The 144,179-nt window shown below is 39.2% G+C and overlaps 3 protein-coding genes, 1 long non-coding RNA gene and 3 other non-coding genes across 11 annotated transcripts; 4 read left to right on the top strand and 3 right to left on the bottom strand.

The window, feature by feature from the left end:
• Positions 1 to 11,219: 11,219 nt before the first annotated feature.
• Positions 11,220 to 11,326, top strand: LOC118480009. Its single transcript, XR_004861650.1, has one exon. It is a non-coding gene; the product is annotated as a small nucleolar RNA R71 (small nucleolar RNA).
• Positions 11,327 to 17,322: 5,996 nt separating this feature from the next.
• On the top strand, positions 17,323 to 17,429 carry LOC118480046. Its single transcript, XR_004861686.1, has one exon. It is a non-coding gene; the product is annotated as a small nucleolar RNA R71 (small nucleolar RNA).
• A 6,139-nt stretch (positions 17,430 to 23,568) lies between these two features.
• On the top strand, positions 23,569 to 29,529 carry LOC110865680 (serine/threonine-protein kinase SRK2A). Its single transcript, XM_022115004.2, has 9 exons — positions 23,569 to 24,116; positions 24,433 to 24,507; positions 25,037 to 25,138; positions 25,237 to 25,290; positions 25,374 to 25,466; positions 25,542 to 25,634; positions 27,520 to 27,624; positions 27,699 to 27,797; positions 29,056 to 29,529. The coding sequence occupies exons 1-9, from the start codon at positions 23,997 to 23,999 to the stop codon at positions 29,359 to 29,361; spliced, it is 1,047 nt and encodes a 348-aa protein (XP_021970696.1). The 5' UTR covers positions 23,569 to 23,996; the 3' UTR covers positions 29,362 to 29,529.
• Positions 29,530 to 91,250: 61,721 nt separating this feature from the next.
• Positions 91,251 to 98,168, bottom strand: LOC110924840 (fibrous sheath CABYR-binding protein-like). The gene is made up of 4 exons (XM_022168826.1): positions 98,051 to 98,168; positions 92,426 to 93,057; positions 91,860 to 92,359; positions 91,251 to 91,299 (listed from the first exon to the last, which is right to left on the bottom strand). Exons 1-4 carry the CDS (start codon positions 98,166 to 98,168, stop codon positions 91,251 to 91,253), a joined length of 1,299 nt encoding a protein of 432 aa, XP_022024518.1.
• Positions 98,169 to 100,685: 2,517 nt separating this feature from the next.
• Positions 100,686 to 100,759, top strand: TRNAR-UCG. Its single transcript has one exon. It is a non-coding gene; the product is annotated as a tRNA-Arg (tRNA).
• Positions 100,760 to 101,827: 1,068 nt separating this feature from the next.
• LOC110921719 (cleavage and polyadenylation specificity factor subunit 3-I) lies at positions 101,828 to 109,599 on the bottom strand. Its single transcript, XM_022166062.2, has 6 exons — positions 109,417 to 109,599; positions 109,132 to 109,295; positions 108,952 to 109,049; positions 106,636 to 106,681; positions 106,387 to 106,536; positions 101,828 to 103,676 (listed from the first exon to the last, which is right to left on the bottom strand). Exons 2-6 carry the CDS (start codon positions 109,279 to 109,281, stop codon positions 102,042 to 102,044), a joined length of 2,079 nt encoding a protein of 692 aa, XP_022021754.1. The 5' UTR covers positions 109,282 to 109,295; positions 109,417 to 109,599; the 3' UTR covers positions 101,828 to 102,041.
• A 539-nt stretch (positions 109,600 to 110,138) lies between these two features.
• On the bottom strand, positions 110,139 to 114,002 carry LOC110922955. 5 transcript variants are annotated; one of them, XR_004861118.1, is made up of 13 exons: positions 113,621 to 114,002; positions 113,469 to 113,546; positions 113,208 to 113,341; positions 112,850 to 112,946; positions 112,648 to 112,754; positions 112,526 to 112,562; positions 112,311 to 112,393; positions 112,154 to 112,213; positions 111,936 to 112,020; positions 111,661 to 111,688; positions 111,374 to 111,542; positions 110,385 to 110,532; positions 110,139 to 110,262 (listed from the first exon to the last, which is right to left on the bottom strand). It is a non-coding gene; the product is annotated as an uncharacterized LOC110922955 (long non-coding RNA). The 5 variants fall into 5 exon arrangements; XR_004861116.1 differs by having other exon boundaries at positions 111,661 to 112,020; XR_004861117.1 differs by having other exon boundaries at positions 111,374 to 111,688.
• Between the last annotated feature and the right edge of the window lie 30,177 nt (positions 114,003 to 144,179).

The following is a 144,179-nucleotide window of genomic DNA, read 5'->3' as shown; positions in this document are numbered from 1 at the left end:
CAGAAGGAAGAATTAGCACCCAACCTCCTTTTTTATCTTTTCATCTCATTCAGCAGATCCTTTCCTGTGTTTTCTACCTTCTTGATCCAGTTCTTTCGGTCGATATTCTACATGATGAATTCATATTACACCTATAAAATCCAAACCCCCAAGAAAAGAAGCAACATTATGCCAAACAAATAAACATATAAGAAATATGCCGAACTAAAAATCATTGGTACCAGACCACCCGTAGATATAACATTATAGCCCCGACTAAACGCTCACAATTTAGATTAAAATTAACATTAAAGTTATTCAAATGATAGTGATTAATGAACATGATTGTGATAGACTTTTGCACCTTCTAAGAGCTAAATGCCATGCCTTTTTCAAAGCGACTCGTTTTGACCCAAACCAAAATAACCCTTTCTTGATCGACCCATTCTGATCCAAACAAAAAAACTTTTTTAATCAACCGGTTATGACCCGAACAAAAAAATAAAACTTTTTTAATCAACTCATTCTAACATAAAACCAATCTTACCCGAACCTACTTTGAACTGGCACTTCATGAATCATGAAAACGATGCACATCAGGACTAACATGTCGTAACATTGAACCCTAGCAGTTGTTACGATAGCAAAATGAAGCGGCTGGTTAATGATCTTTTAAGTAGCTTCATTAGCGAGACCATCTTGCAAATCTGGATCTCCAATAACTGCTCGTTGAAGCGAAACATCCTTTCCGGTCCATTAATCTATACATAAGTGAACGATAAACAGATTGAACATTGATTAAACCGAAATAATCAAAGGAATATAGGATGAAAAATGGTTTGAGCGACAAGATACATACCTGGTTGTTAAATCTGTTATTTAGATTTAGGGTTCTTGATTTCTGGAATGATTAGACGTGAATCAAATAGATAAAACCAAATAAAATTTATGAATGAGAAAAAAGAGCTTACATCAATATTCTGTTGTTCAACGGTACATGATTTTAGGGTTTCAAACGAAGCGCCGGGAAGAGAAATGTCAGAGGAAATGAAGCGGCATAAAAAGTAATTAGGGTTTTCAAATGAGAAAGGAAGATGGGCTTTAGAAAACTGGTTATATAGTCGGGTCATAGTCGGATCCCGCTTTACCCTATTAACAATAAAAATCGACCCATCCATTTTCCCGCCCAAACTTACGTGAGGTTGCACCACAAGCTGACACGTGGCCCAAATTTTTTTCATTTATTATATATAATAGATTTACCCGTATGACTCGTTTGACACAACCACGGTCAAACTGTCGACACATTGTGATGTGGACTAATTTCATCCTTTTTATATTTTAAATCCGTCCCGCGAACTCAAACGTCACCTTCATGCCTTTTATTGCTTTCATGTTTTGAATCCGTCTAGCGGTTCCAAACATACCATTCATACATTTTCTTCCTTTCGTACTTTAGATCCTTTTCGCGGATTTAAACATTTCACTTACATCATCCATTCACATCTTTCATTCATTACACGTGCTGAATCCGTCTCACAGATTCAAACATATCATTTTCTGCATTTCATTCCTTGAATCCATCTTGCGGATTCAAACATTGCATTTTACACCTTTCATTCTTTGAATCCGTCTCGCGGATTCAAATATTTCATTTATACCCTGTTGATCCGTACTTTCTTACGGATTCAACATTCTTCATTTTTATCACTCATACTTTTCATTCCTACATAGTACTCTCAATTTCCCGAGAGCCTTACTACCCACTTCACCCGCACGCCCACCTGCTACCCAATTCTAACGGACACACCTGCGATAATTACCACGGTCTCACGAATGTCATATGCTTCTTGCGTACTGGCCAGGTGCGCAATTCACATACTAATTCCGTGCCATCAGGTAATCATCGCCTTATGTCCGCATTAGTGGGTCTCAGTTCGTGCTACATTTTTTTTTTAAATTTTACCAAGACAATATCGTTGTCTTCCGTTTAGTACTTACCCTCCCAAGGAGACTTCTTCCTTTTTCTTTTAACAACGGTACCCATACATATCAACATTGTGTACCTGGGGTCCGTCTGTCCATTCGCATCCTTAACTGCCTTAGCATCCACCTTAGACTGCATTCACGGATCATCCTCTCCAAACTTTTAAGCTTACCTTGCACATAGCAAACCGTTAGCTTCTCCATATGAATACATACATATACGTTTTCATACCATTTCTACCTTTAGATCTTGATCGAGTCATGGATTGTACAGGTTCCTTATCACAAGAGCACATAGGTTTGAGTTCAAGTACCTACCTTCTCGTACTTGATTCCCTCAAACCAGGGCTCTGATACCAACTTGTAAGACCCTAATACGTATTTGACTAAAAGTCGCAGCGGAAGTTCAAGCCATAAACTTTCTTTCATTATAAACACCTTAACTTATTTAAAAATTAACTTTAACATAACTCTTTCACATAAATCCATCAATCGACTTATTTACTAAGTAGAAACATAGCTTATGTTTACTACATTATATACATCAACGTTCCCGTACAATCTCACTAGTGACTCGATCCTCGATCTCTGTTCCTTGATGATCCTCATGACTCGTACTACCTGCGCTCACCACATTAAATTCATAACATTAGTACGCATTATAAACATACAAGATTTATTCACGTTTACTTTTTGTTCCGTTAATTCTTTACATCCCAGCTTTCCATTTGATCGTACATTCCGTGGTGAGACTTTCTCATTGTACCTGCGTTACACTTCGTTCACAAGGCACACTATTATTATCGTCAATACTCAATTTCATTGAATACATGCGTATATACTTTCATACATACTTACATATGTGCATCCGTTCACACATAACTGCTTACAAACCTACGTACCTACATTCATACGTACGTTCCTACATACGTGCATACCTACATACATACATGCATACATGTCTACATACATACCTATTACATGCCTTCTCACAACCCTACATACGTGCACACACTTTCGTACATACTCACTTGGATATATATACACACATACACATACTACCCACATACACACCTACATACATACATACATACATTCATTCATACATACCACTTATATTCACACATACATACATACATACCTTCATACGTATCTACTTAAGGAAATTCTTAACTTAGAATCCCACATTTAGGTACCATATTACTACATATTCTTTTAGGATCCCACATTTGGGTACCATATTACTACATATTCTTTAGGATCCCACCTTTGGGTACCATATTACTACATATTCTTTAGGATCCCACCTTTGGGTACCATATTACTACATATTCTTTAGGATCCCACCTTTGGGTACCATATTACTACATATTCTTTAGGATCCCACCTTTGGGTACCATATTACTACATGTTCTTTAGGATCCCACCTTTGGGTACCATATTACTACATGTTCTTTAGGATCCCACCTTTGGGTACCATATTACTACATATTCTTTAGGATCCCACCTTTGGGTACCATATTACTACATGTTCTTTAGGATCCCACCTTTGGGTACCATATTACTACATATTCTTTAGGATCCCACCTTTGGGTACCATATTACTACATGTTCTTTAGGATCCCACCTTTGGGTACCATATTACTACATATTCTTTAGGATCCCACCTTTGGGTACCATATTACTACATGTTCTTTAGGATCCCACCTTTGGGTACCCTATTACTACATGTTCTTTAGGATCCCACCTTTGGGTACCATATTACTACATATTCTTTAGGATCCCACCTTTGGGTACCATATTACTACATATTCTTTAGGATCCCACCTTTGGGTACCATATTACTACATGTTCTTTAGGATCCCACCTTTGGGTACCCTATTACTACATGTTCTTTAGGATCCCACCTTTGGGTACCATATTACTACATATTCTTTAGGATCCCACCTTTGGGTACCATATTACTACATGTTCTTTAGGATCCCACCTTTGGGTACCCTACCCGTCGGCGACGCCCTCTAGTTTTTGCAGTTTTCTGCAGGTTCGTTACGTCGTCCGTACGCACTAAAACGCACGTAACTTTTGAACCGTTTACCCGTTTGACCTCCCGTTTCTTCCTACATGCTTGTAAATTCACATTCTATCATATGAACTTAAAATCTTACCTCCGGATTACGGAAATCCTTAACTTACATATATTCGACTTAACTATTTTCTAACTATTTGACCCGTTAAGGGTATTCGCGCATTAATTGGTCTATGACTGACCAAACCATCATCCCCACTTCCATACTTGTCCAAAACATTACTCTAATCGAATAACTTGCTTCTAAACCACTTTTAAGTTCGTTTACCCCAAAATACCCATCATGGGCATTTTGGTCAACCTTAAACCCATCATTTACGACGAAAGACTTTAACACATATTTGACCTCAAACATCATATTTAATTCATTACAACACTTTATTACTTACTTGTACTACGAAGTGATTACGGAAATCACTTACCTTGTGCATCCGTGTTCATAACCGCTTCCTTGCCTCATCTTGACCCGTTGGCCTTCCATGCTTGGTCCATGCTAGTGTGGTTCCTATTCTTTCATGCCGTTATGCCATAATAATGTTAGTATTTATACTTATTCATATTAACATACATTTTTCCAACTCTTATCTACATTGACTTCCACTAACACGCATACGACATGATTTGTCAACCACTTAGATCATATTAATGACATCATATTAATTTCATACATAATGTCGTATAACACATACAACTATATGATCGCCTAGTCGCTTACACAATATACACATACTTATACTTTCTTAACTCTACATTCGACAACCGCATTGTTCGACATTCGCACAATCAAATTATCATCTTACATATGTACACGACATAATTCCAACATTATCACTTATCAATAAACTACGCATCACATATTCGTACACATTTGCTCTCAATCACCATGAATCAAATGCATAAAGTATATGGCGAGCATTACATCATTGGGACATAAGGTACAAGTTCCTAATGCATAATTTTACCAAACCATACATTCAAATCCGAATTTTCATAATGACTCCACCTTAAGCATACTTAACTTATTATTTTGCTAATGGCTACACCATAAGCACCTTCTATACATAATTACCCATAACTTTCATACAATTTCACAAATTTTGCTCTCTTAGGCATTTCATCGAACACTTGGCGGATGTACTACTAACAAAACATTATGTACAAGCATTCTTTGCAAATTCTTACTAACTCATATCAAGATCATCAAATTCCACTAGAATCATGTAATTTTCATACTATACCCAAATTAACTGACCATCACTCATTACATACAACATCATACATCAATCTTACACAACAAATGAACATGCATGATTATCCATATCATCATCTTCACTACCACAAGTGGGTTTCATCCAAAATCATCAAATTACTTAGAATCTTGCATAGTTCATGTTCTATAATGTGATTCTAACACATCTACATGATCAATTTCATACAATTTCATGGATTGACCATAACCCACTTCATAGCAAGATCATCAAATCATAAAATACAACTTACCACATGTTTGTTAGGGCTAGATCATCAAGAAAACGAGTTCATGCATCGGATTTGAGCCTAATTTCCTTGTCAATTTGAAGCTTTCTTGAGAACTAGGGTTTCACCCCTTTTTTCTTCTCCCTGATCGTTCTCACGCACACACCCATCTAGTGTGTGTGAGATTTTGTTTTTAATTAAATTCAGATTCATATTTGGCAACCTTAGTCCCTCATGTTCTCTCTTATTTATTTAACCCCCATTATTTTCCATTCTCAATTGATAGCCAACACTATCTAACCAAGTTAGATAGCTTGGTTATTTGTGAAATATCCCACTTAACTAATAAATCCTACTTACTTATGCCAACCAAATAAAATGTCCAAATAAAATATTTAGACCCGAGTTTTGGGGCGTTACACAGAGGCCCGGTTAGCAAAGGCGCTTGAAGAGGCCAAAGAGGCGGGGGCACGTGCTGCAAAGGCTCTTGAAGAGGCCAAGGAGAGGGAAAGCCGCGCTTCTAAGGCTCTTGAAGAAGCGAATGCTGATCGCGGCCACTTGAATCAGATTGTTGGGAGCCTTCAGGTATGAGTTGCCTTTTCAGTTGAACTTTCCATTTACTTTCTGAGTATGTTTAGTGATTTTGTACATACTGTGTTTGTTGCTTTCGAAAGGCTGAGGTGCAGACTCGCGAGGCCCAGCTTGCGGAGATTACTGCCCGCGTGACTTAGCTGAAAAGCGGGCTAACGAGGTTGTCAAGGCTAGAGATGGGCTTACCTCTTCGTGAGTGGATGGACCGTGAGTGGATGCGGTGTCATGGTATTGCACATGTAAGTATCTGGTGCCTTTACATTTATTTGAATTAGCACGTGATAATCTTATTTCCCTTTGCTGCAGATTGTTAAAGCTATCCTGGACGCGCCTGAGACCGTAACTGGTATAGACTTGATTAAGCAGCGTGCCCGGGATGCTGGTTTTAAAGCTGGTTATAACCGATGTATCGGCCATATAAACATCTTGTCTAAAGGCGGCTATACTGATGAACGATCCGGGTTTCGTGATGTGGACACCGAAGCGCTTCTTGAGGCGGCTTGTGCATCGTTTTATGACATGTCTATCTCTGCTGTTGAGAAGTTTAATGAATGCTTAGAGGCAGCAGATTATGTAGACCGCTTGGGGATGTTATATGCTGATGCGGGAGAGTTGGAAGAGGAAAATACTGCTGGTGACGGCCAAGGTGGCGCGGGTACCAGTGGTACAAAATAGGACTAGGTTGGCCTGCGTGCCCCTTTTTGTTTTCCTCTTTGTACATGTTAGAAACTTCATGTAAATCCGTTGTGCACCACGTGGGTGCATGAATTTTTTGAATATAAAGTTTAACTGTTTGCTCAATTTGTACAAGTGTTTTTACCTCTTGCATGTTTGAACGTGTGTATGCGGAACTCTACCCGTTGTAAACGGGGTTGAGTGTACTCTATACCTTTGTCGTATGAGTATTAGTCAATTTCGTTGTTTGCCCTGTTAGGGTTTAGGAATTGTATTATAAGTTTTGTAAAAACCCGTGTGTGTATCCGACCGGATAGACAATGTTTTGCCTTTGCTGGCCTATTACAATATTTGTGTGTGGTTAGCACTTTGTGTGGGTATCGCGAATGGAGATTTTGCCAATCCGTTTTTCCGGATACCGCAAATTGGAACACGCATTTGTAATAGTAGTAACAAACAATATTGCATTAAATCGCTCGTTTATTTATATGCAAATGGCCTGCGGCCCGATAGGTTACATGGAAATGTAAAGAACATGGCTTACATGTAGCAGCGTCGAAGCTGTTGTGCATTCCATGTGCGTGCGATAGTTTTGCCTTCTAACGTTTGTAGTTTATACGCGCCTTTGCCCAAGACCTCTTTGATGAGGTAGGGTCCTTCTGTCACACCCTGGCTTTGCGGAAACGTGGGTTTATTATGGTGTGACTTCTTAATACCATAGCTTGATCATAACCAAGCTATATGAATGTAAAACCATGCAGAATCATCCATTAAAGTCTTAAAACACAAGTAACAACATTGTCTCAAAGCGTTGACACATGCAACGGAAATTACAACCTACCAAATGAAAACATTGTTCTTAAGACACAACCACAAACTTTAAAATAAACACCGTTTAAGACTTGCGATTCGTCCAGGTAAAAGTCGCAATCCCTAAACGAGGATGATCCCGTAACTCTAACGCAGCGTAGCATACCGTGCCAGAATCCTTAGTTCCCTGAAATACATGTAAGTTGGAAAAATCAACAAAAATTGTTGAGCGAGTTCATGTGTAGTGAGTAAGTAAAACCTTTGTATGTATAAAAACCCTGGTATGTAGCAAATAAGGAAATAAGGAGATCACCAATGGTTTGCAAGGCCATTGATATGTGTGATGTGCAGTAGGAAGACTCAAACCTAGCATATTTTGCGTTGGGTACAAAGTCACCCCAAGGTCCGTTCTGCTAGGCCTGGGGCTGGGCTCGCTACACCCAGATAGATCTACCGCTACTGTCCCTCGGTCCTACTCTGAGGATTAATGGCCTTCAGTTCACGCCTACCCACTCACATGATCTAAGTAGTAACCCTCCTTACCCTAACCATACCATGTAAAAGTACTTGTAATCATAGTAACATGTATTTCACCCCCGCAGTTTAGAAACTGAAAACAGTTAAGAGAAAAGGGGGACATGAACTCACCGAAGTGCGTCTCTAAAATGTATCTCCGAGAAAATCTGCTGTGCGACGACCTACACGTACTAACTTCTATTAGACGGACGGCCGTGCTTTAGTTTAAGGTTTAATGTCTTTGGGAAATAGTTAGGCAACTATTTCGTGTTTACACTTCGTAGTTATTTGGTAAATACATTCCTTCCCAAGTATGGGGGTTTTAATACATGTGCGTTCGTATAACTTCAAAATATATTATTAAGTCTCACTTATAATATATTCTAATTCTTTCTCCAAAATATAAATATTTTTCCCAAAAATATTATATTTTATTTCACATAATTTCCAAAATAATACTTTTATCAGAATACGCGTTTAAGAGTATTTTCTGAAAGTACGTAAGTTACGGATAAAGATCGGGTGGTAATAATAACACCGTGTAACTTAAATATTTATTGTGAAGGCGTTCGTAATATTTTGGAGTCGTTGGTATTTAGTAATATTATTTTTACCCTAAAAATAATATTTAGATAGTTCACAAAATAATCATAAAAATTTCACAAGTGTTATTCCGGAAAATATATACTAAATATATATTTATCAAGTTTTATTTTGTGAAAATCCCACCTCCGACACTTGCTTATTTTGTAATAAAAATCGTGGCGAAAGTTATTTGGGAAAACAAGTTAAAAATTATATTCATAACACTTGTGATAAAAATATTTACAAGTGTTAGATTTTTGGAAAAATTTCGCTAGAGTTTCCCCTGTAACTGGAGGTGGCCACGCTTTTAAAGCGTATCATTTTCTTTTCAAAATCCAACAACAATTTTCTCAATCAACAACAAACAATATTCAAACCATCAAACTAGTCAAAATAGACATAAATCGCAAAACACATGAACTTGTGGGTTATGTAAAAGTGCGTAGTAACTTTTCATTATTTTTAATGGATCTTTCTATCTTTATGAATAAAGTCGGTTTCTTGTGAATCTCGTTTTTAAAGAAAATACATTTCCACAACTTCTTGTCAAAATTACAAAAATAATTCTTTGTCAAAACTTCTTGTTACACAAGTGTCTACACACTCGTGTGTTCACAAAATTACCTTTGTTTAGGAAAGATCCGGCTTTAAAAATATGATTTCACTTGACACTTGGTTCTTCGAAAATACCACTTGTAGATCTTTCGATCCACTAGTTTAGAACTCTATTTCATAAGAAAAATTGTTTTTACACAAGTTCGTTTATGTTGGAAAGGGTTCGTCATCTAGAAACTTTACAACTAAACATAAGGCTAGTTCATGTTTTGTGAACATGATCTAGCGGGGTTTGATGACGATCCATTCCCATACTAGCAATCAACAACCATAAATAATCATAACAAAACTAGTTTTATAAGTTTTACACCATTATTTACTTATTAACCACCAAGTTTATCACCTTTAGTAGACTTTTAATTTTGATCTTGCATGTTCATGATTTTCAACCGACAAAGTTCATATTAACCACTTTAGAATAGATCAAGGAGGCGTTTAGGGTCACTTACTACTAGCTCGAGGCTAGGGAAGAAACTAGTCGAAAAATAGGTGGTTAATAGCGTTGTGGTGAGGTCCTCGCGATTCCGTAGGCACCGGGTCTCCTCGTATGAGCTCTAACACACTTGGAAGTAAGTAAAATTGCTAGACAGCAAGTTGACGGATCGATCAGCAAGTTGTATGCTCATTTTTGTAGGACTCGTTTTTCCTAGGCCGAGTCTTTTGAACATTGATGAGGGCATGAGGTTAATGCTAGCCCCAAGGTCGGCTAGTGCATTACGAACGGGGGAGTCCCCGATCGAGCAAGGAATCGTGAAGCTTCCAGGATCGATTTTCTTTTGGGAGAGTTTGTTGAGCACGAGGGCAGAGCATTCTTTGCCTAAGTTAACTAATTGCAATGTTTCAATTTTCCTTTTATGAGTGAGGAAGTCCCTCATGAACTTAGAGTATTTGGGCATTTGGGTTAGGACATCAATAAAAGGAATGTTGACATGCAATTGTTTTAGTAGACTTTCGAATTTTGCGAATTGCTCATTGGTCTTTTGACGGATTAACCTACCGGGGTACGGAACTCGAGGAGCCTTGGTAGGCTCTGGTGATGGAGAGGAGCCCTTCTCTTGTAGGGGCGGCGGTATAGTCTCCTCGGTAGGCGGCGGACCTTCCGTAGGACCCACGGTGCGGTTTCGCAATGTGATGAGGTGAACTTGCGCTTTTGGGTTTGTTTCGGTATTGCTTGGTAATGCGCCTTGTGGTCTCTCGGAGAAATTTTGGGCTAGTTGACTTATTTGTTTTTCTATGTTTTGAATACTAGCTTGTTGATTTCTAAAATTTGATTCTAATTGTAGAAACCTCTCCGAGTTTTTCTTTTCAATGTCGGAGATGAGGCGAGATATGGTATCTTCAAGCCTTTCTCGTCCACCTTGTTGTTGAGGGAAATTTTGTGACTCATTTCTTGGTTGTTGAAAGTTTGTTCGTTGGTTTTGTTGGTTACTACTATTGCCGGGTTCTCTCCAACCAAGGTTAGGGTGATTTCGCCATCCATGGTTGTAGGTGCCCGTTGGAGGACCCGACGGCCTAGGTCTATTATCAATGTAGCTTACCGACTCTTGTTGATCGTCTGTTTCTTTCATACAACTCCAATTTTCATGTGGCCCACCACACCCTTCACAAGCCATAACCGAGACTGTTTTTGTCATTTCCAATTTTTTTTATTTTCGAAGAAAGGGCCTCGATTTGGGCTTGTAAAGAAGTGCTTTCATCAACCTTATAGGTGCCCGGGGCAATAGATTTATTGCCTCGGGGAGTGTGCCACTGAAAATTGGTTTGAGCAATTTCCTCAATTTGATTATATATCTCATGCGGGCGGCGATTACCTAAAAGTCCCCCGGAGCTAGAGTCAAGTGTCTGCCTTGTGTGTGGCAACAACCCATTATAGAAAGTGGATACTTGTTGCCATATCGCAAGGCCGTGATGTGGACACTTTCGCAATAGCTCCTTGAATCTTTCCCAAGTTTCATATATGGATTCCCCGTCCTCTTGTGAATATGTATTAATTTCAATCATTAATTTAGCCGTTTTAGTGGGAGGGAAATACTTATATAGAAATTTTTGGGCTAGTTCATCCCAGGTGTTTACCGATCCAGCTGGGAGGGCGTTAAGCCAAGCTTTTGCTCGGTCTTTTAGTGAAAAAGGAAACATTCGGAGGCGGATGGCGTCATTTGATGCTCCATTGATCCGAAAAGTATCACATATTTCTAAGAAATTAGTAATATGTAGATGGGGATCCTCGTCCGCAAGCCCATGAAAGGTTGCGGAGTTTTGAAGCATCTGTATCAAATGCGGCCGAAGTTCGAAGTTATTGGCTTCAACATTCGGTGCGTTGATAGCGGCGTCGAGATTACCTACGGTGGGTCGTAGATAATCCATGAGGGTACGTTGGTCCGCCATTGGAAGTGGATTTCCCAAAACCTTCTCTTGGTTTTTGGCTTTTAGTCTTTTTCTGAGAAAGCGTTCGGGTTCTTCTAGAGGTTCTTTTATGTCCTTATTAGAACTGGAGCTCATACACTACGTAGGGGTGGCGTCTGGTTCCAAGTCCTGCAATAAAAACAGAAAAGAATGTTGGTCAGAATGTTCACCACGGCCCCGTGCTTAGTGAACACGGCCCGTGGTCGGAGTTACAGTGAGTGTTTTCCAGATCCCAGTTACTGTAGAGTTGGACACGGCCCCGTGTTGCACCGACACGGCCCCGTGGTCAGCCTTCTGTAACTTGGAAAACTAAAAACTGCCAGTAACAACGCTGGGCACGGCTCGTGTCCGACCAGGCACGGCCCGTGTTGAGCTCTGCAGAAGCTGAAAAACTAAGAAAATCCTAAAAAAATTAAAAAGGAAAATAAAAATATGATTAGGCCGTTGATTCCTAACTTTCTTAAAATCCTTGTGTCCCCGGCAACGGCGCCAAAAACTTGATGTGCGTGAAGTGTGTTATATTTTGGATGTATATTTTAAGCCCTTTTTACACTTTTAGCCAAGTTTTAAATTTATAAAACACGATATTTACTAACACTAAACACACATATGGGCAAGTGCACCCATCGTGGACGTGGTATAGTGTTGGTAAGATACCGAGGTCGTCCAAGGACACAAGAGCTTTTAGTACCGGTTTATCCTCAACGTCTAACCAAATCAAAATGTGAGAAAAAGATTTTTAAACTAAGAAAATAAAATTAACTAAATGCTGAAAAATAAAATAAAAATAAAAACAGATAGACAAGATGAATCACTTGGATCCGACTCGTGTATTAGTATAACCTTTGATTATTTTCGCACTTTTGCACTTGTTTAAGAGATTATCTTAGTTATTGTAGTATGCCCCTCTTTTGAAGGCGACGTTACCCTCAACCCAGTAGTTTGAGTCAGCAAGGATACAATCCTAAAGGGTCGGATTATTGAAAGATAATGAATTAAGTTATTAATGCAAATTATGGTAGGCCCCTCTTTTGGAGGTGACGTTACCCTCGACTAAGTAGTCTGAGTCAGCAGGGATACAGTCCTAAATAGCCGGGTTATAGTATTAATAGTAATTAACTTATGAGGGGGTCAAAGAGTTTGGATCCCCGCCATCCAATACCTTTGGGTATTGAAGGAGATCCTACTAAATTTCACCCAGGTCCCTTGCAGGACCTCTAAACGCTGAACAAGGGCAAGACCCTTACCAAACCGTTCCCTTAACCCCCGACCAGGTAGCCAACATACCTCCATATAGACCGTGGAGATATGAATGGTGAAAATCTTTTATTTTATATAGATAGTAAAATAATGCCAAGACACCACGGACAAACGATAAGGAAGAATCACCTTCAACATAAGCAACTAGTTATTAAAGTCATTAATACAAAACCAAATAAAAAGTGCAAAAGATTAAAAATAAAAAGTATTATACTAAACACTTGTCTTCACCAAGTGATGTAAGAGACTTAGGCAAACATGGCCTTGATTGTCAAGAACTCTTACGATCAATCTTGGATCCCGAGACGACTCACACACTCTATGATGGACAATGGATGATGGTGGTGGATGATGGTGTTGTGATGGTGGTGGATGGTGGATGAAGTGTGAGAGAGGTGGTGTGCCAAGGGATGAGTTGCAATGAAACCAAGCACTCCTATTTATAGGCTGAACATAAGCCTGGGCACGGCCCCGTGTCCGCTGGGCACGGCCCCATGCCTGTCTGACAATCTCTCTCCTCATTAATTGGAATTCGTAATTACAATTAATGCGCCTGCAGTACTTTCGCCACGCCCCCGTGTTCACTGGGCACGGCCCCGTGGTGGGCAATAGAAGCTTCTATAGGTTTGTCTTATCTGCTGCTTCTTGGGCACGGCCCAGTGCTCGCTGAGCACGGGGTGTGTTCAGTCTTCTGCCTTCTCTGTTTTGCTTGGGAGGATGCTGTCGAGGGGTCAGGCAATCCACTTATGTTCCTTTTCTTGTATTTATGTTAGATTTAGCTGCCTTTTTGCTTCTTTTGTTAATTTGAGCTCATTTAATCCTGAAAATACAAAAGGAAGACAAAAACACTCTTTTTCCAACATTAGTACTTAAAAAGGGTTAGTTTTATGCCACATTTGATGTAATTTATATGTTGCATTTTACACACATCAAATATCCCCACACTTGAATTTTTTGCTTGTCCTCAAGCAAAACTCTTTAATACGTGGCTTACACTCCCAAATGGAATGGGTAGAAGAGAAGGTTTTGGCTTGTCATAGAGTGTCGGGAATCCAAGATCTTTATTGGGTTTTATTTTTATTTATTTACAATCCTATTCGTTATGATTTATTTAGAACGTTTCATAAGAGAAATTACTTATTTGGGCATAACATGCCTTTTTAAAATTCCATTTATATACAAGTTCACATACCTCACGGGAGAAATCACTCACACTCGGCCGAATGTGTCTTTTTTAGTGAATCACTCGAGAGCGGCATGGAACTTATTCCTACCATAGGCTTGCCAAGCAATCAATCCTCCTCCTTTTTAACTTTTTACCTTTGTAAATATCAAGAGGACTTTTTGGGTGAAGGCTTGGGCTAAAGGTGGGTTGTTGGGTTAGTGGTTAGTAGAAAAGGGCGAAAAGCGTAAAAAGCGTCGGTTTTCGTAAAACATTTTGTTTTAGTGACTTTTTATTCTTAATGAAGTATTTCTTCAAACAAGCTTTTGTTTTAGGAGCTTTGTTTGTTTATTTCTAACTTCATTGTAAAATTCTTTTTTTTTAGTCACACGAAAACCGAGCTAGTTACTAAATAAAGGGTAAAAATAAAAGGGTTTTTTGGGTGGTAAAAAGGGTTTTGGGTAAGAAATGAAAAAGGTTTAGGCTCAAAGGGGTTAACTAGGGGGATTTTTTGGGTAGGTAAAAAAAAAATAATGGTGTTGAAAGAAAAAGGCTTAGTCCTAATGCCTCCATCATATACATACTTGGGTTTAAGTTGGTAAGGACCGGGAATGAATTGCCGTGGCAAGTTCTAGAGTCGTAAGAACCAAGCGGCTATTCACACAAGAAACGAAAAATGAGCATTTAGCGTAAAGATGTATATTTGTATGCTCAATAAAGGCTCAAAACTCACTTTTTGTGGGAATGAGTTTTTTTTATGTGATCAAGTATATATAATCGAATTTTAACTAAGCTTGTCATGCCGTTTCATAATTTTCTTATGTTGGTTCTTTTTATCACGACGCTATCGGTTGTAAATTTGTAAAAATATAACCTTGTTAGTCTTAGAATTCCCAACTTAAACTTTAGACAAGTAAAAAAATGAATTTTTTTTTAAAAAAAAAAATTTGGGGTGATTAGCGATTCCAATAGAGTTTTGTGTAAGGCTTGTTATTAGGACTTGCAAAATTCAAGGTTTTAGCATCCCCCCCCCCACACTTAAATTACACATTGCCCTCAATGTGTCCCAAAAATAAATTTTTAGGTTGACTGAATGTGTAACATGGTGTTAAAAGCAAAAATTTATGTTACTGGCGGTCTGGACACGGCCCCGTGGTAACCGGGCACGGCCCCGTGTTCAGGTGCCAGTAACGATAATTAAAGAAAAGAAACAGAAGCCTGGACACGGGGGCGTGTCCGGTGAACACGGCCCGTGTCCAGTTACCCGAACTGGGCATTTTTCTGCAGGGTGTTCAGCACGGGGCCGTGTTGGCTGGGCACGGCCCGTGCTGAACTTACTGTAATGGAGAAATTGTTGTCGGGTGGCCTTGTTCTTGTGCATGGGGCCATGTTTCTCGTTTCCCTTATCATCCTTTACCACCATGAGTGTGTTTTATTCCTGCATATTAAAACTAAAACATTAAATTTAAACTAAGGATAGTTCCGCGGATTGCCTCCGTGGTGCGCCACGTTTATAAGGGTCTTTGGCTAGACCCAAGGCAAGGTTATATGTTTTCTGAGCTGGATGTTTTGCTTTCCATGTTACATAGTCGGAGAGCATCATCCAAACTTGAATCAGTAACCTTCATGTAGTTGACCGGGTCATCGTCCTCTATTCTCCTCCCAACCCCGAATTTTACTTCATCATCCCCGTACTTTAAGGTGAGCGTTCTGTCATTCATGTCTACCACTGCCTGTGCGGTGGCGAGAAATGGTCTCCCTAGTATGAGGGGGACTTCGGTGTCTTCTTCCATATCGAGTATGACAAAGTCGGCCGGGTAGACGAATTTGTTTACCTTGACTAGGAGATTTTCAATGACACCTTGCGGGAATTTGACGGATCGATCAGCAAGTTGTATGCTCATTTTTGTAGGACTCGTTTTTCCTAGGCCGAGTCTTTTGAACATTGATGAGGGCATGAGGTTAATGCTAGCCCCAAGGTCGGCTAGTGCATTACGAACAGGGGAGTCCCCGATCGAGCAAGGAATCGTGAAGCTTCCAGGATCGATTTTCTTTTGGGAGAGTTTGTTGAGCACGAGGGCAGAGCATTCTTTGCCTAAGTTAACTAATTGCAATGTTTCAATTTTCCTTTTATGAGTGAGGAAGTCCCTCATGAACTTAGAGTATTTGGGCATTTGGGTTAGGACATCAATAAAAGGAATGTTGACATGCAATTGTTTTAGTAGACTTTCGAATTTTGCGAATTGCTCATTGGTCTTTTGACGGATTAACCTACCGGGGTACGGAACTCGAGGAGCCTTGGTAGGCTCTGGTGATGGAGAGGAGCCCTTCTCTTGTAGGGGCGGCGGTATAGTCTCCTTGGTAGGCGGCGTCCCTTCCGTAGGACCCACGGTGCGGTTTCGCAATGTGATAAGGTGAACTTGCGCTTTTGGGTTTGTTTCGGTATTGCTTGGTAATGCGCCTTGTGGTCTCTCGGAGAAATTTTGGGCTAGTTGACTTATTTGTTTTTCTATGTTTTGAATACTAGCTTGTTGATTTCTAAAATTTGATTCTAATTGTAGAAATCTCTCCGAGTTTTTCTTTTCAGTGTCGGAGATGAGGCGAGATATGGTATCTTCAAGACTTTCTCGTCCACCTTGTTGTTGAGGGAAATTTTGTGACTCATTTCTTGGTTGTTGAAAGTTTGTTCGTTGGTTTTGTTGGTTACTACTATTGCCGGGTTCTCTCCAACCAAGGTTAGGGTGATTTCGCCATCCATGGTTGTAGGTGCCCGTTGGAGGACCCGACGGCCTAGGTCTATTATCAATGTAGCTTACCGACTCTTGTTGATCGTCTGTTTCTTTCATACAACTCCAATTTTCATGTGGCCCACCACACCCTTCACAAGCCATAACCGAGACTGTTTTTGTCATTTCCAATTTTTTTTATTTTCGAAGAAAGGGCCTCGATTTGGGCTTGTAAAGAAGTGCTTTCATCAACCTTATAGGTGCCCGGGGCGATAGATTTATTGCCTCGGGGAGTGTGCCACTGAAAATTGGTTTGAGCAATTTCCTCAATTTGATTATATATCTCATGCGGGCGGCGATTACCTAAAAGTCCCCCGGAGCTAGAGTCAAGTGTCTGCCTTGTGTGTGGCAACAACCCATTATAGAAAGTGGATACTTGTTGCCATATCGCAAGGCCGTGATGTGGACACTTTCGCAATAGCTCCTTGAATCTTTCCCAAGTTTCATATACGGATTCCCCGTCCTCTTGTGAATATGTATTAATTTCAATGATTAATTTAGCCGTTTTAGCGGGAGAGAAATACTTATATAGAAATTTTTGGGCTAGTTCATCCCAGGTGTTTACCGATCCAGCTGGGAGGGCGTTAAGCCAAGCTTTTGCTCAGTCTTTTAGTGAAAAAGGAAACATTCGGAGGCGGATGGCGTCATTTGATGCTCCATTGATCCGAAAAGTATCACATATTTCTAAGAAATTAATAATATGTAGATGGGGATCCTCGTCCGCAAGCCCATGAAAGGTTGCGGAGTTTTGAAGCATCTGTATCAAATGCGGCCGAAGTTCGAAGTTATTGGTTTCAACATTCGGTGCGTTGATAGCGGCGTCGAGATTACCTACGGTGGGTCGTAGATAATCCATGAGGGTACGTTGGTCCGCCATTGGAAGTGGATTTCCCAAAACCTTCTCTTGTTTTTTGGCTTTTAGACTTTTTCTGAGAAAGCGTTCGGGTTCTTCTAGAGGTTCTTTTATGTCCTTATTAGAACTGGAGCTCATACACTACGTAGGGGTGGCGTCTGGTTCCAAGTCTTGCAATAAAAACAGAAAAGAATGCTGGTCAGAATGTTCACCACGGCCCCGTGCTCAGTGAACACGGCCCGTGGTCGGAGTTACAGTGATTGTTTTCCAGATCCCAGTTACTGTAGAGTTGGACACGGCCCCGTGTTGCACCGACACGGCCCCGTGGTCAGCCTTCTGTAACTTGGAAAACTAAGAAAATCCTAAAAAACGCTGGGCACGGCTCGTGTCCGACCAGGCACGGCCGTGCTGAGCTCTGCAGAAGCTGATAAACTAAGAAAATCCTAAAAAAAATTAAAAAGAAAAATAAAAATATGATTAGGCCGTTGATTCCTAACTTTCTTAAAATCCTTGTGTCCCCGGCAACGGCGCCAAAAACTTGATGTGCGTGAAGTGTGTTATATTTTGGATGTATATTTTAAGCCCTTTTTAGCCAAGTTTTAAATTTATAAAACACGATATTTACTAACACTAAACACACATATGGGCAAGTGCACCCATCGTGGACGTGGTATAGTGTTGGTAAGATACCGAGGTCGTCCAAGGACACAAGAGCTTTTAGTACCGATTTATCCTCAACGTCTAACCAAATCAAAATGTGAGAAAAAGATTTTTAAACTAAGAAAATAAAACCAACTAAATGCTGAAAAATAAAATAAAAATAAAAACAGATAGACAAGATGAATCACTTGGATCCGACTCGTGTATTAGTATAACCTTTGATTATTTTCGCACTTTTGCACTTGTTTAAGAGATTATCTTAGTTATTGTAGTAGGCCCCTCTTTTGAAGGCAACGTTACCCTCAACCCAGTAGTTTGAGTCAGCAAGGATACAATCCTAAAGGGTCGGATTATTGAAAGATAATGAATTAAGTTATTAATGCAAATTATGGTAGGCCCCTCTTTTGGAGGTGACGTTACCCTCGACTAAGTAGTCTGAGTCAGCAGGGATACAGTCCTAAATAGCCGGGTTATAGTATTAATAGTAATTAACTTATGAGGGGGTCAAAGAGTTTGGATCCCCGCCATCCAATACCTTTGGGTATTGAAGGAGATCCTACTAAATTTCACCCAGGTCCCTTGCAGGACCTCTAAACGCTGAACAAGGGCAAGACCCTTACCAAACTGTTCCCTTAACCCCCCGACCAGGTAGCCAACATACCTCCATATAGACCGTGGAGATATGAATGGTGAAAATCTTTTATTTTATATAGACAGTAAAATAATGCCAAGACACCACGGACAAACGATAAGGAAGAATCACCTTCAACATAAGCAACTAGTTATTAAAGTCATTAATACAAAACCAAATAAAAAGTGCAAAAGATTAAAAATAAAAAGTATTATACTAAAAACTTGTCTTCACCAAGTGATGTAAGAGACTTAGGCAAACATGGCCTTGATTGTCAAGAACTCTTACGATCAATCTTGGATCCCGAGACGACTCACACACTCTATGATGGACAATGGATGATGGTGGTGGATGATGGTGTTGTGATGGTGGTGGATGGTGGATGAAGTGTGAGAGAGGTGGTGTGCCAAGGGATGAGTTGCAATGAAACCAAGCACTCCTATTTATAGGCTGAACAGAAGCCTGGGCACGGCCCCGTGTCCGCTGGGCACGGCCCCGTGTCTGTCTGACAATCTCTCTCCTCATTAATTGTAATTCGTAATTACAATTAATGCGCCTGCAGTACTTTCGCCATGCCCCCGTGTTCACTGGGCACGGCCCCGTGGTGGGCAATAGAAGCTTCTATAGGTTTGTCTTATCTGCTGCTTCTTGGGCACGGCCCAGTCCTCGGCAGGGTCTTGATGAAAGGATAAGACTTAGCTGCATGGTTTGCTAAGAATCTATTTAATGCGGCTAGCCTGCCGGCTAGTCGTTGCATCTCTTTCATCGTTAAAGGCGATGGCATGCGCTCGATCGCCTGAACTTTTTCCGGGTTTACCTTGAATCCATCTTTGGTTACGATGAATCCAAGGAATTTGCATTCTTCCATTCCAAACGAGCATTTCCCTGGATTGAGCTTCATATTGACGCTTCGCAGAGTTTGGAATGTTCTGTCGATATCGGTGAGCATGGTATCCTCTTCCTTGCTCATGACGACTAGGTCGTCCATGTAGATTTCGACACTTTTGCTGATTTGCCCGCGGAAAGTGTCGTTCATTAGTTTTTGATAGGTTGCGCCCGCGTTGCGCAACCCAAACGACATTTTTGTATAGCAGTAATTTCCGGTAGGAGTGCGGAATGCCGTTTTGTCTTCATCCTCGATTGGCATCTGTACTTGGTGGTAGCCTTTGTAACAATCGAGGAAACACTTCCATCGAAACGGTGCGAGGTTATCGACCTTTTCGTCGATTTCCGGAAGTGTGTAACAATCCTTGGGACAGGCTTTGTTGAGGTCTTTGTATCAACGCACATGCGCCAGCCCCCGGATGGTTTCTCTACCATGACTGGGTTGGACAACCATGTCTGGTACTTGACTTCTCGCAGGATGCCTGCGGAGAGCAGTTCTTCGACCTGCTCATGTATCGCCTGGTTTTTTGCGGATCTAAGGTGGTGTTGGCCTTGGATCACCGGCTTGATACCTGGCAACGTATTCACGAAATGTTGCGCGATTTCGCGTGGGACCCCAGTCATGTCTGCGGGTGCCCACGCAAAAATATCTTGGTTCCTGAAGAGAAGCTGCTTCAGGTGCGCTCTGGTGTTGGGGGACAAGGCGTGGCTCAACGTGACCTTTTGTTCTGTGTATCTTGCGTTGAGGACCCATTTTTCTGGTTAGTTGGGTGTCGGCCTTGCTATCTTGGTCGTACGAAGCTCGTCCGACGTCATGACTTCCCTGCGTCCGTAGATTATCGCGACCCCTGTTTCGGTTGGGAAACCGATTGCAGAATAGGGTACGTACGTAATCATGTTGAAATCACCTTGGGATTCTCTCCCAAGGAGCACGTCATATTTGGAAGTATGAGGTAAAACCATGAAGTTTAACTCTTCTGTTCGTGTGTGCCTTCCGCTGGTGAGGCGCACAGGAAAAGTAATTTGGCCTAGGGGAAAGACAGTTTCCCCTGCGAACCCGGCCAACGGGTAATCCACTGCTTACAACCGATCTTTGTCTTCCTGATCGAACTGGTTGAAGCACTGCTCATATATGATGTCAGAGTTACTACCCGGGTCGATAAATAATCGTTCGGTGCAGTAATGAGCTAGTTGGCCTGTAATAACGACGGCGCGCCTGTCGCGCGGACCGGCTTAGACTTTTGGGAAAACGACTTGCTTGTCTTTCCAGTCATTGTCCGGTCTTCTCGCCGCCTTGCGCGGCCTTGCTTTGCCTCCGTTGATCATATGGGTTGAGGCCACATACATGGTCCTCTTCCCTGAGGAGGTGCCCTCGCCATGGGGGGTGATGCGTTTGGTGGCTTTTTATCCACCGGGCAACAAGTGTTGCAGCTTCCCCTTCTTTAGGGCTCGCTCAATCTCCAGTCGGAGACTGATGCAGTTGTTTGTTGTGTGGCCCGAGTTCTTGTGATACTCATAATAGAGAGTGAGATCTTGATTTTTCTTGGACTTTATTAGTTGGGCCGGTCGCAGGTACTCCGCGTCCGTAAGAAGGACTACGCTTGGCGATATAGTGATCTCGGTACAGTTGCGGTTTCGAGATTCTTTCTTTGACGCCCGGTTATTCCGTTGGGCGTTAATTGTTGCCCTTGCGTCAAACTGGTTGGTACGCGGGAAATAAGGTTTGGAATCGCTGCCGCGATTCCCTGTGTCCCGGTTGCGCTTATTGTTGCGCTTGGGCTCGTAGCGGGAGGTTTGACCTTCCGCTTGAGGCTGTGCCTTTGCGAGGTGCGATTTAAGTGACCGCTGAGTCTGGGCGTACGTCTTGACCGCAGTCATGACATCTTCCCATTTTTTCGGCAAGCCGTCTTTGACGGAGATAGTCATAACCATCTGTTCATCTCTGACGGCTTTGATGAAGTGGTTACGTGCCATTTGGTCAGCCACGTCGCCTATCTCCAGGCATTCTTTATTGTATCGGACAACGAATGCATCGAGAGATTCATCGTCCCTGCGCCAGATATTCATGACGTCCATCGAATCACGTTCGTGACGTCGCTGCTGGCTGAAATGTGCGAGGAACTTTGCTTGTAATTCCTCAAATGAGGCTAGTGATCCTACTGGCAAAGAATCGAACCAAGCCCTGGCAAGACCTGTCAGGGTCTGGGGGAAAAATGACATCAGGTGGGCTCGTCCCACCTGCCGTTGCACCCTGCGCCCATGAAAATGTTTATGTCATCGTGTGGGTCGGACGAACCATTGTATTTCCAAATGTTGAATGGGAATTTTGTGGTGGTGGCATGGGCGTGGGCGATTCTTGGGTCGAATTTAGAGTTTTCGGCCGCGGCTCTTAGCCTGTGAGGTTGGTTCTCGGGGCGCTTTGCAGCGCGGAGGTATGTGTTGCGGGGGTGAGTGGGAGGAGAATAGTTGCGTCCTCCCGGTCTGCTGCTAGTGGCATGAGAATCCCCGCAATAGTATGGTCGTCCGGGTCGGTACGACCATATCCTTCGTGTTGGGGCTGCGGTCCCAGCCGGCTTTGGATTCCGGAAACGCGGTGGACTGTGGATTGCCGCCTGTTATCGCCTTGGGGGCCCAGGCGGCTTTGTATTAGGCCTCTGGTACGAGACCCATATGAGGAATCGTCCTCATTAACTGTGCGGACCTCACAGTAAGAGGATCCGCGGTATTCACGCCTGCTTCTGGAGGCTGGACGTGAGGGTGCCCTGCCGTCGTATTGCAAAATACGATCCGCAGGTGTATGTGGTGCCGCGGTAGGCCCGGCCTGTAATTGCGCTTCAGCGCAAGCTCGGTTGTATGTTGCGGCCAGCAGGGCTGCCTGCTAGTCATACCAGGTATGAGGGTCCATGTCTGGAGGGATCACAGATGCGTACTGTGATAGGTCGTGTCCGAACGTTAGGGATGGACCCCTTTGCGTTGATGTGTCAATGTGGCCAGGATTTAGGTCTGGGGGAGCGGTCCCCACATTCCCTGGGTTGGTGGGGTTTAGATTATCCCCAGTAGTGTTATTTATACGATCTGACATGTCAGATCTTTTGAGAGGGAGAGGGATGGTTAACTGGATGCGGTGCTAGGCCGCATCGCTGTGAATACTTTCGTTTTCATACACCAGATGCGGTGCTATGCCGCATCACTATACCGTTCTCATATTCCAGGTAAGTCCTCCTCCATCATTGGGCAGTGGATTCAACCACTGTGTTCGTGCGTTCCCGCACGGAAACAGGTAAGTTGTTAGCTAGTGGGGGTTTTGATAAGGGTAATGGTCACCCGCGGTCGAGCTGACGCGAGATCTGGGACCATACCCCTTCACGAGCCAAACCGAGTCAATTTGGCTCGTCACGAGCCGAGCTGAGCCGAGCTAGGCTCACTTTCACTTTCAAACCGAGCCATATCAAGCGAGCTTTTTCCGAGCTAAATCCGAGCGAGCTTCAAGACGGAAGCTTTTTGAACAGCCCCATTTTGACAGACGCTTTGAAACTTGCACTTTAACGAAAGACAGCGTTATCAGACAATCTAAACCAAACGAGAGGGTGGTGAAAAATTACACTTGAATTTATTCATTTGGATTTTCGGTTTCAAACAGAATAAACTAACACCCCTTTCTCTTCAACCCATTCCTGTCGATCACTATTTCATGGAAATTTCAAATCTATTTTTAGATACTCTCTCTCTCTCTCTAACCCATGAACAATCTCTCTTTCTCTCTTACAAATTCCCATACGCACTCCGATATTCCATAACCTGTTGTTACAGCAATCCCGGCCACATTGTTTTCAGTCACCCATTTACAACAAAACCCATATCGAATCTTTAAACAATTCCGTCAAAAAATCCTATTTACAGAAGACCAGGGTTTCATGGCGTAGGAAAATATGAATTGATGCTCAATTGCTGTGCATTTGGTTGATAAAGATTTTGTATCTGGAAGAACATTGAGGTAAGCAAATTGGGGTTAAGAAGAAGTTTGTGAATAGGAGAAAATGGATAAGTATGAGCTTGTGAAGGATATAGGATCTGGGAATTTTGGTGTTGCAAGGTTGATGAGGAACAAGGTTACCAAAGAACTTGTTGCTATGAAATATCTTGAAAGAGGGAATAAGGTATGTGCCATTTTCTCTTGCTTTGTTATGCAATGCAATGCGCACCGAGGTGATAGGGTCTAACCCGAGTGGCAAAAAAGGTTACTCTAGGCACGTTTTTTAAACCCCGGATTTTTAATAATATTTTATTCTAATTTGTTGGTGTTTGCAAGATATGATTTGTTCATATATGCTTATAATTGTTATTGTCTTCTTGATTGATTGCATTTGATTAGTTTTAATATTAAAGTATTTGTTATATGTTTGGAACTTTGGATATTGATTGACTGATCTATAGGCTGAATTCCCAGAGGATATTTGTTATTTTGGGTTGTAGATTGACGAGAATGTTGCTCGAGAAATCATAAATCACAGATCGCTTCGACACCCTAACATCATTAGGTTTAGAGAGGTTAGTTGCCTTCTTCTCTAGCTTGGTCCATTGATAGTTCCATAGATTTCTCTCATAATTTCTTTACTTCCGGAAATGCAAGATAAACGATATAATCATTACAAAGAATTGATCCACTATACGATCTCTGTGTGGAAATGAAAATATTAGTTTTTTCTGTGATAGCGGTCGATAATGGGTCATGTTCCCAAAAGTTGACTTTTATGGGCTGGAGAGGGTATAACTAGGGGAGGCAATAATGACCCACTTAACTATTAATGGCGGGTTATCTTTTATCTTGAATGGACGTCAAACAGGTCGAAAATGTATATTTGAATGCATAAAACCGCCTAAATCATTTTATTAAAAAAGATTATTATTTGAGACTATATAAATCTTCTAATGCTTGTAATCAGATTCGATACACTGATTAGTCATAAAAACCAAAACCACCACTGTTATCGTCTGTAACCCAGCCCGCTTGACCTGTCTGGTATTACACTATAGTATTCAAGATCATGAACTTATAAGGGTGGTGGTGGTTCGATAGGTGGTATTGACTCCCACCCACCTTGCTATCGTCATGGAGTATGCAGCAGGAGGGGAGCTTTTCGAGAGAATTTGCAGCGCTGGAAGATTCAGTGAAGACGAGGTCTTATTTGTTAAAATAACATTAATTAAATCTTGAACATATTTGGTCACATTTTTTTATTTCTCGTCAATATGCTTCTCTTCTTGATCACAATTCAGGCCAGATACTTCTTCCAGCAGCTTATATCGGGAGTTCACTACTGTCATTTCATGGTAAACGTGACTTTTAAAGTTGAATTCTGATATATATGCTAATGAATTTCAATGCTATATATAAAGTTATCAACCTTGTGCAGCAAATATGTCATAGAGATTTAAAGCTCGAGAACACTCTTTTAGATGGGAGCCCTGCACCGCGCTTGAAGATCTGTGATTTTGGCTACTCAAAGGTGTTGTTCCATTATTTATGTTACAACTCTTTGTAAATAAAAATCAAGATGCTAATAGTCTCAGTTGTTTTGCAGTCATCTCTGCTTCACTCGAGACCCAAATCAACAGTTGGAACTCCTGCATATATTGCCCCTGAGGTTCTTTCACGTAGAGAGTATGATGGCAAGGTAAATATTCAATTATTTTAGAGTTAAATGCCATTTTGGTCCCTGTGGTTTGGGCCATTTTGACAGTTTAGTCCAAAGGTTTCATTTTTCACTTATGGGTCCAAAAAGGTTTCACCGTTACCATTTTAGTCCACTGGGTTAACTTCATCCATTATTTATGTTAACGAGAAGGGCAATTGCAACCATTGGGTGTCAGCCCAATGGCCGCCAGCCCGCATTCTAACCCGGAGGTGGCGGGTTCGAGTCTTGCTCGTTCCCAATGCCCCTACGGTAGCGGATTTACCCCCAGACTCAGGCTTGCTGGGTGGCAGTCTGCGAGGTGGGATTACCTCGGCGGTTGGGAGGACCGTGGAATAACCCCCCCCCCCCCCCCCCCCCCGAGAAGGGCAATTGCCCTTCTAGTGCACAGAATTACATATAAAATGACCGAATTGCGCTTCTCGTTAACAAAAAAATGGATGAAGTTAACTCGGTGGACTAAAATGGCAACGATGAAACCTTTTTAGACCCACAGACAAAAAATGAAACCTTTGGACTAAACTGGCAAAATGGCCCAAACCACACGGACTAAAATGGCAGTTGACTCTTTTTAAATGTCACACAATATGAGAACATTGCTAAAAATGAATTTTATGATTATATCATTAAGATCATGGTATTGTCAAATGCAAGCTCTTAGCGTCATATTTAAAAACGACAATATGTAGATCCACTTCAACTTTTTACCGCTTTGTGATTGTATATTATTTTTTATTATTAACCGGTTTATTTTTTAAGCTGTAGAAATATATGATTATATTTATTTCTTTTGAATTTTAAATTTAAATGGGTCAACATATATACATATAGGATAAGGATCCGTTAGGAACCATCCTTTATTGCGAGAATCAGTGTGAACACAACCAAATGTACCTAAAAAAATTAAAAACACACAATATATATTTTTTTATTAAAATTCGCTAAATTTCGTCACTAAAAAATAAAAAATAAAAACTGAACAACAGTACCGTTGCATATGTGCATACGCATATTGTTGTTCAATTGTTTTTAGTGACGAAATTCAGCGATTTTTATAAAAAAAAAAAAATAAAAATAAAAAAAATTGAACAACAGTACCGCTGCACATGTGCATGCGTATGCATATGCAAATCAGCAAATGTGCATACACATACGCATGCGCATGTACATCGGTATTGTTGTTCATTTTTTTTGGTTTTAGTGACGAAAAGTAGCGATTTAAAAAAAAAATAGCATTTAGTTGTGGGGTTTAACTTTATGGTTTAGTTTTTAGCATTTAGCCGTGTGTGTGTGTGGGGGGGGGGTATTAGGTTTTTTTGGTGAGATATAGTTTTTTTTTGGGTTGGGGTGGGGGGTGTTGAGGTTTTTGGGTTGTGGTGGGGTGGTGGTGGGGTAGGTTTATTTTGTTGTGTACTGTTCACATTGGTTCTCGTGGTTCTCGCAATAAGGCTAGAGGGTGTGATTCAAAGCCCTAGGGGCTTTATAACGCCACGCAGGCAACACATAAGCAGGGGGCTTTATCGCTAACTTACACGGGGTGGAATAACGCCCCTTATAAAGCCCCCTTTTAACTATTATTAAAAAAAGATAAATAAAAAACTCTGATTGGTTTACATTAGGTGGGGCCCCTTGATTTCATCTCTCGCGCGACTCTTTTGGCGGAAGCCAAGGATGGCGCCCCCTTTAACGGAGGCGGGGTGGTTTAACTAGATGGGGGCGCTAAAGTTGGTGATGTGGCGGGGGGCGCCAAGCCACACCCCCGTGGCCTAAGGGTGGTTCTCAAATGAACCTTACCCCATACATATATATATATATATATTTGTTTTACATATTATTAGTTCCTTAAATATTGATTTTGTTTGTTCAGTTGGCTGATGTTTGGTCTTGTGGGGTGACCCTTTATGTTATGCTTGTGGGAGCATACCCTTTTGAAGACCAAGAAGACCCTAAAAATTTTAGGAAGACTATTCAAGTAAGTTGCTACTTTCTATTTAACATAACTCTTTTATGCAGGTTGACTTTGACTTCTGATTCTCGTTTTGACAGCGAATAATGGATGTCCAATATAAGATCCCGGACTATGTTCACATATCTCATGACTGTAGGCATCTCCTTTCTCGGATATTTGTCGGAAATGCTTCCAGGGTACTGAATTTTTTAATTTTCTGTGAGTTATTATTATTTTTTAGCTTTTAAAAAGGGAAAAGAGTAAAGACCATATAAAAAAATCATACTTTTTTTGTTTTACATGAAAAAGTCACGCAACCCAATTTTGGTATATTAAAGTCGCTAAACTTGTCAAAAAAAAAAAAAAAAAAAACACACGAAAAAGTTCCTCAACCAGTATATTAAAGTCTTTAAACTTATCTAGAATGCAAGTTCTTGTGACAAAAATGTTAAAATAATGACTTGTTAACTTTGTTCACACTTAGGCTGTATGGTATGGAGCAGCGCCCCAAACACCAATTCGGGGACGTTATGGGTGGGGGTGGGGGCGCTATTGGGGTTTGCCAGCTCCTTAACGAACACTATAGGGATGGTTTGGGGGGGGGGGGGGGGGCACTATTCTTTAACCAATCAGATTTCCTTTTCTTTTTGATTTCTTTTTTTTATATAAAGTTAAAGGGGCTTTTTATCACACACCGTGCAAGTTAACGATAAACCCCATGTTAAGTTGTCGCTGATGTGGCATGAGGGGCTTTATCCGGCACCATGTAGCCTTAAAGTTGGTGTTTAAATTTATGCAACATCCAAGTTGTATCTTTTTATTCAAACAAAGAACCACCAAGTCCGTATTTTATGTGCCTGAATTGAGTTGTTTTGACTATGATAAAGTCTTTTACCCTTTTCTCCTCAATTAAGTGTTCTTATATTTTATATATGTATATGCCCATCTTTATATGTATTCACAATGTCGTATACCAAATGAAAATATCGAGTGAACAAGACGAATGAGAATACTCATTTGGTATGCCAGTTTACACCATTTTTCATCATGAAAACCTTACGGATGTTTGAATTTATCAACGAATGGTAGCAGAAATAAGAGGGTTGCTTAATGGGTTGGAATGGATAAATTTGTGGTGTGGGTCTAAATGGGTTGGGTCGAGTTGACCTGGAATCACATTTTTGTTCATATTTAAAAAAAATCTTATGCGAATGTTGGGCGGCTTTCAACTTGTTTATCCTATCTGATCTATTTGGCCCGTTTTATTTTTAATAACCCAAATCTATCTCCTATCAAGTAAATTTCCATTCTTTCAGTTTTTTAATCGTCGCTTCTAGTGAAGTTGCATTTCACCGCTTAACTAGACAGCCGGTTCTTCATTTGCATTCGTCCCGACCATACCACTTTGACCTCTGATAACAAGACTCCATTAAATGTGACTTTTTTGTTTTGTAGAGGATAAGCCTAAAAGATATAAAAAGCCACCCATGGTTCCTAAAGAATCTCCCAAGGGAATTAACAGAAGCAGCCCAAGCTGTGTATTACAGGAAGGAAAATCCAACATTCTCTCCACAAAGCGTGGAGGAAATCATGAAAATAATGGAAGAAGCAAGATCCCCTCCTCATGCGTCACGTTCCATTGGAGGCTTTGGGTGGGGCCACCAAGATGATGACGACGACGAAGACGACAAAGATGATGAAGATGAGTATGATAAAAGGGTCAAAGAAGCTCATCAAAGTGGAGAAGTTCGTCTTACTTAAAAAGTTTTCCTTTCTTAATTAGCCTAAGTTTGTAAAAAGTTGGATTTTTGCTTATGAAATCCTTTTGGCATGTTGCCATGCATGTGAGAATATTTAGGTGTGTTGATGCTACTGTATGCTTGAATATGGTTTCGGTAAAGAAAAAAAAAGATTCCCTTTTTTTGGTATTATGGAAGTGGGAATGTCTTAAATGTTAGTAAACTAGTTAATGCCCCGCCAGCGTTGCGGGGCGATGGCCGAATAATTCTCAATCAATTAAAAGAACACTATTATAGTTTTGTTAGGAAAAAAGACTAAAACGATGAGAAGACCGTAGTTCTAAGTTCAGGGCAAAACTGTAGTTTGTCAGGATTAATGAGCGAGTGTTAAACAACTCTTTCACATGGAAAAAAATTAAATCCAGTCAACCAAGTAAAAAAACACTCTTATAGTTTTGCTAAAAAAACTAAAACGATAGCAATACTGTAATTTGAACTGAGGGCAAAGTTGTATTTGTTGAGTTGGGTAAAATCGTAATTGCCAAAAGTTAAAGTGATGGCAATACCATAAATTTGAACCAGAGACAAAATCGTAATATAACTTTGCACTAAGGACAAAAGCATAATTTTAAGTTGGGAACAAAACTATATTTTTAATTTGAACTGGGGCAAAATCAAAATTTTGAACTGAGGGCAAAATCGTAATTTTGAATTGGGGGGTAAAAGCATACATTTATTTTGAACCGGGCAAAAACATAATTTTAAACTGAAGGCGAAATCATAATTTTTGAAACGGGGTGAAAATTCAAAATCATCATTTTTAGTTTTGGGCAAAAGCAAAAATTTATTTTGAACTGGGGCCAAAATTGTAATTGTAACGTGTAAGGACAAAAACATAATTTTAAGCTGGGAACAAAACTATATTTTTTATTTTGTAAGATCGTTTTCAGACCCAAACGAGTCGTTCAGAAGAGTTTTTCACCAATTCAAGAGGCGGAAACTAATGAATTAGCGTTATTCCAGCTGTATTCACTTTAATCTGTTGTTTTTATTGATCAGAAAGCTGTTTACATGCACGACAACACTTCGGCAGCACTTCGTGGCTCACCGGAAGACAATGACACAACTGACTAATGATTTCGCTCCAAGTATCCTATATATAGGCCTAGCTATTCCGCTTGAATGTAACCTGTATGGTTCAAGCGGAATCACAATATAACACTTCAAGCGAAATCATGACTTAACCTAGTTCGAGCGGAATCAGCCTGATAAGGGGTTTCGCTTGAAATGACATCTTATCATTTCAAGCGGAATCACTTTCAAATACAACATTCTTGGATTCCGTACCCTATTCTCACTAACTCTAATCAAGACTCGATACAAGACGTAGGCGACAGACGGATGCACCAACAAACTCCCCCTCGGATGTTGACGGAGTCTTCAGTGTTGAGTCTTCGGTTGTCAAACCTTCAGTCTTTATCAGTCTTCATGCTTCTCTCCGAAGTATTCTCCATTGTAAGCATCCTTACTCAAACTTTATCACCAACAAACTCCTCTCTCTCGGATGTTGTATCTTTAACATTTAATAGAATCAGCAAACTCAGGATCAGAATCTGGCACTTTGTTCTTCAGACTCCCCCTCTCAGTTTGCTGGGATCGTAGTCTGGAAATCACAGAATCAAGATCATTGCCTAGCTCTTATCCTGCACAGATCTCTACCCAACATATAAGTTTCTTCAAAGTTTAAATCTTTTAAAATTTAGAAACTATTGTGGTAAACATTCAAAATGATTTATTTTCTGAAAATCTCTTGAAAAATACAATCATTTTCACACACTCTTTATCCAAACCTGTTCTTCATGTTTAGCACTTGGAATTTCGAAAATCAGCTTTTCTACATCAGATGCCGAAAATCTTTTTGGATTTTTCAAAATTTTATGCTAAAACACACTAAAATCTTTTTGGATTTTTGAATGAAAGTAAATGCAGTAAAGAAACTATTTACAAACAATATTTTTGTGAGTTCGTGCAAGAGGATCATATCAGTTTTGAGACAAATCGCTAACACCGTTAAGCTTTAAACATTTTAATCTCTTAACAATTCACCTAGATTGTCAGTATACTGATCCACTTAAATTTTCACACAAATTCCAACTGTTCCGAGATACGAAATTAGTATTTTAGATACTTAAACTCATTCGTGTGTCCCACTACTTGAATATACTCCCGTATCCAGATCCCAATATTCGGTCTTACAGGTGAGTATACCTAGATGATATCTGTAAAGGGGTTAAATTGCGAGGGCCGTGAGAGCTCAGGTCGATACTTCCGTATACGCAGAGAGATGACGGCTTCGACTTTTGGTGTGTCCCCTTTAGAGGATCTTTTCTTCAACAGCTCATGATTAGCATTTTTCAATGGTTCATCATTTTTTAAGCTGAGGGCTGTGCTGTTTTTCAAGCATTTGCAGAAAGTATTATACGGGGACTAGGTCAGAATTTCCATTCAGCAGAAGTCCCGGAATAATACACCAGATATCACTGAGTATAAAGACCTAGTATCTCAGAAAGTGGGACCTTTCAAACAAGATTTCGGGGGTTACCCATATATCCAAGAAATGTTCCCCACGAGATAAGCAAGTTCGAATTTAGGTTTATATCTCGTCACAATCTACTAAATGTGTAAAAACCTACTGACACATCGATAGTAAGATTATTTATCACATTTAAACATTTCATATCTTTAGCGTGTTGTGATAGTCCACTGATGTACTATCATTTCCTCTTTTAAGCAACAAAAACTCATTTTTGAATTTTTCGATGTTTTTGGCTTTTTCTGATTTTCTAATGTTAAAGAAATTGAAAACAAACTGTACAAGAACATGACAACTGATATGAACCGCCTCAATTCTCCATCCACTTGGCATAAACAATCAGAACTCCCCCTCACAACAAACTATTTTTACATTATGATTTCAAAACACTTAAGTTTGTTTTAATCAAAATGGTTTTTCCGGAAAATAAGTTTGTTTATCAACCACTTGTAGGTTTGGGGTCACTTCATCACTTTGTTTACCAAACTTTTTGAATGATGGTTAAACCAAGTTCAAATTAATGACCTTGATTAACCACTTGTAGAGACAATTATCAAACATTTTCAACCAATTACCATCTATTGGTTGAATTCTCAAGGTGTCGATTCCTACTCCACACTTACCAACCTGGGAGTTCTGACAATTCACACTTCTCAATTTAAATTTTCAAAAACTTTTTCAAGAATGATGCCGATTTATGCTCCACGATTACCAACTTGGGAGCTCCGGCAGGTCAGGTTTCTATTCTTTGAAGAATATATCCACCCAAGCCTGACCAGCCTTGGGTGTAACTTTTTGAGTCTCATTTGGGGTTCCATCTTTCCTTTTTGATTGATAAAACTCTTTTACCCCTTTAGCCTTTCTCTCAATCATTTTTCCAAAAATGTTTTTCACTGCAGGGTTAAAGGCTTTTTCAATATCTAATTCTTTCTTTTTAGGAAAGAATTGATTTGAAATTTCAACTTTCCCGATTTTAGATTTCAAATTTTTAGCATTCAGTGGTGGAAAATTCACATCATCCACTGTCAGAACTGATTTATCAACTTTTCCTTCAACACGTGGCTCCTCTGATTTTATGGAATCAGATTCATCACCAGAACTGTTTTCTGAACCCTTAACAACCCATTTTTGATTTTTTAGATTTTCTTTTCTTTTTAAAACATACTTTGAACATTCTCCTACCTCAAAAGTTGAATTTTCAAAGCCTGTAAATTTTTTGGTTGTAAGTTCAGTTTTCTCAACAACTTTCTCTTTCAGTTTACCAAGACTCCCTGTTTTGTCTGTATTGCCTTTGGACAATTCCTAGCAATATGACCCACTGTTTTACACTGAAAACAGGTTCTCGTCTCTGTAGTCTTCTGAGCACCATTTTTCTTCATGTTCTCTTGCTTCTTGGCAAGGAAATCTTTGTTCGTCTGGTTTCTGAATGCTTGCTCCTTTTCAGCTTCTGAAGTTTTTCCTGAAACAAACACAGTTTTTGGTTTATAAACTTTTTCATTTTTATAATTTTTCGGTTGATTAAATCCAAGACCTGTCTTTTTAAAATTACCATTGTACTTTGATTTCTTTTGGAAATTATAACCACAATTGTAACCCATTTTCTTATTAATTCTTTGTTGATCTCTTGAAGTGTATTGTTTAGGTTTTCCAGTAAGATTTAAATCTTTTATTTCAGAAATATTAATTTCTGAGATTTTGAAAACCTTGTTAATCATTTCAATTCTAACACTTCTTATTGGAAAAATCTCATCAGTATATAATTTGTCAGAATCTATCAAAGTATATGCTACTTTGACCGGTTCGTCATTCAAATTAGATTTTGATAGCAAAAATTCTTTATCATAAACCCGTTTGTCCTTTTTGATTGTTGGCTTTGACGTATCGGACTCAGACTTTGACTCGGATTTGGACTCCGGTTTTGACTCCTCTATGTCATCTTTGTCTAACACCTGATCGACCACACTTTTTATCAACTTGGACTCATGATCGGTATCAGACGATGTGAACGTGACATCAATATTTTCTGGTAAGTTATCTGACGACACAGACTCCCATTGTAAGTTAATTGCCTTTTCGACTCTTTCGGAATTTGGATTTCGAGGTGAATATCCATTTTCGATCGGGGGCGGACATCTCTTGTAAACAACACTTGATTTCTTACCAGAAATTTTCACTTCATCCTCTTCTTCTGTCTCGGACTTCTTTTCTTCTGAAGTCTTTTCTTCATCAAACGTCTTCAATCTTTCCACAATCGGATAAATCCTGTCAACAACAAAAGTAGAACATGAGTAACTTTTCCATAAATTGTTAACTCTTTCAGTTTCGATTCTTTGTGTTACCAACTTTAATTCCAGCTCAGCACACTTCTCTGTGTAGAAATTGACGTCATCAAGCTGTCTCATGTAAGCTCCTTTGAGAGTATTCATTGCAACAACTTGTTCACTGTTCGATTCAGTGTACTTGTTCATTTCTCTGTTCAATGTATCATATGATTCTTTTAACCTTTTGATGTTGTGTAGCAACTCGTTGTTTTGCTTGATCAAAGAATCACAATTCATACACTTTTCTGGAACTTTGATTTCTTCAACATCTGTTTTGATCTCAAAATCTGGAACTTCTTTGACTGTTCTTCTCATTTGAAATACCTCAGCTTTTTTTCTTTTTCTCGGCTTCAGCTTCAGCTTTTCTTCTTTCTTCTTCTTCCTCCTTTTCTTCAATTTTTCTCCATTTCTCCTCTTCAGCTTCCCTAAGCTTTCTGTATTTTTCTGCCCAATACTCATCATAAGCATTAGCAACAAAAGCTTTAACATTTGACATCTCTTTGGACATCTCTTTGGCCATGAATTCTTGGTCTGGACAATAATTGTCCCAACTGAAACCTTCAGGCAACTTTTCATCGTCTTGATCTGCCAAACATACTTTGCTGTCTATTGGAATGTATTTATCCCAACTGAAACCACTATCCTTGCCCTAATTAACCAGACAAGCTCTTTTTGAATCTTCAATCACATTTCTACCATGTGCTGTTTGTGCCTGATGTTGTGCCTATTGTTGTTGATATGGCTGTTGTGTAACTTGATGATAAATCGCCTTCTTGTGATAGTCGTTGTTTCCGAAAGGGTTTTGAGCTCCACTTGCTTTTCGATTTGTGCACTCTCTCTTGAAATGCCCCTTTTCCCTGCAATGAAAACAAGTAACTTTAGATTTATCAAAACCTAAAGTTGAAACGTGTGCCTCGCGAAAATCATCTCTGCCTGTAATTTGTTTAAACTTTTCAGCCCGTCTCAACACACTAGCCATGCACCATTTAATATCCATCAATTCCATTTCCTCAGCATCAATTTGATCGTAATCCTCTTTCATGAGCATTGTGTCACACCCCGAAATTATCAGAGCATTGGCGTGACTGGACTGGTATCTTCATTGCACAGCAGAAGCAAATAATTTAAGTCTTTTAGAAAATGAACGCCACTAAGTACTCGACTCTTCATGGTCATCCTATTCCAACCGCGCACCTTGTCTTAGAAATGCAACCTGAGAAAGAAACATGCGAAAAATCAACACAAAGTTGAGCGAGTCCATAGTTTGTTTGTAAAAGATTTGAAATAAATCTTTTGAGTTGTGAAAGATTTGAAATAAACCTTTTGAGTTGAGAAAGATTTGAAATAAATCTTTGGAATAACCGGTTTTTGAAATAGTATTGAGAAAACGAATCAAAAGTCATTTTCTTGCCAAGTTATATGGAAACGTTGTGTTTGTAACACAGTATGTTCATGAAAACCATGTGTAACATACCAATTTTTATCATATAAATTATAAGGTTTGGTTAAATTTATTAACCACCAGTAACTAGTAACTAGTTTATTTTTAATATAAATATTCAACCCAAATAGTTTTAAACATTATTTTATATAGTTGGTTGAAATATTATATTAATAAATTGGCCTATGCATGGGTGACCTGTCTAATAGAATAAAAGTATATAAAAACTCATATAATTAGACGGGTAGATTACGGGTAAGTCGACTGTTAGAAAAGAAGTAACTAGACGGACGCATGAACCGTCTAATAATAAAATTATAAAAATATATGATATTTGAACCTACTCCGTTTTTAATAAAACTTAGACCCAAATGTAGACAAAAATATTCTCATTCTAAAGATATATTTATTATTTTCTTGAACGTTATATTTTAAAAGTTATACGAGCCAAATAAGTGAAGCAATTAAATTAATTATAATATATATATTAAAATAAAATAATCAAATAATATTTGACAACTTACAACAGAGTACGTGTATGAATTTAGGATATGTATAGTATTATCAAATAATATAATTTCATGACTATGCATAAAATGTAATTCGTGGAAGTCCAAAGGACACTTAATTTTAAATTCATATGTATACGTGGATGGTATACATGAAATCAAAGTTTCAACAATTTAGTATAAATAGACTACCATTCCACCATTTGTAAATACACAAGTTCTTTTCTTTCCTTCACACTCTTCCGTTATATCGGTAGATCCTTTGGTTTTTTTTATTTAAACTTATAATAATAATAATAAGGCTTTGCCCTGTTAAGTATTTTAACTCCCGATCACCGCTACCCTTTCCGATTGATCTGAGTCCCATAACGCATGTCAGAGCTCTGCCCGACTAAGTTCGTTGGGATTCTGTCTCGGGACATCGGGACAAGTTTGATTTAGGGGTACTATACTTAACACGAGTGCATTATATATTTTTAACAGCCCAAAAGTATACCCAAAATTTAAACCAGAAGTCTTTCTAGTTGAACCCTAAAGTTACACAAGGGGTCCATTCTCTTTTCTTACCGTTTTATTCTCTCTTTGTGATTTACCCCAAAACTATTATTTATTATTTCTATTTTGTAAACAACTTTCATCAAAAGTCATGCCTATTATTTTATTTACCCAATAGGGAACCATAGTTGAGACACCCAGGTAATCCTGCACAACTCCTAAAAATTTTCATAGCAATCAGAATCAGGATCAGGGCCCCTAAAACCCAGGGGGGGTAAACCCTAGTGGACGATTATCTTCAAATCTCGTTGTCGAATTCGAATTTAAAGAAATCATCAACTCAGCAGGCCTAGTCCCACACGTGGCAACCCTATGACCATTACGTGTCCCTTACGGACCGTAAGGGATAAGTCTTACGGTCCGTAAGCCTGTCAAATTTCGTGTATAAATAGCAGGCATCGGCACTTGCAGTCTGCTCTTCATTCGACGATTAAATTCCGATTATACACCGAGTTATCGTCCAAATGCTCTAAAAACACACACGCGAATCACTAATTAGTATAGCAGGGTGCTGCTACGATACAGGGTATTAACTCGATCGCTATTACGATTCATTTTCCGACCGATCAATATATCCAATGGATGTTTAAGTGCCACCCACATTAGGGTTATACTTTGTCGTTCGTCGTTAATTCGATGGATGTTTAAGTATCGCACTTTGTCGTTCGTTGTGAGAATTTGATCTCGTGAGTTATCGTAATTGTTGTATTAAGTTACCTACCTAGTTCGTATGCACTAGATTACAAGGCTAAATCAATAGGCTAAGCTCTGCCTGTGTAAATCTGCAATATATCAAGGCTTATCTGTATACTAAACTTTGGCCGTATGAATCTGCATGATTATAATGTGAGTCATTCTCTCTTTTTATCAAATGTTTTACAATACTCCAAATTATTTTCAGAATTATAATTAAAGTGATTAAGTTGATGTAATCACCAAATTACAGCCAGTAGTGGGGTATTGTGCACATTACTACTGTTTTTATCACTTTAGGTGGGCGAACCTAAAATTTAGTGATACGTCATTCATTGGGGCAGCCAATGGTGATATGACCACTGTCACAGATCCGGTCGAGTGACAAATACTGTGGGTAGTTGGTTGATATCAGAAACATATGTAAAAGATCTTAATACTGTAAATTATAATAAACGAGTCGTTTTAGTAAACTGAATGATTCACTCAGTATTTCCCGCTGACAAAACCTTTTTCAAACGCGTTTTAGGTAATTACAGTAGATTGGAGTAAGGATTGGATCCGGCACTAAAAGACATCAAGAAGTGGCTTATTTTATTAATTAAATCAAATTAAGAAATATTGTTTTTATTAAAAGCTACCTTTGTAACAATGGAATTTATTCCATCTATTTAAATAAAATCCGGTGTTTCTAAACTCTGATATTTTTCCTAACTCACGGTCCTGATGAAATTTCTGCTGCAGTGTTTTTCAAAATAATCACCGGTACCACTGGACTGCTCGCGGCTCCCGATTCCGGCCAGGATGGGGTCGGGGGACGTGACAGTAAAGGTGGTATCAGAGCCACTGCTTTAAGCTTATAAGTGTTGTGATAATAATACTTAAGCTTAAATAAAAAGAGTTAGGAGATTACTGTTAAATGGTAGCACAGCCGATAGCAGTTAGACTTGAACATAAGAAAAGATGCCTTAGTATAAGCTAAGCTACTTGTTTACGCAATTAGGTGTTATAATAATACCTAAGTTTAAACGGAAAATTAGAAGCTTAATATTATCTGATAGCACCCCGGATGATATTTAGACTTGAACTTAAAAATTTTGCCTTAAATAAACTTTAAGGTAAATTACTTATATAAGTACAATATAATGGATATTGGTATTCCATAAAAATGACGATTAGCAGGCAATAGCACGTAATTGCTTCTTGTTTATTGATATTACTTGATCTAGAATAAAGATATGTTATGGAAATACAAATTTCCTTGATTCTGGATAAAAGCCCTAAAGAGGCACTGTTAAAATCTTGAAAAGATACTATTTATGGGAAATAGAAAATTTTCTCCGGCAAAACTGGGTATAGAGTAGCAGACTCTCCAGCTTGTCTGGATATACTGAAGTTACCTCTCCGGCGCGAACCGGATAAGACGGGGTAAATAAAATGTCAAATCAGTGACAAGATTTCCCTAAATAAAATCATAACCAGATATTTGACTTGTTTTTGAAAATATAAATCTACTAAATACATTGACCTTATAGAAGGTATGTATATTACAGCATGTGAAATATATAATTATATAGATATGTATATCTATAAGAAATTCCAAAAGTCAGTTAGGAATAAAGCACAAGCATATGTGTCTAGATTTCTTTATTAGGAATCTGTTTTCCGATATCAAACATTATTTCGTTTGATCATTTGTCTCGTAGCTCATGTGACAAAATAAACAGTGGAAATTCTATAAGTTGGAACACCATCAAAAATATAAGAATTTCCAATGCGTTATCATAAACTATTAACGCAAGTAAGAAACATCTAAAGTTGTGCTAATGCACAAGAAAACACATGAAATTTAAATTATATATATCCACGGACATCGAAGTTATCACACATGACTTCCAAGGCAAGACCTTTGGAAAATATAAATTAGGCACGATGACACCAATATTAATTCCGTCAGTAAAAGAACTCCTAATAAAAAAAAGCGGCACTTTGCCACATGATCTTACAAACAATCACAATATCACTGAGGTACGTTGGAACAATATTTCACAACCATCGGTGCACAGTCTAATCAGAGTCATAATTATTATCACTGCAAAAGGAGTCATATACCTTTGCAAATTCCCTATTTTATCTTATTCAGCATTCCCTGGTAATGTCGCTTAACAACAATTATCACACGAAATTCCAGATAAAGTTTTTATATTTCCTTTCGTTGAAATTCTGACTCCTGCATATAAATTAACATTCGCATTTCTACTTCCTCTAACTAGTCATCATATCATGAGAAATTTTTTTTCATAGTAGCAAATATCGATCTATTTCATTTCTTGGTAAATCCACACGTTACATTTGCTCTGTTTGTTGCGCATATGATTCGCTTGCTTTATGAAAACCACTGGAGGACTTCATTCCGAATTATTATTTTATCCAAACTCAAATATCATTTCATTATATTTAATTTTTACTATAAATCGCATTATTGCAAAACGATAATTCTTTGATATCAAGTCAATGATTTTTGTTAAATAATTGAAGTAAAGAATTTATACTTTTATATATATATATATATATATATAAATTATGTTGAAGTATACTTTCATTTTAAGTGTATGTTTAAGTTATATATTATTAATAATTATTAGTAATAATAGTGTTAATATTATACTATGGTTATTGTCTAGGGCAAGTATTGAATAGCCTAGCCTTAGTTAGGCATGGACTGGCCACCTATGCTTAAACAAGGCAGCACTAACCAATATCCGCCATGATAATGACTAATTAATTAAGTCATCCTACTTAGTAAATTTTAATATATATATATATATATATATATATATATATATATATATATATATATATATATATATATGAATATATACTTTGTACTGTAAGAAAAATTTTTATAAAACAATACATGAATTAAAGGGACGAATAAAATTATATAAATAATTGTATATCACATGTTTTATGATAACTAGGTACCATAACACTCTGGCAAGAAAATAACCATTTAAGAATAATATAGTAGTCATCAACTACGTTGGGTTAGGGGAATATTGTAATATATAAGAATAGTCCCCGTTTTCACTTATTTACAACATTTGTAAATACATTCACAACGTTATATGGTTTTAAAATGAAAATAAGTAATCACATAGAATCGACCCATTAAGTATTATATATTTACGAAATATTTTACAAATACTTCTGTATAATAAATATTTTTACACCTTTATTTACAACTTTCATTTAACGTTATAAATAATAGTGATTTCTTTTACAAAATAATAATACTAAAATATTTTAACGGTGTTTTGTAATATATATTACATAGTATTTATATTTGATATGTAAGATACAGTTCAGACAAGGACACAAATAATATATATTACATTTACTTTACAAATATAATATAATGGTTGGTCATGCCAAAACAACTTGTTCTTATTATATTTCAATCTCTAGGACATAGTATGAAAAATATAGTCACTAATAGTGTACTATCACATTGTTTCACAAATTAAAACAACTTGGAACTCTAATACACTAACCCTATGATCTTTTTGTGTATCTTTGCAATTTACTCATCTCAGCACATTGATTTACACATATCATAAATATTGACAATTCATTTTCATGCTTTTATTTCATTTGAACCTATCAATTCTAAGTCTCCCTCAGTTGCCAATCAAAGTAAGATTTCTTTTGACAAATAATTTTATTGATTCTAAAAAAAATCCTTCACATTCATTTTAAAATATCTATCGATCATATTTCTTTTTGCTTAAACCTAGCCATTTTGGAAATCATATCTTTCCATCTCATTCGTTTGTCATCAATTTCTTGAACTAATTCAGTTGAACCATTGAATCCTATTTATGGTACAACTTGTATTCACAAACTTTGATACTTTAAATTCTGTGTCATTAATATTAAAAATTATTTTTATTGACTAAAATATGACATAAGTCTAAAAGAAATATCGTAACCCAAATCTCGAGGACGAGATTTAAAACAAGGTGGGGAGGATGTAACATACCAATTTTTATCATATAAATTATAAGGTTTGGTTAAATTTATTAACCACCAGTAACTAGTAACTAGTTTATTTTTAATATAAATATTCAACCCAAATAGTTTTAAACATTATTTTATATAGTTGGTTGAAATATTATATTAATAAATTGGCCTATGCATGGGTGACCTGTCTAATAGAATAAAAGTATATAAAAACTCATATAATTAGACGGGTAGATTACGGGTAAGTCGACTGTTAGAAAAGAAGTAACTAGACGGACGCATGAACCGTCTAATAATAAAATTATAAAAATATATGATATTTGAACCTACTCCGTTTTTAATAAAACTTAGACCCAAATGTAGACAAAAATATTCTCATTCTAAAGACATATTTATTATTTTCTAGAACGTTATATTTTAAAAGTTATACGAGCCAAATAAGTGAAGCAATTAAATTAATTATAATATATATATTAAAATAAAATAATCAAATAATATTTGACAACTTACAACAGAGTACGTGTATGAATTTAGGATATGTATAGTATTATCAAATAATATAATTTCATGACTATGCATAAAATGTAATTCGTGGAAGTCCGAAGGACACTTAATTTTAAATTCATATGTATACGTGGATGGTATACATGAAATCAAAGTTTCAACAATTTAGTATAAATAGACTACCATTCCACCATTTGTAAATACACAAGTTCTTTGCTTTCCTTCACACTCTTCCGTTATATCGGTAGATCCTTTGGTTTTTCTTTTATTTAAACCTATAATAATAATAATAAGGCTTTGCCCTGTTAAGTATTTTAACTCCCGATCACCGCTACCCTTTCCGATTGATCTGAGTCCCATAACGCATGTCAGAGCTCTGCCCGACTAAGTTCGTTGGGATTCTGTCACGGGACATCGGGACAAGGTTGATTTAGGGGTACTATACTTAACACGAGTGCATTATATATTTTTAACAGCCCAAAAGTATACCCAAAATTTATACCAGGAGTCTTTCTAGTTGAACCCTAAAGTTACACAAGGGGTCCATTCTCTTTTCTCACCGTTTTATTCTCTCTTTGTGATTTACCCCAAAACTATTATTTATTATTTATTATTTCTATTTTGTAAACAACTTTCATCAAAAGTCATGCCTATTATTTTATGAGAAAAATGCCCGGATAGTCCCTGTGGTTTCGCCTTTTTTCACCTATAGTCCCCAACTTTCTAAAACTATCTGTATAGTCCCCAACTTTTCAATTTTCGTTCCCGGATAGTCCCTAAGCCTAACATCAGTTAGTTTTCTCAGTTAACATGATATGAAATGACAAAAATACCTTTACTATAAAACAAAATAACTTAACCTATTAAATAGATTTATGTATTTGTGGGACCCATTCTTTTATAAAAAACAAAATAACAACCCCACCCCACCCCACTCTCTTTCTTACCCTCTGCTTCTTCCTTCTCATCTCTCTCTACACTTCCCTCTATCTCCTTCTCTTCACCGCCACTACCATCAACCTTCCCCACACACCACTCCAAGATCACCTCCATTCTCAAACATCAACACCACCTCCATCGTCAACCTTCCGACGGGTGTTCACATCTCTACCACCATTTAACACCACCACCAGCAAAAAGCTAATCCAACCCATCAACCACTACCACCACTTGCCAACACCACCGGCCCCCACCCACCCGCCCTCACCTCCACCTGCAGCTCCACCCACAACCACTTGCGGCCCCCACCCGCCCTCACCCCCACCTCCAGCTCCACCCACAACCCACTGCCGCAACCACAACCACCATCGCCGCCATCATCATTCAGCACCACCTCCATCACCACGGGGTCAGAGTAAATCAAACATATAACACTAGTTATATGCATCAATCGATACCAGATTAATCATTTCAGAAATTGTTAAAGAACGGAGCACGGAAAGATAATAACTTACTGTCGCTATATGAATCGGAATTCAAAGGAAGACAGATTGGGGGAATTTCAGCCATTGATGCAGTGATGTAGCTCATTAAAAGCACAAACAGATTAATGTTGCTGTTGATAAGCCAATCTTTACTTTTACCCATTAATTATGTATTTATGTTATCATTGAAAATTGATCCACCATTGCAGATGTGTATAGGAAGAGAGAAGAAAGTGGGGGGTTAATTGAAAATTGATGGTGGATGATTCTTGTAGATGTTGCACAGTATGGGAACGGAGAAAAAGAGAGAGGAAGGTGTGGTGTGGTGTGGTGTGGGGTGGGGTGGGGTGGGGTGGGGTGAGGTGGGGGTAGGGATGGGGTTGTTATTTTCTTTTTTATAAAAGAGTGGGTCCCACAAATACATAAATCTATTTAATAGGTTAAGTTATTTTGTTTTATAGTAAGGGTATTTTTGTCATTTCACATCCTGTTAACTGAGAAAACTAACTGATGTTAGACCTAGGGACTATCCGGGAACGAAAATTGAAAAGTTGGGGACTATACAGGTAGTTTTAGAAAGTTGGGGACTATAGGTGAAAAAAGGCGAAACCACAGGGACTATCCGGGCATTTTTCTCTTATTTTATTTACCCAATAGGGAACCATAGTTGAGACACCCAGGTAATCCTGCATAACTCCTAAAAATTTTCATAGCAATCAGAATCAGGATCAGGGCCCCTAAAACCCGGGGGGGTAAACCCTAGTGGACGATTATCTTCAAATCTCGTTGTCGAATTCGAATTTAAAGAAATCATCAACTCAGCAGGCCTAGTCCCACACGTGGCAACCTTATGACCATTACGTGTCCCTTACGGACCGTAAGGGATAAGTCTTACGGTCCGTAAGCCTGTCAAATTTCGTGTATAAATAGCAGGCATCGGCATTTGCAGTCTGCTCTTCATTCGACGATTAAATTCCGATTATACACCGAGTTATCATCCAAATGCTCTAAAAACACACACGCGAATCACTAATTAGTATAGCAGGGTGCTGCTACGATACAGGGTATTAATTCGATCGCTATTACGATTCATTTTCCGACCGATCAATATATCCAATGGATGTTTAAGTGCCACCCACATTAGGGTTATACTTTGTCGTTCGTCGTTAATTCGATGGATGTTTAAGTATCGCACTTTGTCGTTCGTTGTGAGAATTTGATCTCGTGAGTTATCGTAACTGTTGTATTAAGTTACCTACCTAGTTCGTATGCACTAGATTACAAGGCTAAATCAACAGGCTAAGCTCTGCCTGTGTAAATCTGCAATATATCAAGGCTTATCTGTAGACTAAACTTTGGCCGTATGAATCTGCATGATTATAATGTGAGTCACTCTCTCTTTTTATCAAATGTTTTACAATACTCCAAATTATTTTCAGAATTATAATTACAGTGATTAAGTTGATGTAATCACCAAATTACAGCCAGTATGTGGGGTATTGTGCACATTACTACTGTTTTTATCACTTTAGGTGGGCGAACCTAAAATTTAGTGATACGTCATTCATTGGGGCAGCCAATGGTGATATGACCACTGTCACAGATCCGGTCGAGTGACAAATACTGTGGGTAGTTGGTTGATATCAGAAACATATGTAAAAGATCTTAATACTGTAAATTATAATAAACGAGTCGTTTTAGTAAACTGAATGATTCACTCAGTATTTCCCGCTGACAAAACCTTTTTCAAACGCGTTTCAGGTAATTACAGTAGATTGGAGTAAGGATTGGATCCGGCACTAAAAGACATCAAGAAGTGGCTTATTTTATTAATTAAATCAAATTAAGAAATATTGTATTTATTAAAAGCTACCTTTGTAACAATGGAATTTATTCCATCTATTTAAATAAAATCCGGTGTTTCTAAACTCTGATATTTTTCCTAACTCACGGTCCTGATGAAATTTCTGCTGCAGTGTTTTTCAAAATAATCACCGGTACCACTGGACTGCTCGCGGCTCCCGATTCCGGCCAGGATGGGGTCGGGGGACGTTACACCATGTATTTGTAAAGTCTTGTATTTGTAATGTTCGCATAACCGCCAATGCCCACCCTGACTTTGACTCCATACCCGCAAAATCTTATGCTTTGAATTTTGTATAAAACATGGTATTTTTAATTTATATGAACAAGTAGTTTCGTAAGTATATATGTCCCTGGTATGTAGCAATAAGGAAAAAAAAAAGAGATCACCAATGGTTTGCAAAGCCAATGGTATGTGTGAAGTGCAAGTAGGAAGACTCAAACCTAGCGGATTTATGCGTTGGGCACAATGTCACCCCGAGGTCCGTTATGCTGGGCCTGGGGCTGGGCTCGCTACACCCAGATAGATCTACCGCTCCTGTCCCTCGGTCCTACCCTGAGGATTAATGGCCTCAAGTTTCCGCCTACCCACTCACATGATCTAAGTAGTAAACCCTCCTTAAGCTAACCATACCATGTATAAAAATGTCTGTAAGTGTCTGTAATCATTGTACATGTATTTTACCCCAGTCTCTAAGACTGATCCTCCCTCAGTCTCTAAGACTGATCCTTCCTCAATCTTATCACCAGATGATCTCATCCCTAGTCATGAAAATCATTCACCTTTCGATAATACGCATTTGTTTTGTAAAAACCGGTATGTTTAGTATAAACCTTTCGTAAATCATTTGAGTTTCTCGAAATCCCTTCGTAATATGATTTAGAAATACGAGTTTTGCGTTTGTTCCAAAACTTTGTATGTTTTTGCAAAACGTGCATGTCTTTCCACCCCGAAAACATTTACAAAAACGTAACAGTAAAAAGTGGGGGTTATGAACTCACCTGAATATTCCTTGTGCAAAGCTATCTAAATACGACTTCGTGATGTCGTTTCCAAGACTCGACTTGCTAGCGTGCATTCTACAGTATTCCTAACATGGAATATCTAATAAGTTTCGAATAATGTGGTAACTAATCTACGTGTTACCGAGCTTTACCGAATCGTTGATCGAACGATTTGACGGTAAATAGTTAACTTAATGAAAATGACTAAGTTAAATTGCCGCGAGAAGTCGTTTGAGTATGTAGGAATATTCGTATGAAAATATATAATAAACTTGTATTATATATGTTGCGTCTTGTATATATTTGCCAAAATATACGTATATGCCGTTTCGGCGTTTGAAATAAATATAAAAGTTATATTTATAAAAATTTCATCGAGTCGTTGTATGTTTAAAATAAATATATACTATATTTTTTTTATGAAAGCGAATCCGTGTTGTTCGATATCCGAAATAAATATATAACACTATATTTATTTATAAAGGATTTGTTTTGTTTGCTGTCGAAAATAAATACATAACTATATTTATTTTTATAAAAGGATTCGTTGAATTTCCGAAGTTCAAAACAACTATGTTTGTTGTTGTAAATAGTTTCCGAATCATTGTTTTTCGTTATATAATAAAACGCGTTATTTTTACGGATTTTCTCGAAAAACGGGCAGAGTTTCCTCTGTTTTTGGACGCCCCGACAACACAAGTTGTCTTTATATTTTCAAAATCAAATCAATACTCAACAATAATTACGTATCATCAATTTATAAAAACGAAATAATAAATCAAATTACTCTTTAACTATTACTTTCGTTATTTTGTTTGGTTCGAGCTCGTTATCACGTAAGTATAAATCACGAAAATACTAAACGTGTCATTACTTTTTACCAAGTCTTCATGTCGAAACGCGGACTAAGTTGACCCGGGTTGACTCGCTGAGTTGACTGAGTCAACCGGGTTTGACCCGAGTTGACCGAGTCAAAACTGAAGCTGACCGAGCCGCTTGACTGAACTGACTGGGTCAACTGAGTTGACCAAGTCAGCTTCTTGTTGACTGAGTTGACCGAGTCGACCGAACCGAGCCATCTGACCGAACCGGAACCAAATCCCTGTTGTCTTGTTGACCTCATAACTCGAACCTGAGACTAAGCTGACCCACTTGACTTGAAATCCAATTTGTTGAACCGAACCAAAGCTGAAATCACGAGGTCAGAACCGAACCTAAACTGAATCATGTTTACCCGAACTCAAAATGAGACCGAACCTGAACTGAATAACCATTACCTCTGCCGTCGTCCCCGGTTCTGGTGACTCTGGTGGTCATGCCGTCGCCGACCACCACCATATTCATCATCATCATTATCGCCGGACAAAAGCACCGACCACCGGATAATTGGACCGACCGGTGGTCTGAGTCTCTATCACACTCTCTGCTGCTCGAACCCCCAAAGACCGACCCGAACCTAACCCAAATCGAACCCGAAGCCGGTAAATTTTCCGGATAAAAACAATGTCCGGCGGTCAATGGCACCGACCGCCGGTTCTTTCAACCTTCTCGGCTTTCTTTCTCTCTCCTCGCCGTCTCCGTCTCTCTCTCTTCGTCGCCGCACCACCACCGGACCGTGGTGGTGGTGGTCGTTGAATTTGTAACAGGGGAGGGGGGGTGTCGTGAGTGTGCGAGAGGGATGAGGAGGGTGGTGTGGTTGTGTAGTCGCCGGTTAACTGGTCGGCACCTCCGGCTCCGCCGCCGGAGGAGGGGGACGAGGATGATGAGTGAAGGAGGGGGGGGTCGGGTGCTTGTTTTAAGGAATGATAGTGGGTGTGTGTTTGTTTTGTTGTATATGCAGAGAGGGGAAAAATGGTAGACTTCATGTCTCTGTTTGTTTGTGTGTGCAATGTATGAAGGGTGTATGTGTATAAATAGAGATAGAGTGTTTTATTGCCTTTCATGTATATAATTTACATTCAGGTCACTTGTATTTTCTTTAGGGTTAAAATCTTTTGTAGTGATTAATATAGATTTAATTGCTTTTGTAAATCTTGCACAATCTAGTCAAAAGATTTATAGAGATTTTGTGCAGATTTTTAGATCCTTAGAGACCTTACTAGATCTAGTATATTGTGTGTAGGTTTAGACTTGTGGGTTTTAGGCTTGAGCCCAGGGTCCACAAGCCCATTTCATGTGTAAGTGGCCTATCATTCCTACGAGACCCGATATTGCAACCCAAGCTCCATCAGCATAAAAATATCGAAAATAAATTTCGTAGAAGCAATTTTATGAAAAATAGTGTCAGTAGTCGCGTTCGGTGCGTTCGTTTGTCAGTTATGGTGAAAATTGCGTAAAACCGTGATGTTGCCGTTTTAAATTCGTTTTCTAATCCGGCTTCATTGTAATCACTAAAATTTAATTTCGGAGCTGAAATTTATCGTAAAAATTTAATATTTTTCGGCGTTGTCAGTATTCTGTACGGTTTCAATCTGTTACCGTTTAACGTTTCACAAGCTGCTCTGTAAACCACCGTTCGCTCACTGTAAAGTCGGATAAACGTTCCTGGGCACTCCAAAGGCCTAATTACATTAATTTGCTTTGTAAACACTAATTATTATTGCGTTAATCCTCTGTAATTAAGATCCGTAAATTACCGGTTGTCACACATTGGATTCCCGATCCTTCCTGCAACTAATCCTCCATAGGATTCAAGCACTGTAACCAACAAAGACATGTGACTTTTAGCAACTTCCTCAGTATAATTTTGATCATTTTCAAGCTTTAAGGCAATGTTGCATTGAAGAACTTTGCCACTCTTTGTTGTAGAAAATTGTGGATCATATGTTGGAAATGAAGAAAATCTTGTTGTGCCGCTTGATCCCTGAGATGAACTTTCAGAAGAACCTTTCGCATTAAAAGCAGTTTCAACTTTTGGAGAAAAATTTGTTTTTTCACTAACACCACTTTTAAAGTACAAGCCGATGTCTTGTTCTCCATCATAGTTCTTCATCCTAGCAATCTTTCTTTGCTCCATCTCTTGAGCTTCCAGATGTTTGATGAACTCACCCAGTGTCAGCTTTTTATATTCCTTTCTGTTGTTTCTCAACATCATCAGATACGTTCCCCAAATATCATGTGGTAACGCATCTGCAAGTTTCTCAATCAGCTCATCTGTATCCTTTTTTATCCCTAATTTTGTCATATTTCTCACCAAGTTACAATATCTCTCAATAATTTGCTTGGTGTTTTCAGATTTCAACCCACGAAATAGATCAAATTCTTTCTTCATGAGTGACATCTTGTTTTTAAGCATATCATCACTTCCTATAAATTTTGCTTCCAATTCAGTCCAGATCGAATATGCACTTCCATCATGTTGAAGCAAAATCAAAATGTCCTCCTTAATTGCTTGCTGTAGCAGACTCACGATCAATTTTTCATCTCTATACTTCTTTTTCTCCTCAGCACTCATTTCTCTGATTGTCATTATCTGATTACCGTTCTTTGTGGGCCTTTCATATGGAACTTCAGTGTGTTCCCAAGCATCCAAATGATAAGCTTCAACCCAATTGCCAAAACGTTCGGACCAACCATTATAATCATCAATATCCAAAAGCTTAGGCGGTTTTTGTGAAGTCCCCGTTTCATTTTCAAGCAATGTGGTCTGAGTAATGTTCATTGGTCCAGCAAAGGCATTGTAGAATTCGTTGTCCATGTTTCAATTTTCAAAGTTCACAAACTGTTCAATTTCAAGCGAACTAGCAAGACTACTGTTCCAAGCGAGATCAGTTTTTGGAGCGGAATCAACAATAATTTTTCAAGCGAAATCAGAATCTGGAGCGGAATCACCAAATTCTGTTCAAGCGAGATCACCAATGATGTTCAAGCGGAATCTCCTTTGAAAGTTTGAAGCGGAATCAATGTATTCTCAAGCGAAATCAAGATGCAATCCAAGCGAAATCACTATAATGTCATCATCTCGAACATGATTTCAAGCGGAATCAAGTAAAAATCAAATTTTAGCTCGATTTTAATTGTGAAACTTTCAAGGATTTATCAAAACATGATTGCGAGTGACTTGTGAAAATTTGAGCCTGTTTTACCGTAAAAAATTTTCAATTTTAAAGAAGAAGGTGTAGAAAATCAGAAAACACAGCTGAAATGGCAAGAACTCTTCCTCCTGCGCTCTGATACCACTTGTAGGATAGTTTTTAGACCCAAACGAGTCGTTCAGAAGAGTTTTTCACCAATTCAAGAGGCGGAAACTAATGAATTAGCGTTATTCCAGCTGTATTCACTTTAATCTGTTGTTTTTATTGATCAGAAAGCTGTTTACATGCACGACAACACTTCGGCAGCACTTCGTGGCTCACCGGAAGACAATGACACAACTGACTAATGATTTCGCTCCAAGTATCCTATATATAGGCCTAGCTATTCCGCTTGAATGTAACCTGTATGGTTCAAGCAGAATCACAATATAACACTTCAAGCGAAATCATGACTTAACCTAGTTCGAGCGGAATCAGCCTGATAAGGGGTTTCGCTTGAAATGACATCTTGTCATTTCAAGCGGAATCACTTTCAAATACAACATTCTTGGATTCCGTACCCTATTCTCACTAACTCTAATCAAGACTCGATACAAGACGTAGGCGACAGACGGAAAAAATCGTCATTTTTAACTGAAGGCGAAATCATAATTTGAACCGGACAAAAAAATAATTTTAAACTGAATGCGAAATCATAATTTTTGAAACGGGGTGAAAATTCAAAATCGTCATTTTTAGTTTGGGCAAAAGCAAAAATTTATTTTGAACTGGGGCCAAAATTGTAATTGTAACATGGGGATAAAATAATAATTTTGAACCGATGGCAAAATCGTAATTTTAAGCGAGGGACAAAAACATTATTTTCTTTTGAAGTGGGGGCAAAAGCGTAATTGTATTTTAAACTAAAGACGAAACCGTAATTTTAAAATGATTATAAAATGATAAAATATTTGGTCGAATAGGGAAGTGCCACGCAGCTGCGTGGCACTTTTCCCCTCACTTGTATTTGTATAGGTAGGAAGTTGCGGTTTTGGTCCTGTATTTTGACGGTTATTGTCATATTTTACAAAATTCAAATGTTTTATAGTTTATATACCAAGGTTTTTATTTTATTGCGGTTTTGGTCCACCATACTAACTCCATTCAACTTATAGTTAAATCCTGGTCACATGAAATGCATGTGCGTGGCATTTTGATAACTAACCATTCAAATGAAGGAAAACAAAGATTATTTAACTCCAAATGAAATATATTGGGTCCATGATCACACTACTAAAAAATGCATTTTTTTCCTATAAAAGTTTCCCACGACTCAATTTTAATTACAACTTTCCTACAGGGACAAAAAAGAAAAGAAAACCAAAAACTTTTCTACTATTTTCCGACAAAATCGCCACACAACAACCATTTGTAAAAATTTCATCACAAAATGTATTACCTTTTCAACAAAATTCCGAAAAAATAAATTTAAAGTTTATATTATTTGTAACTACAACAAAATCATCATCGTACTCAGTAAATCCCACCAATAGCAAAGCAAATGTAAGGTCTGATGAGGGTAAGATGTAGACAGCCTTACCTCTACCCTGTAGGATAGAGAGCCTGCTTCCAGTGAGATCCCCGACTCGATGTAACTACAACAGAATAAATAATTTAAGAAGTAAAATTTCTAAATTTGTCGAAAAGTTGTAGCAAACTGATACTGTTTGCTACAGTAGTTTTCCAACAAAAAAAGTTACTTTATATGTTATTTATCAATTTAGAAAAATAAATGATTTTAAAAAATAAAATGTTATATATGTCAGAAAGTTGTAGCAAATTGATACCAGTTGCTACAGATTTCAAACAAAAAAAGTTAATTTATCTGTTATTTCTTAATTTTAGAAAAGCAATTGAATTTAAAAAATAAAATGTTAAAGTTGTCAGAAATTTGTAGCAAATTAACACCAGTTGCTACATATTTCCTAAACAAAATGTTTTTTTTTGGTTATTTCTTAATTTTAGAAAGTAAATAATTTTTAAAACCAAATATTATATTTGTCAGAAATTTGTAGCAAATTGATTTAGTTGCTACGGATTTTCTACAAAAGAAACTATTCTATTTGTCGAGTTATTGGACCATGCTCGCCCCAAATTTTTATCATTACAGCAGTGGAACATCGAAAAACGGCAACAAAAAAAGTCAGAAACCGAGAGAGCAAACAACAAAAGTGACTTATTTCGTCATACAGCTGGGTCAATACGATTTGATCAACACCATTTCAACATGGTAGACTAACCATAATTATAAATATTATTAACTATCTATGCATTTAACACTTACAGTTTACATTACTCCTTTTTATTTAGGACAAAGAAAAGGGTAAAACAGTTGGATATACATACAGACTCATGCCACTAACAGGTGTAAAACAAGATGGGGAGATAAGTGAAAACGATTTTAGTTTGTTGGAGTTTGTTACCAACCATGCAAAACATTCATACGTAAGCTCTCTTTTATCATTTATTAATAATTATTGTCACTTTTAGCTTTACTCACTTGATAAAATTATAGGTCACGTACTCGCAACAACTCAAAGATTTGTATGGGAACATGGATTGCGATGATTTGAGGGAGTGACAATTGTAATATCAGGAATATTTTTATAATTATATATATTATAACGGACGTTTTAAGACTACTCAAATTAAAAAGTTATTTCTTATGTATATGTAAGTATATGTTTATAAAATCAAAATATTAGACAAACGTATATCGATAAAAGAAACTAATAAATTAATTTGACGTTTAAAATTTTTTTTAATAAACTTCGGTAAACAAATTCTAAATATATAATATGTAAATAATACTAATACAAATGCAATAGGAAATAGTAGAATGTCTTAAACTGCATATGTATTTTTAATATTGCATTTGTATTATTTACATATTATATATTTAGAATTTGTTTACTGGAGTTTATTAACGATTTTTTTAAACGTCAAATTTTGTAGTAATTTCTGTTGTGGATATAAATTTGTCTAATATTTTGTTTTTATAAACACATACTTACATATACATAAAAGATACCTTTTAGTTTGAGTAGTTTTAAAACATCTGTTATAATTATAAAAATATTCCGGATATTACAATAACTTTATTTTAAAATAATTTGTTTTTATTTTTACTTTATATAAAAAGTAATTTATCTTGTCATTATTATTTACTTTATAAACATATTTATATCAAATTTTTTTATAAAACTAATTTAAAACAAATTTCTATATATATAATTATTAACAAATAATAATCTTTTTGCAAAAAAAATATTTTACTAGATATATAATAACATTTTTTTTTTTGCAAAAATCAACTTTTATGTTATAAATAATCTTTTTGCACAAATCAACCTTTATGTAATCAAAAACCATAGTATCTTCACATGCAAAGCATGTGGGGTAACTTAACTGAGTTTTTGGTGATGTTAGTTGTAATGGTTATAGAACGTTACAAAACATGAACAAAAAGGTTGGGTTTTGTCGATTTCATAGTGAAAGTTTTGAAGTGTAGTTTATTTATAACGTAAAGGTTGATTTATGCAATTTAGTCTTATATATATAGTAAAATACTTTTTTTTTTTTTTGCAAAAACATTATTATTTGTTAATAATTATATTTTATATATATAGGGAGGGGCTCATGCGAGAACCACCCTTATTGTGAGAACCTTGAGAACCAATGTGAACACAACCTAAAATAGCTAAAAAAACCTAAAAAACCTAACCTCCACCCCCCCCCCCCCCGCCCCCCAAAAAAAACCTAACCCCCCCCCCCAAGCTAAATGCTGAAAAAAACCTAAACCCCCTCCCCCACCCCCTAAAAACCTAACCCCCCCCCACCCCCACCTCCCAAGCTAAAATGCTAAAAACTAAACCCCCAAAAAACCTAAAAATATCTAAAAAAAGATCTAAAAAAATCAAAAAAAAATCTAAAATTTTTTTAATATTTTTCATGTTAAAATCGCTACTTTTAGAAGCCAAAAAAAAAATTTTTTTTTTTGGCTTCGAAAAGTAGCGATTTTTTTATAAAAAATATTAAAAAATTCAAAAAAAAAATTTGTGTGATTTTTAGCTATTTTTAGGCATTTTTGGTCTGTTCACATTGGTTTTCGCGGTTCTCACAATAAGAGGTGGTTCTCGCATGATCTTCTCCCTATATATATAAACATATATAGATATTAGTTTTAAATTTATTTTATAAAAATTCGGATTTTAATATTTTTATAAAGTAAATAATAATGACAAGATAAATTACTTTTTATATAAAGTATAACTAAAACACAAATTCTTTTAAAATAAAGTTATTGTCATACCTATAATATTTATATAATTATATATATATATATTATAACGGACGTTTTACAACTCCTCAAACTAAAAAGTTTATTTTTATGTATATGTAAATTAATTTAACGTTTAAAAAAATCTTTAATAAACTTCAGTAAACAAATTCTAAATATATAATATGTAAATAATACTCTTACAAATGCAATAGGAAATAATAGAATGTCTTAAACTACATATATATTTTTAATATTGCATTTGTATTATTTACATATTATATATTTAGAATTTGTTTACTGGAGTTTGTTGACGATTTTTAAATGTCAAATTAATTTAGTAGTTTCTGTTATCGATATAAATTTGTCTAATATTTTGTTTTTATAAACACATACTTACATATACATAAAAAATACCTTTTAATTTGAGTAGTTTTAAAACATTTGTTATAATTATAAAAATATTCCGGATATTACAATAACTTTATTTCAAAAGAATTTGTGTTTTATTTTTACTTTATATAAAAAGTAATTTATCTTGTCATTATTATTTACTTTATAAATATATTTAAATCAAAATTTTTATAAAATAAATTTAAAACTAATTTTTATATATATAAATATATAATTATTAACAAATAATGTTTTTGAAAAAAAATATATTTTAATAACATTTTTTTTCAAAAATCAACCTTTATATTATAAATAATCTTTTTGCACAAATCAACCTTTATGTAATCAAAGACCATAGTACCCTCACATGCAAAACATGTGGGTAACTTAACTGAGTTTTTGGACGACGTTAGTTGTAAAAGTTATAGAACGTTACAAAACATGAATATAAAGGTTGTGTTTTGCCGATTTCATAGTGAAAGGTATGAAGTGCAGTTTATGTATAACATAAAAGTTGATTTATGCAATTTAGTCTATATATAATAACATGTTGCACAAATCAACCTTTATGTTATAAATAATATTTTTGCACAAATTAACCTTTATATTATAAAAGACCTTAGTACTCTCACATGCAAAGCAAGTGAGATAACTTAACTAAGCTTTTGGACGACGTTAGTTGTAAAGGTTATAGAATGTTACAAAACATGAACATAAAGGTTGGGTTTTGCCAATTTTATAGTGAAAAGTATAAAGTATAGTTTAGGTACAACATAAAGGTTAATTTATGAAATTTTGTCTTATTTATATTACGCCCTTTAGTATCTTATATGATATCTGCAAGAAATTTGGTAGACATAATGTTTACTCTTTCAAATAAACTTGATATGTGGAATTATCATATTTCATGTGTGATATTTCAAAACACAGACACAAGACAACCTTCATAGTTCATATGATGAAACAAAGGGCTAATGTTGTGATGTCTATTATCTGTTGTAGATCACCAACTTTGTGAATTGTGAGAGAAGTCAAAAGCTTATGCAGTTAATGCGGTAAAAAATCAGATATTGGTTAAGGACCTATATTTGAGACATAGGTTATCGTGCTGGGATATTGGTAATTTTAATATCATACAGAATTTATTTACATAGCAATTTAACACTTAGCAATTCAGTATACTCTCCTTTTGAAACTTGCAAAAAACTAACAATTGTAGCAAGTAGGAACTCCTTATGATATGAAACACTAACAATCAACAATTAAGACTTAAAACACTAATAGTAGCAGTAAGAAGAAAGACGGATGGTAGAACTAAGAAGAAAGGTACTAATATCGGGAAAATTGGTGATATATCAGTCAATGTCGCCGATAATATCGGTAGTTTTGTACCGATATTCAGACCAGTATTTTACATAGGGACTGATATATCACCGATATTAACTGCATAGCTCAAAAGGTGTACGTACGAAATGCCAGCTTGGATATTTTCCACCGCTGTTTTGTAAATAACTAAATGCAGAAAACTAGCAAAGATAAAGTTTTAACTCTTTCTTTTGTCATTCTTTATATCTTTTGTGGAAATCCTACCCCTTCTACATCACAGTCTAAACCAGTGCTGTATTTATCAATATTATATATTATGACGTGATCCATAGTCCAATAATATAAAATATTGTGATCACCTTGAAGGTATACGAGAATCTAAAGGAAAGGTTTCATTAAAAAACATTATGCTGCCTTGCGAGATTTAGTATGAATTTTTTTATGACTGCAGACGACATCATACTAGTCGCCCTCATCAACTACAAGTATGCCTATAACCGTGACTTCAAACACGTTTCGACATGGCAGATAATTAGGATTTTTATTTAATTATTTTTAGGTTTAACGTTTTATTTTAATTATGTAATGTTTTTTAGTTTATATCGTGTGGTTTTTTTAGTTATGTAATGTTTTTATTTTTAAAATTATGTAATGTTGTATTATTAATGTTAGTTGTTTAATTAGTATTAATGTTTTTTTTAATTTTAAAAGTTTTTATATAATTTTGAATAATAAAAGAATAACAAAAAGTGTGTGTCGCGTGTTGAATAATGGCACACTTTCACGTCCCATCCCACTCCTCCCGTTTTTGTACCACGCCACTTTTTTGAAGCGTGCTGATGTTTCGTTCACATGTAGCATAACGCTTCATTTTCATTCCCCTACACACTGTATAGTCTAAGTCCAAAACATGATAGCTACATGTCAATTCCGATATCTTCTTACATTTGTTACGAAAAAGGTTTTTTTTTACAGGAAGTCACCCTGTCCTCCTTATCAAAGTACTCGTAGGTTTAATTTCCGTTTGAGACACATGCATACGAACATCGGTGGATGGATGTGGGTTTACTATTAATACAACAACAACAACCATGCCCACTAAATCCCACAAATAGCAGAACTATTGGTAGGGTCTGGGGGAGGTGGGATGTAGGCAAGCCTTCCCTCTATCCTAAGAATAGAGAGGTTGCTTCCTGAGAGACCCCCGGATCCAAAACAACCAACAGGTAGATAGACGAAAGATGGATAAGTAAATAGTGTAGCAGCAGTCAGATAAATCATCAGCAAGCAACATATATGCATAAATACAAGAAAATCATCATATGTTGGTTTTACTGTTAATAAAGATAATTAAAACATATAAATAGTATGCTTGGTTTCTTGGCGAACAACAATAATGTGACAAAAGAAAACAAATAATCAAAATTATAGCAATATGTTACCAAACCGAAACAATGAAAAATTGACTTACACAGTCTAAAAATCAATTTGGTTCATTTTTTCTAATTATTTTATATGAGAACTTGCTATCTGAAAATTTATGGGTTTACCAACATCTCTTTTATTAACGGAAACGATTTGTAAATATTGTAATAGTTGTAATTATTTTATTTCCTTGTTATTTTTATGATTCTCCTCAATTATAGGAGAAACCCTTGTAATCCTTTATTATAAATATAAGGTCTCATCCCTCAATTATTTTTGAGGTTGATTTTAATTACTTCTACATGGTATCAGCCTAACAACCCACAAAACCTAAATCGCCCCCTTCTCTTCGTTTCTTCTTCTTTCCTGGTCATCGCCCCCTTCTCATGGCTTCCTCTTCTGATTCTACTACCACCATGAACAATGTTCCTCACATATACCCCATCAAACTTTCTGCTACCAACTACCTAGTTTGGCGTAATCACATGCGGCTTCTAGTCGTACATCATAGCCTTACGACCTACATTGATGGCTCCTCGTCTTCACCATCTGAGACCATCTCGGCTGATAACAAAACTGTTGCTAATCCGGAGTTTCTTTCATGGACTGCTAATGATCAAAAAGCCGCTCTTCTCCTTCTTTCTTCTCTAACGGAGGAGGCTACGGCTGAGGTTCTTGGTTTAACCAGTACGCGCCAAATCTGTACAGCGCTTGAAGCCGCCTACAGCAATGCATCTGTTGAGCGGGTTCAATCTTTACGCGACACGCTTGTGACACTCGAGGTTTTTCCGAACGATCACCTTGTAATATTTTGTGTGTATATATATATTATTAAATGGAAACGTGATTTTTACTTGATATGTGTTGAGTATGTGTATTATATAAATATATAAGAGTCGAGACCACGACCCGAGACCATGACTCGCAACCGGGCGGTTGCGAGTGGGCCACTCGGTCTCGAGTGGGCCGATGAGCCGAAACCGGTTTGGGCCGAAACCCCAAGCCCAACCCGAAACATCCCCTTGTATATATATATCCCACCCTTCCCCCACTTCTTCCATTTTACACACACAAACACTCCTCAAACTCTCTCAACTAGAAACCCTCAACAACACACCCCAATCCCTTCCTATTTTCGGTTCAAGCAAAGATCCCGGACAAGAAACTCGGTCAAGACTATCACTCGGACATTCCATCTTCTTGGTTCTCTTTTCTTTGTTTTCGGCTCCTCCTCTCATAACCGGTTAGTGCTATCTTGTGGGTTATCTTTTGTGTATAAGATGTATGTATGTTGTATGAACTAAGAAATGGTTGGTTAGTAGTTTATGCATGATTATTAGGATGTTTTGCAAAGTTTGTGAATATGTGTTAACATGACTAAAAATGACATGATATTGGTAGTTTACAAGTGTTCATAGCCAACTACACTATGCTTCTTTGTTTCTTGCAAGAATGATGATGTTTAGCATAAGATTTTCGGCTATAATGTATGTTTTCTTGTTTAGCATCAAGATCTTGTTAAATGTGTGATTTTCGGTTCATAAATATGTGTTTATATTGGCATGAAAACCCTAGAAAAATATGAAGATAGGATGAACTTGTTTGAATATGGCTTGAAGATGTAAAAATGGCAAAGTTTGATCTATCTTTACTAGTATTCAGCTTTGGCAAAGTGTTAGTGAAACCTTATTGGTAGTTTCCTAAAATGGGCCTGAATTCTTGGTACAAAAGGGACTGATGCACCTGCATCATCACGTGTACATGAAAGTGACAGATTACGACTCGCAACGACAGCATTCCGACTCGAAACCGCACCGTTGCGACTCGCAACCAAAGCATGACAAGTCGAAACCACGTGATTGCGACTCGAGACTACGTCGGTTGCGACTCGCAACCACAGCATGATGACTCGAGACCACGGTTACGACTCGCAACCAAAGCATGACAAGTCGAAACCACCTGGTTGCGACTCGAGACCAGCTGGTTGCGAGTGGGCTGTTCATTTTGGTTACTGGGCCCATGTGTGTTTAACTTGGACTATCTGTTGACTGGATTATGTGTTGCTGTTGACTGCTTAATTACTTAGGCCGGCCCAGTAACCCACTGTTTACTTATATGCTTGATACGTGTTAGTTACGTGCCTATATGTGTTTTACGTGAATGCTTGTACACCGAACCTGACCTATACCGGTAACCATGTTAGGACGTGGTGACCAACGTGATTGACAAGTAATCTAAACCTACCGAGCAACCCAAGGTGAGTTCACAACTTAAAAGCATGCGTCCCGGTGGTTTGGGACACGAGACTGAAACAATCCTATCCCCTGGTAAAAGGGGATACCATTTACATACCATCCCTAGTTATTGGGAACAAAACTTACTTTTACTTCCCGGGCATTGGGAAACCTTTTGGTTAATTACTGTTTATACGGATTGCAACTAACGGCACTAAACGAAACTCTATCACTCAAGTCCCTACTACAAATACCGATTAGTCGCCGGGTTAGGCGAACGGGTTATTAGTTGATAGCGCTATTTAGGTGTTTACCAGCCTCACACCGTGCCCTGGTTTGGGACGGTCGTGAACTAATGTACTCAGAAATCCGTCAATGATGATAGAACATTGACATCGGGGCATCCTGCGGATACGCAACGGTTACCTAGTGTTCGGTATTGGAAAAACAGTTTAGTCGCTAACTTTTGGGGTAGCTCCCCAGGGCATGTATAAACGGATAAATTAACCGGTGAAACAAAGTTTTTGGTAATTAAAACTGGACAACTAGTGAACTCACTCAGCATTATTGTTGACCCCTTACTGCATGCTTTGCAGGTAACCAGTGACGAAGGAGCTTGCAGCTTGGGAACGTGTAGTGTCTGTTCACCCTAGTGTTGGGTGTTACCTTATTTTGAAACATGAACTTTGTTTTAAACTACCTTACTTATGCTTCCGCTATTTATTACTGTTTTGAACTTAACACTTTAAACTCTGAACTTAATATTTGCTAAGCTTATGATTAGTAAGTATTACTTTTGTTATCAACTTAAGTATTCAGTATAATTGGTGGCTGGATCCTGGTCGGTCACGCCCCCGAAGCGGGTGTTATCCGCAGGTGGATTTTGGGGGTGTGACAGATTGGTATCAGAGCCATTGGTTATAGTGAACTTGGTTTTAAAAAGGGGAAAATCTTTTTGGAGAAAACCAGACTATAACCCGTGACTCGCGACGACACTACACTCCAAGTGCAAGGCTCGATACTTTTGACCTCATAGCTCGGACCAGTGTTTACTTGTTTGTTTTATGTTTCCGGATTTGCTATACGTACTAGTATGCCTAAATCAGATAGATACACCTCTCTCTTCTATCTCATTCTCGCTACATTACGACATCGCACTCATACTGTGTTTTCTGGTTATGAAGACAATGAGTGGACGCGGAAGAGGAAACATCAACATGACGCAGGCTCAGTTCACTAACCTGCTCAACACAGTGGCTGCAGCTTTCGCAGCTCACCCTATAGGTAAGCTCGTTGTTTTAGGATGTTTAGATCCTACCGCCACATCGACTTTTCGCCTCTAAACCTATACGCTTCGCTTCTCACGAACAGGTCAGCATGCACCTGCGCAACCACCAGTGTGTACTTTCAAAACTTTCATGGATTGCAAGCCTCTCCCTTTCAACGGCACTGAGGGTGCCATAGGTCTTCTGCACTGGATTGAGAAAATTGAAGCTGTTTTTGCTGTTTGCGAGTGTTCCCCTGCGAACTGGGTGAAGTTTGCTACTGCTACGCTTGAAGGGAGCGCGCTTTCTTGGTGGAAGGCGCAGATTCAGATGTTTGGATTGGAAACTGCAAATGCTACGGCATGGGAGGATTTCAAGGATATGATTAAGGATGAATACTGTCACCGGGATGACATCCACAAGCTTGAGAACGAGTACTATGAACTCAAGATGGTTGGGTCAGAGATTGAAACTTACACCAAGCTGTCCAATGACTATGCTGCTCTTTGCCCAAACATGTCTCGACCAATGTACCGAAGGATCGAACTGTACATCAAGGGTTTGGCTCCTGAAATTCGAAGCCATGTAACTTCAGCCAACCACACTACCATTCAGCCGATCGTTCGACTTGCTCACAAACTTACTGATCAGGCCGTAGAGGAGGGCAGGTTGCCCAAAAGAATCAGTGCTACTGTCGGAACTTCTAGTGACAGCAAGCGTAAGTGGGAAGGAAGTCAAAGCAAGGATGCTAACCCCACTCAGGCCCCAGCACAACAAAGGAAAACCGAAAACAACAAGGGCACTCAACAACAGGGTGGCTATCGTGGAAACCACCCCAAGTGCAACAAGTGCAATCGACATCACAGCGGGCAGTGTGTGAAGGGCCAGTGTCAGCGATGTAACAAGATGGGGCATGAGGCCAAGGATTGTAGAAGTCAGTTCCCAGCTAGACAGAACCAGCAACAACCCCAACAGCAACAGCAGCAGGGAAACAACCGGGCATGTTTTAAGTGTGGAGCTGAGGGGCACTTTAAGAAGGATTGCCCTGAACTGAATCAGAACCGCAACAATAATCAGGGAGCTGGGAACAACAATCAGAACAACAATGCTGGGAATGGTGCTAGAGGAAGGGCTTTCGTGATTGGAGCTGGTGAAGCAAGGAATGACCCCAATGTTGTGACGGGTAAGTTCCTACTCGATGATCGTTATGTTTCTGTGTTATTTGATTCCGGTGCCGATGCTAGTTATGTATCCCTACGTATTAGTAAGAAGCTTAAGCGTCCACTTTCGTTACTAAGCTCTCCTCATATCGTCGAGTTAGCTAATGGTAGAAACATCGAGGCCTCACATGTTGTCAAGGGCTGCAAACTAGAGTTGTCTGGTCAGACATTTAGTATCGACCTTTTCCCTGTTACTCTTGGAAGCTTCGACGTCGTTATTGGTATGGATTGGTTATCCAAGCATCGCGCTGAGATCCTCTGTCAAGAGAAAGCAGTTCGTATTCCTCGCCGTTCTGGCAAACCCCTCATTGTACAAGGTGGCAAGGGTGGAGAAATCTCCGGCATTATCTCGTTCTTGAAGGCCCAGAAGTGTTTACGGAAAGGGCACACCGCTATCTTGGCACTTGTTACCAACACGCAGGAAAAGGAAAAGAGGATTGAAGACTTTCCAGTAGTACGCGACTATCCCGAGGTATTTCCTGAGGAATTACCTGGACTCCCTCCCCATCGTCAGGTCGAATTCCAAATCGAGCTAGCTCCCGGAGCAGCGCCTATAGCTCGTGCACCTTATCGACTAGCCCCCGCAGAATTGAAGGAACTCTCTATTCAACTACAGGAACTTTTGGATAAAGGATTTATCCGTCCTAGCTCATCACCCTGGGGAGCACCGGTACTCTTTGTTAAGAAGAAGGATGGCACGTTCCGAATGTGCATAGACTATCGTGAGTTGAACAAGGTTACCATCAAGAATCGTTACCCTCTCCCGCGAATCGACGATTTGTTTGATCAACTGCAAGGATCGAGCTACTACTCTAAGATTGACCTGCGGTCAGGCTACCATCAGTTAAGGGTCCGTAATGAAGACATTTCCAAAACTGCATTCAGAACTCGTTATGGTCATTATGAATTCCTCGTTATGCCCTTCGGAATGACCAACGCCCCTGCAGTGTTCATGGATCTCATGAACCGGGTATGCAAACCCTACCTCGACAAATTTGTGATCGTGTTTATAGACGACATCTTGATCTACTCGAAAAGTCAGGAAGAGCATGAACAGCACCTACGCCTTATCCTCGAACTCCTTCGCAACGAGCAACTGTATGCCAAGTTCTCGAAATGCGACTTCTGGCTTCGAGAAGTCCATTTCCTTGGGCACGTGGTTAACAAGGACGGAATCCACGTCGACCCAGCTAAGATCGACTCTATAAAGAATTGGCCTACCCCTAAAACTCCCACTGAAGTTCGCCAATTCTTGGGATTGGCAGGTTACTACCGCAGATTTATTCAGGGATTCTCTAAGATTGCACAACCTCTCACGACACTCACTCAGAAAGGCGTCACCTACAAGTGGAATGAAGCACAGGAATCTGCTTTTCAGAGGCTTAAGGATAACCTCTGCAGTGCTCCAATTCTCTCGTTACCTGAAGGAACGGACGACCTTGTGGTTTACTGTGATGCGTCTATTCATGGGCTCGGTTGCGTGTTGATGCAACGCGAGAAAGTCATTGCTTACGCATCCCGACAACTTAAGACACATGAAAGGAACTACACAACACACGACTTGGAGCTAGGAGCAGTGATATTTGCGCTTAAGATATGGAGACATTACCTGTACGGTACCAAGTGCACCATTTACACCGATCATAGGAGTCTCGAGCATATCTTCAAGCAGAAGGAGTTAAACATGCGACAACGCCGATGGGTCGAACTTCTGAATGATTATGAATGCGCCATCAAGTATCATCCGGGCAAGGCCAATGTTGTGGCAGACGCCCTCAGCCGGAAAGACACTATACCAAAGCGCGTGCGAGCATTACAACTTACCATCCAGTCTAGTCTTCCTACCCAGATTCGAAATGCTCAGATTGAAGCTCTGAAACCGGAAAACATCAGGGCTGAGTCCCTGCGAGGATCGAGGCAGCAACTAGAACAGAAAGAGGACGGCGCCTACTATGTGGCAGGGCGCATTTGGGTCCCACTTTACGGAGATCTACGAGAGCTTGTGATGGACGAAGCCCATAAGTCCCGTTACTCAGTACATCCTGGTTCAGATAAGATGTACCACGACTTAAGAACCACCTACTGGTGGCCTGGCATGAAAGCCCACATAGCAGCCTATGTTGGCAAATGTTTGACCTGTGCAAGAGTCAAGATCGAGTATCAGAAACCAGCAGGCCTACTACAGCAACCGGAAATCCCGAAATGGAAATGGGAGCAAATTTCCATGGATTTTGTTACAGGGCTACCTAGATCCCAACGCGGGAATGATACTATTTGGGTGATAGTAGATCGATTGACTAAGTCTGCACACTTTTTGGCCATTAGGGAAACAGACAAGTTTTCTACCTTAGCAGAAATCTATTTAAAGGAAGTAGTCTCCAGGCACGGGGTGCCAACTTCTATTATTTCCGACCGAGACGCTCGTTTTACTTCCGAGTTGTGGCAAGCTATGCACAAATCCTTTGGCTCACGTTTGGACATGAGCACCGCTTATCACCCGCAAACGGATGGGCAGTCTGAACGCACCATCCAAACCCTGGAAGACATGCTTAGAGCATGTGTGATCGATTTTGGCAAGAACTGGGAGAAGCATCTGCCGTTGGTGGAATTCTCCTACAATAACAGCTACCACACCAGTATTCAGGCGGCACCTTTTGAGGCATTGTACGGTCGTAAATGCCGATCACCACTCTGCTGGGCGGAAATAGGTGACAGTCAACTCACAGGCCCAGAACTAGTGGTAGATACAACGGAAAAGATTTCCCAGATCAGGCAACGCATGGCGGCAGCTCGTGACCGTCAGAAAAGCTACGCTGACAAGCGTAAGAGACCGTTAGAATTCCAGGTCGGGGACCGGGTTCTACTTAAAGTCTCACCCTGGAAGGGTGTGGTTCGTTTCGGTAAACGAGGCAAACTGAATCCACGGTATGTTGGACCATTCGAAATTACCGAGAAAATCGGTAAGGTTGCTTATAGATTGAACCTGCCTGCAGAGCTGAGTGCAGTGCACAACGTCTTTCATGTATCTAACCTGAAGAAGTGTTTGTCGGATGAAACACTTGTGATTCCTTTTAAGGAACTGACGATTGATGAACAGCTACATTTTACTGAGGAACCGATTGAGATCACGGATCGAGAGATCAAAACCCTCAAACGTAGCCAGATACCCCTTGTACGAGTTCGTTGGAACTCACGGCGCGGCCCAGAGTTTACCTGGGAGCGGGAGGACCAGATGAAGTCCAAGTATCCCCAGTTATTCCCAAACGAAAACCCCAGCACTGAAGCTACAACCGAATTTCGGGACGAAATTCCAAACTAACGGGGGGATGATGTGACACCCCGTTGAAACACGCTAGCTTGGCAGTGGCTGCTTCAACTTTCGGGACGAAAGTTCTTAAAACTTGGGGATAATGTGACACTCGAGGTTTTTCCGAACGATCACCTTGTAATATTTTGTGTGTATATATATATTATTAAATGGAAACGTGATTTTTACTTGATATGTGTTGAGTATGTGTATTATATAAATATATAAGAGTCGAGACCACGACCCGAGACCATGACTCGCAACCGGGCGGTTGCGAGTGGGCCACTCGGTCTCGAGTGGGCCGATGAGCCGAAACCGGTTTGGGCCGAAACCCCAAGCCCAACCCGAAACATCCCCTTGTATATATATATCCCACCCTTCCCCCACTTCTTCCATTTTACACACACAAACACTCCTCAAACTCTCTCAACTAGAAACCCTCAACAACACACCCCAATCCCTTCCTATTTTCGGTTCAAGCAAAGATCCCGGACAAGAAACTCGGTCAAGACTATCACTCGGACATTCCATCTTCTTGGTTCTCTTTTCTTTGTTTTCGGCTCCTCCTCTCATAACCGGTTAGTGCTATCTTGTGGGTTATCTTTTGTGTATAAGATGTATGTATGTTGTATGAACTAAGAAATGGTTGGTTAGTAGTTTATGCATGATTATTAGGATGTTTTGCAAAGTTTGTGAATATGTGTTAACATGACTAAAAATGACATGATATTGGTAGTTTACAAGTGTTCATAGCCAACTACACTATGCTTCTTTGTTTCTTGCAAGAATGATGATGTTTAGCATAAGATTTTCGGCTATAATGTATGTTTTCTTGTTTAGCATCAAGATCTTGTTAAATGTGTGATTTTCGGTTCATAAATATGTGTTTATATTGGCATGAAAACCCTAGAAAAATATGAAGATAGGATGAACTTGTTTGAATATGGCTTGAAGATGTAAAAATGGCAAAGTTTGATCTATCTTTACTAGTATTCAGCTTTGGCAAAGTGTTAGTGAAACCTTATTGGTAGTTTCCTAAAATGGGCCTGAATTCTTGGTACAAAAGGGACTGATGCACCTGCATCATCACGTGTACATGAAAGTGACAGATTACGACTCGCAACGACAGCATTCCGACTCGAAACCGCACCGTTGCGACTCGCAACCAAAGCATGACAAGTCGAAACCACGTGATTGCGACTCGAGACTACGTCGGTTGCGACTCGCAACCACAGCATGATGACTCGAGACCACGGTTACGACTCGCAACCAAAGCATGACAAGTCGAAACCACCTGGTTGCGACTCGAGACCAGCTGGTTGCGAGTGGGCTGTTCATTTTGGTTACTGGGCCCATGTGTGTTTAACTTGGACTATCTGTTGACTGGATTATGTGTTGCTGTTGACTGCTTAATTACTTAGGCCGGCCCAGTAACCCACTGTTTACTTATATGCTTGATACGTGTTAGTTACGTGCCTATATGTGTTTTACGTGAATGCTTGTACACCGAACCTGACCTATACCGGTAACCATGTTAGGACGTGGTGACCAACGTGATTGACAAGTAATCTAAACCTACCGAGCAACCCAAGGTGAGTTCACAACTTAAAAGCATGCGTCCCGGTGGTTTGGGACACGAGACTGAAACAATCCTATCCCCTGGTAAAAGGGGATACCATTTACATACCATCCCTAGTTATTGGGAACAAAACTTACTTTTACTTCCCGGGCATTGGGAAACCTTTTGGTTAATTACTGTTTATACGGATTGCAACTAACGGCACTAAACGAAACTCTATCACTCAAGTCCCTACTACAAATACCGATTAGTCGCCGGGTTAGGCGAACGGGTTATTAGTTGATAGCGCTATTTAGGTGTTTACCAGCCTCACACCGTGCCCTGGTTTGGGACGGTCGTGAACTAATGTACTCAGAAATCCGTCAATGATGATAGAACATTGACATCGGGGCATCCTGCGGATACGCAACGGTTACCTAGTGTTCGGTATTGGAAAAACAGTTTAGTCGCTAACTTTTGGGGTAGCTCCCCAGGGCATGTATAAACGGATAAATTAACCGGTGAAACAAAGTTTTTGGTAATTAAAACTGGACAACTAGTGAACTCACTCAGCATTATTGTTGACCCCTTACTGCATGCTTTGCAGGTAACCAGTGACGAAGGAGCTTGCAGCTTGGGAACGTGTAGTGTCTGTTCACCCTAGTGTTGGGTGTTACCTTATTTTGAAACATGAACTTTGTTTTAAACTACCTTACTTATGCTTCCGCTATTTATTACTGTTTTGAACTTAACACTTTAAACTCTGAACTTAATATTTGCTAAGCTTATGATTAGTAAGTATTACTTTTGTTATCAACTTAAGTATTCAGTATAATTGGTGGCTGGATCCTGGTCGGTCACGCCCCCGAAGCGGGTGTTATCCGCAGGTGGATTTTGGGGGTGTGACAACGCTTCGTTCATTAACTAAAGGTACCACTTATGTTACTGTTTTTGCTCGAAAATTTAAGAATATTTGTGAATAGCTCGCTGCCATCGGTCACCCGGTTGCCGATATCGATAAACTGCATTGGTTTCTCTGCGGACTTGTGTCACACCCCGATTTCCAAGTGTTTCAGCGGTGGGCCCGGTGGGGGATTACCGTGACGTAGTTGGCAACAATATAGTCAAACCATAATATTTAAATGCACAGTGGAAGCATAAAGATAGATTATATTTCAACCATCGATTTTAATATCCAAGTTTCACGAATAGTCGAAAATAAATCTACAGGGGATCAAAATAAAATATAAATATTGTTCAACAGATATGGCATCCCAAGCTTGCGGGACTCTAACGATGCTTAAGGGGTGGCCAGCCTATTTCGTACAGAACCTGCATTTAATCTTTTGGGGAAAATACGTCAGTTTACACTGGTAAATACATTCAACCGACACTTTTGTAAAATGTTTAATAAAAATTGATTTGAATGCACAAGGCACAAACTCTTTATAACTTGGGATAATTTATCAATCAAATCTTGTAAAAGAATTACATGTTCACTATGCGTTCGGTCGCCCGGGTCGTGCCGGGTTTAAGGTTAATAGACATGCCACAAAGCATAAAGCCGTGGCGGGAAAACCAACGGCTATACCTTTATAATTATAGACACCTTATCGGGTGTACGCCTACACCCGCGTGTCTAGGTCGTGGCCATTTCGTAAAATGATGTCAAGGATATCCGGGACGTGGTCATTAAGCTCCCAAAGGCGTAAAGCCAACAAAACCAATTTTTAAACGGGTCACATTGATAGTACCCAACTACTAATGAGTTGGGGTCAACTGCCCGACCAAGCGGTATTTTAAATACCGTAACCCAAGCCCGTATAACGGAAAATAAGTTAAAAGTATTTACCTGAGCAAGTAATAACCTCAATCAAATAAATGCAAGTTCCTTTTACTAGTCTCCTACTCTGGAACGAAAGTTTAAATAACCTATTAGAATCCTAACGGGTCTTTAATTTAGCCTTAGCTTAGACCGGTCAGTTTCAAAGGATATATACGGTTTAATCGCGTGAAAGGCGAAAACCAGGAATGGAATGTGGTTTGGACCCAACAAGTTTGAAGACTTGTTTTACATGGGTATAATAACCACACTCTGGATTTTGAGGTATAATCGATAAGGTTTGACCCGTTTCGGCTAGTTTATGTAAACTAGTTACATAAACCGAACCGTGCGCGCAAAAGGGCGTAACGGGTAACCGTAAGAGTCCTACACAGGTTTCCTAAGTTAATATGCTCTAAAGAGGTTGTGGTATCAGTAGGATACCTTCCATAATGCCCGTAATGAGTTTAAATCCAATAAACGCCCCGTAGGGGTATTTCGGTCGCTTTAAAGATTATAAAAGAGGTTTCTGAGTTCTACAGGAAATCTGAGTTTTTCGAACAGTTTATAAAGTCCAAAATACTCTATTTATTATTTAAAATCAGTAGCAACTGGAATCGGGTCAAAATACCTTGTAGAACTCAAGTTATGTCCAAAAACGGTATATTCGGTATTTACCGAACCGATGCCATAACCGCAGGTTATGAGCAGGCTAAAAATGATTAAAAATCTCTAAAAATCTCAAAATATTATTTTACATCAGTGTGTAAAAGGTTTGGTGTCGAAATTTGGGTTTAGATAGGCTTTATGCTAATTGCGCCGATTAATTACTAAAGTTTCCGAAATTTCGCTATTTAGCATAACTCCTATTCTAGACCTCGGATTGACGTGAAATTTTAGGGACATGCTTAGAAATCAGTAACTAAGGTTATTGTCCCTTCACATGTCCAAAATTCTCGTTTTAAGGTTAAAAGGGCGTTATGGTCAACTTTTAGGCGTTTAACGGAAATGTGCTAAAGACTCGGACAAACAATGAACCGGTTACAGAGGGTTATACCATCATGTAACCTGGTCCTAAGAGAGTCCTAAGGCATATCTAATTCATACCATAACGGGTCAGAACTGAAGTCAAAGCAAAAGTCAAAGTTTTGCGACTTTCGGCTCCGAACCGGGTCAAAATAGTAAATGGTCGGATCAAACAAGCTTAGACTAATTAATATACTTATTATCATTTTATATGAGTGTTAAAACAGGTTACACGCCATCTACATTACTGATTATGCATAAAATCGCAAAATAGCATTCTATTGACTTTTTCTAAGCAAGTTTGACTGGACATTCGGACTAGTTAGAGTGGGAATCAGAGGGTGCCCTTTTAGGGGTTTAATGCCCACATGATTACCAACATATAACTACCTTTGATTCAGCAAATCACTGGACCATTTGTGATTTATCGTAAAGTCAATCGTTAATTATGACGGATTGACTTTTGGGCTAAAACTAAGCAAAACTTAACCAAGAAAGGGTGGAGCATACTTACAAGAGTCCTATGCACGACCAGGGATGAGCAAAGAAGGTACTTGAGCTCCAGAAACGATCAGAAGAGTTGATTGAAGGTGTGAAGAACTTGTGGTTACAAGGTGGCCTTTTATAGTGTTCATTGGCCTTTAGATCCTTGACAACAAGTGCTATGAGTGCTCTTGGATCATCAACATGTGTCCCTGAGTGCTAGGGGACGTTTAGGGGGCGCCCATGCTCTCATAATGGCATTCTAAGTCGGTTAAAACAGCAAACAGTGAACCTATCCGCATTATTTGCAACTGGGGGGCTGACGCGGCCCGCGTAAGAGATCGCTTAACTCTTACGAGGGTCGCCTGAATCCTATTGTCATGGCCCGAATCTATACATGGCTCGCGGCCCGTGTAAGATCCCTCAATACCTTAACGCGGCCCGCCTGAAACCTTATTTTCAAGATTTTCAAATCTTTTGTAATCATTGACCTGGCCTTTCGGTTTCGAAGGGGTAACTTTGCGTTTTGGGCCTTGTTTATTTGCGTATAAGGGCCTCGGAACCTTTACCCAACTTATTAACCCTTGGTTAATTTATTATTACCCGAAAAGTCACCACTTTCAAAGTTTCACGCTTTTAACCCTTCGCACACGAATTTGATCATAACTTTCTCGTTTTAAAACGGAACTTCGCGAAATTCATATCGCGCATTCTAGTGAGTATAATTTACCATTACAAAGCCTCGGGTATGCCCAAAGGTCACTCAGAGGTATAACTTAAACATGTTGACACATTTGGCCCCTGTAGTTTGCAATTCCTCACTTTCTTCCACAATTCGTTCCGTACGATTCATGATTCATTCATTTGAAGGTACGAGCATCACTTAGGGTTACTGTACAGTATTTTTATCCCTCGTTCACATTTTTAACCCTCGAATTTACATACTTTCACAGTTTGTCAACTTTAGTCCTTTATTTAGTATTTAACACCACATGTAAACCTAAGACACGTGTCAATACATTATTGGACGCAAAATTTCGAGGTGTTACATCCTCACCCCCTTAAAAGAAATCTCGACCTCGAGATTTATTGAAATAAATGAGGGTACTTTTCTTTCATCGTGGACTCTACCTCCCACGTGTATTCGGGACCTCTACGGGCATCCCATTTTACCTTAACAATCGGTATATACTTCCTGCGAATCTTCTTGACCTGTCTATCCTTGATTGAAACGGGTTTTTCAACGAACTTTAAGCTCTCGTCGATGTGTACATCTGTATGCGGTATGACCAGTGATTCGTCAGCGAAACACTTCTTCAGGTTATAGATGTGGAACACATTGTGGATACCACTGAGCTCTTCCGGTAAGTTTAATTTATAGGCAATCGATCCGACACGTTCGATTACCTCAAAGGGTCCAATATATCTCGGACTTAGCTTGCCTTTCTTACCGAATCGCATCACCCCTTTCCAGGGTGATACCTTTAGCAATACCTTGTCGCCTACTTCGAAATTGAAAGGCTTACGTTTCAAATCTGCGTAGCTCTTCTGCCTGTCTCGGGCAGCTTTCAATCGATCACGAATTTGGACAATCTTGTCCGTTGTTTCAAATATTATATCAGGTCCTGTCATCTGGACATCTCCAACTTCTGCCCAACAAACGGGCGTTCTACATTTTCTACCATATAGAGCTTCAAAAGGTGCAGCCTTAATGATGGTATGGTAGCTGTTGTTATAGGAGAACTCGACTAATGGTAGGTGGTTATCCCAACTGCCACCTAAGTCGATCGCACATGCACGAAGCATGTCTTCCAACGTCTGGATTGTACGCTCACTCTGTCCATCTGTCTGAGGGTGGTAAGCCGTACTGAAATTCAAACGTGTGCCCAAAGATTGTTGGAAACTTTTCCAAAAGTGTGATGTGTATCTGGTATCTCTATCAGAGATGATAGACACAGGCACGCCATGAAGGGCTACAATTTTATCTACAAATAAATGGGCTAGTATATCGGAGCTGTGAGTCTCCTTTATGGGTAGGAAATGTGCTGACTTAGTCAGTCTATAAACTATTACCCATATTGTATCGTTTCCCTTCTTTGTCTTTGGCAATTTGGTGATGAAATCCATCGTCACCATTTCCCATTTCCACTCAGGAAGTTTAGGCTGTTGTAGCAAGCCTGACGGCTTTTGATGTTCAGCTTTTACTTGCGCACAAGTCAAAAATTTTGCTACATAGGTGGCTATAGACTTTTTTAAGCCTATCCACCAGAAATTTGCCTTTAAGTCCTGGTACATTTTATCAGCTCCAGGATGAACGGAATATCGGGAACTGTGGGCTTCCTGGAGGATAACGTCACGAAGACCTCCATAAACAGGAACCCATATCCTTCCATTCAATCTCAGAATTCCGTCTTTGCCATAGGATAACTGCTCCTCAGTTACCCCTAGCTTTTCGTTGGGATAGTTAGCTTCTGACACAGCTTCTTTCTGTGCAGCCAACAATCGCTCATTCAGACTGTTCTTAATTTCAATGCTCTTGGCATTGATCCTTATTAGTTTCACTCTTTCTTTTCTGCTCAAGGCATCTGCGACTACGTTGGCCTTGCCTGGATGGTATTTTATTTAACAGGCATAGTCGTTCAGAGTTTCCATCCAACGTCGCTGCCTCGTATTCAAATCTTTCTGATTGAACAGATGCTGAAGGCTTTTGTGATCCGAATAGATCACAAATTTAATGCCATACAAGTAATGCCTCCAAAGGTTTAGTGCAAATACAACGGCACCCAACTCCAAGTCATGGGTGGTGTAATTCTTCTCATGCACTTTTAATTGTCGAGACGCATAGGCAATCACCTTGCCTCTCTGCATAAGCACACAACCCATACCGGTGTGCGATGCATCACAATATACGACAAATTCTTCCGCTCCTTCCGGCAATGTCAACACTGGAGCATTGCTTAGCTTCTTTTTGAGGATGTCAAAAGCTTCTTGCTTTTTAGGGCCCCAATTAAACTTTATATTCTTTCTAGTTAGAGAAGTTAGGGGTGCAGCAATTCTTGAGAAATTTTTGATGAAGCGTCTGTAGTATCCTACTAGACCTAGGAAACTGCGAATCTCCGTAGGTGTCTTCGGCTCCTGCCAATTCATGACGGCTTCAACTTTGGCGGGATCCACTTGGATACCACGCTCACTGACTACATGCCCAAGGAACTGGACTTCTCGTAGCCAAAATTCACACTTAGAGAATTTGGCATAAAGCTTTTCTTGATGAAGCAATTTAAGAATACATCGAAGATGCTTCTCATGGTCAGCTTGACTCTTTGAATAGATGAGGATGTCATCAATGAAGACAATGACAAATTTATCCAAATAAGGCTTGCAAACGCGATTCATGAGATCCATGAATGCGGCAGGTGCATTAGTGAGCCCAAAAGGCATCACTAGGAACTCGAAATGACCATAACGAGTCCTGAAAGCAGTCTTGTGCACATCTTCGTCTTTGACCTTCAATTGATGGTATCCTGACCGTAGATCAATCTTGGAAAAATAGCTTGCTCCTTGCAACTGATCGAACAGATCGTCGATCCTGGGCAAAGGGTACCTATTTATGATTGTAACTTTATTCAGCTCATGGTAATCGATGCATAGACGCATCGAACCATCTTTCTTCTTGACGAACAGGATTGGTGCTCCCCAAGGAGATGAACTTGGTCTAACAAATCCCTTGGCCAGCAGATCATCTAGCTGTGTCCTCAATTCCTTCATTTCTGTGGGTGCCAATCTATAAGGTGCTCTCACAATAGGCGCGACTCCTGGAATGATGTCGATACTGAATTCCACTTGCCTGTCTGGTGGCAAACCAGGCAGTTCTTCTGGGAAAACTTCAGGATAGTCAGAGATGACTGGAATGTCTTCGATCTTGGGTTTCTCCTCCCCAATTGTCACCTGTGCCATATAAATGACACATCCTTTCTTCAAACATCTGGATGCTTTTAGCATAGATACTTGTGCGGGTAATCCATGTCGAGTATCTCCCTGGATGGTAAGTGGTTCTCCAGACGGAGTTTTAATTACCACTTGTTTCTGGTTGCACATGATTTGGGCTTGGTTATGCGATAACCAATCCATACCCAACACTACATCGAAACCAGCGAGTTTAAAGGGTAACAGGGATAAAGGAAATGAGTGGTTCCTAATGGATATAACACATCCATCTAAACCAGTCGAGACTGTTCCCATAGTCCCATCAGCTAGTTCTACTTCATATTTCACATTCAAGTTTTTAACAGGCAATCTTAACAATTCACAGAACTTATCATCCACAAAGGATTTATCTGCTCCAGAATCAAATAACACTCTTGCGAATACATCATTGATAAGGAACGTACCGGTTATGACGTTGTCGTTCTGGATAGCCTTTTGAACATTCATCTGAAAGACCCTCGCATTGGTCTTTTTCCCTTCTTCAGCCTTCTTCACTATCTTCGGGCAGTTAGTCTTGATGTGCCCTTTCTCGTTGCAACTATAGCAAGTTGCATCCTTGAGTTTCTTGCACTCAAGAGTCCTATGCTCAGAGGACTTGCATATCCCACAGGCCTTTGGCTGGGATTTCTTTTCAAATCTGCACTTTCCGAAGTGGTGCTTCTGACAAACCTTGCACAAGGGCTTATCGCCCAACTGTCGGTCATTCTTCTTGTTCTCTGACCCCTTCTTGTGGTCACGATTGCCCCGATGCTTCTTGTTAGATCTACGTGAATCATCATCTTCACGCTTTCTTTTCTCATTATCAGCATTTCTCAACGATCTCTGCCTCACTGCATCTAGTGTGAGAGACAGAGATATATCTGCCACGGATCTGAAGGTAGCAGGCCTAGAAGCCTTCACGCTAGCTTTTATCTCTGGGGCCAAACCCCCAATAAAACGCGCGATCCGTTTGGGTTCCGGTGTAACAAGGTACAGAACCAATCTCGACAGAGTGTTGAAAGTCGTAAGATAAGCCTGGCAATCCAGGTTCTTCATGACCAACGATAGGAAATCAGATTCTATTTTCTCAATCTTGTGCTGAGGGCAGTAGTTTTCTTTAATGAGAGCAATAAATTCCTCCCATGACATGCTATACAAAACAGCCTTCCCTGAGGCTTGAACCAATGATCTCCACCAAGCTAGGGCTTCACCCTTAAATGACTGCGATACAAACTTCACCACATCTCTCTCAGCATAACCACTTATGTCCACAACTGTGTCCATTTCGTCTAACCAGGTCATACAATCCACCGCGCCCTTTTCCCCAGTAAAATCTCGGGGTTAGCAAGAAACGAAATACTTATACGTGCAACCCCTGGTGCGAGGTGCGTAATCGACCACCTTTTTCTTAGGATGGACACTATTCTCATTTGATGAGTGCCGATCGTCATCCTTCTTAGGCTTAGACGGGGTCGAGGGTGGTTTGCTGTGAGATTTAGAATGGGTTCTTGGCTTTGAGTGTGGTGTAGATAGGGTTCTGCTTCGAGACTCGGTGTATTCTTCGTACTGTCGATCCAAGGCCGTCTTCACAGCGTTGTCTACCAAAGCTTTCAATTCAGTGCCCGTTATATGAATTTGGGCGTTATCATTGTCATCCTCCTTCGAATGACTATTAACTTCATTTGGGTCAGCCATTTTGAGATCTTGATCTGCTACAAGGAATATGACAGAATTCTATTTAGGAGTTTACTATGGAATTGTCTTTTATGGCAATTCATTAACCATGGTAAACATAGACCATAATTGGTTAATTTGTTACGCACTTTTATTTAGGATTTGAATATAATTTATCCTAATTACAAATAATATTGTTAGTGGCACAAAAGCCTAGTCACAAGGACGTTTTATAATATAAGTCCGGATTTCAGAGAATCAAGGCATGAAGGTTTGAACCAGAGTTCTTTTACCCTTTGCTGACAGGGAGTCATAGACTACAGTTGTCTGTTGTTTTATATGACAATAAGTATGGCCCGTAGGCACTACACCACTAACGGATGATTTAACCCATGATTTATAAATCATTAACTTAGGTTTTGGAATCCTCTAAAGGATTCTTATATAAGAATGACGCGTGTGATTTTAACGAATCACATCTGCCAAGAATGTTAACATGTTTACAGAGGTTAACAGGAATCTGAATCTTTTTAATCAGGTCTTACCATCTTGGCCGGGTCTTATGATGACACTAGGCTAGGTTTTACCATTAAGATTCTTTATTTAGTAGGCAGATTAATTTAAAAGGAATGATTTTTGATTTATTTCATATAAGAATGTATCTAATCACAAAAATGAAATTTATAACTTAACATTCCATTAATCATAATAATGATTACACACTGCCCTAAACGGGACCTTTAAATAGACAAAATACCTACGCAGAAGTTTACAGAAAACGAGTCCACGCAGGGACCAAATACACGGATAGATGTCCACACAGGGACTAAAAGACAAGTCCACGCAGGAACTGAAAGCAATTGTCCACGCAGGGACTAAACACGATAAACATCCACGCAGGGACTAAAATACTCAAAACAAATGTCCTCGCAGGGACTTAATTGTAATAGTAAATACTATAGTACATAAAGAGACTAATGATCTCGTTTCTTCCTCCCTTTTAGTAGGTTTGCTAGACCTTTGAGGAATCCACGATTACTTTTACGTTCTTGCTCAAAGTCTCATTCCACTCGGTTTAGACGGTGGAGGATTTCTTCTTGCTCCGGTGGAGAAAAACGTGGCTGCTGCGACGGCTGCTGAACCGGAGGTCTAGGAGGTGTTGGATACCCATGAGCTGCGTATCCTAATCCCCAAGGATCCCCATAAGGCCCTTCAGGATGGAGAGCATTGTAATTAGCCGCTACCACGTATGGGTCGGCATCATAATTATAGTTGTAGTGCATGTGAGTCGGCTGCTCAAACGGGTTGTACGCGGTGGAACCGGCGTACGCTGGTATCGGGTTATCATACCCAAATGGTGGCGGAGGTGGTGCAACTGGTGCAGAATTCACCTCTGCAGGGTGACCCGAAGGTTCCCCTAACTGTGGTTCTTCAGGCACTGGCGGAAAGTGGCTTGCACTCGAGTGGCGAGGGGTGCTAAAGTGGAATTCCCCTCCTTGGGTGGACATCCGCGCGCCTGATCTCCTACGTCTTGGCGGATCAGGAGGTGCTTGTTGAACTGGTGGCGGAGGAGGCGGTGGCGTAACTGCCACGAAACGCGAATCCTCAGAAGGATCCTATTGCTGCTGCTGCTGCTGGTGAGGTGATGAATGGTGAGAGGGTGTAAAGTACCGCTCGCACTGGTTAAACCTCGCCTGGTAGCTATCGGGACCTTGATAGGGTGTTCCATGAAAGGATGACCCATCAGAGATCTCGATAGGGTGGTTGGGAGTACCTCGTGCAGGTTCTATGGGATCCGTGTCTTCATCCATATCTACCGCATTATCTTCGGAGAAATGGTCTTCGGGTCCTAAAGGGTTATAACCTATTGGTTCTTGTACATAGTCTGCCGGGTTGAACCGGCCTTGGAAGAAAGGAGTAGGATCGCCATAGGAACGGTGCGAAGCAGATCGCTGGAGAGGTATGAAAGAAGGTTGAGGGTTACTAGGCTCGTTCTCCGAATTTGGTCCAAAAGAGTGACGGTATGAAGGTGTCGAACTGTGTGAGGTAGACCGTCTTGCTGGCTCAAAGAGGTTTCTTCTACGTCTCTGAGGCTCTTCGCTCCTTGTGCTGGAAGGAGCTCACATGTTTGAAGGTCCGGCCTCGTGATCATTATGAGTAGTGATCGGCCCTTTGCCTCTTCCTCCTCTTCTAATTGCTGGTGGCATATTTCCTGCTTAACAAATTTTTAAATCACAATAAACAATAAAAGACAAACTGGAATAACAATTCGAATTTGTCCTATGTTCTTGTCTAGACTCAAGTATGTGCAATTGTGTCATTGAGATTAAACACATAAGGATTGTGTTTAATTCACTCAACGTTGGCTCTGATACCAACCTGTCACACCCCGATTTCCACGTGTTTCACCGGTGGGCCCGGTGGGGGATTACCGTGACGTAGTTGGCAACAATATAGTCAAACCACAATATTTAAATGCACGGCGGAAGCATAAAGATAGATTATATTTCAACCATCGATTTTAATATCCAAGTATCACGAATAGTCGAAAATAAATCTACAGGGGATCAAAATAAAATATAAATATTGTTCAACAGATATGGCATCCCAAGCTTGCGGGACTCTAACGATGCTTAAGGGGTGGCCAGCCTATTTCGTACAGAACCTGCATTTAATCTTTTGGGGAAAATACGTCAGTTTACACTGGTAAATACATTCAACCGACACTTTTGTAAAATGTTTAATAAAAATTGATTTGAATGCACAAGGCACAAACTCTTTATAACTTGGGATAATTTATCAATCAAATCTTGTAAAAGAATTACATGTTCACTATGCGTTCGGTCGTGCCGGGTTTAAGGTTAATAGACACGCCACAAAGCATAAAGCCGTGGCGGGAAAACCAACGGTTATACCTTTATAATTATAGACACCTTATCGGGTGTACGCCTACACCCACGTGTCTAGGTCGTGGCCATTTCGTAAAATGATGCCAAGGATATCCGGGACGTGGTCATTAAGCTCCCAAAGGCGTAAAGCCAACAAAACCAATTTTTAAACGGGTCACATTGATAGTACCCAACTACTAATGAGTTGGGGTCAATTGCCCGACCAAGCGGTATTTTAAATACCGTAACCCAAGCCCGTATAACGGAAAATAAGTTAAAAGTATTTACCTGAGCAAGTAATAACCTCAATCAAATAAATGCAAGTTTCTTTTACTAGTCTCCTACTCTGGAACGAAGGTTTAAACAACCTATTAGAATCCTAACGGGTCTTTAATTTAGCCTTAGCTTAGACCGGTCAGTTTTAAAGGATATATACGGTTTAATCGCGTGAAAGGCGAAAACCGGGAATGGAATGTGGTTTGGACCCAACAAGTTTGAAGACTTGTTTTACATGGGTATAATAACCACACTCTGGATTTTGAGGTATAATCGATAAGGTTTGACCCGTTTCGGCTAGTTTATGTAAACTAGTTACATAAACCGAACCGTGCGCGCAAAAGGGCGTACCGGGTAACCGTAAGAGTCCTACATAGGTTTCCTAAGTTAATATGCTCTAAAGAGGTTGTGGTATCAGTAGGATACCTTCCATAATGCCCGTAATGAGTTTAAATCCAATAAACGCCCCGTAGGGGTATTTCGGTCGCTTTAAAGATTATAAAAGAGTTTTCTGAGTTCTACAGGAAATCTGAGTTTTCCGAATAGTTTATAAAGTCCAAAATACTCTATTTATTATATAAAATCAGTAGCAACTGGAATCGGATCAAAATACCTTGTAGAACTCAAGTTATGTCCAAAAAGGGTATATTCGGTATTTACCGAACCGATGCCATAACCGCAGGTTATGAGCAGGCTAAAAATGATTAAAAATCTCTAAAAATCTCAAAATATTATTTTACATCAGTGTGTAAAAGGTTTGGTGTCGAAATTTGGGTTTAGATAGGCTTTATGCTAATTGCGCCGATTAATAACTAAAGTTTCCGAAATTTCGCTATTTAGCATAACTCCTATTCTAGACCTCGGATTGACGTGAAATTTTAGGGACATGCTTAGAAATCAGTAAATAAGGTTATTGTCCCTTCACATGTCCAAAATTCTCGTTTTAAGGTTAAAAGGGCGTTATGGTCAACTTTTAGGCGTTTAACGGAAATGTGCTAAAGACTCGGACAAACAATGAACCGGTCACAGAGGGTTATACCATCATGTAACCTGGTCCTAAGAGAGTCCTAAGGCATATCTAATTCATACCATAACGGGTCAGAACTGAAGTCAAATCAAAAGTCAAAGTTTTGCGACTTTCAGCTCCGAACTGGGTCAAAACAGTAAATGGTCGGATCAAACAAGCTTAGACTAGTTAATATACTTATTATCATGTTATATGAGTGTTAAAACAGGTTACACGCCATCTACATTACTGATTATGCATAAAATCGCAAAATAACATTCTGTTGACTTTTTCTAAGCAAGTTTGACTCGACATTCGGACTAGTTAGAGTGGGAATCAGAGGGTGCCCTTTTAGGGGTTTAATGCCCACATGATTACCAACATATAACTACCTTTGATTCAGCAACACTGGACCATTTGTGATTTATCGTAAAGTCAATCGTTAATTACGACGGATTGACTTTTGGGCTAAAACTAAGCAAAACTTAACCAAGAAAGGGTGGAGCATACTTACAAGAGTCCTATGCACGACCAGGGATGAGCAAATAAGGTACTTGAGCTCCAGAAATGATCAGAAGAGTTGATTGAAGGTGTGAAGAACTTGTGGTTACAAGGTGGCCTTTTATAGTGTTCATTAGCCTTTAGATCCTTGACAACAAGTGCTATGAGTGCTCTTGGATCATCAACATGTGTCCCTGAGTGCTAGGGGACGTTTAGGGGGCGCCCATGCTCTCATAATGGCATTCTAAGTCGGTTAAAACAGCAAACAGTGAACCTGTCCGCATTATTTGCAACTGGGGGCTGACGCGGCCCGCGTAAGAGATCACTTAACTCTTACGTGGGTCGCTTGAATCCTATTGTCAGGGCCCGAATCTATACATGGCTCGTGGCCCGCGTAAGATCCCTCAATACCTTAACGCGGCCCGCCTGAAACCTTATTTTCAAGATTTTCAAATCTTTTGTAATCATTGACCTGACCTTTCGGTTTCGAAGGGGTAACTTTGTGTTTTGGGCCTCGTTTATTTGCGTATAAGGGCCTCGGAACCTTTACCCAACTTATTAACCCTTGGTTAATTTATTATTACCCGAAAAGTCATCACTTTCAAAGTTTGACGCTTTTAACCCTTCGCACACGAATTTGATCATAACTTTCTCGTTTTAAAACGGAACTTCGCGAAATTCATATCGCACATTCTAGTGAGTATAATTTACCATTACAAAGCCTCGGTTATGCCCAAAGGTCACTCAGAGGTATAACTTAAACATGTTGACACATTTGGCCCCTGTAGTTTGCAATTCCGCACTTTCTTCCACAATTCGTTCCGTACGATTCATGATTCATTCGTTTGAAGGTACGAGCATCACTTAGGGTTACTGTACAGTATTTTTATCCCTCGTTGACATTTTTAACCCTCGAATTTACATACTTTCACAGTTTGTCAACTTTAGTCCTTTATTTAGTATTTAACACCACGTGTAAACCTAAGACACGTGTCAATACATTATTGGACGCAAAATTTCGAGGTGTTACAACTTGGACCCTCGTATGAGGTTTTCTCTACTGCCCTACGTGCGACAAAGCCTGCCCCAACCTTTCGTGATCTGATTGCTCAGGCCGGGAGCCATGAATTATTTTTGCAGTCTCTTCATGGCACCTCTACCCCTCCCGTTGCGTTTCATACTCAAAACAACAGACGCGATTCTGGTACTGGTAGGGGTCGCGGCTCCTCTGTTCGCGGTTCCTATTCTCATGGCTCGTATGCTGGAAATATCCGAGGCCGTGGTAATAACCGTCGACCGCCCCACTGTCAGCTTTGTCGCACCAATGGTCACTATGCATCATCTTGCCCAGGTCTTCATACATATGCATCTCAAGCTTCTCCTTTGGATGATTCATTAGCCAAGGCGTTTCACGCACAGTGTCATGTTAATCATGACAACCCAGATTGGACAAGCGATTCTGGTTCCACTAATCACATGACTTCCAAACAAGAATGTCTTCATCATTCTACCCCTTATACAGGTAATGATACGGTTACTTTTGGCAACAGTAAGCAACTTTTGATTACTCATACAGGGTCATATAAACTTTGTAATAATATTACTCTACGTGATGTTCTTGTTGTTCCCAATCTCACCAAGAATTTGTTATCTATTAGCAAGTTGACTGCTGATCATCCTGTTGATGTGCTCTTCTCTCAAAATTTTTGCATATCCAGGATCAGAAAACAAAACAGGTACTCGCTAAAGGAACATGCTCGGATGGACTTTATGTGCTTCAAGATCGACCACAAGCTTATGTTGCTGCTGTTGTCACACCCTGGCTTTGCGGAAGCATGGGTTTATTTGGTGTGACTTCTTAATACCTTAGCGTAATCACAACAATGCTATATGAAAATAAAACCATGATGTTCATCCATTAATTTAAGTTTAAAAAGTAAAATACGACAACATTGTTTTCAAAAGTCGACACATGCAACGGATTACAACATGACATAATAAAAATCTTGTTCATACGACACAACCATAAGACGTGAATTAAAAACACAGTTTAAGACTTGTGACTCGTCCAGGCAAAAGTCACAATCCCTAAACTCGGATGACATCATTTCTTCTATGCAACTTGACAACATAGCATACCTTGCCAGATCCCTAATTTCCTGAAATACATGTAATTTGAAAAATCAACAAAAAGTTGAGCGAGTTCATGTAAAAGTGAGTATGAATAAACCTTTGAAGTATGTATAAAAGTCCCTGGTATGTAGCAATAAGGAAAAAGAGATCACCAATGGGTTGCAAAGCCACTGGTATGTGTGAGAAAGTGCAGGGAAACTCAAACCTAGCAAATTTGTACCGGGCTTCGGCTGTAAGACACAGTCACCTCTATGGGCCTTCCCGGCCTCACGGGTGTGGGCTCGCTACACCCAAATAGATCTATCACTCTTGTGTCCCTCGGTTCTAACAAAGAGGATTAATGGCCTCGAGTTTTGTACCCACCCCTCACATGATCTAGTAGTATAAACCCTCCCTACGCTAACCATACCATGTAATAAATGTTTGTAATAGTTGTCGCATGTATTTCACCCCCGAAGTATAAAACTGAAAACAGTAAAGAGAAAAGGGGGACATGAACTCACAGAAGTGCGTCTCGAGAAATAGTCGATCCCAAATCAACCTGCTGCGTGACGACCTACACGTACTGATTCCTATTAGACGGACGGCCGTGCCTTGGCTTAAGGTTTAACATTTTTGGGAAATAGTTAGACAACTATTTCGTATTTACACTTCTTAATTATTTTATAAGTATATTCCTTCCCAAGGATGGGGGTAATAATACATGTGTGTTTTATAATTCCGAAAATATATTTTTAAGTCTCACTTGAAAAATATATTTTAATTACTTTGTCTAAAATGTTTTTAATCCCAAAATATATATATTTTTCCCAAAAATATTATATTTTATTTCATAAATTTTTCCAAAATGATATTTTCACAAAAATGTACAAATAGGAGTATTTTTCTGAAAAATACATAAGTTACATTTTAAAGTTCGTGTTGTTTTACGATACTTGTATAACTTAAATATTTATTTTGTGAGAGCGTTGGTATCATTTTGGAGTTGTAATTTCATGATATTTCAAGTTATATTATTTTTACCCTAAAAATAATATATCTAATTCACAAAATAAACACATAATCACACAAGAGTTTTACTATAAAATATATATTCTAAATAAATATTTATCAAGTTTTATTTACGAAAATCCACCTCCGATACTTGGTAATTTTTGTAATAAAAATCATGGCGAAGTTTATTTTTGAAAACAAGTTAAAAATATATTTCTAAATATTTGTTAGAAAAATATTTCTAAGTGTTATATTTCTGGAAAAATTTCGCCAGAGTTTCCTCTGTAAATGGAGGTGTCCATGCTTTTAGCATATCATTTTCTTTTGAAATTTCAATCAACAATATATACAATATTTAATCACTAATCTTGACAAAATGAGACTAAATCATAAACTCATGAACTTGAAGGTTTTGTAAAAATTTGTAGTAAACCATAACACATTTAGTAGGTCTTGTTATCTTTAAAAATAAGATTAGTTTCTTGAAAACTTTATTTTTAAATAATTTGAAGTTTAACAACTTCTAGTCAAGCTTCACAAAAATATTTCCTTGTTAAATTTTCTTGTTACACAAGTGTTTACACACTTGTTTGTTTACCAAAAATGCTTTTAGTTCGTAAAATATCCGGGTTTTAACAAAACTAGTATTTTTCGCTTGGTTCTTCCGAAAAACCACTTGTAGATCTTTAGATCTACAAGTTTATAACCTTATTTTTCAAGAAAAATTAAGTTTATTCAAGTTTCAAGTTCATGGGTGGATGGTTTCATCATCTTTCATGTTTCTAACTCTTACATCTTACTAGTTCATGTTCTTGAACATGAACTAGCATGTCTAGATGATGATCCATCCTACTTTTACTATCAAACAACATCAAATAATCACAACTACACAAGATTTACATGATTTACACACATATCTTCTCTTTATCCACCTTTTATTTCTTTATGTTTAAGACTTGTTCATGTTCTTTAGTGTTTCTTACTTTTTCACCATTAAATCATCTATTAACCACCAAAAACAAGATCAAGATGATGATTAGAAGCACTTACTGCTAGCACAAGGCTAGGGAAGAAACAAGGCGTAAAAGCGGTGGATAAAAGGAAACTAGAGTGGTTCTTGAACTTCCGAGAGCACCGGGCTTGTTTGTAGGAATCCTTGCTTCTTTTTATGTGTGAAAATGGCTTGAACAAAGGTTGAAGGTGGTGGTATGGTGGTGGTGTGGGTTCGGCCGTGAGGGAGGAAGAAGGGAAGAGAAGTGGGTGTTTGTTGTGTGGTGTGATGAGAGATGTTGATGATCTTGTGTGTATATTTATAATCCAATTACAAAATTAACCATCATGTAATATGTCCTCTAGATACCCCACAACCACAATTAAATAATCAAAGGAAACAAGGTGGTGTACCACCCCTTGTAACCGTCAACAATGGGGGGGGGGGGGTAGGGGGGTTGGGTGGTGATGGAACTCGGTTACTTAGTTGGTTAGGATTTAAGTATTTAGTTAGTGTATTAAGTGTGTTATGTAATATAAAGGGTGTTAGGGTGTTCGGGGACCCTAACTAGCTCAGAAAAGTAAAAACAATGTTTTTGGCAATATTTTTATGTTCCGGGTAAAGTTCGGTTGTTCGGTTGGATATTGATCCGTTAAAGTGCTAAATAAAGCTTTTAAGTTTCTTTTATATTGTTTTAGTGACACATTAAATTTCCCAACACTTTGGAAAGTGTCTAGGACTATTTTACCAAGTTTTTGCACTTAATTGGCATTGTTAAATGCTGAATTTTTGTATGTAGTGCAGAATTTTGTAATTAAAGTATGTTTTTGGCACTTCCGGGCACTATAACTATCACCTAGTGACGCAGTTTTATGATCCTCACCTCCCTACACTCCCTACTAGTGTAGTAATCTATTCCCGGCTCATATTGGCCTCAGAAACAATGTCTGTCTAGTGCTGGCAATGTCAGCATGTTTACTGGGTTATCCGCTCACTGTGCTAACTGTGCTTTGTGCATCAAGTTTGTCACTATGTTTGTGTGTAATAAATAGAGTGACAGTAATAAAGTATGATGAATGAGTATCTATGTATGTATCAGAAAACAGAAAGGAGTTTATTCATAATTGTAATTAAGCACAGTAGTTAAGCATCAATTAAATATTATATAATTGGTACGGATACCTGGATTTGTGAGGGTTGTCACATTCTCCCCCCGTTAGGAAAATTTCGTCCCGAAATTTTAGGCTCTGCTTCTAGTTGCAGGGGTCTTAGGAAATAGATGGGGGTACTTTTCTTTCATGCGATCCTCACGTTCCCATGTGTATTCTGGACCATGTCTTGCATTCCAACGAACTTTGACGGGCTTGACACTACTCCTGCATGTTTTGTTTATCTTCCAATCCGTAACCTCAACGGATTCTTCGACAAAGTGGAGCGTGTCGTCAATATGAATTTCGTCAGCGGGAATGACAACAGTTTCTTGTGTTGGACTCTTTTTCAAGTTCGATACATGAAATGTATCATGAACACCATTAAGTTCGGCAGGTAAGTCCAACTTGTATGCTACTAAACCAACCCTCTTCAGAATCTTGAATGGACCAATGTATCGCGGATTCAACTTTCCATGTTTCCCGAAGCGTGCCACACCCCTCCAGGGTGAAACCTTTAACAAAACCATGTCTCCTACCTCAAACTCCAGAGGTTTCCTTCTTCGGTCCGCATAACACTTTTGTCGATCGCGAGCCGCCTTGATGTGTTCTCGGATCTGTGCAATCTTGTCAGTCGTTTCTTGGACCACTTCCGGACCAACTAACTGTCTATCACCTGCGTCAGACCAACAAATCGGTGATCGACACTTGCGTCCATAAAGAGCTTCGAACGGTGCGGCTTGAATACTTGTGTGATAGCTGTTATTATATGAAAATTCAACTAATGGTAGGTGAGTATCCCAACTCCCACCTAAATCCATAACGCAAGCTCGCAGCATATCTTCTAGAGTCTGAATCGTTCGCTCGCTCTGTCCATCTGTTTATGGGTGGAAAGCTGTACTCAGGTTCAACTGAGATCCGAATGCTTCTTGAAAGTATTCCCAAATCCTTGACACAAACCTTTCGTCTCTATCAGAGATGATCGAGAGAGGCACTCCATGACGTGCAACGATCTCTCTCATGTATATCTCAGCCAACTTGCTCGTGTTATCTTTCTCTCTGATTGGCAAGAAATGCGCAGATTTCATTAACCGGTCTACTATTACTCAAATAGTATCGTAGCCTTTAGGCGTTCTTGGCAACTTTGTTATGAAATCCATTGAAATCTGTTCCCATTTCCATTTGGGTATTTCAGGTTGCTGCAGAAGTCCTGAAGGCTTCTGGTATTCGGCTTTTACCTTGGCGCACGTTAAACACTTGCTAACATAAACTGCTACATCGCCTTTCATCCTAGGCCACCAGTAGAAATCCTTAAAATCTTGGTACATCTTATCCGCACCGGGATGAATAGAGTACCGTGACTTGTGAGCTTCATCGAAAATAACCATTCTCAAACCACCTAACAGAGGAACCCAAATTCGTCTCATGAAACATAAAGTTCCTTCCTCGTTTGGTACCAACTGCTTCTCCATCCCACGGAGATATTCCTCTTCAATGTTCCTTTCTTTAAGAGCTTCTTTTTGCGCGGCACGGATGCACAATGAAAGATCTGTCTGGATAACCATCTCTAGAGCCCTAACCCTTATGGGCTTGTTCCTTTCCTTTCAACTTATGGCATCGGCGACTACATTCGCCTTCCCTGGGTGATACTTGATCTCACAGTCGTAATCGTTCAATAACTCGATCCAGCGTCTTTGTCTCATGTTTAGCTCCTTCTGGTCGAATATGTGTTGCAGACTCTTATGATCCGTGAAGATTGTACACTTCGTACCATATAAATAATGTCTCCAAATTTTCAACGCGAATACCACTGCGCCTAGCTCCAAATCGTGTGTGGTATAATTCTTCTCATGAACTTTCAATTGGCGAGAAGCGTATGCTATAACTTTTTGTCGCTGCATCAGCACACATCCTAAACCTTGACGCGAGGCGTCATAATATACCACGAAATCATCCGTTCCTTCTCGTAGCTATAAGATCGGCGCATTGCAAAGCTTGTCCTTCAATAACTGAAATGATTCCTCCTGTTTGATTCCCCAATCAAACTTTTTGTCTTTCTGCGTGAGGGAAGTCAAAGGTTGAGCGATTTTTGAGAAATCCTCAATGAATCTTCGATAATAACCAACCAAACCTAAGAATTGTCGAATCTCGGTTGGCGTCTTTGGAGTCTCCCAATTCTTTATTGCTTCGATCTTGGTGGGATCCACATGGATTCCATCTCCATTCACCACATGTCCAAGGAATTGGACTTCGCGTAACCAAAACTCGCACTTCGAGATCTTGGCATACAGCTTTTCCTTTTTAAGTAACTCCAAAATAGCTCTTAAATGTTGTTCGTGCTCAGTCTTCGTCTTCGAGTAGATCAAGATATCGTCAATGAATACGATTACAAACTTATCGAGGTACGGTTTACAAACTTTGTTAATCAAATCCATGAAAACAGCTGGCGCGTTTGTCAACCCAAACGGCATAACCAGGAACTCGTAATGTCCATATCGAGTTCTAAAAGCAGTCTTGGGAATACTTTCCTATTGAATTCTCAGCTGATGATAACCTGATCGCAAATCGATCTTTGAGTAGAAACTTGAACCTTGCAGCTAATCAAATAGGTCATCAATTCGCGGCAGAGGATATCTGTTCTTGATAGTCAACTTGTTCAGTTCCCGATAATCGATACACATTACCATCCTTCTTCTTGACGAATAAAACTGGAGCTCCCCAAGGTGAGAACCTTGGTCTGATAAATCCCTTGTCTAACAACTCTTGAAGTTGTGTCGACAACTCCTGCATCTCCGAAGGTGCAAGTCGATAAGGTGCCTTAGCCACAGGCGCGGCGCCTGGAATCTAAGTCAATGTGGAACTCGACTTGTCTCTGCGGCGGTAATCCTGGCAAGTCTCCTCGAAAGACCTCAGGATATTCCTTTACCACTGGAATGTCTTCAATCCTTGGCTCAGCAGCTTCTTTATCCATGATGTGTGCCAAGAAGGCAACACATCCCTTCTGTAGACACTTTTTAGCTTTCAGACAGCTAATGATTCTTAACGGAGTGTCGCGCTTCTCTCCATGAACTACGATCGTTTCTCCATCTTCTGTTGGAATGCGAATGGTCTTTTCGTGACAAACAATCTCAGCCTTGTTGCTTGACAACCAATCCATCCCTACTACCACGTTGAAGCTTCCCAACTCAACTGGTAGTAGATCCAAAGTGAACTCGCGTTCTCCCAGCTCAATTACGCATCCTCGAACAACTTCATTGGCTTCAACCAGCTTCCCATTAGCCAGTTCAATTGAGTATGGTATATCTAATTTACTAGCGGTTAACCCAAACATATTCTTAAACTCTAATGATACAAAGCTATAGTCCGCACCAGTATCAAACAGAACAGATGCAAAGCGTTGATTTATAGGGAACGTACCAGTGACAACGTTGGGATCCTGACGCGCTTCCCTCGCTCCTATGTTAAACACCCTTCCACGGGCCTGGTTCAGCTTTGGGTATTCCTTCTTAAAGTGCCCAACTTCTCCACAATTAAAACAACCTGGTTCGTGACCATTACCACCTCCGTTCCTAGCTTAAGCGTTGTTTTGGTTGTGATTCACATTCCCAGCTTGATTTGCATTGTTCCCACGGTTTCCATTTCTGCCGTTTCCTCCTTGCTAGCGGTTTCCGTTACCATTCCCATAACCTCGATTTCCAGTACGCCCAGCACCAGTTCCGGCCCAACAGGTATCCTTCGTGTGGGCGTTCCTTCCACATGCTTCACACTTCCTCAATCTACATTGTCCATGATGATGGCGCTGGCACGTATTGCACTTGGGCAAAGTACCCATATAACCCTTCCCTTTATTTTCAACACCGGTTGCAGCTCTTGCCGGTGTGCTCGTTTCACCCTTCTTGTTCACATTGCTTGTACCCTGCTTGAAGTTCGAAAATTTCCTTTTATTTTCACCAGACGACTCCACATGAGTCTCTTTCTTCTTCTGCTCAGAATTCGAAAACTTGTTCAAACGAATAGCTTCCTCAGTAAGAGCCACACTGAGATCGATGGCTTCTGTGATTGTTGCAGGCTTGGATGTGGTAACCATACTCATGATCTGAGGTGCCAATCCCCAGATAAAGCGCTCGATACGTTTGAACTCTGGTGTAACCATGTATGGCACTACATGGGACAAATCGTGGAATCTCTGAACATACTCCGCAATCTTAGGACCTTCCATTTTTAGATGCCAATATTCAGTCTCTAGCTTCTGAATTTCATCACGTGAGCAGTACTTCCTTCTCATGAGCTCCTTCAGCTCATTCCATGACATCGCATAAGCAGCAGCTACACCAAGAGTTTGCACTTGCAAATTCCACCAGGATAGGGCTCCATCCAGAAATAGCCCTGAGATGTAGGTCACTTGTTGCTCGGGGGCACACTTGCTCATTCTAAGAACATACTCAGTTTCTCAGCTCATCTAACAAACGCAACAGCACCTCCTGTGCCGTCGAAATTCACGGGCTTGCAATCGAGAAATTGCTTGTAAGTGCACCCTGCACATACGTTTCAATTTACAAATGGTATCAGCGAACGTGCTAAAAATATCCAAATGTATCATAGTATATCTCAACGACTTAACATTACCATTTGGTGGATTGTTATTTCGTGGTTTTGAGAGATATTTCCACTTGTTTCTGCATGAGAAGCAGCATATTGCGCGATAGCAGCGGCAATGATTCCTTGAAGTTCTGCCTCATTAGTGGGCATGCGCGGATCACGTCTTGGTGGCATCTTCTAAAAGATGTTTTACGTTGGTCAGGTAATTAATATGGGTATGTAATAACATTCATCAAGCACATAACATCTCATGTTACAAATTAATCAAGCACATAACATCACATGTTATAGAATATAAACAATCAATCCAACATCACATATAATGAGAATACTGCGATTGCGGTATCATAAATCAAGACCACAATGGTGTTTACAAGTTTTGTAACTGTATCTTACATCAAAAGTGACTAAGGACCACATCGCCCTCATCTGAACTGTTTAACCAACTACAGCAACCATCAAAAGCTAAACATCAAAAGTAATGTCATCAAAATGCGGTCTTCAAAAAGCTGTATAGTATGCACAATCGCGGTCCTCTCACCAAAAGTCTATCTGCGTCGAATCAAAATGCCTATGCTGATGGCGGAGGAGGAGGAGGAAAATGAGAGTAATACAGGCGACGCATATGTAACCAGTCCTGCTCTAAAGCACGACAGACGCGCAACAAATATGCTATCTGCTGCTCGGAAGTCAAGAAACGGACGTCTGAATCAGGTGAAAGTGGTCGAGGAGGGTGTGATGCTGCGAATGGGGTCTGACAATGGCAAGGTGGTCGTTGAGCTCTCTCCAACTCCTGAATACGATGTGTCAATGCCTCCTGCTATATCATCAAGGAAGTAAGGATGTCCTCCGTAGAGTACCAAACATGGTATGGGTGATATGGATCAGACAGTGGCATGATAGGGGGCGTAGTCCATAAGAATGGCTCGCTCGATGGAGTGAAGGACGGTGCAGTAGGTGGTGCAACATGGGGAAACTATGATGTGAATGGAAAAGGGATGACAACATGGGTGGAACAGGAATAGGCGGCTGCCTAGATGACCCCTCCCCAGGACGTGGTGGCGGTATGTCCTGAAGGAACGTAACAGGGAGATCAGTGCGATGAGCATCTGTGATGTGTGGGGGAATCAGTGGGATATCAGTGGGTGCAGAAATGGGTGCTGAAACGGGGGCTACTGGAGGTGTAACAGGTCGCACAAAAGGTGGGTAATCATCATCGTCATCAATCCACCCATTACGGGTGTCGGCGTAACGTGGATCTATATGAGTAGCAAAAGGTGCACGGTCGAATAGCACCGACACAGGATCAGGAAATAGTGCAACAACAGGATCCTCTATCAAGAGTGGAGCGTCAACAGGAGTGTCAACAACATGATCATCCACCAATGGTAGAGCAACAACAGGATGATCAGCAATAAAGGGTGCAATGGCTGGTGCATCATCATGAACAAGGTCATGCTCTAATGCAGGGTCAGGAGCGGCTAAAGGCTCTGGGGCCACAGCAGGCTCCGGGTCAACAAAATCCATATCAAAATCAGCTGGATCATCAAACTAAGGATCGATAGGGGCTACAAGCTCCTCTAGGGGCTGGTCTAAGTGAATGAACTCGATATCCTGGTCGGGATCAAAACCAGGGGGAAAGACTGGATCAAAATCATCATCAGCATCGTGATCAAACTCAAAGTCGTGTGCGGGAGCAGATGCAGCTGATAACGCCATGTTTGGGTCGGCGTCATGAGAGTGATGATGCACTCCCTGAGCGTGTACGGACACAGATGCCACAGATTCGAAGGAATCTGGGACAGGTGAACCGGCAGGAAGCTCCTCTGCAGGGGCCTCTGCAATGGGTAGAATGGTATCAGCAACAATGGGGGCCCCGCCCTCATGGTCAGCCTCAGGTGGGTCCTCCTCAAACAGATCGATGTCGTCGTCAGAAACAACATCAAGGGGCATGTCCACTACTGGGTAAGCAGCAAGCGATATAGGAGCAGGGATCACCGCAAGTGGTAAATCCCCGGCAGGAAGGCCATCAGCACGCTCAACTCCGACGTCAGGTAGCGCGAACGGCTGGAAATCGTCGTCGTCAGTGCTGTTGGTGTCTGATGTGTAGACCTCTTGCTCTGACGGAATCTCGTCATCTGATACGATCGCCATGGGATCTAAGGTGTCTGAAACTCCTGTGTTTGAGGATGATGGCATGATGTCTGTAACACAATCACACATATGCACAAATAATCAACATAAGATCAAATAAACATGTAAGTCACCATAAAGCAAACAAGTAATTATCCTAGTCTCACTAGACTACCCTCCCAGCCTCTCAGACTGAACATCCTAGTCTCTCAGACTAACTCCCTGGCCTCACAGACCAAAACCTCCCCAATCTCAAAGATTGGCCCCCCAGTCTACATGACTGAACCTCCCCAGCCTTTAGGGCTGAACTCCCTCAGTCTCCTGTACTGAACCATAAATTTGGAAAAGTGCTCATACTTATTGTTTGTAAAAATGTTTTGTGTCCTGGATCTGGACGTAATGTATGCAATGTAAAAATGTTTTCGTGAGAGCCCTAGTGATCATAGTCTAGACTCGAGAAAGAATCCTAGTTCGCTATGATCTATACTCTGATACTAAGCTGTCACACCCTGGCTTTGCGGAAGCGTGGGTTTATTTGGTGTGACTTCTTAATACCTTAGCATAATCACAACAATGCTATATGAAAATAAAACCATGATGTTCATCCATTAATTTAAGTTTAAAAAGTAAAATACGACAACATTGTTTTCAAAAGTCGACACATGCAACGAATTACAACATGACATAATAAAAATCTTGTTCATACGACACAACCATAAGACGTGAATTAAAAACACAGTTTAAGACTTGTGACTCGTCCAGGAAAAAGTCACAATCCCTAAACTCGGATGACATCATTTCTTCTACGCAGCTTGACGACATAGCATACCTTGCCAGATCCCTAATTTCCTGAAATACATGTAATTTGAAAAATCAACAAAAAGTTGAGCGAGTTCATGTAAAAGTGAGTATGAATAAACCTTTGAAGTATGTATAAAAGTCCCTGGTATGTAGCAATAAGGAAAAAGAGATCACCAATGGGTTGCAAAGCCACTAGTATGCGTGAGAAAGTGCAGGGAAACTCAAACCTAGCAAATTTGTACCGGGCTTCGGCTGTAAGACACAGTCACCTCTATGGGCCTCCCCGGCCTCACGGGTGTGGGCTCGCTACACCCAAGTAGATCTATCACTCTTGTGTCCCTCGGTCCTAACAAAGAGGATTAATGGCCTCGAGTGTTGTACCCACCCCTCACATGATCTAGTAGTATAAACCCTCCCTACGCTAACCATACCATGTACTAAATGTTTGTAATAGTTGCCGCATGTATTTCACCCCCGAAGTATAAAACTGAAAACAGTAAAGAGAAAAGGGGGACATGAACTCACAGAAGTGCGTCTCGAGAAATAGTCGATCCCAAATCAACCTGCTGCATGACGACCTACACGTATTAATTCCTATTAGACGGACGGTCGTGCCTTGGCTTAAGGTTTAACATTTTTGGGAAATAGTTAGACAACTATTTCGTATTTACACTTCTTAATTATTTTATAAGTATATTCCTTCCCAAGGATAGGGGTAATAATACATGTGTGTTTTATAATTCCGAAAATATATTTTTAAGTCTCACTTGAAAATATATTTTAATTACTTTGTTTAAAATGTTTTTAATCCCAATATATATATATATATATTTTTCCCAAAAATATTATATTTTATTTCATAAATTTTTCCAAAATTATATTTTCACAAAAATGTACAAATAGGAGTATTTTTCTGAAAAATACATAAGTTACATTTTAAAGTTCGCGTTGTTTTACGATACTTGTATAACTTAAATATTTATTTTGTGTGAGCGTTGGTATCATTTTGGAGTTGTAATTTCATGATATTTCAAGTTATATTATTTTTACCCTAAAAATAATATATCTAATTCACAAAATAAACACATAATCACACAAGAGTTTTACTATAAAATATATATTCTAAATATATATTTATCAAGTTTTATATACGAAAATCCACCTCCGATACTTGGTAATTTTTGTAATAAAAATCATGGCGAAGTTTATTTTTGAAAACAAGTTAAAAATATATTTGTAAATATTTGTCAGAAAAATATTTCTAAGTGTTATATTTCTGGAAAAATTTCGCCAGAGTTTCCTCTGTAAATGGAGGTGTCCATGCTTTTAGCATATCATTTTCTTTTGAAATTTCAATCAACAATCATCAATCAACAATATATACAATATTTAATCACTAATCTTGATAAAATGAGACTAAATCATAAACTCATGAACTTGAAGGTTTTGTAAAAATTTGTAGTAAACCACTAGCACATTTAGTAGGTCTTGTTATCTTTAAAAATAAGATTAGTTTCTTGAAAACTTTATTTTTAAAGAATTGGAAGTTTAACAACTTCTAGTCAAGCTTCACAAAAATATTTCCTTGTTAAATTTTCTTGTTACACAAGTGTTTACACACTTGTTTGTTTACCAAAAATGCTTCTAGTTCGTAAAATATCCGGGTTTTAACAAAACTAGTATTTTTCGCTTGGTTCTTCCGAAAAACCACTTGTAGATCTTTAGATCTACAAGTTTATAACCTTATTTTTCAAGAAAAATTATGTTTATTCAAGTTTCAAGTTCATGGGTGGATGGTTTCATCATCCTTCATGTTTCTAACTCTTACATCTTACTAGTTCATGTTCTTGAACATGAACTAGCATGTCTAGATGATGATCCATCCTACTTTTACTATCAAACAACATCAAACAATCACAACTACACAAGATCTACATGATTTACACACATATTTTCTCTTTATCCACCTTTTATTTCTTTATGTTTAAGACTTGTTCATGTTCTTTAGTGTTTCTTACTTTTTCACCATTAAATCATCTATTAACCACCAAAAACAAGATCAAGATGATGATTAGAAGCACTTACTACTAGCACAAGGCTAGGGAAGAAACAAGGCGTAAAAGCGGTGGATAAAAGGAAACTAGAGTGGTTCTTGAACTTCCAAGAGCACCGGGCTTGTTTGTAGGACTCCTTGCTTCTTTGTATGTGTGAAAATGGCTTGAACAAAGGTTGAAGGTGGTGGTATGGTGGTGGTGTGGGTTCGGCCGTGAGGGAGGAAGAAGGGAAGAGAAGTGGGTGTTTGTTGTGTGGTGTGATGAGAGATGTTGATGATCTTGTGTGTATATTTATAATCCAATTACAAGATTAAACATCATGTAATATGTCCTCTAGATACCCCACAACCACAATTAAATAATCAAAGGAAACAAGGGGGTGCACCACCCCTTGTAACCGTCAACAAGGGGGGTAGGGGGGTTGGGTGGTGATGGAACTTGGTTACTTAGTTGGTTAGGATTTAAGTATTTAGTTAGTGTATTAAGTGTGTTATGTAATATAAAGGGTGTTAGGGTGTTCGGGGACCCTAACTAGCTCAGAAAAGTAAAAAACAATGTTTTTGGCAATATTTTTATGTTCCGAGTAAAGTCCGGTTGGATATTGATCCGTTAAAGTGCTAAATAAAGCTTTTAAGTGTCTTTTATATTGTTTTAGTGACACATTAAATTTCCCTACACTTTGGAAAGTGTCTAGGACTATTTTACCAAGTTTTTGCACTTAACTAGCATTGTTAAATGCTGAATTTTTGTATGTAGTGCAGAATTTTGTAATTAAAGTATGTTTTTGGCACTTCCGGGCACTATAACTATCACCTAGTGACGCAGTTTTATGATCCTCACCTCCCTACACTCCCTACTAGTGTAGTAATCTATTCCCGGCTCATACTGGCCTCAGAAACAATGTCTGTCTAGTGCTGGCAATGTCAGCATGTTTACTAGGTTATCCGCTCACTGTGCTAACTGTGCTTTGTGCATCAAGTTTGTCACTATGTTTGTGTGTAATAAATAGAGTGACAGTAATAAAGTATGATGCATGAGTATGTATGTATCAGAAAACAGAAAGCAGTTTATTCATAATTGTAATCAAGCACAGTAATCAAGCAGTTTATTCAGAAAACAGAAAGCAATTTATACATATTTATGATGCATGAGTATGTATGTACCAATTAAATATTAATTAATTGGTACGGATACCTGGATTTGTGAGGGTTGTCGCAGCTGTTTCTAATAAAGCTTCTTATGAGTTATGGCATTCTCGTTTAGGTCACGTTTCTTTTGATGTTATTTCTATTTTGAACAAGACTGGTGTTTTGTCTGTTACTTCTTTATTGCCTAAACCCACTATATGTAATTCATGTCAACTTGCAAAGGGACAACGTTTATCTTTTATTAATAATGAAAAACGTGCATCTTTTCCGTTAGACTTGGTTCATTGGGATTTATGGGGACCCGCTCCCGTTACATCTACAGATGGTTATCGTTATTATGTGATCTTTATTGATGATTATTCCAGGTTTATGTGGTTTTATCCACTCAAAACTAAGACAGGATTTTATTCAGTTTTACCCGTTTTTATTAATCTAGTTCAAACACAATGCTCGAGAAAAATCAAAGTGTTTCAGAGTGATGGTGGTACCGAGTTTGTTAATCACACGGTTCGGAAAATATTTGAAGATAATGGAACTTTTCATAGATATTCTTGTCCATACACGCCTCAACAAAACGGCCGCGCTGAATGTAAACATCGCCATATAGTTGAAACGGGTCTTGCTATGTTATTTAATGCTCACGTTCCGGCTAATTTTTGGGTGGACGCATTTTCTTTGGCCACCTACATTATTAACTGTGTGCCATCTCCTGTATTAGAGAACAAGTCCCCATTCCAAGTCCCCTTTCATATGTTGCCACAATACTCAAATTTTCGCGTTTACGGGTGTCAAGTTTTTCCTTATTTACGGGACTACGCCAAGCATAAACTTGAGCCACAGAGTATTTCATGTGTTTTCCTCAGCTATAGCTCCTCTCATAAAGGGTTTCGTTGCTTAGATCCAGTCACTAACCGGATATTTATCACCCGTCATGCTCGCTTCAATGAGATTATTTTTTCCTTTCAAAGACACTCATGGCACTATGGATCTACAAGGCTTGGTACTTTCAGCCTTTACTGATGATATACCTCATCCTACATCAACATCCTCTAAACCCATGCCTAGCCCAATAGCAACTACATCTTCCAATTCATCAGTTCCATGTCCACTTTGTGTCTCCTCTCCATGCCCAACTCCAACCGAACACCCAACTGGCCCAGCTCCATTTACAGAGCCCATTACATCCGATTCACCAAGCAGCCCAGCCGCTTCCTCACTTCAGCCGCAAACCGGCCCAACACCAGTCGCGTCTGTCTCCGAGTCCACTATTCTTACCGAGCCTGTGACTGTTTCTAAGTCCATGCCCGAATCCGATCGGGTTTCTGGACCGGCTTCATCTCATACCTCAGCTAACAGTCATCCTATGATGACCCGATCTAACGCAGGAATTTTTAAGCCCAAATACTAAGCGGATCTTGCATGCCTTAACTCCTATGCTTTGCATGTTGCCCTGTCTTCTGTTACCGAACCTCGTGGTTTTAAGTCTGCAGCCAAGGATCCTTTACGGATGGCCGCCATGATTGAAGAAATTGATGCTCTACAACACAACCGCACTTGGACGTTGGTTCCCCGGCCGCCATCCACCAATGTTGTGGGTTCAAAATGGGTGTTTAGAATTAAATATCACTCTGATGGTTCTATCGAACGCTATAAGGCGCGTCTGGTGGCTAGGGGCTTTACTCAAATACCGGGATTGGATTATTCGCACACTTTTAGTCCGGTTGTAAAAGCATCAACGGTTCATATTGTTCTTTCTCTTGTTGTTCTTAACAATTGGAAACTACACCAACTTGATGTTAAAAATGCTTTTCTTAAACGCACCTTGAGTGAAACTGTTTTTATAGAGCAACCTCCTGGCTTTGTGAGTTCTCAGTATCCGAATCACGTTTGCAAACTCTCCAAGGCTCTTTATGGTTTGAAGCAGGCTCCGCGTGCTTGGTTTCAGCGGTTGAGCACGTTTCTTCTAGCTTACGGATTTACGTGTAGTCGTGCGGATACATCTCTCTTTGTTCTTCGAAAGGACTCTCATATCATGTATCTTCTTGTGTATGTGAACGATCTTATCTTGACCGGTAATGATGAATCTATTATCAATCTCTTTATTTCACATCTTCATCGAGAGTTTGCGATTAAAGATCTTGGGGATCTAAATTATTTTCTGGGCTTAGAAATTGTTTACACTTCCTCGGGTTTGTTTCTCACTCAGGCTAAGTATGCTAAGGATATTCTTCTTCGGGCCAATATATACGATTCCAAACCGGTCGCTACGCCTCTTTCACCGCATGAATCTTTCTCGGCTGATGGTGTGGCTCATTCTGATCCTACTTTATATCGTTCATTGGTGGGTGCCTTGCAATACTTGACAATTACAAGACCTGATTTGTCTTATGCGGTAAACCAACTTTAACAATTTTTGCATCATCCGACACTTGATCACTTTCAAGCTGTCAAGCGTCTCCTTCGCTATGTGAAAGGAACGATTTCCTTTGGTCTCACCTACACTCGTCCACACACACCATCAGTAGTTGGTTACTCAGATGCTGATTGGGCCCGCTGTCTTGATATACGACATTCTACCTATGGTTATTCTATCTTTCTAGGAGGAAATTTAGTGTCTTGGAGTGCGAAGAAGCAGCCTACTGTCTCTCGGTCCAGATGTGAGTCTGAAAATCGTGCTATGGCAAACACCGCTGCTGAACTCTTTGGGTTACTTATCTCCTACAAGAATTGCGCTTCCTCCTGATCGTCCAACATTGCTTTGTGACAATAAGAGTGCTTTGTTCATGACTCAAAATCCAGTCTCTCATAAACGTGCCAAACATATTGATCTGGATTATCACTTCATTCGGGAGTTGGTCAGCTCTGGTAAGCTTTATACAAAATTTGTTCCAACCAATCTTCAGATAGCTGACATATTTACCAAGAGTCTTCAGGGTGCGCAGTTTGAAGTCTTTCGTAAAATGCTTCGTCTTGGACCGCCACCGTTTCGATTGAAGGGGGTATTAACGGAAACGATTTGTAAATATTGTAATAGTTGTAATTATTTTATTTCCTTGTTATTTTTATGATTCTCCTCAATTATAGGAGAAACCCTTGTAATCCTTTATTATAAATATATGGTCTCATCCCTCAATTATTTTTGAGGTTGATTTTAATTACTTCTACATCTTTAATCAATGATACACAACTTTCATTAGGCAGATGACCTTTAAGGGTTACATTTCTTCGATTTTAGTTTTGGAGTATATGTGGTAGTCATTAGATGGTATAAAAAAACATTAATCATTATATCATCTACAATGGTTTCACTTAGTAGTATATACATGCTGATTAATCTGGAGAAGAAAAGAAGAAAGAAATCCACGAGGACAAATGCCGACATATGAGATTTTGAGAGGATGAGAGAAAGAGGGGGTGTATTAATAATGTGGTTCGTCTAGACAGCTTTGACATTGCTAGATCTATGATCGGAGAGCCCCATTTGGATACTCGTAGTAACAAACTCAAGTAGTAAGCATTTCCTGTTCAATCAACCAACCATTAAATATTTACGTACTACATGGAATTGCTTGGTATAAGTGTCTACTAACAAAATACTTCAAATAAATAAAAGTATAAAACCAAGCAAAACAAGTGCTAAGATAAGTTGAGGTTGTTACTTGTTATATATATAATAAGTAGAATGCTAAACAAGTTGACCGCATAGCGCAGTGGATTAGCGCGTCTGACTTCGGATCAGAAGGTCGTGGGTTCGACTCCCACTGTGGTCGAGTTTTCTGTTGCCTTAAAGTTTTTTTAATTCTCTCCTCTAGGTTTGCTTTGTACCATTTGCTACCTTCACTTATTTTTCTTTTCATATTTTCCTCTAAGTGCAAATTAATTGACACAGTAAAAGCCTATAAGTAGTTTATTTCAAAACAAGTAAACCTTTAAAACACGTCAAACTAAATAAGGTAATGCGGGTTCATACTAAGAGGGGTAAATGGGTCATATTTGCGCATTGACAGGTTGAACTCGACTCAAACTAGAAAACCGTGTCAAACACGTAAACTCAAACATGACATGACTTTTAACGGATTGACACAAATACATTTAAATACAAATTTATAGCAAAACTTATAAATGTTTTATTACTTTCAAACACAAAAAAAAAATGATAATCATTTATCTTTAACTTTTAAATTATGACATAAAATATTTCATTTGCCCAGTTATAAGTTAGAACAGATTTAACAAGTTAGAGGGGCCAACTTGTGAAACCGTAGGTCAAAATGAACATGACCCATTTAATATCTAGTTAAACATGGTCACAAATCGAGCCAAAGGTGACGTAAATCCGATTAGCCTAAAGTAAACCCTAAATTTGTTAGGTTCTTATTGTGTTTTCGTATCATGTCAGAAATTCACACCACCATGCTCATGCCAGAAGGAAATCAACTTAACAAAAAAAACATAGCTTAAAATATATTGGTTTAAAAAGAACGTTACAAAATTAACATAAAAACACGTCACATTAGTGTATTTAAATATGAGCACTGGGCAGTTTAAAAACTGAATGGTTTAAAAAAAACTGTTTCAAACAACTGGTTGGTTTAGAAACAACATTATAAAAATTTACGTCGAAACGTAGATAAACCTAACTCGTGTGGAGCGTTAATATAAAAACGAAACCCATAAAAAATCATGTAACTGGAAATTTATAAGAACTCAAAATGACAACTTTGTTAAAATTTAAGGGTTGTAGTGTAAATCAGTTAAAAAGGAAGAAAAAATATAACTTTAGGCCAAATATTAAACTTAAAACTTATTAAAGATCAGAATGTGTAAACAACAAAATATGTGTAAAATCATTTAAATTCCGGTTGGTGTTGAGTTTTGTTTTGTTTAGTCAGTTTGAAACCGAATATAGAACCAATATCTCCTTGTTTTCATCAACAACAATACAATGATTACTATAACCACCAAACAACACAAGATTCATAAACGACTCCACGAGAGTGCACAGTTTGGACGACTAGACTATAAACCGACATCTAAACAAGAAAACTACCATCACATACCCGATACCGGAATGGGCTTCACAGCGGTTTGAATTCTCCGAAATGCCACTTTCACTCGTTCCTTCAAACCCTCGTTTTCGCTCTCGACTTCCCCTTTTTGTTTATCAAGATACGCCACGTTTTCGTCCACAGTTATCACCAACCTTCCATCTTCCCCATATTTGACATTCCCAAACAAGTTCAATAACAGAGCATGCACTACCTTCTCACTTTTCTTCTGTTCTTCAACCGCTTCATCTTTCACTTCTTCCACCACTTTTGGCATTTCCCGACTCGCGTTCAACACCAAAGCCACAACAGAATCCGACACCATGTCACTGATCGGGTCAGCCGTCCATTGCAATGACAGATGATTCTCTGAATCTTGCCTCACTGTAACCCGTTCATGAACCCGCAAAGTCAACACCCCGGATTCCTCATCTGGTACAGACTCGACGCTTTCATATATCTGTTTGAGTCTATGTTTTATTACACCAAATGCACCGGAATACGGGATGGTTATCCTTTGGGTGACATTAGCAGTCGAAAGCTGAGAAAATACGTGAAGATCATCGGGTGCGATAATCTGATACGAGAACCCTTTTCTCACTAATAACCCGCTTACGTTTTCACCATTATCTGGAGTTTGTTCAGCTAATTTCCCAATCGTCTTTGCCATTTTCTCTACATTAAACGGCATTTCAACAGACTGGCAATTCTTTGGAGTGTAGAGTTTAGTGTTGCGGTCTGTGAAATGCGTTATAAGCTTTTGTTTAAGCCGGCCCATTTCGTTGGCTTCACCATGAACGAGAATTATATTCGGAGGCATAAGTTCTTCGAGAAAAGTAGTCGTCTGAGCGGAATCAGCGTGAGCCGAGAATGAAATGTAGTGCACCTGCATGTTGAGTGGTGCGGTTAACCCGTTCATAAGAGTGACTTCTTTAGGCTCGTTGATTATGGTTTTCGCTAATGTACCTTCAATGACATAACCAGGTATGAGACAAGCGTTTTTCTTCTCGGCACACCACTTGTCAAATAACTGTCTAGATAACCCACTTTGAAGACTACCTGGACTAGCCATCACCACCGACGGTCCCACATCGTTAAATTCCTCGATACTTTTTAAAGGTGAAATATGCTTGAAATCAAACGGGTTCGAACTTGCAAATTGGGTACGGATCCTTTCATTCATTGCGTTTATGTAAGTTTGATAGACGGCCATGCAACGTTTTGCGAGTGGGGACGCGTAATATATCGGGACATTGTGTAACTCGGGGTGATTTGACCAGTATTCGTCAAGGATTAACAGTAATTCTTGTGCACGACCAAGGGCAAAAGCGGGAATTAGGACGCGGCCTCCTTGTGAAACGGTTGAATGGACGACGTCTGTGAACCGTTTCTCACGAATGTGTCTCGGTTGGTGAAGTTGGACTCCATAAGTTGCCTCGATTATGCATACATCTGGGGAAAACTGAGGTAGCTCAGCGGCTCGAAGATGGCGGTCCTCTTCACGTGAGTAATCACCCGTGTAGAGTACACGAACACCGGCTATGTCTACCATGAACATGGCCGCACCAAGGACATGTCCGGCTGTGTAACACCAGAAGCGGATGCCGTTGACTTCTAGGGTTTGATGGAAGTCAATTACCTGCAAAAGGTGGAGATCAAATTCCATGATTTAATCTAACAAGTCAATTCAATTCAATTTATCAGAAAATAAACAAAATATCATAATATCAATATACAGAATCAGATAATTAGTTCGTTAAAACTAAGGACAGTTGTGTAATTATATTCTTAGAACTACTCTGTATGATCTCTATATGTAGTTAATGCGGTAAAAAATCGGATATCGGTCAAGGACTGAAATTTGAGATATCGGTAACCGCGGTGGGATGTCGGTAATTTTAATATCATGCTAAATTAATATATATATATATATATATAGCAATTTAACCCTAACAATTTAGTATACTCTCCTACCATTAACAAATTACCCTTTTGCAACTTGCAAAACACTAGCAAGTAGGAACTGATAAAGACTTAAAACGCTAACATTTAACACTAATAATTAACAATTAAGACTTATAAAACTCATAGCAGCAATAAGAAGAAAGGTATTCATATCGGGAAAATCGGTGATATATCGGTCATTATCGCCAATAATATCGGTACCGATATCAAACCGATAACTCACCAGGGGACCGATAAAGATATCAACTATAGACTGTATAACATACCTTACCATGAGACAAGTCTTCTTATATTTACTTTTTGCAATCATATATAACTTGCTAGTTATTTATTAGAACTGTTTCAAAATTTGGACCTAATGTTTTCAGCTATTTTGAACCGAACAGAACATTTCTGGTTTGGACATCTGACCTGTTATACAACCCACCCATTTGCCCCCTGAAGTAACTCATTCATGCTGTCATGGCATGCAGGATTTTTTAAACAAACATGGAATTGCTGTAACGACTAACTAGAAATTGTTTGACTTTATTGTTGACCCGTCAATCAATGAGGTGAGGACAGTTATTTGGAGGAGGTGCATTATGAAGCAACTTTAAAAGAAAGTTTTGGCCAGAGAGGATGAGGTTTCTGCAGATGCTGTTTTCATACAGGTGTGCATCACATAAAACACTCTTGGTTTTAAAAAGCGTGTAGCAATCTGATGCATTTTGACCCAAATGCCGATGCGTGATGCGCAATGCGCGAAGCACGCGCATCACGTATGTGAGGAGTTCTTCATCAAAAAAATACTAAAAAGTTATTTATAGCTAATATTTTAACTTGTTAGCCTTCAAACACTAAAATATAAGACAATCTCATCATCTATAGTCAGATTTTAACAGTTGATTACTTTTTAAACATTTTTTGTCGTATTCATGTAATACATTAACTAATGATGAACTCATATGAAAAGTGGGCCAAACTGACCTGTTATGATTCATTCATTTCAGTTTTGACCCGTTACCCGACTCACCAGATCTCTCCATTTTGCACCCGTAGTAGGCATGGCCAGCCCATAAGGGATCTAACTCAAGCTAGGTATTTGGGCCCCCACTTGAGAAGGGCCGCAATATCTAGAAACTCTTTTGATATAAGTTGGTTTGGGACGAAAATAGAGCATTCAGTTTCTGATTGGTCTACTGTCTGTCACTCGTAACAGGAACAAAGGGGGTGATTGGACAACTGGAGGGACGATTCGATTGTCTGAGTATTTGAGGGCAACCGGGGGGTTGCAGAAGTGAGGTTTACATGTGAACAGTTGGTTATTTAGAGGAAACAAGCTTGACCCGTTTACTTATAAATGGACCAATTCGTCTCTCACATGCTAAATAGGTGAAAAAATATTTTTACCGGGAAATACTGTATGGTTTGAAATCGCCAAGTGCATTTTCAATGCAAAGAACTTTCTAAACCTTCCTAGTCAACAACCTAATTATTTGAAACAATATAAATTTGGACCAACATTAACTGCTTAGAAAAAAGGGTTTGGAGTTTTGGACAAATAGTATTTGGGACCAACTCAACAACCACTTGGTCTTGGTTCTCTTTTTGTGTTTCTTGTTTATTTTTGATTGTTTTGTCTTGATTTATTTAGTCATTCATCCCAAAGACATTGGATGATGTGAAAAATGCCGAGGAGGATGTAACACGACTAGCAACGGTCAATAAAATACAATATATACTTATATAACCTATGAATCTCCCAAATCCAACAAAGATTTTCACAATATCAACTAATAAAAACAAAAAAGAACAGATTAGAATCGCTATTTAAAGATTGGATGATATATATAAATCATGTAAACTGAATATATTCAAAGAGAAAAACACTGTTATGCAGATTACAAACAAACAAAGACATAATAGATGTAATAACTGTTTTGTAAACTTTATCATATATGATCATGTAAAATGAATACAATAAAGGAGACACTATTATGTAGATTAAAATCAAGCAAAAATTAACATTCTTATCATGTAAACTTACTAATATTAATAATCTTGTAAACTTAATATGATTAAAAAATAGATATATTCTATTTGTACCTGTTACATATTCTTAAACATAACATAAATATATAATATAATCAAAGAATGAAAAAGCAGACAGTCAAATCCGATATGCAAACTAAAACAATTTTTACGATTCCTTCTGTAAAGTAAAAAAAAAAAAAGAGAGACAGAACAGTGTGATAGAAAACTAAAACTATGATGAATGAAAGAATAAACAATACAAAAGAAAAAAGAGATGCTTCGGTTATTTAAACATTAGCATTAAGCTTAAGGAATTGAATGCAACTCCTAAGGTATAGGTAAACGTAGTAACTGTGATTAGAACAAACCTCAATTTTATCCATAGAACGTAGGATGTCTTGTTCATCAAATAACATGTCTTCAACTGAAACTTTACTCACTTTCACAAAGTCGGACAAAAGCAACTTGTAAATAGCCTTGGTTGCATGAGTCATGAAGACCCTTCCCTTGAAGGTGGTCTGAAAAGCAACCAATTGTACTCAGCTAATATCTAAACATAACATTAAAAAAAAGTGAGATGACATAAGGTAACTGAAGCTCGATAAAAGTAACAAAACCTTTTCCAGAAAATAGGGAAGGGATGCAGCATGATCCAAGTGAAAACTGCACACAGTTGCAATATAATGTTTAGATTATAATTAAAAAAGTTTGGAAAGAACGATTTTTATAGACTGCAGCATTGGAACTAATGCTGTGCAGCACCATAAAACAAAATTCCCCATTTTGCTCATGAACGAGTTTTGAGTGGAAATCAAGTGTAAATCTTGGATGATTATGCCAGTGTGATTGCCCTTGCCAACAAAAATGAAACTTAGGAGTGACACTAGCCAAATTGTCGGTCACAGTTTGGATTATTGAAATCCAATTTGCCTAATATTAATAAAATCTAACATTATATTAATTTTCCAGATAATATCGCTCAATGATTTACAAGAGTACAACACGAGCTTACAACAATATAACAGTAAGCTCCAAACCGAGCTTAATCTTACAAAATGGAGAATTTAAGCAACTTACGTGGGTAACGTGGCTACCATGGGTCTCAGAAGGATCAGTTGGTTTCTACTAAGGTTGGTTTTTCAATGCCCGTGTTCAAATTAGCGACCTTTTGCTATATTAAAATTTTACTTATGTTAGCTGGTGAAGTTGGATCCTTGAGAGGAGATTTGCATCAAGTGAGAGAGAATCGTGATTGACAGTTGTCACTAGTTGAAGATTTAACAGCCGAAGTGGTGCAATATAAAGAATGTACAGGAAAATCAGCAGTTGAACTGAGTTACCTAACATCAAGATCAACTGAGCTCGAGGTTAATAGACACCCGCTAATTTCTATTATGTACCTGAAGGTTGCAAAAACGGGCTGGTTGGATGGATTAGGTCATGAGTTGAATTGGGTTGTCACCAAAGCACCTTTTTATCATAGTTAGTAAAGGTGCTAGGCATACTCAAGGCGCATAGGCCTCGCCTGGGGCCTAGGCGCAAAGCGCAAAAAAAGCAAGGGCCTGAGAAAAATAAAGCGCATAATGAAAAAAAATTAAAAATATATTATGTATTAGAAAAAGAATACTATTCTTTAAATAAAATAAACAAAATCGATTATATAACACTTTATATCATTTATTTAGTACCAAAAGTTCTAAAATATTAGTGTATTAGTGTAGAAAAGTAGTTTTCCTTGGATAAAAAGTATGGATCTGGCGAGAATTTTGCCGGAATTTAGAAAATTTGGCCGGAAACTCTCCGGAATCTAGGAATCTCGTCGAAATGTGCACCTGAACCATCACCTAGAGAATTAAAGCGCAATTTCTTCGACTCAAGGCGCAACTGCCTCGCCTCGCCTGAAAAATGGGCCTAGGCGCAAAAGGCGATGGCTTTTAACAACTATGCTTTTTATCATTCAAAAGTTTAAAATGATTATTTGCTTATAATATTATTTCAGTAGTAATTTAGGAGCCGTCTAATACTCTGACCTGAGTCTTTAGAATCTAAATATATTTATTTTATCCTCTTGACACGTTAGAGATAAAATATAAACCAAATCATTCATTTACATATAATTGTATCAAAATGGCCAGGTTTATATGTAATTATATCATGTGTATAATAACTCATTCTACACTTGACTTTTGTTCTTATCAGGCAACATGGGCTTTACAAACCGACATGATAAAAAAAACTGCAGGAAAAACTTGCTATTGCAGGGAAGCAATTGGAGGTATCATTCGATTTTGGTAACACTATTGTTTCATAGATTTGTTGATCCGGTTTCGACTAATTAATATCTGAGTTACAAATTCTTTTGGCAGAGGTTGAATCAAAAGTTATGGACAGATCAGACTGAGCTGGGCTGAGAATTGGGATCAAAACACTTTTTTTCCCAATGATAATCAGTAGTATATTGATTCCGTATGCATTAATGATGGATGCACTTGGCTGACTAAAGCCGTTTGGCCAATTTGACTTTGACATGTTTCCTTTTAAGCTATTGGGAATTATTTCACCTCTAATAGTAACCAAGTTTCTTCAATGTTTCACTAGTCACTCCTGCTTAACTCTAATCATAAAAGCCACTGAAAGTTTCATTACTTGTGATGTTGTTCCTCTAAGAAAACTCTTATTAGCCTTTTTTTTGTGTGTGTCTAACTAATCTTATTGTACAAAACTCCGGTTTGTGTGAATATATGTCTACCTTTCCTTTGTTGGTGAAGCTAACTAGAATAAATGCAAGACAGACAGAGGTGAGAGTATAAAAGAAACGGTGAATGTTAGTTCGAAAGCAAAGCAAATGAAGTGATGTTGGAGAGGATAAAATAGGCAGAGGCATACACATAAGAAGAAAAGATGTGTTGGCATTGAGAAATGGAAAGTCTTACTGAGTAATGAGAAGAACGTCAATGGTAGAAGGATCGATTTCATCAAAGTAAGGCAAAGCAGCCATGCCCGAAAACCCAGGATGAATCCCACAATCAAACTATCAACATCCAAAATCAAGATATCATCAATCAAAATCCATAATTAAGAGAAACCGAATGAATAACCAACACTTTATTTACCATGATAGTTTTCCCCTTGAAGGTCATGAAGACACAAGATCTCCCAACCTCACTTCCAGCTCCTAATGGAGTTATAGTCATGATATCTGATTCTCTAGTCAGCGTCGAATCACGTCTCTTCAAAGATGCTTGCGCCCCAGTTGAAGCCATTTTCTTCTTTTTACCTAAATAACACAAAACCAATTCGCATACAAATTACTACAATAGCAATAGCAAGCTTCAGATTCAAAATGTTGAAAATAAATAAATTATACAGCAAACTCCAATATTAGGGTTACAGCTTACGAGATTTATAAAATGAGAATCGAAGATGGAGTGGTTGGTGGTTGGAGGACGCGAGGAGAGAGATACAGTCACCAACTAAAACCCTAATTTCAAAGACATTCTACCACATGCCTATGGGTTCAGTCGGGGTTATTGGTGGCTTCGATTGAGGCATTCGGTTCTCTTCTCTTTCATCTCGAAAGATAAGTAGTGACACTTATCTCCAAATATAATTTTAACTAGTCTACGCACCCGTGTGGTAATACACGGGTGGCTATACAAAATAATTTAAACTTTAACATTGTTGACGTAAATAATTTAATTATACATACGTTCAAATATTAACGTAAATGATGGAGAGTACATCAAATAATTGAAATACATGAATACCATAAAATGATGGAGGACGATTCAGAGAAGAAGATTAGTGGGTATACATTCAAAGAAGAAAGTATTGGGTGGGTGGTAAAGTGTGCCGTGTTCAATTGTAAGAGGGCAGTATGGTAATTTCATATGAAACTAACAACACAAATAGATGAGGTTAACGAAGGAGGACTGAAATAGTTACGAAAGTGAAACCACAGGGACTGTTTTCGCAATTTTTAAACTAATGGACTGAAATATTGATTTTTAACAAACCATAGGGACGAAAAACGTAATTAACTCTTACTTTGTAATCAAAATCAATTAATATTATGTTTCCAAAAGAAATTTAAAAAATGTGTAGTAAAAATCTAGTAGCAACATGATGATCGACTAAATGATGGTAGGCACAACAACGAAGCAGCAACAACACGTCTAGATTATCCTCGTTTTCTTTAAGTACAAATCTTGATTTCGAAATTGCCCCTACATAATCCTTTGCAGCTGGTAACAACCTCACATTTAGTATTTTAGTCTAAAATTTAAATAAAATAATAACGAAATACTCAACCTCTTTAATCAAAATAATGAAATATTCAATGTCTGTACCATGTCCATATTTTTACCTTTGAATTCTTCATGGCTTCTCTTTTAAGCCTCTTCGACTCTTGCACCATCTTTTACATCTATCTTTCTTCGTATGCAAGTGCTTTTTGAGCACATGCTACCATGTTTAGATTATCTTTTTCAGCTTCATCCTAATCTCTTACGATTCTAACAAAAAAAATATACGAATCAATCACAATACCTTGGCATGTAACTTTTAATAATCAGTTGTTAATTAAAGCATTCATAATGCATTCCCCATCTTCGTCCCTACAATTTAGCTACAACCCTTCTTTTTCTTTAAATCTTGTTCAACTTTTAAAACAAACCCACACATCTCACTCTCCATTTCTATCTCTATTAACTAAATAATAATTTATATGCCTTAAGGAAAAGGGTATGAGCAGCAAACAATGAATACCTTAATATAAGACATGAAAAGTTAGTCTCTAAATTTAATCCCCATTTTAGAGAATAGGATAAAGTCCCATATTCGGTGAATTTTTTTTAAAGTCTCTCTAAATTATATGGATTTGGATGTGATAGAGAATGGGATGTGAGCGATCTAAGAAGCGGTATACGTTGTACCTCATCAAGAACACCAGCTGAACTATGAACCATAGTAAAAAAAACGCACCACACTCACTTGAAGCACATCCATTCCAGCAAATAAGAGTTTTATTGCCATGTTCTAATGATTCAGGCACTATACGTAACGCCACTTGATCTCTAAGAATCATCAAGGTTAGGCCATGGACAACATAGATATGATTATTATATTTCACTTTGACTTCCCTTAGTCTTTTGACAGCAGAATAATGCAGACAAATTTTTTTTAACAACAGAAAACTGCACTTTTTGCAACTACAAAAATGCAGCAAAACTTCAATATTTCACTATAACTAAATGTGGCAAATTAATAATTTCAATAGCAATAAAACTCAATAGTCGCTGTACTACATGAAGCATAAAAGTAGTAAGAAAGAAAAGAAGAAAAAGAAAAACATACCGATTGGGATCAAGTACTCATTAGGAAGTAAAAGAGGAAAAGCATAAAGATGGTGTTGTTTTCTTCATCGACTCTGCATTTTCCAACATGTGAACCCCATTTATTCACATCAACACCACTTCAGCAATGAATTTAGTTTCTTTTTTACCTCATCATATAAGGCGTTTCACTGAATATACACACAATTTAGTTTCTGCTCTAAAGGTACTTGGCACGTATAGACTCAAAAGAAGCATAATTGCAGTTGCATTTTGAATGCAATAGATTTTAGTATTCCAGATTCGTACCTTTTTGTCTTCGTCGACTCTGCCATTTCTACGAGAAGATCAACATGATAGAATCAACGGAAAGAATCGTACCTTACCGATGACAAAATCATAAAATAATGGTTTAAAGAATCAATAGCCATGCTTGCTCGTGATAATCCAATGTTTTCTTAATTTAATATCCAATCCAATCGAAAGCATGGTAAACATACCATATCAAACACAAGCATTCAATATAATGTGATTTCATTAACAAAGAAAATAGTAATCAGTTGGGTTAAGTAACAGTAACTAACCCTGTCCCATAAACCTATGCCTTGTTGTCTGCCTTGTTCTTCAAGGCGTAGCAGTTCTGTATGCTTGGGACAAAACCTATGCCTCCTGTAAGAGGATTTTGCGCTTAACTCAAGATTTCAATACATGATTTTTTTAATAGTACATTTGGTTCTAGTTCTAAGCAAAACATCACATGGAATGTTAAAAAACTAAGTTGCATGACGAATCTAAGTTTTACCTTCCGAGCTAGAAGGCGTTGGTGATGTTGCTTTGATTCAGGCTCTTTCATAAGATTTACCTTCAAGAACGAAAAAAAAAAATAGTTGTAAATCAAATTTAAGGAAATGAAAAACATATAAATCTTGGTAATTTGTGGGAATAAGAAAGTAAATAACCTTTCCCTTTAAAGCTATCCAATTAGAAATCAATAGTTCACTATTTTAAAATCTCCACCTCAAACAGCTTCAATATTTGATACCTTGTTAATAAACAAATCATCACTTTATGGGAAACAGAAATGACTAACTTAAAGAAATTTGATTAAATGACAATAAAAATCTATAGTAATCAATTCAAACGGATAACATTTACCAAAACATAGATGTAATACCTTATGATTTTTTGGTTGTTCATAGATGATCGGCAAACTGAAAACAAAAGAATAGTATAATCATATTACCAGTAGCTAATGGTAAATATTTTCTAGTAGCGCCTGTACATTATCATTAGTACCTATATCATAACTTGTACATGATAAAGCAACTTCAAATCCATACCATTGTCAAGAGAAAAAATGCAACAAAATGAGGTTCACTCATAAACCCTAACCCAAAACAATGCTTCAAGCACAAAAAAACTTGATCAAAACTAAGATTAGAATTTTCTTAAGCATCCGTTATTTAGCCAAAATAAAAAACATAAATGGCAAGCTTACCTATAAAAGAGGTCTTAGGTTGCTGCAATGTCTCTAACACAACCCAACAGTGAGTACTAATCTGTTTCAATTTCGTTATTGTATTTTATCCAGAAACCTGTTCATAAAACCCGATAAAAAAGAACAATTCTCAACAATTTATCATGAATATAATTTTAGGTGTCGATGAATTGATCCACAAATACAAACCCTAAAACTCAACACAATTACAATTTTACATTTGCACAAATCGTAATAATAACAGAAAAATTATGTATTATATATAATAACCTAAAAAAATAAAACCTAAATTAAATTTCTGATGAATGATTGAAAAACCCTAAACATTCCTTATGAACGACTGAAAAAAAAACGTTACCTTTTGAACTTGACGGAGAAACGAAGCGTGTTCCTTTGTAGCCCTAAAGCTTTCGTTCTCCTTCTCTGCAAAAACCACAAGATGATTACTTCTCCTTTCTCCGCTGGAAACTATATTGCTTTCTTCTTCTTTCACTGCAGAAATTAACAATAAAACTTGAAAACCCTTAAAAAATTGGGGGCCTTTAGTACGCACAAAAAATTGAAAATATTCGAAACATAAACCCTAAATCCCAATTTCCATCAAAATCGAACCACTTACTACATGTTGAACCATCAAAATCGTCATCACATCACCAGCGGAACCTACACCCGCAGCCGTCAGGGTCACAGAGAAACCCTAGACCACCAGCATCAAAGAATAAGAAGAAAACCTATTCGTTTACAGCATCAAAGATTAAGAAGAAAACATACCTTGATTTAGGGTTTATGAGAAATACAGCGATGGACATGCAGAGATGTATGAAATTGAAATTAGGGTTTTAAGGATTCATTAACTTACCACCAATTAACGGATTAAACTTCAACGTCAAGATAATAGATAATATAAGAAGCAATTGCTTGACAGCACTCACCGATGATTCAGATTTGCAGAATGATGAAAAAAAGATGAATACGGAGAAGACAATTCGCGTTTGAATCCTCTAGTTAAACATAGAGAGTATATAAGTGATAATAATGGAAAGGTATTCGTAATTTTGGAGAAGATTTTCAACTGACTGATGATTGATTGCACTTTCCGTATAAAGAGCATATGTGAGGTTTCAGTATTGAATGTTTGGAGAATGCCTAAATTCATTTTGCCGCTCAAGAATGTGAATAAGAAAGGAGAGAAAGGAAAATGCCGCCTAAAACAGAATTCTCTGCCTAAATAGCTATGCCACATCATGGTCAATTGGTCAAATCTATTTTGCTTTAATATAAAAGATAGATATAATTTTGTGATAATTTTATGAAATTAAGAAAAAATAAAGTAAGTGTTTGTGAGTAAGATAGAAATATGTAGGGCTGTAAATGAACCGAACGTTTGGCGAATAGTTCGTGAACCGTTCGGCGGGAAGTTCATTTATGTTCGTTCGTTTAATAAACAAACGAACATGAACAAGAAATTTCGTTCGATTTGTTAAATGAACGAACATGAACAGAAGTCTCGTTCGTTCGATTGTGTTCGTGAACGTTCGGTAAGGTGTTCGTGAACGTGTTCGTGAACATTCGTTGATTTGCATTCGTTTATATTGGTATGTTTTTGTTTATTTGAAGATCTTTGTACTTTCTTATATTTTATTTGTACTTTTTATATTATTAAAATTTTATTTATTTTATTACCCTAACAATTAAACTAGGAAACTCACTTTCACCTTGTTTATGCATCATTTCCCTTTCATTTCTCATTATTTACATTGGTGAATACGATCGACCTCCGTTCCACAATAAGGGATTCAAGTTCGAGTGCTACTCTCTGGGCCATCTATCTTTATCCGTTGTCGTGCGCGCCAAATTTATCTGTGTTCGTTTGTGTTCGTGAACCGTTCGCGAACACGCTCATTTCCTTAATGAACGAACACGAACATAAAATCTCGTTCGGTAAGTGTTCATGAACCGTTCGTGAACAGATTTATTTCCTTAACGAACGAACACGAACAAGGCCTTGTTCGTGTTCGTTCGGTTCGTTTACAACCCTAGAAATATGTTAGAAAAATAAGTAAAGTTTAGAAAAAAATATGTATTTTAGTTAAATTATTGGGATGGAGACTAAGAACATACTCTGAATGCTCTAAGATACATTATTTCATGTTTTTCTAACGGCAAATTTCTTTTATTCTCTGTTGTCTGTAGGACTTGAATTCAAAACCTCGTATTCCAAAGTGTTTATGCTCTAAGATACATTATTTCATGTTTTTTTAACCCCAAATTTATTTTATTATTTGTTGTCTGTGGGACTTGAACCCAAGACCTTTCCTCCCAAAGTGTTTTAAAGGTTTTGCCTTTGCGAATTGACCATCACCATATTGGTTACATCATTTCATGTTTAACCACTCTAAGACGACTGGTTTGACTAAATGTAACATCACCACTATGTAGATAGTGAGTTCAAACTAACTTTTTCATTGAAAGTGTGTAATGCTTTAACTAAAACAAATGAAATAAATGAAAAGTGTTATGAATGCATCATAATGTGGTGACTCTCCACATATGTAACCTCCATATATTTATTACATTTGTATTAATGTTAAGCCTCTATAATTAGAGGTTTCATGTAATTGGTATTACACACTCAATGAATATAAGAATGAGTTCTTCTATTCTCTCTTTCTTACTTTCTATTCCTTGTTCTTTATGGTTATATACAGGGGAAAGTGAATACGGTGCTGTGAGGCGTCTAAGCTTACACGCGAAACCAATCAAAACTACGTCGTTTTGATTATATTTAAATAAATTATTTACTCTAGTGTTCCTATTTTTTTCTCTAGTAGTAGTAGTTCGGCATGTATTGTTCATTTATCTGTGTTTCGATCAAAATAGTGAAAATACCCTAAACTGAGTTCATGTTTGATTATTACGAACAGATTGATTTTAATGCTTTGTATTTGCCATTGATTATTACGAGCAGATTAATTTCACTGTTTTACATTTGCCAAGAACAAAAAGAGGTTTTGCAAATGACGAATTGATGTGAAGGTTTTAAATCCTTGCAGTTTCATGATTTTCAAATTGGTTGAATGATTACGACGAATTACTAGAAGTTGAAAATAATTTAAAAATAATAACTGATTTGGTTCCTGTAACACCCCAAAAACGGGTTTGGAAATCAAACCACCTTAATATTAATGAACGGGTAAAATACCGCTAGTGGTAAAAATTAACCCGGTAAATATTAGGATTTAAATAATTAAACCTAATATTAAATAAAACGTGAATAAAAGCTTTTAAGGAAGTAAAGTTTATAAGAGGCCCGAGTTAACGGGACTTAAAATAAACTAAGTCATAACTTTCCCGAATTCACCAAGTAGCTAGGAACATTAACCTAGTTAAAAAGGTGTCTTAAAACAATGAAGAAAATATGGGTAATAACCCTTTTTATAAAGTTACAAAACATGAGGGACTAAAGTTGCTAACAAATAAACTTGTTTTATTAAAAACAAAACATAAAACACAACACACACATAGAGTGTGTGCGTGTGTGTGTGTGTGTGGGAAACGACAGGAGCAGGACAAGAGGGTTACAAACCCTAGCTCAAACAATATCTTCAAATTGGAGGGTCAATTCAAGACCAAATTTCACACCCCAACCGATGGCGGAATCATCGGGTGTCACACCCCCAAAATCCACCTGCGGAGTATCACCGCTTGGGAGCGTGACTGACCAGGATCAAGCCACCAATCATATTGAACATGTAATTAATATTAAGTAAAATAAATGTAAACCATCCATCCAATACGATAGGTGTTCAAAACATAACCATAGTTTCAAAGTGTAGCGGAAGCATAGTAAATAATCCAACAATAGTTAATAGTTTTAAATGTCATAATAGTTCAACGTAGAAACCACGATCCTTGTCCACAACGACCCGCTTCTCCAGTGCAAGCTCCAAGTACCTAACGATCTGCAAGGCATGTAACAGAATGATCAACAAACTAGTTGAGCGAGTTCACAGTAAGTAAGTGCGTAACAGTAAGTAACGGGTGGCTCTACTGGGCCAATAGTAAGTTATACAGGTGGGGGCTTCCCATGTTATGTGACCACTAGACTATTCGTATCAACTACTCGTATCATCCCTGTTCTTCATCCGAGAACAGTAGCGCGTATGGGGTGTGCGTAGGTTTTACGCACGTATCCTTCACAACCGAGGATAGAAGTAAGTAATGCGTACACGTAGGTTTTACGTGCGTGCCTGACATCCGAGGCAGTAATTGGCATATGACCACGTAGGTGTTATCCTAACCTACGGAACCGTCCTGACATCCGAGGACCATGGTAGGTGATAGTCTAGGAAAAGCATATATACGTTCTTAGTCAATGGTAACCTTTATCCCATTCCCACGACCCGGGAATCCCATGCCTTAGTAGGAGTGCGAACTCACCTTGGTTTGCTCGGTATGCTAGGTTATGCACTCACAAGTAATTAATCAAGTCCTATAGTATGCACGTATAACAAATCAGTTCACGTTCGAAATGATACGCATGTAATCTAATGTCACATAGTGCTTGATAGCCAATATCATGTATCAATCATGTATCACGTAACAGTTAACCCCTTCATACAATTCACGTAATTCATATGAACATTTACAGGATCATGCACCTCTCAAAAACTCAGACAAGTATGGGGGGGGGGGGTCTCCCCTGTTCAAAACTCGGATAGCACATGTAATCATCATACAACCTCGGACATTAATCAATATACAAACTCAGACCTTGATTCTCATATAAATTCAGACATGGGTGGCATAGCAAACTCGGTCCATCATGTCACACACAAGCTCGGACCTTGTGATTTAAATGATCGGACCAACATACAAAACCATAAACTCGGACCCTTGAGTCCATTGATTAAACTCGGACCAACAAAGGCCCAAACAAAGGTCGGACATCCACCAATTTTATTATAAACTCGGACAAGCATATAGGGGTTAAACTCGGGCTTTTATGCATTCAACAAACTCGGTCCTTATTTAACAATTAAACTCGGACATGTCTTCACTTAATAAACTCGGACAAGGGTGATCCATTTTAAACTCGGACAAGGTGATGTTCATTATATTCGGACCAAGTCCATTCATTATATTCGGACCATATTACATTATAATAAACTCGGGCCCAATGTCATCATATTAAACTCGGCCGGTTGACATTATATTAGCTCGGACATGATGATATAACATTAAACTCGGACATGCTAGTGTGATTAAACTCGGGCAAGTATATATAAAGATTAAACTCAGACAGGAAACATGATATTAAACTCGGTTCATACATTCATCACATAAACTCAGACTATCATGAGCAAATCAATCGTCGAGCAAAACATGGTTCACATAAACAACAGTTACGTAAAAACGCTTAAAACCCTAACTTCATACTGTGCGATCATTGAAACTCAATCCTAAATCACAATTCCTCATTTCTTGTATCTTAACATCAGGCAGCAATCACACGACATACAACATCATCACACAATCCTTGGAACGAATCAATAATCACAGGACTATCATAAGAAACCAGGGTTTTTAACATGAATCACATAATCAAGGATCAATAACAATCAAACAATCACAAACAATGATTAAGCAATTACCTTGATTCGATTCTAGATGAGTTGACAATCACACTTGATGCAAAAGACTTGAGAAATCAAGAAAGATGAGGAGATGATTGTAGAGAGGATTAGAGGAGGTGAAAGTACGTGTTTTGGTTTCTTGTGAATGATTAGAGAATGATTAGGGAAGGGAATTAGGGTTATTAGTTATTAAAGTTTCACTATCAACCCTAAGCACCCTTAAGTAATGTATTTTACAATAGTACACCATTTCAAATAGTTTTACAGTTTCACCACTAAGTTCACATATTTGACAAGTCTACCACAATTAACAAACAATTGCACAATCACGCAATTAAAACATATAAGATTCCATGACAATCAATTGTGCGAGTAACAATTAAATAATACAAGGACGTGCAATAAATGCGAAATAGAATCTTGGAAATTCGAGTTGTCACATTATCCCCAACTTAAAAGAAATTTCGTCCCGAAATTTGGTACGCACTCACTGAGGAAGCTAGGTAAGTTACATCGTTCACTGGTTTTCCTGGGGTGTCACATCATCCCCCCGTTGATTTGGAATTTCGTCCCGAAATTCAGTAGTAGTAGCTTCAGCCTCAGTAGTGGATGTATTGGTTTCGAATAACTGGGGGTACTTTTCTTTCATTTGATCTTCGCGTTCCCAGGTGTACTCTGGGCCACGTTGGGAGTTCCAACGAACTCGAACAAGAGGAATTCTCTTGTGTTTGAGGACCTTAACATCCCGGTCCGTGATTTCAACTGGTTCCTCAACGAACTGCAACCGCTCGTCGATAGTGAGTTCCTTAAAAGGAACTATGAGGGTCTCATCTGATAGACATTTCTTCAGATTCGACACGTGAAATACATTGTGAACTGCACCGAGTTCAGCTGGTAGGTTCAGTTTGTAGGCCACTTTGCCGATTTTCTCAATGATCTCGAACGGTCCGACATACCGCGGATTTAATTTGCCCCGTTTGCCAAAACGAACCACACCCTTCCAGGGTGAGACTTTTAGTAAAACCCGGTCCCCGACCTGAAACTCCAATGGCCTCTTACGCTTATCCGCGTAGGCTTTCTGACGGTCGCGTGCTGCCGCCATACATTGTCGTATCTGTGCGATCTTTTCTGTGGCGTCCACTACAATCTCTGGACCCGTAATCTGACTATCCCCCACCTCTGCCCAACAGAGAGGTGACCGGCATTTACGTCCGTACAATGCTTCGAATGGAGCGGCTTGGATGCTGGTGTGATAACTGTTATTGTATGAAAACTCCACCAAAGGAAGATGCTTTTCCCAGCCGTTGCCGAAATCGATAACACATGCTCGAAGCATGTCTTCAAGTGTTTGAATCGTTCGCTCAGACTGCCCATCCGTCTGAGGGTGATATGCCGTGCTCATGTCTAATCGTGAGCCAAAGGATTTGTGCATCGCTTGCCATAATTCTGACGTGAATCGTGCATCCCGATCCGAAATGATGGATGTGGGCACCCCGTGCCTCGAAACAACTTCTTTAAGATAAATGTCTGCGAGAGTGGAGAACTTATCCGTTTCCTTTATAGCTAGGAAGTGTGCAGACTTGGTGAGTCGATCCACGATTACCCATATTGTATCGTTCCCACGCTGAGATCTCGGTAGGCCTGTAACGAAATCCATGGAAATTTCTTCCCATTTCCACTGAGGTATCTTAGGCTGTTGAAGTAGGCCTGCGGGTTTCTGATATTCAACCTTGACTCTCGCACAGGTCAAGCACTTGCCAACATAGGTGGCGATGTGGGCTTTCATACTTGGCCACCAGTATGTTGTTTTGATGTCGTGGTACATTTTATCCGACCCTGGGTGTACCGAGTAGCGAGACTTGTGCGCTTCATCCATCACAAGTTCGCGTAAACCGCCATAGAGTGGGACCCAAATACGCCCCGTTACATAGTAGGCGCCGTCTTCCTTTTGTTCCATTCGTTGCCTTGAACCGCGTAAGGCTTCAGCCTTGACGTTTTCGGGCTTTAATGCTTCCATCTGAGCAGTTCGTATCTGTGCGGGAAGACTGGACTGAATAGTGAGCTGCAAGGCTCGTACGCGTCTAGGTAAAGTGTCTTTCCTGCTGAGAGCGTCAGCCACAACATTGGCTTTTCCCGGATGATACTTGATGGCGCATTCGTAATCATTCAGTAGTTCAACCCATCTTCGTTGACGCATGTTCAAATCCTTTTGCTTAAGAATATGCTCGAGACTCATGTGATCGGTGTAAATCGTGCACCTGGTACCGTACAGGTAGTGTCGCCATATCTTAAGCGCGAAAACAACAGCTCCCAGCTCTAGATCGTGCGTCGTGTAGTTTCGTTCGTGAACCTTGAGTTGCCGCGAAGCGTAAGCAATAACTTTATCCCGCTGCATCAATACACAACCAAGCCCCTGTATCGATGCGTCACAATAAACCACGAAGTCATCCGTGCCCTCGGGCAGTGAGAGAATAGGTGCGCTGCAAAGCCTATCCTTTAAGTACTGAAAAGCGGTCTCCTGCGTATTACCCCATCTGTAAACGACACCTTTCTGTGTTAGCATAGTAAGCGGCTGCGCGATCTTGGAGAAGTCTTTGATAAATCGCCTGTAGTAACCCGCCAAACCCAAGAATTGGCGTATTTCTGTTGGTGTTCGCGGTGCTGGCCAATTCCTGATCGAATCTACCTTGGATGGATCGACATGAATCCCATCCTTATTCACCACATGGCCTAAGAAGTGGACTTCATGAAGCCAGAAGTCGCATTTTGAAAACTTTGCGTACAGTTGCTCCTTTCGAAGAAGTTCCAAGATAAGACGTAAGTGCTGCTCGTGTTCCTCCTGACTCTTTGAGTAGATTAGAATGTCGTCAATGAAGACAATAACGAACTTGTCAAGATAAGGTTTGCACACCCTGTTCATAAGATCCATGAAGATTGCAGGCGCGTTCGTAAGCCCGAATGGCATGACCAGAAACTCGTAATGACCGTAGCGAGTTCTGAAAGCGGTTTTGGAGACGTCCTCATCCCGGACTCTCAGCTGATGATAACCTGACCTCAAGTCTATCTTGGAGTAATAACACGACCCTTGCAACTGGTCGAATAAGTCATCTATGCGCGGAAGGGGATAACGGTTCTTCACCGTCACCTTATTAAGTTCGCGGTAGTCGATGCACATTCTGAACGTACCGTCTTTCTTCTTCACAAATAACACTGGAGCTCCCCAAGGCGAAGAGCTTGGACGAATAAAGCCCTTTTCCAAGAGCTCTTGTAGCTGCTTCGACAGTTCTTCCAGTTCGGTTGGAGCTAAACGATACGGTGCGCGGGCTATTGGTGCTGCTCCAGGAGCTAACTCAATCTGAAACTCGACTTGACGATGAGGAGGTAAACCAGGTAAATCTTCAGGAAACACTTGAGGAAAATCACGCACAACTGGTATATCCTCCAGCTTCTTTACCTTTGCTGATGCGTCAGTGACAAGTGCCAGAATGGCAGTATGTCCCTTTCGTAAACATTTCTGCGCCTTTAAGAAAGAGATGATGCCAACCACAGCACCACTCTTGTCACCTTGAACTTCGAGGGGTTCTTGACTGGAGCGAGTAATACGAATAACTTTTTCTTTGCATAAGATCTCCGCGTGATGTTGGGATAACCAATCCATACCGATGACGACGTCGAAACTACCCAAAACTATGGGTATGAGATCAATCGAGAAAGTCTGACCCGCTAGAACAATACTACAACCCTTGACTACCTGTGCGGCTTCTACACTTTTACCATTGGCTAGTTCTACGACGTGTTTGGTGTCTAGGGGTGTTGGTGTACGTTTTAATAATTTACTCATTTTCAATGACATATAGCTTGTATCAGCACCCGAATCAAATAAGACAGTAACATAAATATCGTCGAGAAGAAACTTACCCATAACCAGATTGGGATCATTCACTGCGTCACCCCGACCTAGCACAAAAGCACGACCCCGAGCTTCGTTGCCATTGTTGTTGTTGTTTCCCCCGTTATTGTTGTTATTGTTCCCGTTGCCCTGATTGTTGTTGTTGTTGTTCTGGTTCCTGTTTAGCTGAGGGCAGTGTCTCTTGATGTGACCTTCAGCACCACAATTATAGCACCCCTTGTTGCCCTGTTGCTGATTCTGCTGTGCCGGTGGCTGTTGCTGATTCTGATTCGCAGGACGAGGGCTTCTACAGTCTTTGGCCTCGTGACCCATCTTGAGGCATCTTTGACAACGGCCCCTGTTACACTGGCCGCTGTGGTGCCTGTTGCAGTTGTTACACTTTGGAAGGTTTCCGCGATATCCACCCTGCCTGTGGCTACCTGACGACTGCTGGTTAGGGCTTTGATAGTTGCCAGTCTTTCGCTGCTGATTCTGGGACTGAACCGAAACTGATGCTTTGCTTGAATCCCCCTCCCATTTCCTCTTGTTGTCACTGAGGGTAACGGGAGTAGCTGAAGGAGTGACTGTAGCAGTAGCGCTGACGCGCTTAGGCAGTTTATTCTGATCCACTGCCTGATCGGTGATGCGATGAGCGAGACGCTGGATTTCCTGGATGTTGTCGAGGTTAGCCGAGGTAACGTGGCTCTGTATTTCTGGTGCCAAACCTTTGAGATACAACTCAATACGCTTGTATGGAGGGTCCACCATAGTTGGACACAGCACGGCCAGCTCATTTGACCGTTTAGTATACGCTTCAATCTCTGATCCAACCATTTTCAGATTATACAGCTCGTCTTCCAGTTTGTGAATATCTTCACGCGTACAATACTCTCTCTTGATAAGTTCCTTAAAATCGTTCCAGGGTGTGGCGTTAGCAGCTGCCAACCCCAGAATTTGCACCTGCGCGTTCCACCAGGTTAGCGCTATTCCCTCCAAGGTGCCAGTTGCATACTTAACCTTGCGAGCCTCAGGGCACTCGCACATCTCGAATACCGACTCTAGCTTTTCGAACCAATGGAGGAGTCCCACTGCCCCCTCGGTGCCACTGAAGGAATTTGGACGACAGTCCATGAAGTTCTTGAAGGTACACACAGGCTGCTGCGCGTGTTGACCTATTGTGTACGAATAGGACAAAGTTAAATACGAGCGTTAATGTAGGATCTAAAGACCCTAGTATGAGTCTATACTGCAGGATATACTACCTGCTTGAGCGGCTGCAACTGCCGCAGCAATGAGAGCCTCTAGCTGGGCTTGAGTCATGTTAATTCGTGCGGCCATTGATCTTCACATCAAAGGCAACATAAGTGAGAAAAGTTCGCGAATAGTGCGATGACAGAAGAGTGTAAGCACGTAAGTGTTCTCAAGCAATAACAAGTAGTGAGCAAAGTAATGTAAGCATACTACGAGCAAAGTTCTATGCAGTTCTAGCAAGCAGGTAACAAACATAAACCTTATTACCTAGGATGTCGAGTCTTGCACGTGGAGCGAAGCGTCGTTGTGGATCGTTGAGAGCACTGTTCTGGTTATAGTCTGGTTTTAATAAAAACGTTTTCCCATATTAAAACCAAGTTCTCTATAACCAATGGCTCTGATACCAATCTGTCACACCCCCAAAATCCACCTGCGGAGTATCACCGCTTGGGAGCGTGACTGACCAGGATCAAGCCACCAATCATATTGAACATGTAATTAATATTAAGTAAAATAAATGTAAACCATCCATCCAATACGATAGGTGTTCAAAACATAACCATAGTTTCAAAGTGTAGCGGAAGCATAGTAAATAATCCAACAATAGTTAATAGTTTTAAATGTCATAATAGTTCAACGTAGAAACCACGATCCTTGTCCACAACGACCCGCTTCTCCAGTGCAAGCTCCAAGTACCTAACGATCTGCAAGGCATGTAACAGAATGATCAACAAACTAGTTGAGCGAGTTCACAGTAAGTAAGTGCGTAACAGTAAGTAACGGGTGGCTCTACTGGGCCAATAGTAAGTTATACAGGTGGGGGCTTCCCATGTTATGTGACCACTAGACTATTCGTATCAACTACTCGTATCATCCCTGTTCTTCATCCGAGAACAGTAGCGCGTATGGGGTGTGCGTAGGTTTTACGCACGTATCCTTCACAACCGAGGATAGAAGTAAGTAATGCGTACACGTAGGTTTTACGTGCGTGCCTGACATCCGAGGCAGTAATTGGCATATGACCACGTAGGTGTTATCCTAACCTACGGAACCGTCCTGACATCCGAGGACCATGATAGGTGATAGTCTAGGAAAAGCATATATACGTTCTTAGTCAATGGTAACCTTTATCCCATTCCCACGACCCGGGAATCCCATGCCTTAGTAGGAGTGTGAACTCACCTTGGTTTGCTCGGTATGCTAGGTTATGCACTCACAAGTAATTAATCAAGTCCTATAGTATGCACGTATAACAAATCAGTTCACGTTCGAAATGATACGCATGTAATCTAATGTCACATAGTGCTTGATAGCCAATATCATGTATCAATCATGTATCACGTAACAGTTAACCCCTTCATACAATTCACGTAATTCATATGAACATTTACAGGATCATGCACCTCTCAAAAACTCAGACAAGTATGGGGGGGTCTCCCCTGTTCAAAACTCGGATAGCACATGTAATCATCATACAACCTCGGACATTAATCAATATACAAACTCAGACCTTGATTCTCATATAAATTCAGACATGGGTGGCATAGCAAACTCGGTCCATCATGTCACACACAAGCTCGGACCTTGTGATTTAAATGATCGGACCAACATACAAAACCATAAACTCGGACCCTTGAGTCCATTGATTAAACTCGGACCAACAAAGGCCCAAACAAAGGTCGGACATCCACCAATTTTATTATAAACTCGGACAAGCATATAGGGGTTAAACTCGGGCTTTTATGCATTCAACAAACTCGGTCCTTATTTAACAATTAAACTCGGACATGTCTTCACTTAATAAACTCGGACAAGGGTGATCCATTTTAAACTCGGACAAGGTGATGTTCATTATATTCAGACCAAGTCCATTCATTATATTCGGACCATATTACATTATAATAAACTCGGGCCCAATGTCATCATATTAAACTCGGCCGGTTGACATTATATTAGCTCGGACATGATGATATAACATTAAACTCGGACATGCTAGTGTGATTAAACTCGGGCAAGTATATATAAAGATTAAACTCAGACAGGAAACATGATATTAAACTCGGTTCATACATTCATCACATAAACTCAGACTATCATGAGCAAATCAATCGTCGAGCAAAACATGGTTCACATAAACAACAGTTACGTAAAAACGCTTAAAACCCTAACTTCATACTGTGCGATCATTGAAACTCAATCCTAAATCACAATTCCTCATTTCTTGTATCTTAACATCAGGCAGCAATCACACGACATACAACATCATCACACAATCCTTGGAACGAATCAATAATCACAGGACTATCATAAGAAACCAGGGTTTTTAACATGAATCACATAATCAAGGATCAATAACAATCAAACAATCACAAACAATGATTAAGCAATTACCTTGATTCGATTCTAGATGAGTTGACAATCACACTTGATGCAAAAGACTTGAGAAATCAAGAAAGATGAGGAGATGATTGTAGAGAGGATTAGAGGAGGTGAAAGTACGTGTTTTGGTTTCTTGTGAATGATTAGAGAATGATTAGGGAAGGGAATTAGGGTTATTAGTTATTAAAGTTTCACTATCAACCCTAAGCACCCTTAAGTAATGTATTTTACAATAGTACACCATTTCAAATAGTTTCACAGTTTCACCACTAAGTTCACATATTTGACAAGTCTACCACAATTAACAAACAATTGCACAATCACGCAATTAAAACATATAAGATTCCATGACAATCAATTGTGCGAGTAACAATTAAATAATACAAGGACGTGCAATAAATGCGAAATAGAATCTTGGAAATTCGAGTTGTCACATCGGGGCATGGCACTGAGCGAAACAGATTGTCCAGAAGTTTTCACAACAACTATCATTACCATTTAGTTTAAATAATACGTCCCATACCGTATCCCAAACAGTAAAACAAATTATTACAGAATACAACTAGCCAAATACTCTGTTTCGACAACTCAGATTCAAATATAATAATATAACTGTTCAAATGCTTCTAGAGACTCGATCTGCAAGATCTACAGACAACTATGCTCTAGATGCTTATTCTAAGCCCGCCTTCCTAGCAGATAAGCATCCTAATTGCCTGTCACATACGTTAAAATAAAGTCAATACATATAATGTAAAGGTGAGCATACAAGTTTGATATAGCATATAGAGTTCGAAATAGTTTACGCATAACCAGCACGTACACAGAGGAAAACGAAGCATGTTAATTATCGACATGGATCTATCGATACCAATGACTGCGGGTTGACTGTCCGAGATAGTTCGCAATACATGATTACCACCGTAATCCATGCAAGTAATTGTCCTTAACAACCCCCGTGTGAACGGGTGCTGAGTCCAAACTATAGTACTACGTCGTTAAGGCATGTAGACAGCATTCCACGTGTAAACATAACAACAAGCATTCATTTAGTCATGTAATACATGCAGAACGGTTAGCGTTTAAATAGTTGAGTAGTGTGATCGATAGTGATTTTAGATAAGTAACGTATGTAACACCCAAAAGTGCTAAAGCAAAAAGGGTTCGAGTATACTCACAACGATTGATTGATGGATTGAAGGGAGCGCTTGAGAGTAGGATTAGCTTGAATAGTTCGATAGCATAACGATGAGTAGCGCGTTAAATGGAAATAAGTGATGATGGGTCGAACAGCCTGGTCGATCGAACTGTAGGTTCAATCGAACGGGTTATTCGTTCGGTTGGACAGTCCGTTCGGACAGCCTGTTCTATCAGCCGGTAGGCTCGATCGGTTGGACTGTTCGAGTGGATTGTTTCTTCCTTTGAGTAGGATGTGTTTGTGTATGATGGCTTGACCTTTTCAAGTTTTCGTTGTAGTATTTGAGAACATTGAAGTGTTCTTACCTTTCAGGTCGATCGATCGAACGGGCCGTTCGATCGGCCGGCTTAACCGATCGGTTAGATACTTCGGTAGTAAGTCCCCAATAGGATGTCACCTGATCGGACAACATGTTCGATCGGGTGGCACTCCAATACGTCGAACGAGTTGAAAAGTCAATTAAGTGTTGAAGCATAGTATCTCATGATCCGAAGAGTAATTCAACCCAAACCGTAGTTCGATCGAACAGCACTTCGTTCAATACTAGACTTCATGAAATTGTCAAAGTGTGGGGTCATGTGCTAGCCGATCGTCTGGCCTGGTCGATCGGCTGACATGTCCGATCGGTTGGGCTGTTCGTTCGAACATCCTGTTCGATCTATCAGCATTCTGACCTGGTCGGCCTGTTCGTCTAACACTTGGCTGTTCTGATTGTTTGACGTTATATTCAGGTATTTTGACAACAAGCTGAACCATGGCACCTTTGTTCTTACTTGTTTCCCCTGCTCGGACAGGAATCACCCAAGTCTGGCCAGTGAACGTTTCGGAACGGTAGTTTAACGTTTAACTCGAAATCGGTGAACCTCGTAGATAGAATCCGAATCTCGAACCACGCAACCATTAGAATGATTGGTGAGTTGGCTCAAGCTCCGTTTCTACCGGTTTGAAGGCATTGAGTGTAAAAGAGTTAAAAGAAAGTTGGAAAATCCTTCTTTCAATCCTTTACACCGTGTAATGTTTAGATCTATAATAGATCTTAGATTGTTTCTGTGGAAATCGGCTAGATCCAAGTGATTCTTGGTGGCTTGAGGCCAAAACATGAAGTTCTTGAAGAACACCATGATGACATCATCCTAGAATACTTAGATCTTGATGATTTCACGGTTACAAATCAAGATTTGAAAGATAGAAAGGTGTAGGAGTGTGTACTGATCAAGAAAGTACAAGATTTAGGATGAAATCTTACCGGGATTGAGAGAAATCTGAGAAATAGTGAAGAACACGACCTGGTCAGTCAGAGGGTTTCCAAAAGTGGAAAGAATGACAATGACAGGCCTATTTATAGGCTTCCAAAAGGGGAAAGAGCTAGCCGATCGGCCAGGCATCCCGATCGGACAGCCTGCTCGATCGGACAGCCCATTCGATCGGCTAGGAGCCTGATCGATCAACAGCCTGCGTTGAGCGTTTGGTGTGACGATTTCTGATATTTCGATTTCGATTGAAGATGATACGAGTACGATAGAGTTTCCTATTCAAATTACTTTTAATCCCAACCACTATATCTACATACAAGCATCTATATTTCACACTATCCTTTCGCTACCATTCATCATAATTCGATTTTCGATTGAGTTCGATTGAGTTTCGAGTTTCGATTTGATTAATCACCACACATAACATAAAGTAAACACGCATAGGTAACATATAAGGCACACACACGTAATATAACACCAAATTCGCATAGTTCGAGTTTCGAGTTTGAGTGATGATTCGATTAGCTTGATTATTGATTGATTGACTTTATCGTATTGTTACTTCCTACTATTCACAGTCGTAAAGCGTTTTGCGTCGATTAAACATTCGATTACTTCGATTTCTTTGATTAACAACACTTACTTCACATAATACAAATAATAAAAACGTAAAATAGACTAATCACAGTCAAAGAAGTCAAACTTGACTTGGACTTTGACATTCGAAAACAAGGGGTGTTACAGCCTCCCCTTGTTTAGGGAATTTCGTCCTGAAATTAGGCTGAAAGCTGCACAGCACCGTGAATGATCTTACCAATTTCTCGCTTCAGATCTTCATTTAAAAAACTGCGGGTACTTAGCCTTCATGTCGCTTTCGAGTTCCCAAGTAAACTCTGCGCCTCGTTTGCCTTCCCATCGGACTTTCACGATAGGGATACGAGAGCGTCTGAGTTGCTTGGTTTGGCGATCCATGATTTCGACAGGCTTTTCCACGAAGTGTAGCATTTCGTTGACTTGAAGGTCGTCGAGAGGTACAATCAGATCATGATCAGCTAGGCATTTTCGGAGGTTTGACACATGGAAAGTTGGGTGGACGTTACTAAGTTCCTCCGGTAGTTCGAGTCTGTAGGCGACTTTTCCGATTCTCTCCAGAATCTTAAAAGGTCCAACATATCGAGGCGCTAGTGTCCCTTTCTTGCCGAATCTGACCACACCCTTCCAAGGTGATACCTTTAGGAGTACGTAGTCGCCAACGTCAAAGTCAAGGGGCTTGCGTCTTCTATCGGCGTAATTTTTCTGTGTATCCCTGGCTTTCGACAAGTTGTCTCGAATCTAGAGGATTTTGTCAGTCGTCTCTTGTAGTAGCTCGGGACCGGTTAGTTGCGAATGACCGATCTCGTGCCACACAATAGGTGAACGAATCTTCTTCCATATAAGGCCTCGAATGGTGCCATTTGTATGCTGGCATGATAGCTGTTGTTGTACGAGAATTCGACTAACGGTAGGTATTTGTTCCAACTACCACCGAAGTCTATGACACACGCGCGGAGCATGTCTTCAAGAGTACGGATCGTTCTTTCAGTCTGTCCGTCGGTCTGAGGATGGAATGCGGTACTTAGGTTAAGCGACGTACCGAGAGCTGCTTGAAACGTTTCCCACAATCGCGAGGTAAACCGAGCATCACGGTCTGAAATGATGTCACGAGGCGTACCATGATTACAAATGATCTCGTCGGTGTAGATTCGGGCTAGTCGTTCTACCTTGTAGTCTTCCCGTATTGGCAAAAAGTGGGCTGATTTGGTCAGACGATCAACTATAACCCAAATGCTGTCGTGACCTGATGGCGTGGGCAGAAGTTTGGTTATGAAATCCATAGCTATACTCTCCCACTTCCATATGGGGATTGGAGGTTGTTCGAGTAAGCCAGAAGGTCGTTGATGTTCAGCCTTAACTCTTGCACAAGTCAGGCAACTTCCAACATAAAGAGCGATATCCCGTTTCATGCCCGGCCACCAGTACTTGTAATGAAGGTCCTGGTACATTTTATCGGCACCGGGATGAATAGAATATTGGGATTTGTGGGCTACGTCCATTATAATCTTTCGCAAATCGGTCCGCTTAGGGATCCAAATTCGGTCCAGATAATAGAAAATCCCATTCGCTTTGGTTACCAGTTGAGCTCCATCGTGGTAGATCCTCTCTTTTTTTCAAAGTGCGTTCGTTAAAACAAGCATGTTGGGCTTCGCGGATGAGGGTTTCGAGGTTATGCTGGGCTTGGGTATTGCGAATACTGAGCAAATAACTCCGTCTGCTGAGCGCGTCGGCAATAACATTTGCTTTGCCTGGGTGATAACGAATCTCACAGTCGTAATCGTTAAGAAGTTCTACCCATCGGCGTTGACGCATGTTAAGTTCTTTCTGATTAAAGATGTGTTGTAAACTCCTATGATCGGTGAAGATCATACACTTGGTACCATACAGGTAGTGTCGCCAAATCTTCAATGCAAAAACAACTGCGCCTAGCTCGAGATCATGGGTTGTATAGTTCTTCTCGTGGATTTTGAGCTGACGAGATGCGTAAGCTATAACCTTGTCCCGTTGCATGAGAACACAGCCAAGACCAAGGTTGGAAGCATCACAATAGACAATGAAATCGTTGTTTCCGTCGGGCAATGTGAGAACATGAGCATTGCAAAGCATATGCTTGAGGGTTTGAAAAGCAGACTCTTGTTCGGTTCCCCAAACAAAAGGCTTGTCTTTATGGGTAAGGGCGGTAAGCGGCACACGATCTTAGAGAATCCATCGATAAATCACCGATAATAATCCGCTAGTCTGAGAAAAGAACGAACTTCGGATGGGTTCTTAGGCGTAATCCAGCTCTTAACTACTTCAATCTTCGCGGGATCAACATGAATACCTTGACTATTAACGATGTGACCCAGAAACTGAACCTCCTCCAACCAGAATTCGCACTTGGAGAACTTGGCGTAGAGTTGATTCCCCTGGAGTAGCACGAGAACCAAACGTAGATGTTGCGCGTGTTCGGTCTTCGACTTAGAATAGATCAAGACATCGTCGATGAACACGATGACGAAACGGTCTAGAAATGGCTTACACACGCGATTCATCAGATCCGTGAAAACCGCGGGTGCGTTAGTTAAACCAAAAGGCATAACAACGAATTCATAATATCTGTATCGAGTTCGAAAAGCGGTTTTAGGGATGTCTTCCTCTTGAATGCGCAATTGATGATAGCCTGAATGTAGATCGATCTTCGAGAAACCCTTGGCACCTTGCAGCTGATCAAATAAGTCATTGATTCGAGGTAGTGGATAACGATTCTTGATGGTTAACTTATTCAATTCCCGATAGTCGATGCACATCCTGAACGACCCATCCTTCTTTTTAACGAAAAGGACTGGTGCGCCCCACGGAGAGGTGCTCGGGCGAATAAAGCCTTTTTCGAGCAATTCCTGGAGTTGGTTCGAAAGTTTCCGCATTTCGAATGGCGCGAGTCGATAAGGGGCTTTGGCAATAGGGTTAGCTCTAGGAATGAGGTCGATGCGAAAGTCGATATCACTACTTGGCGGGAGTCCTGGGAGATCATCAGGAAACACGTGAGGGAATTCACAAACAACAGGTACCTGGTCTACCGCCATTTCTTTCTTTTCCTTCTTCGCTACTACAATGTTAGCCAAGAAAGCTCTGTATTCCTTGCGGAGATACTTGGTAGCTTGAACACACGACATGAGCTTGAGACCTTTCGAAGCAGTTTCGCCATACACACATAAAAGATCATCATTTGCGAGCGAGAATCGAATCATTTTATCAAAGCACACAACTTCAGCATGGTTTTCGCGAAGAAAGTCCATGCCTATTATGACGTCGAAGCTTCCGAGTTGCATCGGAATAAGGTCGATAGGGAAGATATGATTGTTGAGCTCGAGGGTAGAATCACGGAGAACAGAGTTAACGGCGACAGTTCTTCCAGTAGCGACTTCGACTTCGAATGACGAGGGGAGATAAGAGCGCTTACGACTAAGGAGCTTCTCGAATTCAAACGACACAAAGCAGTTATCGGCTCCAGTATCAAACAAACATGATGCATAAATACCATTCATAAGGAACGTACCATTAACCACGTTGTCAGCCTGGGCTTGACGGGCGTTGATGTTGAAGGTTCTAGCACGGGCTGCTTGTTGCTGCTGCTGAGGCTGCTGCTGCTGCTGGGGCTCTTGTTTCACCACCCGGTTCGGGCACATGTTTGCAAAATGGTTAGGATCACCACATGCAAAGCAGACTCGAGCATTGACCGCGGGTGCTTGAGCTACGTGTTGGCCTTGAGGGGCTGGGAGTAGAGCTTGATGAGCAGTGGCTTGAACTGGGGCTTGACGAGGACCATAGCGACAGTTAGCAGTGAAATGGCCGTAAAGATTGCAGTGAGCGCAGAAACGACAGGCGATTCCCACCGGATGATGATATGAGCATGTCGGGCAGAGCGGGTGGGGACCTGTGTAAGCACGCTTTGCTGGTGGTGCACTGGCCACTGGGGCTGGTCGGTGATGAGACTACTGCTGAGCCGGTACGGCTTACAGAGGGGCATCAGTTGTTATGACAGCACAGTTCTTGCTGCTGGAGCTGCTGTTGTTGCTGTGCTTCTTCCTTCGGTGTGATGACTTGGAGGGTTGAGCAGTGGAGTCGGCGGTCGGTGCAGTAGTAGCTTGATGTAGAGACTTGGATGGCTTATCCCAAAAACCAACTTTTACCCGCTTGTCATTGATCTCGGCGGTAAGCAAGTAGGTCTCCTCAATTGATGATGTCTTGGCGGCGTGAACAAAGTCGGCAACACAATCAGGTAGAGCTCGAATGTACTTCTTGATGGCCATGTCTAGCGTCTTGACTTGATCGGGACAGATAATGCTAAGCTGCTTGAAGCGAGCAGTTAAAGCAGCGTTGTCTCCGTCCTTCTGCTTGATGTTCCAAAACTCGTCCTCCAGCTTTTGGCGTTTATGGAGAGGGCAGAATTCGTCCATCATGATAGCCTTCAGCTCTTCCCAAGTCAGCTCATAAGATGCATCATTCCCGCGTTTGTTTCGTTCGGCCGTCCACCAGTCTAGAGCTCGGGACTGGAAGACACCGGTCGCATTGAGGGTACGGAGATTTTCAGGACAGCCGCTTTGGCGCAGAGTGACTTCAACCGAATCAAACCATTGAAACATGGCGGTAGGGCCATCTTCTCCGGTAAACTCTTTTGGTCCGCATGCCTTAAACTGTTTGAAGCTGAAAACAGTCTTGTTAGCATCTTTAGGAGCTTCGGTTCGCGACTCCTCAGACGATTTGCTGACGTTTTCATACACCTCGCTCACAGCTTTTGCCACTTGCTTGGCGATGATAGCAGCGAGACGCTTGTCTCTCTTCTCTTGGCGGGTAAGAGAGGTTCGGTGTCCAGATGACGACATGGTCTGCAACAGACATCGTCGTAGGTCTCAGACACAACAAATCGAATCTCACCTCACACGTCTACTACTTACTAAAGCTCAGGAACACGATAAGGCATGAATCACATAGACACATAAGCACATATTCACGGATTCACGTAATAAGCACGTAGGCACGTAGAGCACAGAGTCACATAATCACAGAAACACATACACATTTAATCACAGAGGCACCTAATGTTACGTAATTTCCCTATCAGCACATAGTAGCACATACAGTATCCTGACTACCTCTAAGTTTTGCGAGTATTCGAATGTAGCGGTCACGTATAGCATATCGAGTGGTATAGTATAGTCGTATGGCATGTCGAGTATAGTATAAGCGTACATCGTAGCATAATGTCGTCTAGATTTGCAGCGACTTGTTATCGTTTTGAGATAGAAGAGCATTGCGGGTTGTGTGTGTCGATCGAAGTGAGAGCAAAAATCGAGTGAACATCAAAATTAAACACATAAACAGTCAAACTCATATAAACACATAAACGAGTCATTAGAGTCAGCAGTTGCGGGCTCAGAATCGAAACACATAAAATCGAGAAATGGATTGTCTGCGGCTATTAGACGTCGACTACCCAAAGCGATTCGACTATTCTCAATAGACTTGTCGTCACATTTCGACTTTCAGGTTCGTGTTTCTGCCTCGATTCTTGGGCATCCAACACGCATTCCCTAGGTCATACTCATGAGTTCAGGTCGTTGGAGTCCGTCGAGGCTTTGGTGAGATAAAATAAAATTCGGAACAAGTTGTCAAGGTTAGGGTTTCACCCCTAGCTTAGCAACTTCTTCCTTGTTTAGTAAAATTTGAGGAGATTATTCATCAAAATATGGATTTCACTCCTGATTTGGTATAATTCTCCTCGCTGGTTCTGAAAAATTAATGAAGAAATCATTGATGAATTGATAAAATCAGTGTTGACCAAGCCATTTAGTCGAGAGTTTGCGGTTTTGACACCTAATCCTGACTAAATCGCTTGATTCTATTTGAAAATTCGAGTGCAGTGATAGCGAAGAATAATAGAATATCACATAAGCTTGGTCTGTTGGTTCTTAACTATAGTCTAGGTCTCTAAGACAGCGACCCGGACTAGGTCGTGTCTGGCCTAATTCCCTATAGTTATGGCTCTGATACCAATCTGTCACACCCCAACCGATGGCGGAATCATCGGGGCATGGCACTGAGCGAAACAGATTGTCCAGAAGTTTCCACAACAACTATCATTACCATTTAGTTTAAATAATACGTCCCATACCATATCCCAAACAGTAAAACAAATTATTATAGAATACAACTAGCCAAATACTCTGTTCCGACAACTCAGATTCAAATATAATAATATAACTGTTCAAATGCTTCTAGAGACTCGATCTGCAAGATCTACAGACAACTATGCTCTAGACGCTTATTCTAAGCTCGCCTTCCTAGCAGATAAGCATCCTAATTGCCTGTCACATACGTTAAAATAAAGTCAATACATATAATGTAAAGGTGAGCATACAAGTTTGATATAGCATATAGAGTTCGAAATAGTTTACGCATAACCAGCATGTACACAGAGGAAAACAAAGCATGTTAATAATCGACATGGATCTATCGATACCAATAACTGCGGGTTGACTGTCCGAGACAGTTCGCAATACATGATTACCACCGTAATCCATGCAAGTAATTGTCCTTAACAACCCCAGTGTGAACGGGTGCTGAGTCCAAACTATAGTACTACGTCGTTAAGGCAGGTAGACAGCATTCCACGTATAAACATAACAACAAGCATTCATTTAGTCACGTAATACATGTAGAACGGTTAGCGTTTAAATAGTTGAGTAGTGTGATCGATTGTGATTTTAGATAAGTAACGTATGTAACACCCAAAAGTGCTAAGGCAAAAAGGGTTCGAGTATACTCACAGCGATTGATTGATGGATTGAAGAGAGCGCTTGAGAGTAGGGTTAGCCTGAATAGTTCGATAGCATAACGATGAGTAGCGCGTTAAATGGAAATAAGTGATGATGGGTCGAACAGCCTGGTCGATCGAACTGTAGGTTCGATCAAATGGGTTGTTCGTTCGGTTGGACAGTCCATTCGGACAGCCTGTTCGATCGGCCGGTAGGCTCGATCGGTTGGACTGTTCGGGTGGCACTCCAATACGTCGAACGAGTTGAAAAATCGATTAAGTGTTGAAGCATAGTATCTCATGATCCGAAGAGTAATTCAACCCAAACTGTAGTTCGATCGAACAACACTTCGTTCAATACTAGACTTCATGAAATTGTCAAAGTGTGGGGTCATGTGCAAGCCGATCGGCTGGCCTGGTCGATCGGCTGACATGTCCGATCGGTTGGGCTGTTCGTTCGAGCAGCCTGTTCAATCGGTCAGCATTCTGACCTGGTCGGCCTGTTCGTCTAACACTTGGCTGTTCTGATTGTTTGACGTTATATTGAGGTATTTTGACAACGAGCTGAACCATGGCACCTTCGTTCTTACTTGTTTCCCCTGCTCGGACAGGAATCACCCAAGTTCGGCCGGTGAACGTTTCGGAATGGTAGTTTAACGTTTAACTCGAAATCGTTGAACCTCGTAGATAGAATCCGAATCTTGAACCACGCAACCATTTGAATGATTGGTGAGTTGGCTCAAGCTCCGTTTCTACCGGTTTGAAGGCATTGAGTGTAAAAGAGTTGAAAGAAAGTTGGAAAATCCTTCTCTCAATCCTTTACACCGTGTAATGTTTAGATCTATAATAGATCTTAGTTTGTTTCTATGGAAATCGGCTAGATCCAAGTGATTCTTGGTGGCTTGAGGCCAAAACATGAAGTTCTTGAAGAACACCATGATGACATCATCCTAGAATACTTAGATCTTGATGATTTCACGGTTACAAATCAAGATTTGAAAGATAGAAAGGTGTAGGAGTGTGTATTGATCAAGAAAGTACAAGATTTAGGATGAAATCTTACCAGGATTGAGAGAAATCTGAGAAATAGTGAAGAACACGAGCTGGTCAGTCAGAGGGTTTCCAAAAGTGGAAAGAATGACAATGATAGGCCTATTTATAGGCTTCCAAAAGGGGAAAGAGCTAGCCGATCGGCCAGGCATCCCGATCGGACAGCCTGCTCGATCGGACAGCCCGTTCGATCGGCTGGGCTGTTCGATCGGCTAGGAGCCTGATCGATCAACAACCTGCGTTGAGCGTTTGGTGCGACGATTTCTGATATTTCGATTTCGATTGAAGATGATACGAGTACGATAGAGTTTCCTATTCAAATTACTTTTAATCCCAACCACTATATCTACATACAAGCATCTATATTTCACACTATCCTTTCGCTACCATTCATCATAATTCGATTTTCGATTGAGTTCGATTGAGTTTCGAGTTTCGATTCGATTGATCACCACACATAAAATAAAGTAAACACGCACAGGTAACACATAAGGCACACACACGTAATATAACACCAAATTCGCATAGTTTGAGTTTCGAGTTCGAGTGATGATTCGATTAGCTTAATTATTGATTGATTGACTTTATCGCATTGTTACTTCCTACTATTCACAGTCGTAAAACGTTTCGTGTCGATTAAACATTCGATTACTTCGATTTCTTTGATTAACAACACTTACTCCACATAATACAAATAATAAAAACGTAAAATAGACTAATCACAGTCAAAGAAGTCAAACTTGACTTGGACTTTGACTTTGACTTTGACATTCGAAAACACGGGGTGTTACACCAAATCATTGCATGAACGCGTATAAATGATCACCAAGTCAAGAGGATCAAAAGGTATGTCAAATTTTGTAATTTGGTGATACTTTGAGATTATGATGAACAATCATAATCGAAAATCTGGAATGATGTTGATGTATATAAGTGTTATTATGATGAAATCTTCGTTTATAAACAAACCCTAGTTGAAAACTTGATGAATTGAGGCCGAAACTAGGGATTTGATAATTACCCTATCATGTGTTAAATGGGCTTTGTAGAAATATGATGAACACTTGAATTAAGGTGTTAAATGGATGAACATTGATGTTGTGATGCTAGTTCTAGGTGTAGTTCATGTACACTAGACATAGAGGCATGATTTTGATACTAAAACTTGGTTAAAATGACGACCATAATTAGAGAAAATATGTGTACAAAATCTCGCCTACTAGATGTTTGTTAAAATGCCTGAATGAATATTAAAAAGAAGATTTTATGAGAGAAATGCGTAATTGGCTAGTTTGACTAATTACGTGAAATATGGGTTAAAACGGATTCTAATCATAACAATGATTTAACTTAATTACGCCTACGGTATGATTAAAGGTAGTTGACTTCTAAAAGTCAAACTAACCAATGATGAAGTCGAATAGTAGTTTCGACATAAAACCCGTAAGATGGAATAGTCGTAAATGATTATGACCAATCTAACTATCTCGTGAATTATAATGATAGTTTGTCGCCTAACGAGCTAGGTGGAGGCTTGGGAAAGAAGCGGTCAAACGAATCAAGTACGAGAAGAAAAGCGTATTCGGATGCGAGGTAAGTGAGACTTACACACTTATGTAGAATACTTGTGTATCTTATACGTTATAAATGCGATAACGGAAACATCAAAAATACGGATTTCCGTTAAGAATATCTTGTAGTGTTGACTAATGTAAATCGAAGTAAAAAGGATATCCATGGCGTAAGCCGATATGGGTTTAATTTGTGAGAAAAGAATTTAAGAGAAAAAGGATTTGGTAATAAAATCCGGGATGGGATGGATGTATGAAATGGAAATCAAAAACCATGTTTTTTATTAAATAGGTAACATTCGGCATATAGGCCAAACGGGTCGAATGGTGGTGATATCACCCTTTAACAATATCGACTAATGATTATCATTGAGTTATATGATTTCAGGAGTCTATGTAGAATGGATATTTGCATCTCTATTAATTAGCGATTTCTAAAGCAAGGTATTAAAAACGGGTCAATGTATTGATCCGAGTCAGGTAAGTAAAATGGTTCAACTCATTATTTAGTACTTGAGGTTCTCTAAGAGTTAAACAAGGTCAAAATTGGATATTTGGTTATCTTAAAGATAAACCAAATAATTTAAGTTATAATCGTGGTGTTTTAGAGACATAATGGTTTCTAAACAAGGTTATAGTTAAAAGATCGGATTTTGGGTCAAACAAGTGTCTAAAAGTCCTTCGTCGTAAAAGAAGGACCAAAATTGACCAAAACGCCCTTGTAGGCTAAATTGAACAAATAATCCCTTAAAGGTTGTTTGGAAACAAGTTTTATGGTTGAATAAATATTTAGAATAAGTATAGAAATCGAAGGGTATAAATCTTTAGTCAAAAGACTCTATATGAGTCTTTGCCGAAAAATGATAATCCGAGGAGTAAGACTCGGAATAAATATATCTCCACATTAAATCCTCCACACATATAGTTGTGGTGGAAGAACATTTGATAAATGTTGCGAAAATAAGATGCTAGAAATAAACAAGTATGAATTATGCGGAAAAGTTCTTAAATACCCTTAACGGGTCAAAATAAGCATTTAAGTACAAACGAGTTTAAGAATATACATAAAATCGTGAATTGAACCTAATATGATGGACAATATTATTCATGTGAATTTGGGATCAAACAAACATGTTTGTTTGATAAACGCATGAATGGGTCAAAACTTTGTAAAAAGGTATTAAGTCGAAAACTTAAAGGTCTGAAATTTTGTTATGTCGGATGTTTGATTTTAACTCCATAAGATGGAGAATTAAATTACGGACGCGTGGGAAAAAGAATCTGGTAAAATGGATTAAAAACGAAAGAGTTATGCTCGTTTTCGTGAAATCGGGTTATGCTGGGAATATGCAGCACCAGCAAACAACAATCTGATGAAAATAGGCCGTGGCGCTACGCGAGCGGGTGTCAGTTTCGCGAAAATCTTTTATTTTAACTGTTGATGCATTGCGAACCCGTTTAAATACGTTCTAAGTTACGTATGACTAATCCAACTCATGTTTTATGAGTTTTAGGTAAAATTTTAGCACCGGAGGACGATCAAGCCCAATGAAGAACCGAACACACGTTAAATGAAGCTTCCGCGTCAAATCTTGAATTGTGTTATTATAAGTGAATTATGTAAACAGTTATGAATTCTTTTTGAAATGTTGTAATTATTTGGTAATGTTGGTAAAATAAGTTTTTGTAAAGTCACATTTTAGCATTAAAATGTGTATCTTATTATTAAAATCTTGATTAATTAAGACGGGCGTTACAACTTGGTAATCAGAGCTCAAGGTTAAAAAGAATAAAGTGTTCGGTTCGAGGCTTGATCGCAAATCCGGTAAGTACATGCATGTTAATAGTTTAGCATGCTAAAGTGTTGTAAACAACACATAGGGCTATCGTGTGATACACGTTACCTCAATTAAATGATAAATATAGTTGACGAAATTGCGCACGTTGATGCGTATAGTAGAAAAGCCTTGTATTATGGTGATTATTGAAGTTGACGTTACTAATTCTTGTAAATGTTTTAATTGAAGGACACTCGCATCTGAAGATAGCGAGAGTTTAGCAAATTGCGGATATGATGGTAGAACGGTCCGAGGTATGACAAGCAGAGCATACTCATCAAGGACCTAAATCGCGTGACGATCGCGAACAGGGTTAACGACATAAAAAGCCCGTTAGGGCAAGCAGTTACAGGTGCGCATTTTAAATTATTACGTGAATAGTAATATGCAGCAAATACGTAGAGATTGAAAGTTGCATATGTAGATTAAAAACTTGGAAAAACCCGAATAGAAAATCTATCCGGGATATTGTTTCCAAGAGAAACAAATAGAGGCATAACATACATGGGATGTAATGTGAAAATTATAAAAAGGTCATGTATACCAGGTATTGATCGCTTACTCTGGCCAAGTAAGTGGTGAGCACGTGGTACCATGAACTTTTTATGATTGACATACTTACATCCGATGTAGTAAGGACGGGGTAAATGAGACAAATTAAAAAGTACCCAAATGAATCAAACGAGCAAAATATTTGATAATAATGTAAACGCATAGCCGAGTGACGGAAGCGTATTACATTAGGATAATGAGCCCGAGTGAAGGGACAAAGAAACATGTAAAATGATTAAGGTATGCACCGGGAGGAGGTGTACTTACACTCGAACCCGGAAAATGCAAATATGCCTTTTAACGGGCTGTTTTTTTTTTTTTTTTTTTTTTGGTAAAACGTCAAACTTAAGGACAAAGTCGGAATATAAAAATGAAGCGAGATCTTAATGCATACCGGGAGGGTTGCAATAATAACGACTTTGGTAAAACACCCGGTTGACGGGTAAGAATCACATGCATAGACTGAGAAACGTGAACTCGGATGGAAAGTTAAAAGACTAGGGTTTTGAGTCATAACTAAAAGACGACAAGATAATGTAAATAGAAATTTTGAATAAATTATGTTCCACTATTTTAAAGTTGGACGGGTCGAATATAATATCATGCCGGACGGCATGAGTTAACGCAAGCGGGATAATGGTAGCATTAAAAGCAAAAGAAAAATGAGCCCGGTAATGGGACATAATGTCACACCCCGACCACGTAAAACAACAAAACGTGGCGGAAACGTCGGGGAGTGTTGTAACAGAATCATTGTTTCACAACCATGGATTAAACAAATTTCGTTTTATTGAATTAAATGAGTTACAATGTCTTAACAATAAAGAAACATAACAAAAATTAACTAGTCTTTCATCTTTTAATGTCACTAAGGTCTCGTCCAACCCTATGTGAGCATGCATCAATATCATCATCAAATATCATCAACTATTGTACCTGAAACACATGTGAAAATACGTCATCATAAAAATGCCGGCGAGTACATAGGTTTTATGAAAAATAGGATCCATGACTTAGGTTTAAGAAAATGTTTAACCAAAAACTTGTCATGAATCCAGTTTAAGTGTTTGCTTTTATAAAACGTTTGAAAATCGATGATAGATATGTATAGTTAAAAGAATGATGTAAGGTTAAATGAATAACCAAATAAAAATGAGTTTGTATAAAACAAACTGTTTTGTAAAACAATGTCTTGTGAAAAATATGTTATTTGTGTAAAAATGTATAAATCCAAATGAATGATTTAAATAACGCTACGCCATGTAATATAATACAAGCACTTATATATAGGAAGTACCAGCGGCGTATCCACCATGCTTGTATCACATTACACACGTCTCGTTACTCAAATCACTTACCCACATAAACCACCAATGTAAATTACCCATGTCTAAACCATTGTCAAATGTCAATCAAGTATTGTGTAAACAAAATGTCATGTATGGCAAGTGAAATATGTAACAACCAAACCATAGGTAAGAATGCACAAACAATGTACTAAGTATGCGACGGATGGACATACATAGCATGATACCAAGTATAAGATGTCTTGTAAAACGATGTACTAAGTATGATGAACATACATAGCATGAAATGTTATGTAAAACGATGTACTAAGTATGCACACAATGGGCATACATAGCATGTGATGTAAAATGTACTAAGTATGATGAACATACATAACATGAAATGTTATGTAAAACGATGTACTAATAGTGTACTAATGAACATAGCAAGTATATGATATAAAAGCATGAAATCATGAAAGTAACAAGTAGGCACATGTGTTTCACCCCAAAATGTTTGAAAAACAGTAAAAGAGGGGTCTATGTACTCACTTGAGGGTGCTTAGAAGTCTTAGGATAACCACCAAGCAAAGCTAGAAGATCACGGAATCAAACGACACCTATATAGGTATCTACATTAATAAACGGACCTATCGGAGGATCGGGTAGTACAAGGGTTCGTAAACCAAATAAGTATGGGAACTTATGTAATATGGTTTAACAAAGCCTACGTACTAAAACGAAACCTATCCTAAGTGCTTTTGACCCATTACGACCCATTTAGGTAGCTTACGCCACTTTAACGCGTCGTTTGCGTAAAACGCGTTTGGAATGCCTAACTAGTCCTATGACAAGCAAGATATGCCTTAACATGTTTAATATTGTTGTTAAATCAGTTTAGATGTCAAAAATTTCGTTACATAGACTTAAAATGAATTTATGCGTAAAAAGGGCATTTTGGTAATTTACCTAAGGCATATAAACTACCTATCATATAACTAACTAAATGTCGTGACCATAAGGTATAACCTTGGAAGGTTATTCCCTATACAACTATGGTCACCTAATGTGTTTGGTCGGATCCTAAAGATCGACCAATGGGTCGGGTTCGTAAGCATAAGCGATTGATTAGATCGCTTACCTTTACGACCCTAAACAAGCACAAATCTAAAAGCGACGAGCTAAACATGCTAGAACATGTTTAGTAAAGTTAGAAAACAGGTTTGGTATTAAAACAAACGGTTTTAATACCCTAGAGTAGTTTGGTTACAAAATACGCGAGAAAACGCATTTTGGCCGAAACTACGACTCGTCACTGAGCCTAGATAACGTGGTAATCAGTAGGTATAGTTACTAGGGACTATAACCATCGTGATTACGCTCACGTTATGAAGTTCAAACGAACTTCGCATTGACCATAAACTGGTTAATGCAGAAAGTCAAACGCAGTTTGACTTTAACGCTAAAACGAATGAAAAACGCGAAAGAATACTTACAGAAGGTCCCCGCAAGATTCGAACCCGATTCACTCTCAGGTAGAAAGCATATACTTCCACTTAGAGAGTGTAGAATCAGATTCAAATGTGAGGAAGAATGAAATGGGTGAGGGGTATTTATAGATTTCCTTGAACCGTTAAGATCGTTCGTCGAAAAACGTGATTTGATCTAGACCTTACATGTGGGCACATGGTTTTCAAAAACCATGGGAGCCCCTAATGTGGACTATGTTCATTGAATACCATCCCATGGTTTTGTAAAACCATGGGTGAAAACCATTAACACTTCAAAATGGACTAGGTTCATTGAATCTGCCAGAAATTTCAAAAATGGTCCCTACACTTGTAAAACTTGATTTTTTTTTGGCACTTTTAAACCCCTTTAACCTCATTTCAAGGCTCTAAAATGATATTAAAGTATAGGGAACTTAAAATATGCTCAAAGACATCACGGATGTCGGTTCGTTTGGTCGTACGGTTGCGTTATTCGCTTAATTACGACGGGAGTCGTAACGAACGCAAAAACGATCCAAATTAAGCG

This window comes from Helianthus annuus, chromosome 6 (genome assembly GCF_002127325.2).
Source record: "Helianthus annuus cultivar XRQ/B chromosome 6, HanXRQr2.0-SUNRISE, whole genome shotgun sequence".
Classification (NCBI taxonomy): Eukaryota; Viridiplantae; Streptophyta; class Magnoliopsida; order Asterales; family Asteraceae; genus Helianthus; species Helianthus annuus.
This window is presented reverse-complemented; position numbering and strand designations above follow the sequence as displayed.

Excerpts from the sequence above, each read along its gene's own strand:
- LOC110921719 (XM_022166062.2), bottom strand. The coding sequence starts at position 109,281 with ATGGCTTCAACTGGGGCGCAAGCATCTTTGAAGAGACGTGATTCGACG. Across the intron at positions 106,682-108,951 it reads GACGTTCTTCTCATTACTCA|TTTTCACTTGGATCATGCTG; the intron begins GTAAGACTTTCC and ends AACTGTGTGCAG. Across the intron at positions 106,537-106,635 it reads TTCCCTATTTTCTGGAAAAG|ACCACCTTCAAGGGAAGGGT; the intron begins GTTTTGTTACTT and ends GTTGCTTTTCAG.
- LOC110865680 (XM_022115004.2), top strand. The coding sequence starts at position 23,997 with ATGGATAAGTATGAGCTTGTGAAGGATATAGGATCTGGGAATTTTGGT. Across the intron at positions 24,117-24,432 it reads ATCTTGAAAGAGGGAATAAG|ATTGACGAGAATGTTGCTCG; the intron begins GTATGTGCCATT and ends TTTGGGTTGTAG. Across the intron at positions 25,635-27,519 it reads GTAGAGAGTATGATGGCAAG|TTGGCTGATGTTTGGTCTTG; the intron begins GTAAATATTCAA and ends TTGTTTGTTCAG.
- LOC110924840 (XM_022168826.1), bottom strand. The coding sequence starts at position 98,168 with ATGGGCTCTGTAAATGGAGCTGGGCCAGTTGGGTGTTCGGTTGGAGTT. Across the intron at positions 92,360-92,425 it reads ACCAGCCCCTAGAGGAGCTT|CCTGCTGTGGCCCCAGAGCC; the intron begins GTAGCCCCTATC and ends GTTGACCCGGAG. Across the intron at positions 91,300-91,859 it reads CCTATTCCTGTTCCACCCAT|TTGGTTAAACAGTTCAGATG; the intron begins GTTGTCATCCCT and ends TGGTTGCTGTAG.